At 41.5% G+C, this 121,797-nt stretch overlaps 3 protein-coding genes and 1 pseudogene across 4 annotated transcripts; 2 read left to right on the top strand and 2 right to left on the bottom strand.

Annotated features, from left to right (window-relative positions):
- Window positions 1-1,492: 1,492 nt before the first annotated feature.
- TSPAN6 (tetraspanin 6) lies at window positions 1,493-8,345 on the bottom strand. Of its 2 annotated transcripts, XM_028101439.2 has the most exons (8): window positions 8,165-8,345; window positions 7,018-7,206; window positions 6,664-6,738; window positions 5,702-5,800; window positions 5,051-5,185; window positions 4,557-4,640; window positions 2,849-2,954; window positions 1,493-2,070 (listed from the first exon to the last, which is right to left on the bottom strand). In XM_028101439.2, exons 1-7 carry the CDS (start codon window positions 8,249-8,251, stop codon window positions 2,886-2,888), a joined length of 738 nt encoding a protein of 245 aa, XP_027957240.1. In that variant the 5' UTR covers window positions 8,252-8,345; the 3' UTR covers window positions 1,493-2,070; window positions 2,849-2,885. The 2 variants fall into 2 exon arrangements, with proteins under 2 accessions (XP_027957240.1, XP_027957241.1); XM_028101440.2 differs by lacking the exon at window positions 7,018-7,206 and having other exon boundaries at window positions 8,165-8,333.
- Window positions 8,346-18,269: 9,924 nt separating this feature from the next.
- Window positions 18,270-40,906, top strand: SRPX2 (sushi repeat containing protein X-linked 2). Its single transcript, XM_028101447.1, has 10 exons — window positions 18,270-18,351; window positions 22,204-22,284; window positions 32,920-33,111; window positions 35,190-35,366; window positions 35,663-35,789; window positions 35,937-36,058; window positions 37,137-37,316; window positions 37,666-37,799; window positions 39,307-39,428; window positions 40,726-40,906. Exons 1-10 carry the CDS (start codon window positions 18,270-18,272, stop codon window positions 40,904-40,906), a joined length of 1,398 nt encoding a protein of 465 aa, XP_027957248.1.
- Window positions 23,698-24,564, top strand: LOC114207483 (small ribosomal subunit protein eS1 pseudogene; annotated as a pseudogene).
- Window positions 40,907-44,171: 3,265 nt separating the features above from the next.
- On the bottom strand, window positions 44,172-106,978 carry SYTL4 (synaptotagmin like 4). The gene is made up of 17 exons (XM_028101463.2): window positions 106,881-106,978; window positions 70,175-70,354; window positions 69,710-69,925; window positions 69,461-69,570; window positions 69,105-69,207; window positions 59,776-59,877; window positions 59,226-59,301; window positions 58,803-58,893; window positions 58,588-58,691; window positions 57,783-57,875; window positions 55,893-56,071; window positions 55,503-55,605; window positions 54,608-54,769; window positions 51,269-51,377; window positions 48,660-48,759; window positions 47,671-47,879; window positions 44,172-46,014 (listed from the first exon to the last, which is right to left on the bottom strand). The coding sequence occupies exons 2-17, from the start codon at window positions 70,282-70,284 to the stop codon at window positions 45,866-45,868; spliced, it is 2,016 nt and encodes a 671-aa protein (XP_027957264.1). The 5' UTR covers window positions 70,285-70,354; window positions 106,881-106,978; the 3' UTR covers window positions 44,172-45,865.
- Window positions 106,979-121,797: the final 14,819 nt, after the last annotated feature.

Raw genomic sequence — 121,797 nt, 5'->3', positions numbered from 1 at the left:
AACATCAAGTCTCAAAGACGCCTGTGTGAGCTCTGAGGGAACACAGAAATGGCATTTATACCTTGTATTAGGTATTTGTTTCCATAAGTTTGATGCCTACCACATAAACCACCCCCCACACACACACAGGAATAGGCCAAAGCTGCCAAGCTTTCCACACGTTCAGAAAATATACCTGTGGAGTCTGCTCAAGGTGGAGTTCAGAGCCTCTTTGCAGTAAGTAACATGGTGCCTGGAAGTGAGACAACCCACAGGATGCCTTTGGCACATCGAAAGTGGAGGTGAATTTTACAGTCCAGTGTGCACATGCACACATTAGCTATAAGGGACTTTTGTAACTGGCCAGCCAAAATAACGAACCTTAAAAATAAATATGCCAACCCACCCACAGCGTGATGTGTGGTGTTTTTTTCTTCCTACATTCCATATTTTCTGGGTTTTTTTTTCCTTTTAACAATGGGGAAAAATTGGGGCACCTGGGTGGCTCAGTGTGTTAAGCATCTGCCTTCGGCTCAGGTCATGATCCCAGGATCCTGGGATTGAGCCCCGCATCGGGCTGCCTGCTCAGCGGAGAGTCTGCTTCTCCCTCTCCCCTGCTCGTGCTCTCTCTCTCACTCTCTCTCAAATAAATAAAAATAAAATCTAAAAAAAAAAAAAAACCTACTTAATGACAACTTTATCAGGCTCTTCTAGTCCATCCTAGTGAAATGTACCTACTTAACACTGCTTGGATTATCCTTTAGTTTATCCTTTAAATTAGCTTCACTAATTCCAATAGCCAAAATATGATCTATATATTTGGAAAGCCACTATTTTCCAACTGTTTTATCACTCTATCTTAAGAGTCAGACCTGTCAAATGTTTTAATGTAGAATATTCTTTCTGCAGTAACCCAAGGCATATATATATATAGACATGTACCCACAAGTCACTATGAATCCTAACTTGTATATTTTGCCCACTTTATAACTGTGATTGACTCCCCCTTACCATCAGATTCAAGGACTGTGTGGATGTGTGGCAGAGAAGAGTTAGGTTCTACTGATGGATGTGTAAAGAAACCCAAAACCAAGGAAAAAGTTCCCCCATCCCAGCTCAAATTTTAATTATTCATTTCCTTATTACCCCGAAGGTACAGGTTATATCTCTCCCCATCCAACTTCTAATGTAAACTAGACAATCAAAATAGTCCCAGTTCCAGGAGAATGCTAAGCATATGCTATTTCATAATATGGAATGAAATCCTTTCACAGGGAATAGTTTTTATAAACAAAGACTTTTTAAAAAATGAAACCAAGTCAAGACCTCAGTTTTACATTTCCTATCTAAAACTGCACCTTCAAGTAGAAATGTGGGTCTTAGCTTTCTCAGTGGAAAACAACCATCCCGGCAGATTTTCTACAAGTTAAACATGATGATTTTAGAGGAAAACAACATTTATTGTGTGAAAGATTTATATTTAATCAAAGGCACAAACCAAAACTAAGATTATTATAGTTGACCATGATATTGACAATTAAGTCACATCAACCTGATAAACAAATAGCAGCTAACACTAATGAAGATGAATTTCTTTCAATTCCTAAGGAAAATACAGTAATTCTGACACCATTAAGTAATAATTAGAACCTTTCAAATATAAATTTGAGAGCAAAACAGAGACTAATGAAAATATCTTAACTTGATGCAAATTACACAATAATTTTAACTCGTCTGGGAAGAGGCCAGTTCGGAAGGGTCAGTTTTCTATCACACTACATCAGTCAGCAAATTCACAGCAGTCACTTTGTAACACTACATCAAAATAGCAGATTCACAATGCGATTTTGAAAAATAAAAGTCAAGAGGAACACGGTATTGCATCATTTACAATTTACTAGCTTTTCCAGTGTTTCACAGTGATACAGGGGTTTCAATGATCTAACATCAATGGGACAAAAGGTGGACTTAAACTGAACACGTCTTGATTGAATCAGACTACTGCTGTAAGTTTTTGGTCTATTGTAAGCGGTAGTAGGAAGTCTTCCAACCAGGCAATTTCATAGCTCACAGGGGGGGAATGTAAATGTCCTAAAAGTAAAGAAAAAAAAAAGTTAATCGACTTGTAACCCAAATTTCCATATCTGTTTGCGCTCGCACACATGAGCATCTACTCCTGTGTTCCCCTTCAGCGGCCCAATTAAACTGTGAAGGGCACCCTAGGGGATTAATTCAGCCAGCCACAGTTCTCATGGTTCGCCATTCAAATACTGAAGTTATTGAAACACTTATCTTCCCCAAATCTGTCTCCAGGTTAGGCTAGATGTGTTTACCGCTCTACGCAGAGTTCACCAGAGGAGTGTGGTAAATGAAGACTAGGGAAAATGCCAGTATTGGGAGCGGAGTGTACGTGCCAGGGAACCTCACTTGTAAGGTCACTATAGGGATTCTCTATTTCTCTTCAGTCTAGGTCCAAGTTTGTTAGAAAGGGGACCACTTAGGATCTTCAGATTGATGTGTAGGTAAACCCCCAAAGGCTCTTTTTTTTTTTTACAAATACAAAAACCCACACAGAATAGTCCAAAGGAACCAAAGTTTCCACAGTTTCACAAAAAAACCATCCATTGCTTTGCCTCTCATAATTTAATCAGTTTGGTTGGCCACATCACTGGCAAAGTACCAACTTGGATTCTCGCAGGAGGTTAAAACGCCTTGCATTGAGAGAACTGATCTAGCTGTGCAGGGCTAACACAGTACCAACCGGATCTGAATGCACCACTCGACAAGACCTTGGCAAACTCAGTCCATCCATCACATGAACAGGCTGAAGTAAACACCGATAGAGAGCTGAGGACTAAAATGAACATACCTTAAACTTGAAGAGGAATAGGCCCGTGGTTTGCTGTTTACACTATCTCATACTGGTTATTTGTTATGGCGCGAGAGAGACAATAGGCTAGAAAGATTCCAATCAGCTAGAAATAAAATACAAACAAAAATTAAACACACACACACACACACACACACACACAAGAGCTTAAAGTACTCAGGATACAGGTTTATTTTCCTTTCACTTCGAATTCACTAATAATTTCCTTAAGTTTCTCTCGGCAGTTATGTTTGATACTCTGCAGCTCCTGGATCACATTCAAAGAATATAAGGGAAGTTTTACTGCTACTATGACCTGGAGTTTCACAAATGTCACTGACAAAATTATCACTCAAGAAAAATTCTAAATAAGTTTAGGGGAAACTTATCAGTTAACCTGTCAGCTATCAGAACAAAAAGGACATGGCTGAGGCTATGCATCTCATCACATACAATCTCCATCTATGAAGGCAGAGATTTTCTTGGAAGATCTAGGGCAGTGCTGCAACGATAGATTTGTTCTGTACTCCCCAGGCTGTCCAGTAAGCTAGCCACTAGCCACATGTGGCTTTTGAGCACTTCAAATGCGGCTTGAATTTTTTATTTTATTTAAAAATTAGAACCTTCCAAAGGTGCTAGTGGCCATTTTATTAGACAGTGCAGACTCAGACATAGCTAGGCCTGCTGCTTGAGAAATATGTTAAGATTAAACTTCCAAAACCAATTGCATAGGTCAAAATGAAGTATGTCCCTTCTTTTAGTTTTATCGCCACGATGTTCAATATAGGACAAACCCCCATTACCTAAGAAAAATTGTTTAGAGCCACAGTTCAAACTTTTCATGCTACGGTGAGAGGCAGCACAACTCAGAAAATAGAATTTGACCCACAACGTAGCACGTCCCCAACATGACAGGCACATATTGAATGTGGGGTCGTATGATCTAAGTTTTTGTAGGTCAGAACTTATATGGGGGCGCCTGGGTGGCTCAGATGGTTAAGCGTCTGCCTTCGGCTCAGGTCATGATCCCAGGGTCCTGGGATCGAGCCCCGCATCGGGCTCCCTGCTCCGCAGAAGCCTGCTTCTCCCTCTCCCACTCCCCCTGCTTGTGTTCCCTCTCTCGCTGTGTCTGTCAAATAAATAAAATCTTTAAAAAAAAAAAAAAAAAAAGAACTTATATGGATCTCACCAGGCAGCTGCAGCCCAGGAAAGAAAAAATCTGGACAATGTTTTAGAATCTTGACTGCACAGTAAAACAAGGTTCCCATCTATGTCATGTTTTAATTAATGAACTAGGATGCTGGAGAGTTGCCGTACCCTAGGGCACCAGGTTTGTACTACTACGAGTTAATTCTAAGCTTTGCTTTCTGTAGTTTCAAGGCATGCTAGGCCATGGTAGAAAAAGAGCAGGTAAACAGGGAATAAAAATCTGGAGAAGTCTAATTGTGAAAATAGTGTGGGAAAACATAAGATCCAAGACATCAAAGAATTGGAATGAAAATAGCAGAACATCCCCTCCCAAATAAAACAAAGCTAAATAGACCCAACACAAATGACTGACTACATATGTTTCACATACAAAATAAGAACAGCCGGGAGTTTGTGAAAATGTGACTTCTCTGGAAATGCCCTGAGGCCTTCAGATTGGAAATTTTCTAGCTTACCACTGAACAAGAGCGAGGAGACATTCCTAACAACAAGGACTTACCTGGAAGCAAGCAACTCCAAAAGAAATTCCGGCAACCACTCCCATTTCTGACTCTATAATGGTCATCACCTTTATAAAACAACCCTAATGGGAGAGGAAAAACAATTTTAAGTACAACACAAGCAATAATGAACACTTGGATCATCCATCTCTGCCAAAAGATGAGCTTTAGCTACCTCAGCCTCTGATTATCATTTTATTCAAATTCACTCTTTCATATAACATATCCTATCTCCTTTCAAGCACAATGCTCTAACAGGAGTTTGAAGAACAGAAGTTCCACCTTTTAGATTATGCATTTAAAAGTGTTATTTGCTAGTTGTGTGAACTCAAGTCACAAACTGTCTGAGCTTCAGTTTCTTCATGTATTCAATGAGAATAATACCTGCCCCGCCTATTTTAGATTATAGCTATTGTGAGGAAAAATTAAAAACTGAGTCAACTCTGTATTCACTTAATATTTTCAAATAAAAAAAAATTTAAAGGCTCCTTACTTCACTGTTTACTTTATCTGCATCTCTCTGTGGAGAACAATTTTCAAGTTTGCAGCAACTCTTGGGAAATCCTTTTTCTGAGTAATAATTAGTATCCTTCCAATCTCTATAGTCGGTGACACCACAACAATGCAACTGAAAAAAAATCCAACAAAACCATTTATAGTTCACATCACAGCTCTGTAGTCAAACACTTAGCCTATTATTTTAGATTGCAATTTGTGCTCAAAACACAAGCATTATACTCAACGATCTCTATCCTAATATTTTAATGTGGCTGTTCTCAATTGGCCTTATAATTCAAGAGATAAGCACTCTTTTTCGAAATACCAAGTGTAAGCCTTTTGGACTGGCCTTATTTTCCTGCTACAGCTGGTACTAACAGTACTTGGTCCGTGATGTATGTGAGGAGTGAAGAGGTGTACATGTGAGGAGAATGATTAGGAGAAAATGGAGATATGTCACTTAGTATCATCTCACACTTCTTTTCCAGGGACATATCTTTCCAGGGACATATTTTCTCCTGATCTAAGATCATAATGAGAATATCATACAAGTGGACAACATCTAGTAGCCAGAGGCCTATCCTCTTCTCTAAAGGGATAAGGATGTGTTCCCCTCTTGAATAGCCACCACCCTATGACCACTTACCTTATTTTGAATCTTGTCTACTGCATCGCTTCTATAATCTCCCGTAGAGTTATACTGCTTTAAAATTTTCTCATAATTATTCTTAAAACTGTTCTTAATCTACAGCAGAGAAACACAATGCTAGTAAATAAAGATTCTAGAAAGTTCTTTGGGTTTCTAGGCCAAATAAAAAAATCCCCCACATCTGACTAACGGTCATTATCTTTGACAGCAGCAACACGTATGGTAATTAACTTCTATGGTCCAATCCTGTCTTCTCTGAGCTACAGTTTAGCTGAGAGGATTACTAAGCAAAACATTACAATAAAAGATGATAACTGCTCAAGTTCAAAGTGCTATGGGAGCTTTCATTCAAGTGGCAGCTCTGTACTGCTGTATCCCTCCCCCAATTTTTCTCTATTTTAAATTAAGTACAAATTTGATGCCTACAGGATTCTTAAGCTACAAAACCTTACTTTGGGAGACTGCACTACCACTTTGTAAAACACTCTCATTGAGGAGCCTTCACTACTCACTGAAGGATTTCCCAACTCCAGTTTTAACAGTGGAACCCCAATTTCTCTTTCAATAAAGTTTTGATGATTTGCCTTAAGTATATCCAATTTTTTTAAACACGTGGCATAAGGAAGAACACAGTTGTGTTATCAATTTTGTGCCTTAAATATTTTCCTCTATCAGTAAGGTTATAAATTGTACTATCTCCACTTTAACAGGTACTTGTACACAGAAAAAGAACTGGAAATACATGTAATTATGGGTACCTGTAATTTTCTTCTGGTAACAGTCTACAATTTTCTAAATTTTTTTTTATATTAAACGTGGGCTAGAATTTTTACAAGAAAGCCACTATTGTCAGCTACAGTTTGAAAAGAAAGTTTTAGAAGTGATTTCTGAACTATTAACTGTTTTTATCTCTGGGAGGATAAATTTTAACATATTAAGGTTCCCAAATTCAGGCTTACCTCATGTCTGAAAACAAATCCTACGATGGCAGCGACCAGTTCAACCAAAAAAATGAGAGTCAGAAACATTGCATACTGTGGGATAAAAAGAAAGTCCAAGTCAGCATAAATAAGATACATCGCAGCTGCAAGGGGAGTCAAAGAAAAAAAAATAGTCTGCTCAATCAGTTCAGCATGCTTTTATTAAAAAAGGACAGGAAAAACAACAAAAGTGGGAATTGGTAGCAGAAATGTTACTCTGGGAAGAAAGAGGAGAAATCATAAAGGGCCGTGGCCGGTTTCAAGAAACAAAGCCAACAACATATAAGACTTTTCTAAAATCAAGAATCAATTCTAAGGAAAACAAGGACTCACCAGTTTTAACATCCATGCAGAAGCTCGGCAGGTAGCAAAACAGCCAAAGGTGCCCAACAGAATAATGACAGTACCAGTACCAATGAGCACGAAGGGGACATTGGTGGCCTTCTCATTCAAAAGGGAAAAATAATTCTCCAGGCTCACCTTGCCCCAAATACCAACGGCAAGAAGGATAACACCAGTGATCTATGTGGGAAGCCAGAGAACAGAAAGTTATAGGCTGTATACTACAGCACCTTCAAACCACAAACCTATTGTTTAATAGGTGTGAGAATTGATTTAGCAGTCTGTGGCCAGAGCGCTGTGGCTGGGATATGGGAGACAAGGGGTAGGAAGGAGATCTGCACATAAGGACAGGCCTTAATAAATCCACCCTGGATCACTAGGTAGCCCAGGTAGCCAGGGCAAAACCAGGGGGTAGCTAGGGAAGGCATCCTAACAAAATTCTTAAATTTCATCTGTTTCTTTTTGTTGGGTTTTGTTTTGTTTTTGGTATAACCCGAAGTCCACGGCATATCTGTCCGAGGGACAACAACTTATTTAACTGCTTTACTCCCGCCATAGGAAGGAAACCTTCTGGAGGAGGGAAGAAAGTGTCTCTCTGAGTTCCAGAAACTTCCCCCTTCTCCCCACCCCAGTTCAGAGATGCCCACGTACAAAGGGATAGTACACAAAAGCAAGCCGAGGAGAGGTGGGCGGGAGTGCAGCCATTACCATACTTACCTGCGAAATACTCCCCTCTAACGAAGCGGTGAAAAGAAAGAGACTATTATGCGGGTGAGCCCTCAGAGGGGCGGGGCAAGCCTCGCCTCTCTCAACGGTCCGGGGACACCCTCTGCGAGGTCTGGGGTGTTCACTCCCCTCCTCGTCCCCCGCATCAGATTCGAACCCGAAGCTCGTCTGTGTCCCAGCACAGCCGATTGGCTGCCATCCTCCGGGACCCTGACCCCGGCGCCGGCAGGATGCCCGGGCTCGAGCCCCAGCAACTCTTCGCCCGCATCGGGGTCCCAGCAGCTACAGCGGCCCAAACCCCACCGCACCTCCCTCCCCACACCCCCAGCCCTGAGCGCCCTCTGCTCAGGGTCACACCCCCCCCACCCAAGCCCAGGATCTCCTCCCGTCCCCGGGCTCCTCCATCTCTCACCCAGAAGATGAAAGTGTAGATCAAGAGGACGCTCTTGAAGCAAGTAATGACTGGTTTGGTCTGTAGTCTCCGAGACGGGGACGCCATGACTAGCCCCAGACCCTGCCCCGCCGCACCGGGCACTCGGAGCGGAGCTAGAGAGACGCAGCGTCCCCGAGTCTCCCCGGAAACTGCCGGAAACTTACGAGCGTCTACAACTGAGAAAAGCCGGAAACACTGTACAATTTTCTAGAGGGTAAAGTCTTGGGAGGCTACCCGGAAAGTGACGACAATTTCCGAGCGCCCCCTGCTGCAGGTTACCGAGAAATGTATGCAACGGTTCTAGTGCCGGAAATTCCTTCGATCTTCAAGTGGAGCTTTCTTCATTTTTTCTCTGAATCTTTCCCGCCCCCCCCCCATCTCTCCCCCGACCTTATAACTTGATCATATTATTCTATCACCAGGAGCGCCAGCAGCGCTTTGAGATTCGGCCTCGCCGGCCCCTGGTGCCCTAGAGGGAAAGAAAGGAATGAAAAGAGGTTAAAAGTGACCGAAGCATATTTCATTACATGGCTCAATACTCCCAAGAAACATAGTTCCAAAGAGAAACAAAGCGGATTGCAAAGCGACACGTACAGTCATAGGGTTTTAGACACAAACTGAGGAAAAGTGAAATCTACCTGAGTGGGGGAATTAGGCTGATTTCTTTTTCTAGGAGGCTGAAACCTAAAGTCACATGGCTAAGAGCAAAGCCAAAACTAGAGATCGCTGTGCGTTTCAGTCCCCTCCTCTGTTAAACACAAGCTACAGACGGTATTGGGTTGTAGAGTGTCTGTCCATTCCCCTAAAATTCTCCCAATTGCTTAGATCTTCCTAGAACTTAAGACTATGTGTTCCTAAGGAGTTAAACTGCTTACGGAATGGGAATGAATCACGAAAAAGTTTTCTGTCCCATATGTCCTGAGGCAGCCCTGAGTCAATCTTAGGGGTAAAATGGAATAAAAAAACAGCCCTCTTCACGATCTCCTAAACCCTGGTGATAAAAGCTGAGGCGCTTTTTGTTTGGGGCTTAGCTTTAGGAAGGGTTAAATGTAAAGACAAGTCTTCGGATAGTTGAAAGGCCTAGAAAATTTGGATTATGCAAATCAGCAGAGCCTTAAAGGGTAAAGTTCTCTGATACATCTGTGAAATGGGATGTCTCTAATTCATAAAGGACTCATGTGCATGTGCTTTGCTCAGCCCACAAGAATAAGTGCAGTTATTTGAGCTAGTAGATACAAAAACGGATTTATTCTATGCCTATTGTTACAGGGGAGAAAAGAAATGAGCCTAGGCATTATAGATACTTACTGTTTCCTGCTTTCTGGCACCTTTCAGGCTTCAAGAGTGACCAAATGAGCCATTCAAATTGCCCTCAATTTGAATAGGTCATCTACTTTTCATAGGAACCTCAGAATAGGGAGGTCTTTTTTATCTAGTGAGGTTCAAAACACATTTACAAAATGAATTAAATACAAATGAATTAATGAAGTGCTATAGGCATCCTGGTCTCCCATTTTACTCAGGGACATTAGTTTGATCCCTAGCATTCATCTTTCTAGAAATTCAGGACAGGTGTAATCAGGGAGAAAAGAAAGATCACTATTTGGGTGTCAAGACTCAATTTTCTGTTTAGTGGAAAATATGCACTTTGTGAAACTCTCTGGACCTTCTTGCTCCCTCCATAAAAATATATCCCTATGAGAAAAAAATAGTTACTTCTAGGAAATCTGAGTTGATACCTAACACCAACAATACTATAGATCTGTATGCTCCTTTATCCATGTGGTGAGACACAGAGCATTGAAATGTCAACCAAAAACAAGGTAACTCTTAAGAAAAGTTTATCATTGGACATTCCTAGTGAATTGTGGATGGCATTTGAAGTATGGAAGTGTATTTTTTTCCTATTAAATCATGTATGTAGGTAGCTCCATGTTTCCATGTTCTGTATCATGAACGGGTTGGTCAATATTACAGCACAGAATATGTATTAAGGTCTGGTTTCTCAACTAAAGTGTAAGCTCTTCGAGGGCAGAGACTGAGTGTCCAGTGAGTGTGTGCTGTTTCTTGAAGACAGTATCCATTCCCTATGCAGTCCATCGCATCATAATTGACACAAGCTCAACGTCACAGTGGGTGTCTCCTGTATTGCTCTTGTATTGTATAGTGAAAGGAGAGGTGATACCCAAACTTTTTTTGCTTGAAACCTTGCTTTAAGCATATACCACAGAACCAGAAAAACAAGAAAGTTCCATTGACTTGGTCACACAGAGCTTCCCTGTACCTCGAATATTGACCTGGGACCAGCTCCTCTAGCAACATGCCAGATATCTGAGGTCCAAGAGAGCAACTACTGGAGAATGAATATTGCACCAACAGTCTTTATACTAAAATTTTACCCTAAAACTTTAACATATAAACACATGGAGAGAGTGGGTAAATGATACAACTATACACCTACAAACACTGAAGAAACGTTATCAGGAAATATAGCAGATGTCAATTTTGAAAGTAACACACGTGCCATAACCACAAGAAATGAGGTTGAGGGAGGCTCCGACTAAATGCAAAGCTTTCTCCCTAGGCTAAATAACTCTCTCTGAGGGGTTCTCATATTAAAATAAGTATCAAGGGAAGTCTTGCTAATTCTTCGTCATCTTAAATGGAACCTTCCTCTGAAGCTTAGGTTTCTACCATGGTCTGGAAGGGATTTTCGTTGTGAGCCCAAGAGTGAAGAAATATTTTTTTAGCTGAAGAGAAAACAAAATAGTCAAAGCAAAAGCCACATCTTATTTCCAAGAATGTGTTGATTTTCCGCCTCTCCCTTCCTCTGCCGCTACAACGCTGCTTTGTTTGGAGTGCCAAATTAAGCCAAAGGCTGACATGGAATTTAATATTCCTATGGCCACAACACCTTGCACCACCACCTCCCACCCTCCCATACCACTAAACCCAGAAGAGTTCACTTTACTTCAAACTTAGGCCTGCCTGGGTCTGGGCCCAAACCCAGACCAAAGGGGTATCCAATCCCATCTAAGGCAATGTAAATAGTAATTCTCTAGGTCATAAGATACATTTATTCTTTAAAGTATTAATATTGTAATACTTAATTGTGTTATTGATATTACATTCTATTATATATAGTAACTGTAGTACTGAGCATGGACTATGTAGCAACCACCGTTGCTAAGCACTTGGCAGGTGGTACCTCATGCATACATCACAAAAGCCCTCATTGTGAGGTCAAGACTGCTGCTGCCCTCATGTTACAGTTGAGGAAACAGGTTCAAAGAGGCTAACTTGCCTCTGATGAAACTTTGCCAACTTCTGTCTCTCTCACCAGAAACAGGGCCCACTCTGTGATGAGACATGGCTGCCACTGAATAAACAGCTGTCTTGGCTGGGAATTATCCAAGCAAAGACCGCTGTATTCAGACATTTAGCCACAAACAAGGGCTTTTAAAAGTCCCTGAAGCACAGAACCTCAATGATCTCCCCAGTTCTGCCTTGTACTTGGGGTTTTTGTTGAGTTTTACTTTTGCCTTCATTCCAGTAGCCCAATCACCTAAGGAGTAACCTGCCCATCCCAGAGTGGCAAGGCAGAGAGTTCAATACTTTTTCTGGTCCAATCTATTTTCCTCCTTCTCTCTGACCACAAAGACACATGTTTGATGCTGAAAATTTAGGAAAAAGGAAAATGTTTTCCTTAAGTATTGTTGCTGTTTGTTTTACATTCGATATTTAGTAGGGATTTGTGTCCCTTCCCTATTAATCTCCTGTAACCTTCAAGATTAAGTTTAAATGTTGTTCTTTGGCATTTAAACTATGCCTCCCCCAGCAAATATGGTATCAGCTTATTTCCTACTGCTTTTCCAACATGAATTTTCTGTTCCACAGTAAACCAGTATGACTATCTCCCAATAAACAAGATCTGTCCCCTGCTCCCGTCCCAGTCTCCAACCTCACACAGAATTCCTACTCCCTACTTAAAGCACATCCCAACCCCAACTCAACTGAGAGCATTCCTCTGCCCCCTTTATCCATACCCCCCACCCCTGCCCACACACACCTCTTTGTCTAGTATCAGACCTCATCGTCTGACCGCTCACACTAACTCAGACCCTGAGTTAATTAGAAGGGTACCTGCTTTCTTTTCTCCTTACCTGCCTTACTCCTGCTATCTACATGTTCAGAAACTACTGAAGAGCCAGTTTGGCAGGCTCCTGCACCCCCTTTTATCCTCTCCCCAATGCCCTAGGACACAATGCTCAATTGATGAGCTCATTTAGAGCTCAGCCAATCCCTGTTGACCTCCTTGGTCATAGCTGGTCTCTGAAACTAACCACTTAGTAGTGACTTGAGGTTTGATTAATTAAATTAAATAAACTGAATGTCTAAGCCATCCCAGTATCACACTGTCATAAACAAAACAATTAAGTTGAGCTGCTGGATAATGTCTTGGAACATTACTACTCCCTGTCTTAGGAACCAGTGAAAAAACTTCAACTATTTCACTCAGAATACATCTTATCTCTTATTCACATAATGTCCTTCCCATTTTCATTTTCTAATACGTTTTCTAGAATCCCTTCAATTACCTTTGGCTAAGTGCCCATCATAAAATTTAAAAGCACGTCCTGCTTATTTTCTTAAAGTCTCATATTTCAATTACAGCCATCAGATAAACATCATTTAAACAGATAATTTGAACATCACCATTTAAATAGATAATTCGTATGTACAGTTTTAAAACTTAGTTTCCCGAATAGGAATATCTTTATTCCTGTTGTCTCTTGTGTATTTTCATTACTCTTTTTCTGAAATTCTCTTCTGCGTCTAGTTTTCATTCACTTTTTTCCATCTACTCCTTTCAGATTCTCCATGAATCCTTTCCTCCTTTGCCAGCCCTGATCTTTCCTTCCTCAAAAAAGTTCATAATACACAGTTTGGGACACATAGAAATGAGAAGCTCTTAAATGATTATTAAAATTCACAATTTCATATCAATTTGCCTTAGTTGGTATTCTAGAAAAGTTGTTTCTAGTTTAGTTTTGTTAAGCTTTGTTGAGATCTTATCTAGGCAAGTCAGTTTCCATATCTAATATTTCTTAAAACAATATCTTATTGGCCTGCTAAAGAACTTCATACTCAGTGTCTTGACATTGAAAATGGTACTGAACTTTAAGAACTTTACATGTGTATATATAGCTGTTGTCGGTCTCTTTGTGTGTCTTTGTCTTATCTTCCCAACTAAATCATACAGAGAGGTGGTTTATTTAACTTTATACCCCACAGTGTTTAATACAGTGTTATCCACAGATATTAGAGGCTGAAGAAATCTGTTTTTTTTTAATTAGTCCCCCTTGTTTAGCGTAAGCTCTTCCTATTGCCCATCTCTGTGCTTCAGTGATGCTGTCCCTCTTATTTACCCCCTTACTTTATTCTCCCTATGATTTCCATATTTTCCCCCTTCCCTTTCTTCTTTAACTTCTCTCTGCCACCCCTCTGTCCTGCTCCTTCCAGCTCTGAGTGGGACAGGAGGCCTTATGCCGCATCTTCAGCCTAGCATGTGCTGGGCTCTGTGTTGGGTGCTGGGGAAATGATGAAGACTAAGGCAAGTCTGTTGCCCCCTAGGCTCTCACAGTCTAGGCAGGGACAGAGATGAGTCTGAGATGAACAAACTAGTAGAGTAGGGGACAGAAATTGTCATGGGTGTACAATGACATTAAGTGTGATAAACCTATAATTGAGACATGTACAAAGTGATGTGATAGAAAAGGCAGGCAAACCAGATCTGCCTGGGGTGGGCTGAGGGGAACTTCTCAGCAGCAAAGATGGATACAGTTTCAACAGTCCAGGAAAGGATGGAAAGGAATACAGGGTAGAGTAAATATATCTGTGCAAAGCCACCAAAGTATGAAAGGAAGAGCAAGAAGTTCAGTATGTCTAGAACAAGTCATGAGGTGAATGTGTAAAACTAGGCTGAGGACATAGATGGGGCCTGCTTGTGAAGGACATAGTATGCCCTGCTGAGAGCTCGGACTATACTCTTTGCCAAGAGGGGGGGCGGTAAAGAGATTTTTTTGTTTTGTTTTGTTTTGTTTTTTAAGAAAACAACTCTAGAAGAATATATTCCTCTGTGCTCTCTCTCACCTCTCTCTCTATCTCTCTCTCTCTCTTTCTCTCTCTCTCACACACACACTGAATAGATTTACTGTTTCTTAACACGTGAGTTTAGAGTAAACTTCTATATCTGATTTCAAAGGCCTCACAATCTGACCGTACTCGATTTATTCAATTTTGTTCCCTATCACTCTCTTGATCCCTCTAACCAGTTAGCCCATCCCCCTCTGACCTAACAATGAGCTCTTGTTTATGTCATTTCCCTTGCCTGAGAACAGACCATGGCCTACCTCTTCCCACAGAGCATTCACAGGGTCCTCACAGTTTATACCATAGCTTTTAGAATTTTATGTGGTCTTGTACTGTTTTTGAATTGTTTGTGTCCCTCTTATCTCCCCTCCTAAACATAAACCCTCTGGGACCTGGAGAGTAAGCTTCATTAGATGAAGGATCACACAGTTCATAATCACCTCTGTTCCCCCTTCTTAGCTTATAGTAGATGCCCAGTGAAGGCTAATTCCCTAAACGCACACGGTTGTAATCAAGAACATTTTTGTTGAGGGACGCCTGGGTACCTCAGTCGGTTAGGCGGCTGCTTTTGGCTCAGGTCATGATCTCAGGCTCCTGGGATCAAGCCCTGCATTGGGCTCCCTGCTCAGCGGAGAGCCTGCTTCTCTCTCTCCCTCTGCTCCCCCTTCTTGTGTGCTCACTCTCTCTCTGTCAAATAAATAAAATCTTTTTTAAAAAAGAACATTTTTGTTGAATGTCTGCCTCCTCCATTCCATGGGGGTAAGGATTTTTGTCTCTTTTGCTCACTGATGTTTCTCAAGTACCTAAAACAGTGTGTGGCACGTAATAGACACTCAATAAATATTGTTGAATTAATTATATGTTACGATGTCAGGGATTTTTGTCTTTGTCCACCCTCCTTAACACAGTAGAAGCATGATAAATTTATTGAATAAATGAGGCCAAGATCATGTCTTCAGTCTTATACCACTATCACACTGTTAGACACTCAATACATATTTCTGATTGGTGGATTGGACATGAAACAGGCTTGCTACTGAACTTTATATTAACAGAAGCACAATTCTTCCCTTTGTAACTGAGAAGGTGTTGCCAGTTTGCTTGCACACACAGGGAAGAAACCCTTTCTACAGCATCTAAACAAAATTCTTCCACAATCACTGGTTTTTCAAGGACAAAAATGTCCACTCTGAGAGGCGGGAGAGTGTAGGAAGCTAGTCCGTGCTATGTTAGAATACTCTCATTACCAGATACGAAAAAGAAAGCTTGCTTAGCGAAGCATAGCCTTCTGTCAGAGGTCACTGGGAAACAGCTTAGCCGCAGCTATAACCTTGCCATGCACAGATCATGGAGGTTTGCTTAAACAGCCTCCCACTAAAGCCTCTCTAAGCGTGCTTTCCCTCCACTCTTATTACAGGAAATCAGTCTTGATCCTTCAGGCAAAAAGTGCATGGTAATTTTTGTAAACAACGTAATCTTATCAGAAACTGAAGTCCATGGACGTTAGATCATCAGTGAGAGAGTTTCAAAGTGTGTTTGACCCTGTGTATATGGATGGCAAGGCGACTCTGAGTTGGGAAGTACGAAGAAATTACTGGGGAAATCTCTAGGGAATTTCAAAGTTGGCTACAATCTTCCCCCTTCGTTGGATTTTTCGAAATTCCTTTTCATTCGATCCTGATGTCATGCTGAGTCATAAGAAGAAGGGTTCTTTAGTACACCACATCTCTGGAGGCCCTTCAGGCAGCCTCTGTTAGTCATTACTATACTCATGGGATCTGGACCAGTGCCATTCATACTTTCCCCCTGTTCCGTGGCAGACGGACTATGGGCCTCTAATCCTTGCGTTCTTTCTCCCCTACTTCTCTAAAACCCTTCTCTGAGGGAGGAATAGCTTATAGCTTTGGGGATAATATAGCTTTAAGGAAACTTTTGGCAAATGCGGATGTCCTCACATCTGGGCAGTGTTAACAGAATCCCGGAGGCCCGGACAGACCAAGAGCCACTCGTTCTAGGAATGTTAAAATAGAAGTTTTTCCGACTGATGAGAGGAGCAGAGAGGAAGGAGAAAAAGGAGAAAGAAAGAGAGCACCAAAAAAAGTATAAAACAGGTAAGATCTGCTGCTTAACCCTCCACATTCTATTACCTCATTTCGCAGCCTTGGCGGGTAATGAGACCCAGGACATGAGCAACATGGCTGGTGGGGGAGGGGGTGTTCTTTTATGAAACTGGATCATATGCTGCTTGCCGTTTGAGCCATGACCTGGCTGTAGACACAGGTCCCCACTACCTTCCCGGCCTGCAGCAGAGGGTGGCTGACTCTGCGAGTCAGGTTTTCAGCCTCAGATCCGGGGAGGAGGAGGGCAGGGAAGCAGTGACAGATGTAGAGGAGTGGGTCTGAATAGGACAGCCCCAGCTCCACAGCCAAGGAATTGCACTGAGGATGCATACGTGAGAGGGGGTGGTGATTAGTTTACCTAGCTGTTCATTTTCCTGATCTCTCTTTAACCTCCCTTTTCTTGTCCTTTTCTTCCCTCTTTCTACTTTTATCTCTTGCCTCAACCCTGGCAGATTTTCTTTTCTTTCTAGCTTGCCTCCCTCGCTTGTTCTCAGTTTTTTGTTTTTTTGTTTTTTGTTTTTTCCTATCCTGCTTCCTTGCCAGTCTCTGGACAAAATCTGAAGCCAAGTAGCAATGAATTGGAAAATGAACTTTTGCCATTCTTCGACTTCTCATGTCCCTTAAGGACTCTGGCCAGAATCTGCTATCTTTTTGTTTCTCCATTTCTGGGAGTGACTCCTCCCCTGAGCATGGCATTTCATTGAGAACATGTGGATGAATGGGTGCTTGCTGAAAAGTTCAGTGGCCAGTTTATACTAATGGGCAGCAAGTTTTAATACTGTCTTGTACGAAGTATTTGCTTACTGGGAACCACAAAACTCTCATCGCATTAGAGTGAGGACAGGACAGGAAGTGAGAGGGCAACTGAAGCTTGCTTACCCTCTCCTCACGTACCTCAATAGGTTCTTCCCAACCTCGCTGACTTCCTGCTGGCTCAGCAGAATAATACCAGAAGGTTAGGCTGGACTCGAAAGCCAGAAGCCACTACCAAACCACTAAGTCTCAAAACCCAAAGGCAAAAAAAGAGCCAGGCCATAGTTAAGGCCTGAGAGACTAGAGAAAGGAAACGTCTAGTCCTGTCTAATACAAAGTTGAGTATAATAACATCTAATATATATTTATTGCTTCCCTATGTGCCAGGCAATAATCTCTTCTGTAAGATAGATACTATTATTATTCCCATTTTATAGGTGAGGAAACTGAGGCTCAGAGAAGTTAAGGAAGTTGTCCAAGACCCCATAGCTAATAAGGACAGAATTGGATGCATATACAGATCTGTCTAACTCCAGAGTTCAAGAGCTCTTAGTCCAGACACACTAATGCTTTCCCAGATTAGAGGTTAGGAAATACTAGTTAAATGGATGAAACTATCAACTGACAGCTTTTAGATCACAGGATTCTCTCTTGGCTCTATATGACTTTATGTTGGACCTCTCCTGATCTTGACTCTTCCATGTCCCTCTCTATAACTTGGACAGTGGAACATTTGCATCTGATCCCACCAGGGTTAATTGAGAATTGATTGTTTTATGTCATCTTCCTCCTGGGAGGAAAAGAAATCAGAAATAACAAATAGAGTCTTGTTACTCTTATAAAGCAGAAGATCCTTACAAAGGGGACAATATAACAAGCATTCAGTAATTTAAAAATTTCTCTTCTTCCTCACAGATCCTGCATTTCTGCTTCTTCTCACTTTTGGAAGCTCACTGATGGCTGATTTCTGAAAGATATTTTCCTTTTCCCTGGTACTTCTGGCCGCATATCTCTATTCTTATCTCCCTAACCTCCCCTCATCCCGACTCCTTTCAAGGATGGCCGGTCAACTAACCCAAAGAGGAGCTCTATCTCTCCTGCTCTTCCTCACCCCAGCAGTGACACCAACATGGTATGCAGGTAAGTTTTAGGACCTGTTGCTCATTATTTCCAAGGAAGGCAGGGCCTAGACTAAGTCTTGGAGAAGGGAGAGTTAGACTGCAACAAGAGACACTTAAATTAAATAAAGAAGAACTATTTGCAACAACAAAGATGGTTAATCACTGCAACTGGCTACTAAAGGAGGCTTTTGAGGCAAACCAGAGACATTTGAAAACAGGCTGCATCAGCACAAGCACGAGAGGGTTGGACAACATGGTTTTGAGGCCACTATCTCACCTGCTTCTGCACTCAGCTTCCTCTCTCTCTCCCTCCTTTCCCCCCACCCTTTCTCTCAGTCTCTCCCTCCCTCTCTCTCCCCTAGACCTTACTTATAGGACAAGATTTTTATAGTCCTTCTCTGCCAAAGATGTTAATGACAATACAGGTCACATTCTCTTAAACAGGAACTCCCCAGTCTCTTCTGGCTTATTCCTTACTTCAGAAGGGATGGAGATTTCTGGATTCCTGAATGTGTCATCCTTTGCCCCTAGACACATAAGGAGCTGAAGAGAATAGACTCAGTGAGGAGAGGGAAAGGGGGAGGGAGAGAAATGAAGGAAGGTTAATGAGGTGGCAGACGGAGGTTTTTGTTGGGGCCCAACTGGCATTCCAAGTGCTAAGAATATTCTGTGGCCAGCAGTGTCTGCGTTCATGGGGGCTGGGAGGAGTAGGGGAAGGAGTCAGACCCAACCAATAGAGTTAGGAAAATATCCAGAGATGAGTAAATAACAAACTGCTTCCATCACAGCCACAGTCATTGCAGCTAAAATTTTCCACTTGCCCTTAGCTCCTGGTGGAGGCCTTTGGCAGTAGCTCTGTTTGTCTGGGACAGCTGCATCAAGCTTTCAACCAAATATGCAAACTTCTCCCCCTCTTTGGCTTAGCTTGGCTTTGTAGGGGGTGAGGCACAAGGGCTGACATTGAGATGAAGAAATTCAAGTCAAGCCCTTGGCGAGGTCTCTGAGAGCCCTACAAACCTATTCATTCTGCCTTCTGTTCTTAGGAGGCTACATGATGAGAGAAATTCAGAAATGTCTTGATAATCCTCCCCTACATCTCTAGATCGGCTGTCTGAGCCTGCTCTACTCATTGCTTCATTCATTCATTCAACAGCTATTTATTGACCACTCTCTGTGCATCCAACATTGTTTATTCATGGCCATAGCTTTGTCCTCAAATAGGAATGACACAAGGGAAGCAGCCACATGTGGATTCAGGGCTAATCGGAGAAAAGATCCAGGAATCATCAGCAGGTGTTGGAAAGGGTTAAGAAAAGTAATAAAGTGAACAGTGGGTTATAAAGTGGGGATTGGCATATCTGTGCAGTTCGGGAAGTCAGACTGTATTTGTGATCGTAAGCCAAGCATTAGTGTGGATCTTAAAATAGTTTCCAACTATTAGTTACACTTCCAACCATACCTTTGGGAAGGGCAGTGCTTAGAGGATCTGATGGTACAATTGAATTTGGAGGGACCACACAGTAATCTCTGACGGCTACAAGGGAACTGAGGAATGCTGCCCAAACCTCTCTTCCCAGGTGCTGAAAAGGGGTAAGCAGATAGAACAATGTGGGGAGCATGCCCCTCTATTTTCTTATCTCTCATCTCAGTATCTTAACATCCGCAACATAAAATACCCCAAGACAGGCAAAGAGAGGGAAATGGAAAGGCTTAAAGTGGTAAGGTGACCTAAGCCCATTCCCATCCGATGCAAACTTGGCCCTGGTCCAGCTACCTCTGCACCCTGCTGTAGACTGTAATTATCTGACTGAGTCTTCCCTTCAGCTTTCCCACATCTCCTGTAATTCTGGAATGCTAGAAGTTGCTTTGTGGCCTTTGAGCCTACACACAGAGGAAAAAAGCTGGATCGCAAGAAAGATTTTGCTTTTTTTTTTTCCTCTGCTGGATACTGTCCAAAGCTTTCTCTTACTGCCCTCTTGAGCAGAGTATCCGAGTCTGGTATCAGGGGATCAAACCACCCTGGGCTGGGCTGGAAGGCCCACTCTGCTCCTTCCTTGCTGGGAGAACTTGGGCTATTCTCTTAACTTCTCTGAGCCTGTGTCTTCATCTGTATATCAGAGAGCAGTAGGAGTGTCTACCTCCCTGAAATGCTAGGGTGACATGGTACGATAACATATGTAATGGGCTGAACACAGAGTACAAGTACGTGCTGAGTGCTGTTAGCAGTGGTGTTGCTGCTGCTATCAAGCCATAGGCTTTTTGACACTCCTGTTTGCTCTTCTGGTAAACAGAGGCTTCCTCCCTGTGGGGCATTCCTTCGCAAGCAAACTCTGGAACAAGAGCGCTGGGGCGAATCCTTTAGGGAATCACACACACATCTGGTCTCCTGTTTACAGAAGCTGTAAGGCTCTGAGGCTAATACTAAACTGAAACAGCTGACAAGAATCCCATGCCCCCACAAAGAACCCTCCCATGTGGGAAGAGAGAGAGCAAGGGACAGGAGGCCTAAGGAGAAATGAAGGAAAGCCAAGAAAGGAACTGGACTGGGAAAACAGAAAATAATAATAATAATAATAAAGGGAAAGAAAAAAATGAACTCTTTCCTCTGGAATGAGGGCAAACCAATGAAGACATGATTTCATAAGGCAAACTTTCAGTTTGATTCATTCCCTTGTTCATCAGGTTGGAATGGTTTCCCAACACCCCCCACCCCCCAGTCTGGGCTTGTGGGGAATGGAGGAGCTTCATCATCTGGCCCTCTGCTCCACGCGTTAGTGCAGGGGGCCCTGTGCCTCCTCCCGGAGAGGAGGCAGACCAGCTTGTGGTCTGAGTGTTTACACACGCCAAAGGGCTCCTGCACTAAAGCCCAGCCCTGTCCTGAAAGCACACCCTCTCCTGGAAATGAGGAATTGTTTTCTGACTCCGGCATGGCTGGCTGCTCGATTCCTGTGCATGCATAAGGGCTCAGATAGGCTGGAAAGAGAGCCTCCGGAAACTTCACTCCGGAAAGGACTAAGTTCTATTCCAATTAGTTTGCATTCATGACTGATTTCCTGCCGTCTAGTGGAACACACTGTTTAGTCTCCCAGACAGCCACGGGCCTTCCTCTACCAGGGACTGGGCCACTTAACAGAATGGGGGCTGGATTGGGATTTTTCTCCTAGCTCAGCCGCTCCCTGCTAAAGCTTCTGCTGATTAGAGGAACAGGAAATTTCCCCAAAGGACTCTGCCTTCTTTTTCTTCCAAACCAGGACAAACTGCTCGAGACATGAAACTATGCTCATTCCCTCTTGCTTTTTGAACCCTTCCTCTGCTTTGGCATGCCACCCCTAGCAATGGCAACCAAATGGCAAAAGGGTGGTGCCGTGTGTGCTAGTGGGAGGTTGAGGAGTTGTTTCTCTCTGAGGACCATGAGCAGGCCTGTCACTAGTGGGAAGACTCTTACTCGACTAATTTTTTCCTCCTACCTGGGACAACAGTCCATCCTCAGAGCTTGGTCATCAGTATCTCACCAAGACTTTGTGTGCTGCATCAAGGAAAAGGGTCAGTTATAGCCCCCATTGGTGGGATGGATGGGTAGTCAAGAAGTTCATCTTTTTTCTTTTGAATGGAAGCTTCTTGCGCTACAAGTAAGTCACTCCCACCCCCACAATGCTGAGCTCACCTTCTACGCACCTGGGATGTTGAGATTTATGTACAATAGTTCTGCTGCCTTACAAGGCAAAAATTTTCCCACTAAATATCCACCTTGCTCCCTCCTACAAGGAGTGCCATGTCCTCAGGAAGGGACCAAGTTGGATAGGGGGAAAGTTTGGGAAGTTCTTGAGTGAGAAATTAGTATGTCATCTTGGTATTATCTTTTTTGTTGTAGGTTCGGGCTACTACCCAGATGAAAGCTACAATGAAGTATATGCTGAAGAGGTCCCACGGGCTCCTGCCCTAGACTACCGAGGTAAACCTCCCTGTTTCTCAGGCTCAGAAAAGGGTCTTTTCTGGCTTAAGGCCTAGACCCTCCCTGAAGTATCCTCATCCAGCTTGGCTCATATGTACCAACACTTTTGCTCAGGGAATCAGGGGCTGTGATTGCCAATCATGAACTTGATTACTGACTTGCTGTGTGACCTTACCTCTTTAGCACTAAGGCTACCCATCTATTATTAATCATTAAATATTGACTGAGTACCTGCTGTATGCCTAATCCTGTGCAGGGTAAGCCTGTGGATGATACAAAAGCTAAGGTAAGGTTTTGTCCTCCTCAAGGAGCTTACGTTCTGCTGGGGGCAGAGTGGGAGTGGGGGATGTGTGACAAGGCAATAAAATTAGCACACGTAGGGCAAGTGTGAAACTATGTGGTAGCAGTAAATGCAATAGGAGTTAAGAAAAAGAAGTCGGGGAAAGGATCATGAAAGACGATGTTTAGATTAGGCCTTGAATGATGGGTGGATTTTGAGAACTGGAGAAAGGAGGGGCGGGCATTCAGCAAAGCAGCTGGCCACAGATATAGAGGTAAGAACAAAGCAGTTAGAGGAAGGAGCTAAGAAGAAACCAGCCTGACTGGAGGAGATGAGATGTGGAGGAAGTAAGAGCAAATAAAGTTGAATATAAAGAGTGAGACAAAAATTAGGAAAGGCTCCATGATCTAGGGACCTCTCTTGGTCAGGCAGGAGAACTATCTGTGAAGAATACTGAATAGGGAGGGACTCCTACATTAGAAAGCAAGTTAGACCAGGTGATATCTAGTATCTCTTCCATTTCTAAGATTCTTTGTTTCTATGCTTTGCGAGCCATGCAGAAGAGTTCAGCTGTTGTGTTAGGAGTTATAAGGAGCCATCATCATATGTCTTTGCACAGGGGGTGGCATGACAATGATAATTCCAGAATATCAAACTTGTTGTTGTCTACAGAAGTAGGGGTTCAGGAAAAGTAGAGCCTGGGTCAGGGAGACTCTTCATTACATGAATTAGTAATGGTAATGTTGGTCAGAGATGACTGAGGGTAGTGGCTAAGAAATGGAGAGGAAGGAAGAACCCCAGAGATGTTTCAAAGAAAGAGATGACAAGATTTGGTCCAGATGTGATGTACCAAGAGGCTAAGAAAAAACAGATATCTGAAAGCACCCAGTCTGAATACCTGGGAGAACTGAGAAAGACAAAGTTAGAAACGAAAATTCGTTTGGGGAAGGGGCCCTACAGGCAGTGGGAAGTAGGAAGGTGGAGCTTAGATGGATGAGCTGTCTGAGAGACCAGAGGGCCAAAAGTCAGAGCCTTAGAGGACATCTACAGATGTGAGTAGGAGAAGAGAAGCCAACAAGGGAAAAAGAGATAGAAGTCAGCCATGTAGCCCTTTTGGCTCCCTGAGCAGCACCATGGCGGTCAGCAAGAACAAGCGCCTTATGAAAGGCGGCAAAAAGGGAGCCAAGAAGAAAGTGGTTGATCCATTTTCTAAGAAAGATTGGTATGATGTGAAAGCACCAGCTATGTTCAATATAAGAAGTATTGGAAAAACATTAGTCACAAGAACTCAAGGAACCAAAATCGCATCTGATGGCCTCAAGGGTCGGGTTTTTGAAGTGAACCTTGCTGATTTGCATTTGATGCAAATCAGAATGATGAAGTTGCATTTAGAAAATTCAAGCTAATTACTGAAGATGTTCAGGGCAAAAACTGCCTGACTAATTTCCATGGCATGGATCTTACCCGTGACAAAATGTGCTCCATGGCCAAAAAATGGCAGACCATGATTGAAGTTCATGTTGATGTCAAGACTACCGATGGTTATTTGCTTCGTCTATTTTGTGTTGGTTTTACTAAAAAACGCAATAATCAGATTCGGAAGACCTCTTATGCTCAGCACCAACAGGTCCGTCAAATTCGGAAAAAGATGATGGAAATCATGACCCAAGAGGTGTAAACAAATGACTTGAAAGAAGTGGTCAATAAATTGATTCCAGACAGCATCGGAAAAGATATAGAAAAGGCTTGTCAGTCTATTTATCCACTTCATGATGTCTTCGTTAGAAAAGTAAAAATGCTGAAGAAGCCCAAGTTTGAATTGGGAAAGCTCATGGAGCTTCATGGTGAAGGTAGTAGTTCTGGAAAAGCTACTGGGGATGAGACCGGTGCTAAAGTTGAACGAGCTGATGGATATGAGCCACCAGTCCAAGAATCTGTTTAAAAGTCAGACATTTAATGGTGACAAATAAAAAAATCATATTTGTGATGTTTAAAAAAAAAAAGAAGTCAGCCATGTAGAAGGAGATTTGGGTAGTAGTTATAGTATCACAGAAACCACGTGAGAAGAGAGTTTTAAGGAAGGGGAAAGAATGAGATATCTACTGTGTCAAATATTGCAGAGAAAAACTGAGGGTATTTCAAACATTATATTTGGCAAGAAGAAGGTAAATGGTGACTTTTGAGAAAATGGTTTCAATCGAGAAATGATCAGAGCTTTGGGTTTCTCTGTGGTCCTTTCTAGCTTACCTACCTTCTACCCACCTTCTTCTTGTTGCCAAATGGTCCACACCCACTGCCTCTTTGCCTTAGCTCCCACTAACTCCTGAACTCCCTAAGGTCTGTTTTCCACTCGCCCACAAATCCCCATGCTGAAACAACATTCTTTGAAGATCACAATTCTCTCCCAATGCCTAAATCATATGGCCCCTTCTGGAACTTCAATCTCTCTAGTCTCTCAGCAGCAATGAGCAAATCCCTCTCTTTTTACCACCCCCCACATACTTGGGCTCCATGGCATTTCACTATTCTGGTCATAGCTCAAGCCAAGAAAGGAGATGGGCTCTCTAGTGGTGACAAGAGACAATGAGGCATGGATGTGAACTTTATACAACCCTGACATGTCTCCTGAGCTCCCAGATAAGATCTCCAACTGCTCCTGGAAACTTCCATTTGGAGATATCTAAAACTAAATTCTTTCATCTTCCCTGAAAAAGGCTCAACCAGCTGACCTTCCTGCTTTTGATAATAATACCATCATTCTCCAAAAAAATGACTCAATGACATTTTTGTTTGTTTCAAGTTTTTATTTAAATTCCAGTAGTTGGGGCACCTGGGTGGCTCAGTCAGTTAAGCCTCCAACTCTTGATTTCGGCTCAGGTCATGAGATTAAGCCCCACATTGGGCTCCGCACTGGGCATGGAGCCTGCTTAAGATTCTCTCTCCCTCTCCCTCTGCCCCTCCCCACCTGCTCATGCTATCTTTCTCTCTCTCTCTCTCTCTCTCTCTAAAATAAAGTAAAATAAAATAAAATAAAATAAAATAAAAAATTCCAGTTAGTTAACATATGATGTATTATTAGATCCAGGAGTAGAATTCAGTGATTCATCACTTACATACAACACCCAGTGCTCATCACAACAAGTGCCCTTCTTTTTTTTTCTTTTAAAGGTGTATTAATTTATTATTTTAGAGAGAGAGAGAGCACAAGTGGGAAGGACAAAGGGAGAGGGAGAGAGAATCTCAAGCAGACTCCAAACTGAGCACAGAGCCGGACAAGGGGCGAGATCCCTCAACCCTGAGATGATGACCTGAGCTGAAATCAAGAGTCAGGCACTTAACTAACTATGCCACCCAGGCGCCCCACAGCAAGTGCCCTTCTTACTACCCATCACCCATTTAACCCATTCCCCGCCCACCTCCTCTCTGGCAATTCTCAGTCTATTCTCTATAGTTAAGAATCTGTTTCTTGGTTTCCCTCTCTCTTTTTTTCTCCCATGATTGTTTGTTTCATTTCTTAAATTCCACATATGAGTGAAATCATGTGGTATCTGTCTGTCTCTGACTGAATTATTTCCCTTAGCATAATACACTCTAGTTCCATCCACGTCATTGCAAATGACATGATTTCATTCTTTTTTGATGGCTGATGAATATTCCATTGTGTGTGTGTGTGTGTGTGTGTGTGTGTGTGTGTGTATGCCACAACTTCTTTATCCATTTGTCAGTCGATGGACATTTGGACTCTTTCCATAATTAATGCAGCTATAAACATCAGGATGCATGTGTCCTTTTGAATCACTATATTTGTATCCCTTGGGTAAATACCTCGTAGTATATTTTTAACTTTTTGAGGAACCTCCATGCTATTTTCCAGAGTGGCTGCGCCAGTTTGCATTCCTACCAACAGTGTAAGAGGGTTCCCCTTTCTCCATCAATGGCATTTTTAATAGCCCCTTTTCCTCATCACCTCTCACTAGTCATTCACCAAGAACTATCATTTCTTTATTACTCCATGGGATTAAAACTTTTATTACCTCACACATGGATAACGACAATTGCCTCCTAACTGGATTCTCTGACTCATGTTTTTCCCTTCCTGAAACCTAGTGGCCCACTGTGACCATTTCTTTTTTCTTTTTTCTTAATCCACTTAGCTTGTGGTACCCACTGGGACCATTTCTAACAGAATTTGGTCTCAGTCTAGCTGTCCAGGCTGAGAATTCATTACCGCTTCTCTCCACATGAAATCTATGCTTCAGCCAGATGAGTAGAACTCTACTCTGGTCCCTCCTGGCTTTAGCCCACACTGAGCTTTCCCTCATCCATTTCCTCATTCCCTTCCATTCATTTATTCAATAAATATTTACTGAGTACCTACTATGTACTTCCTTTAAAATAAATATTTATTGTGTGGACCACTCATCTGGCATTCATCATGTACTGTCCCTTTGGTTTACTTTTTTGTTACCCTCAACAAAATAGTTACCTGTTAACAGAAGGAGCCATGTATGATACCCCTGCAGAGCTATGCAAAAAGTCGTGCTCAAGAAATGTTTACTGGCTGGTTGGCATCTGGGAACAGAAGCCAGATTGTAGGAAACTGTGAATGGGAGAAGTAGAAGGGAAAAGGCAACAGACGGGAGGTCTGGCAGCCCTATGATTAATATTAACCTGTGTCATTGGTTCTTTTTAAATGTTATAAAGCTCCTTAGAAAAATGTAAGTGACGTGGTGGCCTTTGGCCTTGGGGTCAAGTGTCTCATGGCTCTTTTTGGAACTTAGTCTCAGGACATAAAACTGAGTAAGGTTATCACTGTTGAGTGGGGATGGGGTGGCTGGGAAATACAACCTGAGAGCCCAGCCTCCCTTGTAAGGTCTTTGTGTTTTCACAATAGTTCTGCAATTGTAGTGCTTGAGACTCTCTGTTAAAAAAAAAAAAAGTCTGATAGGAATTTGAGAAACAAGGCAGAGGATCATAGGGGAAGGGAGGGAAAAATGAAACAAGATGAAACCAGAGAGGGAGACAAACCATAAGAGACTCTTAATCTCAGGAAACAAACTGAGGGTTGCTGGAGTGGAGGAGGGTGGGAGGGATGGGGTCACTGGGTGATGGACGTTGGGGAGGGTATGTGCTATGGTGAGCGCTGTGAATTGTGTAAGAATGACGAATCACGGACCTGTACCCCTGAAACAAATAATATATTATATGTTAATAAAAAAAGAGAGAGGAAAAAAAAAAAGTCTGGTAGCAGCGTGTTGTTGCTTGAAGCAAAATGAGCTGGTGGCTCAAACCCAGACACTGATTTCAGAAATATCATTCCCAGGGCTAGATATATTTTACACATGCAATTTCATGTGATTCTCAGAACAGCCCTATGACACTGGTTCAGTATCCCCATTTTACAGATCAGGAAACTTAGCTCAGGGAAGGTAAATTCAGAAAGTTGCAGAGCTCAGAGGTGGCAGAGCAGGAATTTAGACCCAGTTCAGTCTGTTGGACTCTAAAGCCATGCTCCTCCCATCTCTTTCATCAAAAAGGTAACCCATCATTTAAAAAAAATTAAAAAAAGAAAAAGTTAACTAGTAAAAGCCAGATCATGATTTTTAGAGCAAGCTGACCATGTAGTTTGGTGCCATTTTGGCTGATCTTGAACTTTCTCTCATTCCCTTATCCTGACTCCTGAAGTGGAGTCAGAAACCGTTGTCTGAGGTATGCCTCCAGTACTCTGGGGGCACCGCTTTTCCAGCATATTGCTTCAACCCTAGGCAAGCTGGTAACTCTGCCTGGGTTATCTGAAGATAATCACAGATGAGGCCCTTTCACCTCTGTTGTCAGCACTTTGTTCTCTTCTAATCCCCAAAAAGAGATAGGTGGACAGCTGCACAGAGAAGAGGACATGGGTCTGAATTTCAAGTCCCAGCCCCTCCACCTTCCAGCAATATCACCCTGGACAAACACATATTGTGTGCCAGTTGTTGTGCTGTGTATTTTATAAATGTTATTTCATTTAAATAAATTGCATGCTTGCTACGTAGTGGTATGGAAAGGTCTCTAAAACACATTGTTAAGTTTATTTTTAAAAACATTGGTGGGAACGGTAGCATAATATACTACTCTATGTGTTAAAAGAAAGGGGGTAGGGGTGCCTGGGTGGCTCAGTCGGTTAAGCGTCTGCCTTCGACTCAGGTCATGACCTCAGGGTCCTGGGTTTGAGCCCTGCGTTGGGCTCCCTGCTCAGTGGGGAGTCTGCTTCTCCCTCTCCTTCTGACACTCCCCCCACTCGTTCTCTCTCTCTCAAATAAATAAGTAAAATCTTTTTTTAAAAAAAGAAGGGGGGTGGTAAAAAGAATCTAGAGCAAGATCTGCTTTATATGCATAAAGAAAAAATTAACAGTGGTTCTTTACGGGGGGAGCTAAGTGGGGGTAGACATGGGAGCAGGGGGTGGGAGGGAGACTCTTGACCGTGTAACTTTTTATACTTTTTGTGTTTCAAATCATGTGGCTATATTACCTATTCAAAAAATGTAAATTTATACTTCCAAATAGCAGCCTAACGCGCTGCAGCGGTAGATAGTGTGATTAGAAAAAGGTAAGGGTTTTTTTTTTTTAAGATTTTTATTTATTTATCAGAGAGAGAGAGACAGAGGCAGGCAGAGGGAGAAGCGGGCTCCTTGCTCAGCAAGGAGCCCGATGCAGGACTCGATCCCAGGACCCTGGGATCATGACCTGAGCCGAAGGCAGACGCTTAACCGACTGAGCCACCCAGGCATCCCAAGATAAGGGGTTTTAGAGCCAGACAAAGCTTGGGTTCAAATCCCAGCTCTGCCCCTTAGTTGCTGAAGGACTCCGGACAAGTTACTTCCCCATCTGCAATACAGAGATAAACACCTACCTATCTCACAGGGCTGTTGGGAACTGTATGAAATGATGGATGTGAAAATAAAAATATATACATATAAAGCACTGTGCCCAGCTCATGGTGGCTACTCAATAAATGGCTAACATACTTCCTACCAGACATTTTTGCCATGGAATTTTTAGCCACATCCTTAGTTTCAGTTTCCCAACAGCATTCTTTGGGTACAGTTGTTCAACCAATTGTAAATCTCCACAACTGTACTGTCACCTCTCCTGTACATATGTCTTCATCTCATCCACATCAATGGCCTGAAAGGCATTGTCACGCGCCTCACTTCCATATAGTGTACCCACCATTTACCTTGCTCTACCAGTCTGGTGACCCCACCCAAAAAAGGAAATGAGGTCAGTCCGGAATTACTTGCTTTTCAAGGCACCTGGAGATAACCACTTCTCTTTCTAACTGCTCAGAAGCCTGTGTTTAAATATTCTAGAACCTGCTGCTCTCAGCGCTGTCAGCCTCACCAGGCTGTGGTTCCCAGAGGTTGCCTTCCTCCTTCCAGGGATCTAATGTCCAACATCGTGACCATAGTTAATAATACTGTGTTGTGTACTTGAAATTTGCAAAGAGACTACATTTTCTGGGTGGTCCCTACAAAAAAAGAAAAAATGGTAACTATGTGAAATTATGGATGCGTTCATCAACTTGATTGCAGTAATCATTTCACAATGTATGTGTACATTAAAACAGCACATCGTACGTCTTAAATATATATGATTTTATTTGTCGATTGTACCCTTAATAAAGCTGGGGCGAAAACAAAATTGGAAGAGTGTTTTCGCTCGTTTCCAGCCTTCCAATGTGTTTTCTTTATGCTAAGATTCCTCTGGGCCAGCAAATTTGAACTTATTTGCAATAACGAGGCCCTCTCTTACCATCTCAGCGTTTATCCTGAACTTTATATCTCCCTTTCCTACGCTTGCTTGTTCCATTCATTCCAATCTGATGTGTATTTTCCTTGGCAGAATATAGGCGAGGAAGAGAATGGGAGCGATTGCTGGGGTCCCCGCCTCCCATGTAGAGTCGTTGAGTGGTGACATTATCATCAACAGCTCTGCAACTGTAGTGCTTAAGAGACTTTCTGTAATTTGGAGATGGTGTCCCCAGATGGCAGTCGTGTATCGCAGGCACAGGCTCAAAACTAACACTGGAAGCCACAAGCATGTTGTTGCTTAGAAGATAGTTTTCTCACTATCATCTGTCTTCATTCGCCAGCTGCCCTCAAGCAGAGGTTCCTAGCCTCTCTCTGTTCCTTTAGCTCCTGATGTGCTTTTTTGTTTGTTTGTTTGTTTAAAGCCGCTCCTTTTTTGTCTCTTGGGATTTGGGAATTAAATGAGCTCTTCTGGGGCTTTAAGCCTTCCCAACCCCAGGCTAAAAGATCTGTGTCATCCTATGTATGCATCCCTGGGCATGCCTGCTTCTATGTGCTCCTTTAAAATCTGAACCTACTGGGGGCAACTGGGTGGCTCGGTCGTTAAGTGTCTGCCTTCGGCTCAGGTCATGATCCCAGGGTTCTGGGATTGAGCCCCACATCGGGCTCCCTGCTCTGTGGGAAGCCTGCTTCTCCCTCTCCCTCTCCCGCTCCCACTGCTTGTGCTCTCTTTCTCTGGCAAAATAAATAAAATCTTAAAAAAAAATCTGAACCCACTGAAGAGTCGTTTATTTTGCATAGCCAATGAGGCATCTTTCTAATGTCTTTATAATTTAAGGGCTTTATTATCTTTTGTGCTCAGTACTGAACTGGGATCTTTCATCCTTAAGCAGCCTTCTTTGGTATCACATTCCCTTCCTCTCTCTAGCTTATATATTTGTGTTAAATTTTTTTTTAGTCATTTTAAATTTACCTACTGTAAAATTCATTCTTTTTGGCATATAGTTCTATGAGTTGCGACAAATGCATATAGTCAGGTAACCACCACCACAGTTCCATCACCTCGAAAGCTTGCCCAGGGCTGCCCCTTTGAAGTTATCCCCGACCTTTTCTCCTGATCTCTGGCAACTCCTGATCAGTCCCTGTATTTTTGCCTAATCCAAAATGTCATATAAATGGACTCCTACAGTACGTGGACTTTTCAATCTGGCTTCTTTCACTTCACAAACCACGATGGAGATTCATTCATCCTGTTGCGTGCATCAGCGCTTCCTTCTTTTGTATGGATAAACCAGTTAGTTTAACCATTCAGCCACAGGACATTTGAGTTGTTTCCAGCTTTTGTTAATTACGAATTGAGATATTTTAAACATTTCTGTACAGTGTTTTGTATGAACACAGGTTTTTTTTTAAAGATTTTATTTATTTATTTGAGAGAGAACGAGAGTGAGAGAGCACGAGCTGGGGGAGCAGCAGAGGGAGAGGGAGAAGCAGATTCCCCACTGAGCAGGGAGCCCGATGCGGGGCTTGATCCCAGGACCCTCCCACACCCTGGGATCATGACCTGAGCTTAAGGCAGACGCTTAACCGACTGAGCCCCCCAGGCGCCCCCACAGGTTTTCATTTCACTTGGGTAAATACATAAAGTGGAATTGTAGGGGCTCACTGCAAGTGTGCATTCACCTTTATAAGAAACTACCAAAACATTTTCCAAAGTGGTGGTATCAGTTTGTATTTGCCCTTGCAGTGTATGAGAGTTCCAGTTTCTCTCCATCCTCACCAACATTTGATGTATTTTTTTTAAATTTAGACATCCTAATGGGTGTATAATGGTGTCTTGTGGTAGTTTTAGTTTTCATTTCTCTACGGACTAATGATGCTGAACATCTTTTCATGTACTTATTTGCTTATCAGTATATCCTCTTCAGTGACATGTCTGTTCATGTCTTTTGCCCATGTTCTAACTGGATTGTTTGCTTTTTTACTGTTAAGTTTTGAGAGCTTTTATATTCTAGCTACTAGTCCTTTGTCAGATATGTGGTTTGCAAAGATTTTCTCCCAGTTTGTGACTTTTCCTGTCTATTACAGTGCTTTTCACAGAACGAAAGTTTTTAGTTCTGACAAGGTTAAATTTTGTGGTGTTTTTCTTCTATGAATTGAGTTTTGGGTGTCATGTCTATAAGATGTCTTTGCCTAGTTCTAGATACCAGAGATTTTCTCCTATTTTTTTCTCAAAGTTTTATAATTTTATTTTTTACATTGAAGTCCACGATCCATTTTGAGTTAACTTTTGTATAAGTTATAAGACTTAGGCTGAAGTTTTGTTTTGTTTTTTTGTTTGCCTAAGGAAGTTCAATTACTCCAGCACCGTTTGTCCAAAAGGCTAGCTTTCCTCCATTGAATTGCTTTTGCACCTTTGTCAAAAATCATTTTGACAGACAGACTTGTGTGGATCTATTTCTGGGCTCTCTATTCTGTTCCATTGATCTATGTGTCTGTCTTTTCACCAATACCACGCTGTCTTGATGACTGGACTTCTAGCTTACTTTTCTTCTATTGCTACAGTCCCCCGATGGTGTTATACATTAAATATCCAGGATGGAGAAGCCACATGCTACTCTCCGAGGGGAGGAAATTATCACAGCAGCCTGGGTACTCGTTGTGAGCTCTCCTGTGACCGGGGCTTTCGACTGATCGGACGAAGGTCGGTGCAATGCCTGCCAAGCCGCCGTTGGTCTGGAACTGCCTACTGCAGGCGTAAGTGGTGTGTGTGAATATACTGACATGTGTATATGGGAGAGGCCAGCCAGCCAGTCAGCCACTTGCGGGTATATGCTTGGAGGTGTCACTATGCCCTCTGTCAAGTGTAAATTGAGAATTTTCCACAGGTGCCCTGCAGGCCCTTTCCCCATCCTAACATTCTAGTTCATTTTCTCTCCCTGTGGTTATTGCCCAAGCAATATGGGCATTTAAGCAACAACCAGCCCTTCTGACTCAGAGGGTCCAGGAGTACATATAAAGTTTGGGCCTGGGGCCTAATGTGAACCTGGGCCTTTCTCTGGAGCTCTCAAGGATGTGTGTGGTCTCAGACTCTTTCCCACTGATGGTAAACTGCTGTACTTCCTGCCCCAAGGCCTTAGATGGTCTTGGCAGCGAAAGTATGAGACATCTGCTGTTCTTCATTTTCTTCTGAAAGTCAAGAAGAATCCCTAAGGCTAGAATGTGGAAATACTAATACACACATTCTAAATCATGTCTCCCTCAGCTCCCAAATCCCTACCTCTTATTCAAGCTCTACAGCCTACCCACGTTTACCAGTTAAGCTTTGTCTATCCATATAGCCGTCACTCAATGCCATTTGTAGAACCGCCACATGTGGGGGACTCTGTATTGGTCTCGTCAGGAGCTCACTCAGTTCCTTAATTACTCCCAGGCTGCTTATCAACTAATGGGGTAGAAACACAAATGTGTGCACATGAATGCAGTGTAAGTGGATGCATGGCAGTGAGCATTTAGAGAGAAATGGCATTGGTCAGAGAAGATGCTGTGGAGGAAAGGGGAAGCTTGATAGCCGAAAAAAAGGAAGCCACCACACGCCTCTAGGCACTTATAAGTACTTTGGTTTAGGACTTAGACCCCATCATTTCCAAAATGAACTTGAATTGGGCTTACAAAATTAAAATGTCTATAAATGAACATAAAATCACTTAAAAGAATGGAGGCACACATATTTCCACGTGCTTGGAATGAGTTAATTACTTTGTTTGAACACGGATCTGGCTTTGTCCTTCCTCTTTAGAGAGAAAAGCACAAACACCTTGGACCATTTTCACTGTCATATTATACTAAGAAAATCATCTGAAAAGACAAACCTTTTTCCTTAGCCTTGATTTCAAGGAAGTCATTTTTCTATAGGTCTTTAAGTAGAGGATATTAGAAAACATAAAAGGCACTCATCTTCAATTCTGGTTTGGCCAAGAAGCCAAACGAACATAGCTTATCTAGAATTCTTTATTCAAAGCGCCAATAATCGAACATACACAAGGCTAGAACTTAGATAACCTAAAGTATAACCTGCCCACTTCTCTCAAGTCTCAGGTATCTCAAACTGGACTTTGGCACGCTCACAGTCAGGCTCACAATCAATTTATGGAAGCAGTCTCCACTTCCAGCACATGTGGTGTCTAAAGCCCATAGATTCCTCTTTAATCAAATACCACCGAGTCTGGCCCTCCAGGCACTGGTCTGACTTGTATTCTCACACAGATATAAGACGAGCCTGCTTCCACATGGAAGTGAGCCTCAGCTGAGGGGTACTGTGGTAACCCCAAAATTATACTCAAGGCGGGGCTTTGCATTTGCTAAAGAGCATCTAGGATTTGAGGAACAAGATCTGAAACAGCTGCTGAGGCCCTAAGTGAGTCCAGAGGTTTATATGCATTGTTTCTTTTAATCTGTACAACAATCCTATGGAATATCCACATTTTACTGATGAAAACACTGAGACACAGAGAGAGATGAGGTAATTTGCTCAGGTCACAGGGCTAGGAAGAGGTGGAGCTGGGATCCAAACTTGGGTGTGATTCTGAAGTCCATGCACTTGGACAAGTAATTCACTTCTTGAAGACGGCCCCCGGCCTCCAAGAGCATTGCTGTGTTTTATAATGTGAAAATAAAAAGGCAATTGGGCACAAGAATGTAAGGACAGTTTGGGGTAGGGTTTTCTGTATTTTCTGCTGGCTCTGATATGGTTCTCCTTGTGCTAGATGCCCAGGCATCACCTCCAGATAGTCCCACAGGCCACTGAGCTTGCCACTCACTTGGTTCTCTCTTAGAGATGCGATGCCACGCGCTGCCATTCATCACTAGTGGTACTTACACCTGCACAAACGGTGTGCTCCTTGACTCCCGCTGTGACTACAGTTGTGCCAGTGGCTACCACTTGGAAGGTGACCGCAGCCGAATCTGCATGGAAGATGGGCGATGGAGTGGAGGCGAGCCCGTATGTGTAGGTAAATGGTGGTCACTCCCATGTGTCCTGCTGCAAAGAGCCACCCTGGCATTATAGCCACAGAGGATGGGGAATTCTCACCACAGAAGGCATTCCTGCTTGCTATGAGGGTGGCACCCTGGGCACAAGCTCCACAAGCTCCACAGAGTGATCGCTTCCCCAGGAGCTGGGCTTCCTGAGCGTCTTGAGCCGAGGGAGCATCTCCTACCTACCCAGTAGTGTGGTATTGCTTCTATGGGTTCCCTCTAGGGAAGGTGGGGGGCCCATGAGTCAGCACTTGATTTCTGACCTTGGCAGACATAGATCCCCCCAAGATCCGTTGTCCCCACTCCCGTGAGAAGATTGCAGAGCCGGAGAAACTGACCGCTCGAGTATATTGGGACCCGCCCTTGGTGAAAGACTCTGCCGATGGGACTATCACCAGGTGAGTAATGGATTCCCCCTACACCTCCCAGCAGTTTCTCAGGCCACCCACACCGCACTGCACAGGCTGATGCCACAGTGATGTACCCCAGACCCCAGTTCGAAGAAGTCTCTTTCCTCAGTGGCTCTCTTACCCTGTCCCATGCAGGGTGACACTTCGGGGCCCTGAGCCTGGCTCTCACTTTCCCGAAGGAGAGCATGTGATTCGTTACACTGCCTACGATCGAGCCTATAACCGAGCCAGCTGCAAGTTCATTGTGAAAGTACAAGGTCAGAAAGAAGTCTTCCATCTCTACATTGTTCATTATTCCTGCTTTACCCTGACCCTCTACATGCCCACCACAACCCTGAAACAGATGCCCCTTTTATATTGGGAGAGGGGAAAAAACAAGTTCACTTACACAGAGTCATTCAGGGAGCTGCATTACATGTGTATACACACTTCAGAAACCCTGACTCCCCAACAAGACTTTCTCATTCTAAATCTCGATAAAATTCATGAAGATACTCTGTATTTGTTCCTTTTCTTAGTCTTCTAATTATCAAATCTAATCAGCCTTCATTCTCGGTCTTTGACCTCTGCTGAAATTGGTGGTGTTGGCTGCCTGACTCTTCCTCTTTGGGTTGTGTTGTATTGTTGTGATTTGGTTTTTTCATTATAAAAATAATTCATGCTCATCGTTGAACATTTTGGAAATAAATATACAAAGGGGAAAAAAATCTGTTACCCCATCATCCAGAGGCAATTATTGTTAATCTTTTGGTATTTTCCTTCCAGTCTTTTATCTACATACTTTTAAAAAATATATAGTTGAGATCATACTGAACACCCAATCTTAGATCCCCCTTTTTCACTTTCATTACAACACAAGTAGTTTTCTCATGCTTTTTAAAATTTCTTCAAAAGTCATTTTCAATGACAACATAATATCCTACTTCTAAGAACATATTTTGACTTGCTTAACACTTCTACCACTGATGGATATTTAAGTCTTCTCCAATTTATTTTTGATATTAAAATTAATTGTGTAAGGTGGTCATCTTTGTGCAGGGTGTCCACCGAGTCTGAAAACAAACTTTTTTTTTTTACAGATTGATAGTCTTTTTTTATGATAATGTGTATACTCACCTGCACCTCCAGATTTTGTGAACACCGTTGTGTGCATTTCAGATTTAATTCCTTAGGAGGAAAATTCTGGCTCCACCCTTGGCCACTGAAAACACAGAGAAGCCATTCATTCTGATCATCCTGGGTCTCCTGGTCTAGAAAACACAGCCTGGGCACCCTCTTAACTTTTTGTCCCTAAAAGAGATACCATAGCCCCTAACTTGATCTCCTCCCTGACAGTGAGACGCTGCCCACCGCTAAAACCGCCACAGCATGGCTACCTCACCTGCACCTCGGCAGGGGACAACTATGGTGCCACCTGTGAATACCACTGTGATGGAGGTTATGAACGCCAAGGAACCCCCTCCCGGGTCTGCCAGTCCAGCCGTCAGTGGTCAGGATCACCACCCATCTGTGCCCGTGAGTGAAACCAGGGGCTGGGGAGAGTGGACGTACCAATCAGGGCTACTTTGGAGGATCTCTCCTGATATACGGCACAGTGGTCCCCTAGCACTGTGTATGATGTGGAAATAGGGGTTTCTGATATGTGTTTATTTTTAAGGGCTAATGTCCCCCCCCAATAGGGGACTCCTCCCCCAATCAGAAGGGTTCAAAATCTCCAAGTGTTCTTTCAGCATTTCCCCCCAAGGAAAGGCAGAAACAACCAAAAAGGGTTAACCTGAAAGACTGCAACTCCTCAAGGTGTTGTTACCTGTGCTGGGATGAAGGCTAAGGCCATACTCTGACTGACCGTATGCTCTTGCCCTAGCCATGAAGATTAATGTCAATGTCAACTCTGCCGCTGGCCTTCTGGATCAGTTCTATGAGAAACAGCGACTCCTCATCATCTCAGCTCCTGATCCCTCCAACCGATATTATAAAATGCAGATCTCTATGCTGCAGGTGAGACCCACCCCCTAAGTAGGGCTTAGCTCCTTTACTTACCCCCTAAGCCCACCCCATTACTCCCTTACCTCTTTCAAAGCAAACAGTTGTTCTTTCTGCAGCACAAACCCTAGTTCCTCAAACTTTTTGTGGGCAACATGTGATCATTTTTACTGTGGACAGATTTAGCACATTTTAAAAACTGCTATGTTTTTACTGAGCCCAGGAAGTCTGACTCCAAGATCTGTGCTCTTAACCACGATAGTAGCAGAAATGAAGGAAAAATTAGGGAATTGCATGACAATTTTTAACATACTAAGAGTTACCTAGCCAGAACCATTTGTGGGGGAGGGAGAGGTAGATAAGACACAATAGATATACCCATTGGGTCTTATAAAAAGATTCTTGAAGAGAATTCAGGGGGTACTGACAGGACTAAGAGAAATGGCTCTGAGGAGCCACAAGGGGCTAGATACCCAGGTAAGAGAAGATGCTCTTTAGGGGGATTTCTAAAGGTTAAATCTTAGAAGTTGGTAAGTCACTATTCAGAGGCCCATGATGGCAGCAGCTCTATCAAAGGGATGAACCTGGGTGTCCATACCAAAAAGGACCTCATTCCTCCAGCAATTTCCCACCCCACCCCAAAAAGGGCAGACAAAGACAAAACCTCAGCTTGAACAGAAAGCAAGAACAAGAACAGGAAGCAGCCAGTAAGGACAGTGATTCTGAGGGTCAGGACTAGAGGAATAGCCCAAAGATTAAATAAGGGGTTGGGTGCCCCAGAGTGTTCACTCTTGCTTTAAATCTTGCTCCAGGTAACTGGCTAAGAAGCAACCCTGCAAGACAAAGAGCCAGGATAGGGTTACAGGGTATCCTGCCCAGGGTGAGGAAGGCAACAAAAGGTAACGAAAAGAGCACTGGCCCTACTTTGGAGAAATCCTGGAGATTGAGGGAAGGCCCTGGCCATGTAGCCGAGTGGTAAGGAGATACACTTGAGCAGGCAGTATCAGCCCTCAGTTTGAATCCTGGCTCAGCATCTTACTGTCATGCCAACTCGAGCAAGTTACTTTGTCCCCTACAGAAGAGGAATGAAACCACCTACCTTGTTAGGGGGGTTGTAAAGATTCACTTATTCCTATAAAGCATTAGGTATGTGTGTTCAATAAACACTAGCCATTATAATAACGTCACCATAGCCATCTGTTAAGGACCCGTGTAGGTTAAAGCCAATGCAATACTAAACAAGGAGAGATTATGTTCCTGCAATCTATCAATTACATTTAGCTTTTCTACACTGCATGGTGTGATAGGTTTGGTACATTTCACTGGGATCAAAGAAATACCGTTAGGGCAAATGCTTCAAGAACAACAGAGGAAAGAGGTTGTTGAACCCCATGGTAGGATGGTTGGGGGAGAAGTCCCTCCTTTCCTACACTGCCTCAGCATGGCCCCGGGAAGAATCAGCTAAGTAGCCTTGGGTTTGAGTCTAAGAACCTGTTCCATCAAACCTTCTCTTCTCTCCCAGCAATGCACCTGTGGACTGGACCTGCGCCACGTGACCATCATTGAACTGGTGGGGCAGCCACCTCAGGAGGTGGGGCGCATCCGGGAGCAACAGCTATCAGCCAACATCATCGAGGAGCTCAGGTCCAGGCTGGAGGCCACAGGGAAGGGGGGAAAGCAATGCTGGGCAGAACACTGGCAACAGGAAGGTTGGGGGAGAATCAGCAGACACTACCGTCTTGAGGCATGCCTCATGTTCGAACTCTCTGGATGCATTAGGTAAAACCAGAGAGTGGTAGAATATCAAAATCAAATGGGCAGGGGGAAGAGTGTAAAAGACAGATGACCAGGCTCCACCCCAAACTACCTCTGGACTGTGCTTTTATTATTTTTTTGAATATTTTATTTATTTGACAGAGAGATAGTGAGAGAGCGAGCACAAGCAGGTTGAGTGGGAGAGGGAGAAGCAGGCTCCCCGCTGTGCAGGGAGCCCAACATGGGGCTTGATCCCAGGACCCTGGGATCATGACGTGAGCCGAAGGTAGACACTTAACAACTGAGCCACCCAGGCGCCCCAGGACTGTGCTTTTATAAGGCACCTCAGGTGACTCAGACCCAAACGTGACTCAGAGAAGCCTCTGATTCTGTTGCCTCATGGCCTCATCTCTTTGTCTTCAGTCTCCAAAGGAGCAAAAGGCATCTTTTAGGCACTAAAAATCTGAATCACACTCCTCTGGACCCTGGACAAAGAGAAGATTATAGGGGACAGGTTGTAGAAGTGGACTTTTCTCATTATCTATCCATTATCACCCCTCCGACGCCTGCACATACACTCACTGCCAATAGAGCTATCATTGCTCTCTTCTATAAACGATACCTGCCTCTAGGGCTCAGTCTCAGTGGGGACAGAAAGATTCAGTCCCAGGTAGGGGAGAGCCTGGGAAACATGCAGAGGAAGGAGACTGCAAACTTGCATCTCCAGATAGAAGATTTGACCAGGTAATATTAATCAACGTCAGGGCTGCCATGTAGAGTTGTGCAGGTTATGCCCAGCCCAACTCCAGAAAACACTAGTCGCATCATAGTACGTACAACTGGTGCTCCCTGGAGTTATTCTGTGCAGCCCGCCTTGCTATATGTGATAGCCCTGCTTAAGGGGGCCTATGAGGGAAGCCTAGCCTGGTATCAACACAGTTGCTCCTTCTGGGGTAAGGAAGGGACAGCTTAGCAGAGTCAGACGCAAAAGGACGGCAAGACTAGGGTCTGAGCAGAGAAAAAACAAAGGGGCTCGAGATAGGTAGGAGAGGGGGTGGGGACAAGAGATCAGGTAGGGAAGGAATTAGTCCATGAGTAGAGCCATGAAATGTGAGAGTGTAGTAGAGCCTGGTGGGATGAAGTCCAGACAAGGTCTCACTCACACTTCATGGGCTTCTCTCTCTAGGCAATTTCAGCGTCTCACTCCCTCCTACTTCAACATGGTGTTGATTGACAAGCAGGGAATTGACCGAGAACGCTACATGGAACCTGTCACCCCCGAGGAAATCTTCACATTCATTGATGACTACCTACTGAGCAACCAGGAGCTGATCCAGCGCCGGGAGCAAAGGGACATGTGCGAGTGAACGTGAGCCAGGGCATGGATGGAGGTCAAGGGAAAAGCTCCCCTAGTCAGCTGAAGCTGGGGCCTGAGAAAGGGAGGAAATGATTCCCCATGGCTCTAGCAACAGGACTCTGAGGTGGGTGAGATTCACCAATCCTGGGACATTCCCAGGCCCCTTTGTAGGGCTGTGTAATAGTCTCCCTAAGCAAGTTTCTGCTTTAAGTAGCACTCGAGGAGCATACGAAGCTAGGCAGGGACTGGGGGCAGGTCCCGGAAAATGGGCTGTGGGGTGAAAGTCTTCTTTTCACAACCTGGGCCTCTGCGCTGCTCTCCAAAATCTTCCAGATAAGTAAATTCTCGATTCATTCACTAACCAGCTGTGGTTTCAATGGTTCCTCTACCCTGAGGTGACAGCAGAGGGCAGCACCGTCACAACAGACAACCAGGACAAGTAAGTAAGTGTAGCTGGATTTTCCCCTACAGAGGAGCTCTATCATTGGAGGCTGTGGGAGGGAGCTTCAAGACCTTGAGCTTGTCATTTGCCCTTTGAGGGGAATGAGTTACAAATGTTATGTTAACCATTGCTTCAACTAAGAGTAAGGAGAATGTGGCCATGGGAGGCCGCTTAGGAAGACGAATCAGGCCAGAGCAGAATGTTTTGTCCTGGCCCCTCCAGCTGGCTCATGGGCAACAATCTCTTCTTCCTGAGCCTGCAGTTCCATAGCAAAAGGCAGCCAGGGCTGTCCCTTCCTCAGGGAAGCCCCCAGCTCATGATCTAGGGCACCCGGAAACCATCACTCCAAGCCTCTGTAAAACTAGTAGAGAAGGAAAAAAAAAAAAAAAAAGACCAATTCAGCCTCACGTCTTAACTTACTCAGATCGCTTTCAAGAGGTGAGCACAGAGCAGGCGGGAGCCGTTGCAGCACGGAGTCAAGCCTTAAGAGCCAGGCCTGAAAGTAAATTTGAGGCTGGGCCATTGTGAAATGGGGCAACACTCTACGGTGTGTCCGAGAACCTTCTTGTTGACACTCAGGGAACCCCGTGTCATGGTTAAGACTCGGCAGCCTTTCTCCTTCAGGTTTGCCTAGGGGGTCCCCAATGGAAAATGAGAGGAGAGAAGAAAGCAGGTTGAGTGGTGAGGCTAAGCTAATGCTTGAGCACTTACCATGTACCGAGGGCCATTCTAAACATTCTATCAACTGACTCGGAAATCTTCACAAGAACCTCATAAGGCAGGTTCTGTTATTAGTCCCATTTCACGGAGGAGGGAATTGAGGCATAGACAGGTTAGGCAATTCCCCTGAGATCAGACAACTAGTAAGTGACGGAGTTGGGATTTAAGCACCCGCAGTCTGGCTCCAGAGTCCATGTTCTTAAATATTACACTGTCCTGCCTCTACTTTCTTGACTTTTCATTTAAAGACAGCTGACTGCTCCAAGCAAAGACTAGGGTTTCACCTTCTCTATATAATCCTACTCAGACACAAGACTTGGGGGTGGACCCAGGAGGAAAGAGGGAACTGGGAAGCTCTAAACCCAGGATGGGGTATAGATCAACTCTCCAAAGAAGAGGGATGGGGCATAGATCAATCACGAGCCCAGAACACAGGGGGGGTAGTAGTGAGTCAGAGAGAAGCTGTTCCCACTGCAGGCTTAGTGGAAAACTCATTTGTAAAATGCAAAAATAAGAAGTGAGGCAGTTGCTGAGTGGACCAAGACATGGAGCAAATGATCAAACTTGGAGCAAAAAAGTCCCCTTCTCCCTCTTCCCTCCCAGGAAATCCAAGAACTTAAAAGTCAAAAGACAAGTTATGGGCAGAAGACAAAATACAATGAGCTAATGTGGGAAATCTCTGGTCAGACAAGGTCTGTGGTTCCAAAGGCAAGGATTGCACGTTAGTCAGAATAAATGCCCTGCCTTGTCTTGATCACTTATACCTCAAGTGGCAAGCCAGGGCATGCTAGCAGGTCAAAGGCCCAAATGACAACATGAATGACAACTTGAACTGCGTCTCCACCTGGGCCTGACTCTCACATAGAAATGCTCCTCTAGCTTCGAAAAATTGAGAAGCTTTTGTTTTGTTTCATTTTATTGAGTAGTCAGGCAAGTCAGTCTTGCTTTCTTTAAGTAAAGTTTCACTGTAGCCTCTTTTGCCTTATGATTCAAGAAATTCCGGCTCCTAAAGTAGGGGGAGGGGGCCACAGCAGAATCAGGCTCACAGCCAGACAAGCCTCACCTCAACCTTGTACATATCTGTTTTTCTTTCTCTGCCTCCCATCTACCCCCATCCCCATCTCTGTCTGTCTCTTTCATACATATACACACACTTACACACTCGTGCGCAAACTATTGATTCAGTCAGCTGGTTAGGTAACCTCCGAAGCATTCTGATTATCCTACCTTGTAGACTAAACTTATTTCTTTGAGAGATTTTAGAATAAGGGAGTCATCCCTTCCTTTGACTCTTTGCCCGTAACACATATAAAGCCCTTGCAGGAAATAGCATGATACAGTACAATCAGACCTTGATTCAAATCCCAACTCTGTTGTGCAACAGTGGACTTGACTTTCCTCATCTGTAAAAAGGGAGATTTTCCTACTTCATAAGGTGCGTGGAGAAATTAAGGAAATAATATATAATGTGCCTAGCATAAAGCTTCGTACACAAAAAACATCTAATATATATTAATGTCTTTTTGCACAAGAGGTCAAGAATCACTTGGGCTCTCCCTAGAAACCCAGGTTTCTTAACCCAGGGCCTTATTTCTGAGATGCGTTGCTTAGTATCTGTGTTACTTATTTCTCAAAACTAAATAATGATAGTAAGAGTGAAGGAAAAAGGCCCTACCTCCTAGAGATAGCAAAGGATCTAGAAAGAAACACAGGAGAGAACATCTTCCTTCCCCTGTGCTCATACATATACACACACAGCTCTCCTTCCAAGTGATAGGGGGCTACAAAACTAGAGAAGGAGTTCCCTTGATACTTGAGAGAGAAAGAAAAGTGGTGTCACTTTTAAGATGGATTCTTAGGTCTCTCCCTAGATTCCAAACACAAAGGTCAATAGATCAGAGCTCAGCAGAGGCATCAGGCAGCAACGCAGGGAAAGGGAAATTTTCTTTGAATCAGTACAGTGTACAGTTAAGGAAGCGCATTTGTCACTTTGATTCTTCTCCTTCAAACCACTGAACAGCAGCAGCAGTAGGTGAGGACATCAGAGAGAAAAGCCTCAGCAGAACTAACAAATGCAAACACTTGACAAGTGAGAAAGCTTTATTGACGCACATTTCAAGGGTTGGAGAACAAAGAAGCGAGTTACAGGCCAGGATTCCAAATTATGCTTTCCATTACAATATCAATCCATACCAAACAAACCTTTTAAAAACACTCCTCCATTCAGGTCACCCATACAGTAGAAAGCACAGTAGCTGCCCTCGATCTAGGGGCCTCTTATAGGAGAAATCAGCAGACTCTACCAAAACGGATTTCTTCTCTGGTATAGACTCCTTTCACAAACAACTTTGTGTAGATACACGTGCAAGGATAAAAAGGTCAGTTTGGTACAGTGAGTTTCAGAAAATGAAGCTCAGGTCACCAGACCCTTCTTAGAAAGGTCTCAACACATCACACCCACTTTACATCTAGGTCAAGTTTAGGAAACAATAGGAAAAACAGAAACTGAAGTTACCTCAAGAAGGAAGTCAGAATAACTAGGAGATTCTCTAAACACATTCTCTTAGAGTACTAACAGTGCCCAGTCTGGAGAAACACTGGGCCAGTTTATTTTTTTAAAGATTTTATTTATTTATTTGAGAGAGAGAGAGAGAGAGAGAGAGAAAACAAGCAGGGGGGAGGGGTAGAGGCAGAGGGAGAAGTAGACTCCCCGCTGAGTAGGGAGCCTGATGGGGTACTCGATCCCAGGACCCTCCAGATCACGACCTGAGCCGAAGGCAGCAGCTTAACCAATTGAGCCACCCAGGCGCCCCAACACTGGGCCAGTTTAGACAGTACTTGGCTATTTTGGCTGGCATAATGGTATGTAGACCATACTCTGTGTGGTACCACACCGTGGACACAAATGCTAAGAAAGATGTGGCATATGAGGGGGAAGATGTCTTTTATTGGAGAAATGAGGAGTTCTTCAAGAACAGCTGTATCTGTATAAAATGCAAAGATCCAGCACGGCCTGGGAGACATTTCACTCTCAGCCACTCTGGTCCTCTGAGACCACTGAGAAGCCATTTTGGGCATGTCCACAAGTCAGTCGCTACCTAATTAAAGTGTTTTTCTAAAGCAGCTCCATTACGAGGGTCCCCTAAAGGTCTAGTGAAGGTTTCTGGAGCTGGAAGGAACTTAGGAATTTTCTTAGCATTTCAAAGAAAACCATGAGACCCAAGCACTATGGAAACTACTTAAGAGCAAGAAGAGTTAAAAGCCAAGTTCCAGAAATGTATCAAGGTAAAAATGGAGTTAAAAACAGAAATTGGAAAGGAAGGGGGCAGACCTACTCACCTCTCTCCCATCTTCTTAGTAACCCAACCCTGCTTCCCAGAGCCTTGGCCTTAGCCCAGGCACACCTTGAAACACAGACCTGTGGGAATGCCAAAGATAGCCAGGGCTTCCTGGGGAAGGAGGAAATGGTTTGCAAGACAGGAGATAAAAAACATGTTTTAAAGAATTTTTAAGTTAATTAAACATCATAAAGACATAAGCATGGACTCTGGAAATATGCTAGATTATGCACAAATAAAAACATTTTGAACAGACCCTTAGTCTTGAACCTGCTTTAAAGAGGGGAACAAGTCTGCGTCACTCTAGCATAGTAAGAATTGTAGAAATACATGTTTATACACACACATACATAACACACACACGTACACACACACACACACACACAAAATTATAAATCTTTGCTCTTGGTTTCTTCACTTCCTCCGACTTGCCCTGGACAGGGCTGGACCTGCAGAGAAGGACAGGGACTCATAAGCCCAGCTTCTGCTTGGCCATCGAGGAACGCAGATGCAGAGTCCCTTCTGCCCAAGACCCTGGGTACTGTCGCATCTTCTGCCACAGGCTCACTTCTTCCCCAGTCGAGTCCATCCAGTCCACCACGTCCCCATTACTGATCCCTGAGGAGAAACACCAGAGGAGGCTGAACAGGAAACCCACACCTCAGCCCCCCAGGAAAGATGGGTGATACGCCAGCGGCTAAACACCTTTTTTTCTCTAGCTGTAGACTCCAGGCCTGAGGTTCGGATTGTATGTGGCCTCATTCCTCCTGTCTTGTACATTCATCTTTTCAACAAACATTTATTGAGTGTCTACTGTGTACCGGGTACTCTTCGGGACTTGGAAGATACAGTGGTGAACAAAGCAAAAAAAAAAAAAAAAAAAAAAAAAGTCCTACCTTACAGGCAGCTTATATTTGAATGGGAGAAACAGAACATCTACAAGGAAGTCAAGAATACTTCAGATAGCGAGATAAATGTCATGAAGTAAATAAACAGGGTGATCGGCAGGGCCTAGATCAGGGCCTCCTTTAGACGGAGTGGTCTGAGCGCCTCTCCAAGGAGACATCTGAGTCAAGCTCCGAAGGATGGGAAGGAGCCAGACAGAGGTTAACAATAATTGCAAACGTTCTGAAGTTGGAATGAGCTTGGTATATTTGGGGAGCAGAAAGAGTCATTGTGCTTGGAGCACAGGGAGAAAGTAGGAGAGTGATAGAGGGATGGATTATAAAGGAACAAAGGGACCAGAATCTATAGGGGTCTGTCAGAATGGTAAGAACTTGGGATTGTCTTCTAAGTACAAGAGTAAGACACTGAAGGGTTTTAAGCGGGGGACTGATATGAACTGGCTTACATTTGTAAAAACCTCATTCTAGACACTTTGGGTTAAGTGCTTTGTGTGACTTATTAACATACAAGTAATATTTAAGGCCACAGGTGTGCAGAGACTGCAGAGAGCAAAAAGGATTCAAGACTAAGCCTTGAAAAACACCAATACTTAGAGTTTGGGTAGAGAATGAGAAAGCCACAAAGACAAGTGCAGAATCAGTAGAAGCTAAGTATTTGAAGAAAAAGGGAGTGATCAGCTATGTTAAATCGCATGAAAATTCTAGTAAGATAAAAACAAAAGTTTACCATGAGCAACTGCTCAGTGAAGTGGTGAGACAGAAGCCAGATCACAGTGGACTGAGGACTAAAAGAGATGTGAGGAAGTAGAGACAATTCCTTTTAAGGAATTAGAAGGGGGACGTAGGGTCAAGAAAAGGTTAATTTCTGTTTCTTAAGATTGGCAATACCCGAGTGTATCTGTTTTCACCTCCAGTAGGGAGGTAGAGGAAATGAAAGTGATCAGAAAGGAGAGACAGGAGATTCCAGAAGTGAGGTTAAGAAGGTCAGGGTGTGATCCAGAACACTTGGAAAGAGCTTGGCCTTTGCTAAAAAGGCCCCTCTTTCATTATAACAGGATGGAAGATAGAAATTATCCGTACGGCTACAGGTAGGTTTTTAGATTTTTTTTTTTTTTTTGATGCTGAGATGATGGCATTCGTGGCAATCAGGGTCCCATTTATGTGTGCGCATTAGCGGCGCATGAGCTCAGCCTCCCCTAAGGTCTGCACAGAGTAGGCACTCAGTAAACAGTGACCAAACGTTAACCGAAAAGAAAAGACGACAACGCTTGCTATAGAGAAGCTCTGAAGGAAGGGATACGGGCAGATGGGGAGGGAAAAATACACAAGAGGCCTTTAAAAGAGTCAGGACAGGGGGAGAGGCTCTCACCAGTGCCAACACCCAGCCTGACCCCGCCCAGGAAGTCATTGCTGGCCAGGGGCTCCCGGTCCCACACTGTCAGTTCCAGGCACATGTGCTGTAGATCTTCCAGCCTCACACCATTGTAGACAAATGTGTGGTTGTAGTGGGGATTCAGGGTCTTCTTCATCACAGGAGTTTTACGCTTACTGGCCTTGTTCCTCATGGGAAGGAGGTATCTGGCAGAGGGTGGGGAGTGATCAACGAGCTACTCAAAGCTGGCAAATATCGACTGAAACTCCCCTGTCCCCCTACCGCAGGTCTAGACCAGGAAGGTAAGTCGCCATGCGGATGCTAGCACACACATACACTCCCTCCTTCGAATATGCCGAAGCAAAGTTCCCACTACCCCCACTGGATCATTCACCTGATTTCAATTCCTTTAACCTGGAGAGAAAATTAATATAGTGTCATTAGTAAACTGTTATCTATACTCTACCAAACAGGGGTTTTAAATATTTGATTCCATTTCTACTGGACAAGGTCCTCTTTCAGGAAAACCAATGGTCGTAACTCCAGGCCTAGCCACACATGATTTACTAGAGAACTTGAGTCAGCGGAGGTGGGGGGGTGATCTATCATTTGGGGAAAACTGGCGTTGCTTCAATATTGTGGGGAACAGGGTCCTGCACTCCTAAATCTGAACAGTCAGGGGACACGGCTTTTGATTCAGGATTCATTAAAAGCCGAAGTCTATAGCAAAGGAAAAGTCCAGCCTCTGTCTCCCACCCTCCTCTTTGGAAATCCACATTACAGCACCATCCAAACTGAGCTCAGACCAGGACAAAGGCGGAGGTTTTGCGGAGGTTTTGCTATTACCTACTTTCAGGAACAGAGTCGGTTGCGGGAGGTGGCGGGATATATAAGGATAATATCCATAGAGAAAGGTTAATTTGGTTTCCTCTCGTAGCTTCCTTGTCCTGGAACTGGTTAGTTTGGTGCTGGAGCCGGGGACTCACCCCTTGACAAAGCTGTCTGAAGTCCCTCCTGATTTGGCAGCCGTCAGATTCTTGGCTTCTTTGATCCACACCTGGAGCTCTCCCCCTTCCCCACCTTTACCTGCAAGGGAGGTCAGCCACAGCAAGTGAGCCCCTTCCCCCTTCAGATTTCACTTGACCTTTTCTACAGAGCACCTTCCATCCCTGGCTCCTGAAGGCAGCAAGCTCCATGACAATTGGACCACATTTGACTTCCACCCTCAGGACCTAACACAGTGCCTGACTCAATTAGTAAGGACAACAATAGCAATAAATGCTTTTTAGAAAACTGGCTATGTGCCTGATTCTACAGTAAGCATTTAATTGTCAAAGCAACCGTATAAGATATCTACTATTATTCCTATTTTATAGATGGGAAAGTGGAGGCTTAGAGAAGTAAAGTTGCCTGATATTTGTTGAATGATTTTTAAAAAGGGAACTCCCCTGCCTGTGTTCTTGATCCCATGCCCACTTCACAGGATTCATCAGGCATCATCAATTTCAACCACCACCTTCCATTTTTTTTAAGATTTTATTTATTTGAGAGAGAGTGAGCAAGAGAGAGAGAGCACACAAGACAGAGGGGAGAGGCAGAGGGAGAAGCAGACTCCCCGCTGAGCAGGGAGCCAGACGCAGGGCTCGGTCCCAGGACCCTGGGACCATGACCTGAGCCGAAGGCAGACGCTTAACCCGCTGAGCCACCCAGGCACACCCCTCCCTTTTCTTTAAAGATTTTATTTATTTATTTGAGAGAGAGTGTGTATGAGTGAGAGAGAGAGCACAAGCCAGGGAGAAGAGGCAGAGGGAGAACCCACCTCCCATTTTTAATATCTCTTCCTCTACTAGGCCTGTCTCCTCAGTCTAAATATACGCTAATCTCACCTCTTCTTTTAAAAATCCTTTAAAAAGGGGCGCCTGGGTGACTCAGTTGGTTAAGCATCTTCGGCTTAGGTCATGATCCTGGGGTCCTGGGATCGAGCCCCACATCAGGCTCCTGCTTATCAGGGAGTCTGCTTCTCCTTCTCCCTCTGCCCCTCCCCCTCGCTTGTACTTTCTCTCTCCTTCTCTCTCAAATAAATAAAATCTTTTTTAAAAAGAAAAAAATCCTTTAAAAAGAAAATCTCCCTTTACCCTCATCTCTTTCTTTCACCATCAATTATCCTAAAAAAGAGTTCACACTCAGTACTTCTACTTCTTTGCTTCATTCGCTCGGCCTAGTTTCTGGTGAAATCTGGCTTCTGCTTCCACTAACCCACTGAAAATACAACCTAACGCCGATGAGCCATGTCTTCTCCATCCTCACCGGCCGACATCCCAGTAGTATTTCAACACTACTGACAACCTCTGCTCTTTTCTTCTCCAAGCCCTTTCCTAATAACCCTCTGCCTCACTAGCTTTTCATCCTCTCTTCATCCTTTAAAGTGTTGCTCTTCCCTACGGTTCTATCCTTGCTTCTCTTCTCTAGTCATCCCGCACACCCTTCTTGGGGGTCTTGTTCATCCCTATATCCTATATATTCGACCCTGCTACAGGTATCTTTCTAAGAACTTCGGCTTCCCATTGCACCAATGGATCTAATTCAACTCCTTACCATTATGTTCAAAGCCCTTTTCAGTCAGGCACCCACCTTATCAACAATTCCAGCTCCACCCCCACATACACAAACCATAATTCCAGTGCCACCAAAATAAGGAGTTCAGTGAACTCCTTACACACAACCTCACGTTTACCATGCTTTTTTAAAAACCTTGCTCATGCTATGTCTTCTGGAACTGCTCCTCTCACCCCAACCTCTTCCTTTTCTGCCTGGTAAAATCTGAAGTCCAGTTTCATCCTTACTTCCTCTTTAAAGTTCTCCCCAGGGCCGCCTGGGTGGCTCAGTCGGTTAAGCATCTGCCTTTGGCTCAGGTCATGATCCCAGGGTCCTGGGATCGAGCCCTGCATCAGGCTCCCTTCTCCCTCTCCTACTCTGCCTACTTATGTTCCCTCTCTCGCTGTGTGTCTCTCTCTGTCAAATAAATAAATAAAATCTTTTAAAAAATAAATAAATAAAAATAAAGTTCTCCTCAAATGTAACCAGAGAGAATTCATCACTCCTCTTTTAGCATAGGACTGTCATCCTTGCTACACTAAGCTTCTCAAGGGACATCAAATATGTCTTATTCATTTACATATCTATCACTAGTCACTAGCACAGTGCCCCGTATGTTCATTGACTCTTCCTCGACCTTTAACTTCCCATCCCTCACACTTCACCACCCCTTGCAACCACCCTTTCTCACCCCCCAAGTTTCTGTTCCAATCTGCCCTCTTAATAGCTTGCCATAGCTGGACCGAGACCAAGTCTGTTTAATGGCCTAAAAAAAAAAAAAAAAAAAAAAAGAGTCCCAACCCTAAGATATTCCCTTCTGGTTGAAAATGATACAGAAAAGCCTTACTTAGTAAAGGAATCTTCCCTAGAAGATGATCCAGGGAGCATCTCAATCTGGTTTTGCCAACAGTGCTGGCCACCAACTATACTATCTCACAGACACCCTGTACAGAAGCCTAAGGGCAAAATCCAGACACCCCCCCCAAAAAAAACAACTCACTCTTTTTCCGGTCACCTCCAACAGGGAGTTTGGAGGCTGGGATGTATTTCAATGAAACCACCAACTCGCCTTTGTGTGATGGCAAGCCAGTCGGGGACTCAGCACTGATCTGAAACACAGGGAAACCCAACAGGTCAAGCGGGGCTTCTCAGGGGCTGTTGCGACCTTTCGCTGAGGAGACTCGAAAATTGACACCAAGAACAGCTTCACAACATAAGAGAATCATCCTTATAAATACAATCCAGGGTCCCCAGGCCAATGGGTTTCTAAGACAGTTCCTTCAGAAGGGGCTGCAGAAAAACCAACAAAGATTCTTCATCATGGTATCAGTTGCCAGGGAGTCTGTGTGGCAACTTCGCTGCAAGACCTTTGAGGGTATTTGGAATCTAGTAACTGTAGTGTAGTTGTCTGCAATGCCCACTAGATTCCAAATACACACACACACACACACACACACACACACACAGTCTTTTTCAAGAGAATAGTATGTGTTGCTTGTATGATTTTCAAAGATAAAAAGTATTTTTTTAAAGAGAGTTCGCAAAGATTTGAAAGTTAGGTGGAACTCTGTTGCAAGGAGTTGAGCATACCACAATTTCTAATTTTATATGTATTTACGTTACTTTTGATGAATGGCTGTCTCTAGCACTAGAACCTACATGCCAGGAGGCCAGGAGTCACCCGAGTTTTGCTCAGCCTAGTAGGCCTGACACTTAGCCAAGTACCTGGCACATAGTAGGTGTTCCACAAATATTTATTGAATGAATGTCTGGAATGAGCAGCAAGTGGCATGTTGTCCTTGGCTGTTGGTACCAGAATTGCTTCATTCTATTGGCTCTCTGGGCATGGTTCGGTTCTTTATGCTTCGGTATCCATAACATGAGCTGGTGCAGACCAGACGTGCCCTGTCACCCGCCTGTGTTCACAGAGGCTCCTCAGCATGGAGTATACCAATGCCAGGAAGGCATAATCCCCATTGGCTTGGAAAAATGTACCACATACCCAGATGCACAGTTTAGTGTATGGGAGAGATATAAAAGAATAGGGAGGTGGATGCCAGGAAGAGAAAGCTGAATGGGAGCAAGTGGATTGCTAGGGGGAAAAAAGAGATAGATCAGAGGCAATAAATGTAGAGTGTTTTAAGTTAAAATAGATCTGTAATGCTGGAGTGGACTTTTTGTTGTTTATAAATGTCTACACAACTGATTCATTTCCAGATTGTGAATTTCAGGAGACTCTTAAAACTGGAGTTTAGCTTTCGCAAGAAATTGGTGTATTTTTTCAGTAGCATATTTCCATTCTAGCTCAAAATAATTGCAAAGAGCAAATGTCTCCATCTTAATGCAGTTTTTTTCTTTTCTTTTGATGTAAGACGCTTTTATTGGCAGTAGGTCATAATGGTTTATGGTGACATTTCCAATATCATTATATCAACCATAAGCCCCTGAGAGAATGACTCGTGTGCCAAATGCTTAAGAAATTCTACATTTCTGGGGCGCCTGGGTGGCTCAGTCAGTTAAGCATCTGCCCTTGGCCCAGGTCATGATCCTGGGATCCTGGGATGGAGCCTCATCAGGCTTCCTGCTCGGTGGGGAGTCTGCTTCTCCCTCTCCCCCTGCCCCTCCCCCAGCTTGTGCTCGCATGCGCGTGCTCTCTCTCAGATAAAATCTTTAAAAGAGAGAGAGATTCTACATTTCTAATAATATGCTATAGATTGGTGATCATTGCTTTCCTGCTTTTATTAGTCTTTTAAATAAAGGGCAGATTTAACATTGTTAATATTTTTTTATGGAAGGAAGCAGCTATCAAAATATTGCATGACTGACTCAACAAATTCCACCACCAGAAATTTCCCTTACGTTACATTCACATAAGAAGGCCAAGATATATTACAGCATAGTTTTAACAGCAAAAAAGCCAACGATTTATAATATAGGCACATGAAAGAATACTATACAGCAATGAAAATGAGATAGATATGTAAGTGATGGCAGAGAAAGATGTCCACAATAATGAATTGTTACATGAAAAAAATCAAGGTATATGTACACGATGAGTTTCATACAAGCCTATTTGTATAAAAAGGAACAAACATAAATCCCTATGTGCACATTCATGCTGCTTAATATAAAATCTCTATCAAGATATCCAAGTAGTTGATAAGGATGGTTATTTCTAGGGATTGGAATGTACTTTTCTTTTTATATACTTCTATGTCATTGCAATTTCGAACCACGTGTACACAAATCCTCTTATTCTTAATTTTTTAAATAAGCAATACATGTAGACATGGTAAAAAAGTTCAGACGTTCTAAAAGGGCACACAGAGAAAACTAAATTGCCCTCTCACCTCAGTCTCTCTTCCCAGAGGCAGCCACTGCTACTGGATTCCTGGCTATCTCTCCAAAGATAGTCTATGCACCATGTACTATTTTTAGCATTGAAAAATGCTAGTGTATACATTAAAAACTAATGATATGTTGGCTAATTGAAAATAATAATAATAATAAAAAGAAAATGTTAGTGTAAAAAGTTTTTACCAAGGAACCTTGCCATTGAACAGTTCAGATCATCAAGAAATCCTAACTCCCTTTTAGCAATTTCATCTTAACCAGAATGACAGTAACCTACTGAATGTCCGTTAGGTACCAGGCATTGCTTGGCACTCTGTGGACAAGCCTGTGAAAGAGGAATATTATTATGCTCTCCATTTTGTGGATGAATAAACTGAGACTCACAGAAGTTAAGTGACTTGCCTAAGTTATTTTAGAACAGGGGTGACTTACCTAGCTGGCAAATAACAGAACCAGGACTCAAATCCAGGTCTGCACTCAGATCTCAGGTACTATTTTTGGAAACTGCTACCCTCTCACCTGAGGTACCATCACCAAAGTAAAATTTGCCCTGGCTTGTGTGACAAAGAGCACAATTAGAGCTCCATGAATTGTTTTACTTCCCATTTCTTCAGTGAAAAGATTAGTTCATAAAAGGAGTGATTAGGAGACACCCAAGAGGTTAGCTTGGAGAAGAGGCGCAAGTTAGGATGTTAGGGTATGCCTGGCCTCTGGAAGGTTATGAGGCAAAGACTAGCACACATATGAAAGACTTTTCAAAGGAAAACCGTGCTTCATCCTTTGTCTGGCCTACAAGGAGATGATAACACACTTCACGTGCAAGTGTGTCTGAAGTTACTGCCAAACTCAGAAACCCCAGCAGGGTGCCCTAGAACTCTCGATTACATTCAAAGACATTACCAAACTTGTACCAGCAGAGGTCCCTGCAGACCGTGCTACCTCAGATCCAAACTGTGTAAGGAGTTGTTAAAGCAGACATGACTACCTTTCCGTGTAAAGGGAGGCAATGATCCAGTTTCTTATCAAGCTTCCAGGAATCCATCTGAACCTCTGCCTCTCCAAGGAAAGTGTTTCTGCCAAAACGACCATGATGCCAAACTGAGAACTGCAAAGTCCTCTGGGCCAGAAGAGATTCTGGGATCTCATACTGCGAAAGAAAAGGAGAAGCCCAAGATGATTAATTCGTGGTAATTCCTCAGAAAAGATTATTCCAAACTCTGAGCAACCATACCCAAAGTCCATAATACTGAATACCAAATTACTTTGGTCCCTAAGTACTTTGAATTTCCTTAATCAAAGCCTTCACTTACCCCATTTCACACAAATCTACCACATTCTATGGTAGGACCTGGAAAAGTAATTTTTCCTTGACTGGGTAAAAGAACAATGGAATCTTCAAGACAGACTGCCACAGAAACTCCTGATCCCAAATGACTTTTTAAAAGGAGATTTGTGGGGGCACCTGGGTGGCTCAGTCGGTGAAGCGTCTGCCTTCGGCTCAGGCCATGAACCCAGGGTCCTGGGATCGAGCCCCGCGTTGGGCTCCCTGCTCAGCAGGGAGCCTGCTTCTCCCTCGGCCCCTCCCCCCACTCACGTGCGCGTACTCTCACTCTCTCTCTCAAATAAATGAAATCTTTTAAAAAGTAAAATAAAATGAGATTTGTGGTCACATGAATCTCCAGTTTCACAACAATGCAAGAAAGCCAGATCACTTTTGTTCTCTTCTCTGGGAGGTTAGTATGTGAACAGATGCCCACGGCATATCTTCAGATACAGACATGGCCACTGAAAACCATGTCACCCAGCCCTGCAGCAGAGGAATAGCTACAGCTCAGCACACAAGACAGAACGTGTTCTCCTTTTGGGATCTAGATACGTACTCTGAGGGTCTCATCATACAGTGGATTGGTGGTGTCCCGCTTGATGCTGGTTTTTCTTTTTCCTTGGCGGGACTTGTCAGGCAGAAGGTAAGTCTTCACGTATCTAGAAATCAAGGAGAGTATGGAGTCATTTATTGTTTTTTTTTTTTTTCCCTCAAGCCCATTCTTTACTTCTCTGCTCTCCATATACAGATGCCATGATGAAATGAAAATGTCACAGCAAGCCCTCTCAGGCATGTCCTTCTAGCATGTTCCCAATCCTGGTCCCTTCCCCGTATCTCCCCTAGCCGCTCTCAAATACACCTCCCTGTCTGCCCAGGAAGTGATAACGGAGATGCCCGGGTCCGAGCTCCCATCTCAGAGCACCAGTCAGATTCCAGAAGCACTCACGGGTTAGAGCGCTTCTTAGCTTCATCAGCGTAGGCCAGCTGGTGGCACTCCTTCACGTGGATGACCAGAGTCTGTGTTTGCTGCTCATACTTCAGGGAAAAGGCAATCTTGCCAGTCACAAAGATGTTGCCAAAGTCACCAGCTTCACTATAGATGCTCATCATGCTGCCAATTGTACTCTGCAGATAAAGCGCCCACAAACATCTGATAAAGGCATACCTCCCCTTCCCAAACTGCTCCCATCTTCCCTCATAATAAAGCCACAGTCATTGAACAAAACAAAATCTTCAGAAGCCCCTGCAGTAAGCGAGTGCTGCCAACAGTCTTGTACCCAGAGGATGAGACAGCTAGTGGCACACTCACACCTGTTGAGGTTAATAACCAGTTCATGGCTCACCTATGCTCTTAGCTTCTCTTCTTTCCCCCTTTTTACAATGTTTAGTTTTAGTTTTCACCTGGCCCAGAAGGTAGACAAGGAGTACAGGTAAGATGAAACTATGTTTCTGGCATATGTTATATATGCTAACATGTTGGCTAGCAGGGGTCAGTTACTAATTAAAACAAAGTGCCTTAATTATCTGTGGGTTTCTTTTTTTATTTAAATCTTAGTTAACAGACAGTGCAATATTGGTGTCTGGAGTAGAATGCAGTGGCTCATCACTTATATACGACACCCAGTACTCAACATGACAAGTGCCCTCTTTAATACCCATCCCTGATCTAGCCCATCCCCCATCCACCTCCCTCCATCAACCCATAGTTTGTTCTCTATCCTTAAGAGTCTCTTAGGGCTTGTTTCCCTCTCTCCTTTTTTTTCTTTTCCCCCTTGCCATATGTTCATCTGTTTTGTTCCTTAAATTCCACACATGAGCAAGATCGTATGGTATTTGGTATTTGTCTTTCTCTGACTGACTTATTGGCACAATACACTCTAGCTCCATCCATGTCATCACAAATGGCGAGGTTTCATTTTTTGATAGCTGAGTAATATTCCATTGTGTGTCTGTGTGTGTGTGTGTGTCTGTGGGTTTCTTTTATCTGCCTTATCCCTATCAGCACCTATAGAAAAAAGTGTCAGGTAGCAATCAGCTCTGTAAGCCTGCCATTCTATTCCTGTGTGGGAGTGGGAACGAACCCCAATCACCTCAGTTCCTGACTCTCTGTCCCCTAAACACTAATTTTCATACTTCTGACAGAACTAGGCCCTAATTCTTTTCTTTTTAAGATTTTATTTATTTATTTGACAGAGAGAGACACAGCGAGAGAGGGAACACAAGCAGGGGGAGCGGCAGGCAGAGGGAGAAGCAGGCTCCCCGCAGAGCCGGGAGACCAATGCGGGACTTGATCCCAGGACCCTGGGATCATGACCTGAGCCGAAGGCAGACGCTTAACGACTGAGCCACCCAGGCGCCCCTAGGCCCTAATTCTTAAATGTGCCTTGAACTTCATGATTCTGATTGACATTGCTGCTCCTTAATCATACCCAGTTGTCAATTAACCCTGCCAGGGCCCCCGTCAGGACAATGCTCCTGAACGTGAGATCTGGAGTGGACTCTGATGAAGAAATATTATCTTGCTCACTTTGTGGCCTGTTAACCTTTTTAGAGGAGAAGTCATGGTTTACTGTTCACAAAGCTGTGATCAAGACTGGCTCTAGCCCAAACTGCCTAATTACCTGACTACTTCCAGGGCAGAGGTCAAGGAAAGTCACCTAGCTGTGCCCTAAGCAACTACTATCTAAACTGAGGATATGAACAGATAAATGCAGCTCACTTACCTGGAAAGAGTGACAAGGACGATTTCCCCAGGTCCTGACTCAGCTCTAGAGAGATACTTCCTTCATTCCTGGTACCCCAACATGTCTGTAGCCACAAAACTAATAGAACTTACCATGGAGGAACCACTTCGCATGCTGCTCCTGGCTAGCTTCTGGCGATGCAGCTTCACCAGGTGGTCAATGTCTTCTTCTTCCTCCTCCTCCTCCTGGAACAGTAAATATAGATTCAGAGTTAATAAAGTTAGAAAAAGTTCAAAGACGAATAAACTTCCTTGAGTGGGAGCCATAATTATCACTCAACTCTAAAGTGTCATGCGCACATGCATGCACATTATCCTTATTTTGTGTCTCCCATTTCAGGCTTCCAAACTATATTCCAACCATCTTTTTCCAATCTCAAAAGAACAAGATAAGAATATCTCTTTCCCATTCGACTGCCCCAACCCAACCAACGCTTTATATTTTAATCAAAATAGGTATTTATTGGGGCGCCTGGGTGGCTCAGTCATTAAGCCTCTGCCTTCGGCTCAGGTCATGATCCCAGGGTCCTGGGATCAAGCCCCGCATCGGGCTCCCTGCTCTGCGGGGAGCCTGCTTCTCCCTCTCCCACTCCCCCCACTTGTGCTCTCTCTCTCACTGTCTCTCTCTGTCAAATAAATAAAATCTTTTTAAAAAATATGTATTTTTTGAGCTCCCAACTATATATCAAGAAACATATTAGAAGATAAAAGAGACCGTGAAGACAGTCTTTTTTTTTTTAAGTGATTCAGCAACCAGATTTACTTTAGAAATTTGGAGGAATTAAGATTCATGTTGCCTTTTCCTAAAGAATTAAACAGGTTGATTAGGAGTATCAAGTACTAAGGTCAACTCTAGATTTATAAAATTTCATATAGCGACCAATACAAGGGTACTTACCATATCTACACTGAGGCCTGGGACAGATTTGCTTCTGTCTCCCAAGGAGCCACTTTCATGTCCCACATCTTCCGGGCGAAGATCAATCACAGATTTAGTATATTCTGAATGGAAGAGCAATAACCCAAATCATAAGAGACCTACTCTTTTCCATACCAAGAGCACATCCAGGGCATGTAGGACTTCAATCTCAAAGGCCATGAAGGGAAACCTACCTGAAGGCCTGAGGATTTTTCTGGTGTTCTTCTTAAATATCATTTCACCCTCATCAACAGATATCACATTTTGACCCCCAGGCAGAGTTTCCTAGGAAGGAATAAGGGCAAGGAAATGGGAAAGGATTGTAGGGTAGCTAGAAGGATGGAGTAAGGAAAAAGAGCCTTAGGAAGAATAAGGCTCAGATTTTTGCTAAACTATACAAAGTTAAAGGAAAGATTAATTTAATCTTAGGAATTTAATCCTAGGAAGTAGTAAGAAACATATTTTCTCACATGTTTCAACCAAAACCTTCAATGCTCTCAAGTGAATCTGAACTGAAATTTGTTTAGTTGAATTCTTGATGCAAACTGCTCCTGAGAAGGGAGAAAGAAAGAGAGAAAAGAGAGAGAGACCCCAACTGACCAATAACTAAACCTTACCTTTTCCACTTGAGGTGCGGGGGCAGACATCTTCTTCCATTCTGGAAAGAGGCCAGATTTATCCAGAGAGTCTCTCCTGGAGGTAGATATAGAAGTTATAACAAAATCACCTCCTCACCTTCCCCGTCTATGGAAGCTCTATGGAAGGAGATCCACTGGCTTGGGGTCACTGTAGTAACCAAATCCAGAAGGTAAAACTTCACATCTGATTTACCTTGAAGGAATGCAGACAATCAGATAAGCAACTTTGCACAAACACACTCACTCCCCCATTCCTAAGGGACATCGGGGGCAGTTGCTACTGGTCCAAGAAGACTCCTCCAAGGTGCAGCAGCCTGTGGAAGTTAGCATGCCCCAGAAGGCTGTGCTCGGAGCCAACAGCAGATGTACTACTGACAAGACTTGTGGTGAGATCAGAGAAAATACTTCATTTGACCTGCTGAGGACAGAAGGCAGACACACTGAAACTATAGGAGCCCTGCCTCCTGAACTAGACAACAAAATGGAGACTTGGGATGAGCGGAGGTGCAGGGACTCATAGGGGTTTCACCTTGACAGGCTATCCGAGTCAGCTGTGTAGCTATCCAGACTCTCGCTCTCAGCCTCCAGCGCACTCTTTCCGCTTTTCGGCTTGGGCACCTCAAATGGCACACTAGAATAAAAACCAAGAGGCAATTATGTAGAGGAAGTGGGCTCTCCTGCTGGGAGTCGGGCCTCCTTCCAGCCCACTCACATTGGTAGCCTGAGTGATCTTTCTAAGATAAATATCTGAGTATACTTTGAAAACTGTTCAGCAGTTCCTCATTGCTGTTGGGATTGAGTTCAAACTCCTTACCATGGCAAGAAAACCTTTAGGATTTTGCCCCCTGCTCACTTCTCCAGACTCATCTCCACCTACCTTATACTTTACGTTTCCAGAATGATTAAGCTCTTTTGGTTCCTTGAATATGCCAAAGTTCTCCCTTTTACTCTTTTCTCTGCCTGGGATGTTCTTTTCACAATGACCGTTTTCCTCACCTGGTTATATCAACTCCTTCTTCAGGACTCTCCTTCTATGTTAATTCCTCTAGATCTCTATATGTCCCCACTCCAAGTCTGGATTAGTAACCTTCCTCTATGCTCTGAAAGCACCCTCATTTCTTGATAGCAGTCATCCCATATGTAATTATTTATGTCTTTTAAACAAATTATTTAATTTATCCAATAATTTTTTAAAATGACCTATTTAATGACTTTCTCCTCCATTAGACTAAGTTCTGTGAGATCAGTGACCACATATTTTATTCACTGCTGTGTTCCCAGTGCCTAGAAGAGAAACTGCCATACAGTGGGCACTCCTATATTTGTTGACTGAATCCCCTCAGTGGGGCTTAAAGTAGACACATAAATAAGAAGTATGTTTCAAAGACCATATTCAGAAGACCAGAATTCTTTCTCAGCTTTATGGATGACCCTGGGCATTCAAAACAGCAGTTCTCATTGCTAAAAGGAAGGACACCATTCCCGAGCCTCAAGGAATTTGTGAGAGCAGTAAGAAAAAGGGAAAAATCATTCTTCCTCAAGAATCTCAACTAATTTCACTTGGCTGCCAGGACATAACACTCTGTGGTCCCCTGACCTTGCTGCAGCCCCCTTCTCGGGCTCCTTTGCTGGTCCTTCGTCTCCTAAACCTCCAATTTTTGGATTGTGTCCAGGCTTATTCCTTAGGCTGCTTCTCTTCACTATCTAGAATTATCCCTAAATGATCTCATCTAGCCTCATGGCTTTAAATATCCTCTATAAACCAATAACTCCTAAATTTAACTCTCACTCAAACGCCAGGCTTGTAGTTCCAACAGCCTACTTGACATTTCTGCTTGGATGTCTCAAACACAGCAAGTGCAAAACTAAGGCCCTAATCCTCCCCCAAACCTGTTCTTCTCTCAATTTCATCAAATGACAGCTTTCTCCTTTCATTGGTCTGGTCAAAAATCTTAACAGTTTCCCTTAACTCCCCTCATTCTCGCACAATACAAACCCAATCTGTTAGCAAATACTCTTGGCTTTGTCTTCAATTATATCTAGAATCTGACCAGTTCTCAGCCCCTCCACTGCCATTACTTTGGTCCAAACCACCATCATCCAGCTACTGGTCACAATGTGGTCACAATAGCCTCCTGACTGAACTCCCTACTTCTACCCTTGTCCCTACACAATCTATCCTCAATAGAACAGTCAAAATGAGCTTTTAAAATATAAATCCAGGGGCTCCTTGCTCAGCAAGGAGCCTACTTCTCCCTCTGCCTGCCACTCCCCCCGCTTGTGCTCTCTCTGACAAAAAATAATAATAATAATAAATGAAATCTTTAAAATAAATAAATTTAAGGAATAAAATAAAATAAAATATAAATCCACCATAGAATTACCATATGACCCAGCAATTCCACTTCTAGGTATATACCCAAGAGAACTGAAAACGTGTTCACACGAAAACTTGTACATGAGTGTTCAGACCAGCATTATTCACAATAGCCAACAGGTGGAAGCAGGCTAAATACTCACCAATGGATGAATGGATAAACAAAATGTGGTATATCCTATACAATGAAATATTACTGTCAATAAAAAGAAATCAAGTTCTGATCCATACTACAACATAGATGAACCTTGAAAACATTACGCGAAGTGAAAGAAGCAAGAAGTATTTTCTATGACTCCACTTGTATGAAATATTCAGAGTAGGCAAACCCACAGAGAGACAGAAAGCAGATTAGGGACTGGAAGAAATGGGGAGTGACTGCTTAAGAGGTACGGGGTTTCTTTCTGTAGTGATGGAAATGTTCTGAAGTTAGACCATGGCGATGGTTGCGCAGCATTCTCGAAGTACTAAAAGCCACTGAATGGCATGCCTTAAACTTGTGAAAATGATGAATTGTATGTTATGTGAATTTTACCTCAATTTAAAAATAGAAAAATTGTATCATGTCACTCGGAGTGAAAGACAGAGTCCTTACAAGATGCCAACAAAGTCGTACATGATCTGCTTCTGATCCCTTCTCTGTCCTCACCTCCTACCACTTCTCCCCTTGCTCACTCAGTTCCAGAGTATTCAAACATGCCAAATACCAACTCACCTTAAGGTCTTTCTATCTTCTGCTTTCTCTGCCCACAATGCTCTTCCCCCAGATACTCTCAGGATTTGCTCCTTCATTTGCTTCATGTCTTTGCTCAGGTATCACCGTATTATCAAGACTTTCCCTGGCTATCCTAAGTAAAACAGCACACATGTTTTCCTGGCACTCCCTATCCTTTTAGCCTACTTCAATTTCTCCATAGCACTTGTCAACATCTGATTTGATATATGCATTTGATTACTGTCTGTGTCTCCCTATCCCCAAATCTAAGCTCCACAAGCAAGGGACTTTCTTGTATTTACCAGTGTATCCCATGGCCTAAAACAGTGCCTGGCAAATAGTAGGCATTCACAGATATTTGTTTAAAAAATGAATGAACTAATATATGAACAAAGAGCAAAGTAACCAGAAAAAAAAAGAACAAAATAACCAGAATCTATAATGTCTTAGGCAGTAAAGAATAAACTTTCCAAGTTATCACATGATGTTTGCAATAGCTTTATGAAAACAGACAGCGGGGGTTGAAATCCTGGGGCCTGCAAGAGTGAAACGGTGGTCATTTCTTGAGAGATATATTAGCTTTATTGTCCAAGGCAGAGCAGGGAAGTTGATTTCATTTTTACTTTTTTCCCCTCTTTGCTCCAAAGAATAAGGAATCCAAAGCAGAACCATTCCTCTAGAGAGGCAGTTTAACAATAGCCCATGGAGTGTGTTTTTTGCTTGTATTTTTTCCTTAAGATGAATACATACTAATCCAGAGCTGATACAAATAACCCTAGGGCAAAAAGGCAATTACTGACATCTGTGCAGTAAAAAATAGACTAAGAGATGGGAGTCCTGGCCTCTACCTATCTGTATGATCTCGGGGAAATCACTTATCTTGCTTTCTTTTCTGTAAAAACAAGAGGGCTGTATTTGATTACCTCTGAGGCTTCATAATTTTATGGCAAAGATCATTTATGGCCACTTAATCTGCTTCCATGTTTAGGATAAATAAGTCTTCTGGGTCCAATGAGACAAGAGGTCCTAGATAGCCAGAAGCAGTAGTTTTCAGAAATTGCATTCTGACCGATGATGTCAGATGTGTTAATCAGATTCAGGAAATAAAAGCCATTTTTATCCTTATCCAAAAGGAAAAAGGGGCGGCCTCATCACCTAGAACAGATGAGTCACCCACCCGAAGCTGTGTGGATAAAATCACAGTACACACACACAATGAAACACCATACAGATAGCAAAAAGAATGAGATAGACCCTTGGTGCGGACACGGAAAGATGTCAATGTTATATTTTTCTAGAGTTGTTCCTTTTACACCTTGAGTTATAACTGACATAAATAAACTGCATGGGGTTAAGTGTGCAATTTGATGAGTTTTAGCATATACATACACTCATGAAACCACTACCTCAATTAAGTGAGTGAATACATCTATCACTCTCAAGGGTTTCCTCTTGCGCCTTCATAATCCATTCCTCCCTCCCTGCCTCTGTCCCTAGACAGAAAGTGCTGATCTGTGTTCTGCCACTAAAATGTGGGGTGCATTTTCTAGAATTTTATATAAATAGAATCATACAGTATGTCCTCTCTTTTGTTTGGCTTCTTTCACTCAACAGGATTATTTTGAGATTCACCCATGTTATTCCTTGTATCAATAGTTTATTCCTTTCGATTGCTGAGTAGTATTCCACTGTATAAGCCAACCACAATTTATCCCTTCACCTGTTAATAGACATTTGAGTTGTTTCCAGGTTTTGGCTATTACAAACAAAGCTGCCATGAACAATCATGTACAAGTCTTTGCATGGACATATGCTTTCGCTTCTCTTGAGTAAATTCCGAGAAATGGAATGGCTGAATCGCAAGGTAGTACACATTTAACTAAACTACTACTAAACTGGTTTTCAAAGGGGCTGCACTGTTGCACACTCCCACCAGCAGTGTATGAGAATTCCAGTTGCTCTACATCCTCACCAACAACTGGTATGGTCAGTTTTTACATTTTAGCCAGCTAGTGGGTATATGGTAGTATCTTATTATGATTTTAATTTGTATCTCCCTAATAAGTAAAGATGTTGAGCATCTTTTTATGTGCTTATTTGAAATCTGTATGTCGCCTTTGGCAAAATGTCTGTTCAAATATTTTGCCAATTTTCTATGGGATTATCTATATTAATTGAGTTTTTAAAATTCTTTCTCTTTCATTTTTTACCACTAAGTATGTATGTAGTATGGTCCTTTTTTAAAAAGAGATTAAAAATTTAAGAATCCAGGGTGCCTGGGTGGCTCAGTCAGGTGGACGTCTGCCTTTGGCTCAGGTCGTGATCCCAGGGTCCTGGGATCGAGTCCTGCATCGGGCTCCCTGCTCACCAGTGAGTCTGCTTCTCCCTCTCCCTCTGTGCCCTCTCTCTCTCTCTTACTCTCTCTCAAGTAAATAAATAATCTTTTTAAAAAATAAAAATTTAAGAATCCAATCTATATTTGTACATTTAGACAGTCTGGTAGTCCATACACCAAAACTAGTAATGCCTATTAACAATAATCGTCTGGGGCAGAAGCAGTGAGGTTACTGGGGACTCATTTTACATATTTCTATATTGCTTTTCAACAATCATATAAAACATGATTAAGTCACTTCCCTTTGGCTGAGGGAAGGGTAGGGGGGAAAAAAACACAAATAAAAAGCCAAAAAATTCACCAGCAGCAACCAAACAAGGAGTAAAGCCTCAGGTCATGAAGTTCAAAAAGTCATGGCTAAGAAAACAGAAGAAAAGATTTAGCACAGCAAAACTCTATCTGATATAGAGATGTGCAGCTGAAGTGAGTGAGTCAGCAGTCCTGGAACGAGTCTAGGAAAACAAAAGTTCCCAAGATTTGTAGCCCCAGTTACCACTGGAGGATCCCAAGAGGTAGACACGACAGCTGGGGTGTGTGATCTCTAGGGGAGCAAGGGTATGAGTTAGAGGATGCATCCAGAGCTGGACTGTGAGCCTGGACAATTAAGAGAATTTCAGCAGACCCAAACCCAAGACCCCCAAGCTGCCTTTTGCCCTTCCCCTCAGGTACCAAAAAAGAAGCATATCACAAGCAATATTCTATTCTTAAAGTACAGTTGGGGGTAGGGAAGAGATAAATTGTCTCAGGTTGAGGTGAGAGGCTTGTCAAGGAGGATTCACACACTGTATCAGAACAAATAAAAGATACAGGCAGAACTTCCTAGGTTAAACATGAGTAAAATGAGAAGAAATGGTCTGGCAGATATATAAATATGCCATGAGGTAGAGAGAAATAGAATCAACTTGCAATATAGGCAGAGAACTATTCTGGAGAAGAATATAACCCTAAGAAAATTAGTAGCTTTCTTGTGAGTACTCTATACTATATAGGAACTTAATAAGAATATAGATTAGATAAAGCATAAGAGCTCAAACAGGAAAGATGATAAAACAAAATTAGGGGCAAAGGAAGACTAAGAGCAAAGAACAAATTAAAACCTAATCAAGATAATTCATTCTCTTTTTAAAAGATATTTATTTACTTACTTACTTGAGAGAGAGAAAATGGCACATGGGGTAGGGAGGAGCAGAGGCAGAGGGGGAAGGAGGGGTAAAGAATCTCAAGCACACTCTGCATTAAGCGTGGAGCCCAATGTAGGGCTTGACCTCACGATCCTGAGATCATAAGCCTGAGATCATGAGCCTGAGATCATGATCTGAGCTGAAACAAGAGTCAGGCGCTTAACCAACTGAGCTACCCAGGTGTCTCAAGATAATTCGTTCTAAAAGTACATTAGATATAGCAAAAAGAAAGGGAAGAGGGGGAATAACGAAAATGTCTGAAAGTCAAAGTAATAGCATAGAGGAAAGGGTTGGGTTAATCACAGTTCATTGCTTTTACCTTTCTTTTCTCTTGCATTTGATAGTTAAAGGACAGAAAAGGAGAATAAAGAAATAAGAAATCCGGGGCACCCGGGTGGCTCAGTCGTTAAGCATCTGCCTTCGGCTTGGGTCATGATCCCAGGTCCTGGGATTGAGCCGCTCATCGTGCTCCCCGCTCTGCGGGAAGCCTGCTTCTCCCTCTCCCACTCCCCCTGCTTGTGTTCTCTCTCTCGCTGTGTCTCTCTCTGTCAAATAAATAAATAAAATCTTTAAAAAAAAGAAAGAAAGAAAGAAGAAATCCAATGTCCTCAGGGGCGCCTGGGTGGCTCAGTCATTAAGCATTTGCCTTCGGCTGGGGTCATGCTCCCAGAGTTCTGCGATCAAGTCCCGCATCAGGCTCCCTGCTCAGCGGGGAGTCTGTTTCTCCCTCTCCCTCTGCCGCTCCCCCTGCTTGTGCTCTCTGTCTCCCTGTCAAATAAATAAAAAAAAATTTTTACAAAAAAGAAATCCAATGTCCCTAAGGTGGGAAACTTAACTAATGAAACAGAAAAAAAGTTCAGAGGGTATGATACAGAAAAATTTTCCTGCAATGAAGAAAGGACTCATCAAGGGTACATATTAGGGGGAAATGATACAGGATGATCACCACTGCGATATGTGCACACATGCACATGTGCACACATGTGTGTGCACACACACACACACACTCAGTTACCTACAAGGGAGAAAAACAAAAGGCTAGCTGGCCTCAGACTTCATCACAGTCACATTCAGTGGCAGAAGACAATGGAGTAGTGTCTACAACATTCTGAGGGAAAAAAAGTATGACCCAAGAATACAATACCCAGCCAAGATATCATTCAAGTATAAAGTCACTAGGCAGACATTCTTAACATGAAAGAGCAAAATAAACATAGCTTCTGCAAGCCCTTCTTGAAGGAACTTCTCAGTGGTAAAATCCAAACAACCAAGAAATAAATGAAAGGAAAGAATTCAGAAATATAGAGGAGTCACGTTCCAAGGCCTGATTATAAGCTGACAATCCTTTTAAATATGAAATAAAACTAAACAAACAGATAAAACAGGCAGATGATTTATGGTTGCATAACAGAATGTAAATGTTATAAGTGCTAACAAAGTAAAAGTGATTTGAGTAAAAAAAATGGGAGTAGGGGAAAGCATTGGGAGAAAGTTTAAGAAAGCTAATCTCCTCCTCTTTCATAGCAGAGAGTCTACTGGTGATATTGAAACAAGTAGATTTTTTAAAATGACTAAATGATTGACCTAGCACTCCACTCCTAGGTATCTACCTAAAAGAAATGAAAATGTTATGTCCATACAAAAACTCATAATGAAAGTTCATAGCTGCATTACTTATAATAACCAAAAAGTGAAAATAATCCAAATGTCCATCAACAGATGAATGGAAAAATTAAATGTGGTATATACATATAACAGAATATTATCAGAATATATAATAGAATATTGTTTGGCAATAAAAAGAAATTAAGTCCTGGCACATGCTATAACGTGGATGAACCCTGAATACATTATGTTAAGTGACAGAAGACAGTCACAAAGGACCACATATTCTTTGATTCCATTTAAACGAAATGCCCAGAATAGGCAAATATATGGAGATAGAAAGTAGAGCAGTGAATGCTTAGGAGGGGTAGAAGGATAAGGAAGTTGGGGGAGGGATAGCTAAAGAGTACAGGGTTTCTTATTAAGGCGATGAAAAGTTCTAAAAATCAGTTGAGGTGATGGTTGCACAGTTCTGTGAACACACTAAAAACCACTGCATTATACACTATAAATGGGTGGGGCGCCTGGGTGGCTCAGTTGGTTAAGCCACTGCCTTCGGCTCAGGTCATGATCCTGGAGTCCCGGGATCGAGTCCCGCATCGGGCTCCCTGCTCAGCGGGGAGTCTGCTTCTCCCTCTGACCCTCTTCCCTCTCGTGCTCTCTGTCTCTTGTTCTCTCTCTCTCAAATAAATAAATAAAATCTTTAAAAAAAATAAAAAAATACACTATAAATGGGTGAATTGTATGGTATGTGAAGTATATCTCAATAGGGCTGTTGCCAAAAAGACTCCAGGGAAAAAATGACTACTCAATGGTTTTTATGATTTTTTTTTCTTAAACTTAGAAGGATGTTAATGACTAATATCTTTTATGGTAAAGAAACATTTGAAGATGAGCAATTCTTCAATTTTATTTCTTCTGTTTTATTCTGTTAAATTCAAGTAAAATTTCATAGCATGCTCTTAATGTATATATTATGATCCAATATCACACAGATTTTTCAGTCTATCCACCCACCATCCTTCTATCTATATATACACACAAAAGATATCTGAAATAATTTTCACATGTGAATACTGGGCTAGTAGGAATTTGGGTGATTTGTGGCTTTCTTTACTGTTTCCTATACTGGTTAAGTTTTTAATAATGAATATGTGTTATTTTTATTCGTCTTTAAATTGTTCTTAACAGAACAGAGTAAGGGCACCTGGGTGACTCAGTCAGTTAAGCCTCTGCCTTTGGCTCAGGTATGATCACAGGGTCCTGGGATTGAGTGCCGCACTCAGCAGGGAGTCTGCTTCTCCCTCTGCCTCTGCCCCTCCCCCCTGCTCATGCTCTCTCGCTCTCTCAAATAAATAAATAAAATGTTTTTAAAAAAAAGAACAGAGTAAATATGCCAAAATGTTAATATTTACATGTGGGTTGTAAGATAGTATTTTTTCCCTCTTTCTTTATTCTTTTCTGTACTTTCCAAATTTTCCTGTAATAAACAGCTATTATTTTATAAATAGAAGAAAGTTTAAAATAATGTTAAAATAAGTTAAAAGGATGTGTAGCATTTCTGTAAATGAATGCTAGTTCTTACCTAGGCTTCTTCTGTTGCTCCTGAATGATCTTTCTTCCCGGCCAGATATCATCCATCTGTGACTGATGTAGAAGGGGCTGTCCCAGCATCTCTCTTTTATTCACTTCAAGACAAACAAAAGCGTGGCAGAGTGGTGGTGATGAGGGGGAAAAGGGAAACACATCACACTTGCAGAAGGGATGGCAATATAATCTTTATATTCCCCCACAGAGCCCATGAAGTGAGGACACCACCAGTAAGACTATAACAGGACTCCACATCAGAGGATCTATCACTGAAGTCAAGCACCTCAAAAACAACAACAACAAACAAACAAACAACAACCACAACAAAACACTTCCAGACAGGGCCAGTACCTGCAGGCTTACGGCGCAGGGACATCCTAATTATCTCACTGCCTGTGTGATAAGCAAAGCGATTCACTTTCTGGTCATAAAACCAGTCTCCAGTTGCCTTCTTCAGCTCTCTAGGAAGGAATAAAAGAAAGTGACAGGTGAATTTTTTTTTAAAAAATGGCTCCTGTCATTTAACTAACAAAGGCCAAGGAGGGAAATTCTCCCCACAGCTGGGACTTCCTTTTCTCTCTCTCCATAGGTGATACTCACATTTCCTTGGTGCACACCTTACACCTCCAGGTACCATTGCTTTCCTGGATGCGGCAGTCCCGACACACCAGGTGATTACAACCCCGACAAGTGTTGGTCTTGGGAGTCAAACGGCCCAGGCTCTCCTGGCACCGGGCACAGGTCCGATCGCTATAGTGTTGGCTGCCCCTCTTGGCCCCCTTCCTTTTTATCTCCAGTAGCTCATTCTTCAGTCGCCTGCCAAGACCCCAGAGAGAAGCACAAGTGCATTCACAATCTGCACAGGTTGGATGGCAAGTTGTTGAGGGGTAGAGATAGTAAGACTGGTTCTGTGGAAGCAACAAGTTTAGAGAGCCCAACCTGACCCAGTGAGGAATTGTAAACCTGTACACAAGTTCCTCTGAAAGTCACATGGGAGGTATAAGGAAAGGTCCAGATAAAACTGATCAAAGGTCTGGGAACCTGCGCTTTTTCTGGAACACTTACCTGATCCTTTTCTCATCTGCTTTCCGGAGCTCCTCATCTCGTTGTAGAACACTAAGGATCAAATCCCTCTCCACCTCAGACAGAAAGGAGAGGTCAAGTATCTCTGACATGATTTATCCTATTTTTTCTTCTACTCTCCTTTCTTCAAAGCAACCAGACCAGAAGAGCCACCAGAGTTGCCTGAAATAAGATAATAACTATTTTCACACAGATAATTTATTCCAGAATAGGCCCACAGCCCTAGAGCCTCTTCGTAGGCTACTTTCCCCTGAAGCCAGGCTAAAAAAGACAATGTAGAAGTATCTGACCTTTACCATTCCTACTCCCACCCGAATCCTGCCCTAAAAATGAGGAGGCTTTGATTTTTCAAGAAGAAAAACTTATTCATGACTCTGGAAGAGGGTTGAATCTCTCAGCATAAGCATCTTAGTCTGGAAAAAGCATCTTAGTCTGGAATAAGCACAGAACAGCTAAGTCAAACTCTCCCAACACCAAGTGAATCCTCAATCATCCAGTTTTCAATACATGTTCCCAAGTCCCAAGTCTATTAATCCAAATAGTCAGACGGCTGGTCTCTGTAGTGGAGGAGAAAAACCACATGGGGACTCCTGGCAGTTGAAGCCCATTTCTCCTTTCCTGACCAGCTTCCATGTTCTCAGGACTCAGTTAGCTTTATGCTACACTCCATAACTTCCATCACTTACTCTATCTCCCAAAGTTCTTATTGCTACCACTACCTGAAGAACATCTTCACCCATTGCACACACATTTGTTAAGCACCCACTCTGACAGGGATTGTGCAAAGTGCTAGGGATACAGAGATGAGTGAGACACGATTCCTGTCCTTAAGTTCACAGACTAGTAGGGGAGACAGATACAAATAAATACAGTACAATGTACAAAGTGCTATCAGAGGGATAATAAATTTAATGCTACAGGAACCTAAAGAAGGAAGTAATTAATTCTATCCTGCAGAGAGAGAGAAGAGAAAGACCTGTATACTTGGAAGGTTTTATAGAAGAGGTGGATTTTTCCTTATAAAACAGTATATTTTTGTTGGTGGGGGTGGAAATGCTAGGAAAGATAGGTTTGGGCTAAATTTTATAACTCTCATTCTTTATTTTTTATTTTTTATTTTTTTAAATTTTATTATGTTATGTTAGTCACCATACATCATTAGTTTTTGATGTGGTGATCCACAATCCATTGTTTTCGTATAACACCCAGTGCTCCATGCAGTACCTGCCCTCCTTAATACCCGTCACCGGGCTAACACATCCCCCCTCCCCCCTCCCCTCTAAAACCCTGTTTGTTTCTCAGAGTCCATAGTCTCTCATGGTTCATCTCCCCCTCCATTCCCCCCCATTTTTCCCTTCCTTCTCCTAGTGTCCTCCATGCTCTTCCTTATGTTCCACAAATAAGTGAAACCATATGATAATTGACTTTCTGTGCTTGACTTATTTCACTTAGCATAATCTCCTCCAGTCCCATCCGTGTTGATGTAAAAGTTGGGTATTCATCCTTTCTGAGGGCTGAGTAATATTCCATTGTATATATGGACCACATCTTCTTTAACCATTCATCTGTTGAAGGGTGTCTCGGCTCTTTCCACAGTTTGGCTATTGCGGACATTGCTGCTATGAACATTGGGGTGCATATGGCCCTTCTTTTCACTACATCTGTGTCTTTGGGGTAAATACCCAGTAGTGCAGTTGCTGGGTCATAGGGTAGCTCTATTTTTAAATTTTTGAGGAACCTCCACACTGTTTTCCAAAGTGGCTGTACCAACTTGCATTCTCACCAACAGTGTAAGAGGGTTCCCCTTTCTCCACAACCTCTCCAACATTTGTTATTTCTTTCCCTGTCCATTTTTGCCATTCTATCTGGTGTAAGGTGGTATCTCAATGTGGTTTTGATTTGAATTTCCCTGATGGCTAATGATGATGAACATTTTTTCATGCATCTGTTAGCCATTTGTATGTCTTCTCCAGAGAAGTGTCTTTTCCTATCTTCTGCCCACTTTTTGACTTGATTATTTGTTTTTTGGGTGTTGTGAGTTTGAGAAGTTCTTTATAGATCTTGGATACCAGCCCTTTATCTGTAGTGTCATTTGCAAATATCTTATCCCATTCTGTGGGTTGCCTCTTTGTTTTGTTGGCTGTTTCCTTTGCTGTGCAGAAGCTTTTTATCTTGATGAAGTCCCAAAAGTTCATTTTTGCTTTTGTTTCACTAGCTTTTGGAGATGTATCTTGAAAGAAGTTGCTGTGGGCGATGTCAAAGAGGTTACTGCCTATGTTCTCCTCTAGGATTTTGATGGATTCCTATCTCACATTGAGGTCTTTCATCCACTTTGAGTTCATCTTCCATGCCAGCGGACCTCAGAAGAAAGCTGGGGTAGCAATTCTTATATCAGACAAATTAGATTTTAAACTAAAGTCTGTAGTTAGAGACACAGAAGGACACTATATCATTCTTAAAGGGTCTATCTAACAAGAAGATCTAACAACTGTAAATATCTATGCCCCCAACATGGGAGCAGCCATCTACATAAGCCAACTGTTAACCAAAATAAAGAGTCATATTGATAACAATACATTAATTGTAGGAGACCTCAATACTCCACTCTCAGCAATGGACAGATCATCTAAGCAGAAAATCAACAAGGAAACAAGAGCTTTGAATGATACACTGGACCAGATGGACCTCATAGATATTTACAGAACATTCCACCCTAAAACAACAGAATACTCATTCTTCTCGAGTACACATGGAACTTTCTCCAGAATAGATCACATACTGGATCACAGATCAGGTCTCAACCGATACCAAAAGATTGAGATTATTCCCTGCATAGTCTCAGACCACAATGCTTTAAAAGTGGAACTCAATCACAAGAGAAAACTTGGCAGAAATTCAAACACTTGGAAGCTAAAGACCACTCTGCTCAAGAATGTTTGGGTCAACCAGGAAATCAAAGAAGAACTTAAACAATTCATGGAAATCAATGAAAATGAAAACACATCAGTCCAAAACCTATGGGATACTGCAAAGGCGGTCCTAAGGGAGAAATACATAGCCTTCCAAGCCTCACTCAAAAAATAGAAAAATCCCTTGGGGCGCCTGGGTGGCTCAGTTGGTTAAGCGACTGCCTTCGGCTCAGGTCATGATCCTGGAGTCCCGGGATCGAGTCCCGCATCGGGGTCCCTGCTCAGCGAGGAGCCTGCTTCTCCCTCTAACCCTCCCCCTTCTCATGTACTCTTTCTCTCTCTCTCATTCTCACTCTCTCAAAATAAATAAATAAATCTTTAAAAAAAATAGAAAAATCCCGAATTCACCAACTAACTCTACACCTTAAAGAACTAGAGAAAAAGCAACAAATGATGCCTAAGCCATGCATTAGAAAAGAAATAATTAAAATTAGAGCAGAAATCAATGAATTAGAAACCAGAAACACAGTAGATCAGATCAACAAAACTAGAAGTTGGTTCTTTGAAAGAATTCATAAGATCGACAAACCACTGGCCAGACTTATCCAAAAGAAAAGAGAAAGGACCCAAATTAATAAAATTATAAATGAAAGGGGAGAGATCACGACTAACACCAAGGAAATAGAAACAATTATTAGAAATTATTATCAACAACTATATGCCAATAAACTGAGCAATCTGGATGAATTGGAGGCCTTCCTGGAAACCTATAAGCTGCCAAGACTGAAACAGGAAGAAATTGACAACCTAAATAGGCCAATAATCAGTAACGAGTTTGAAGCAGTAATCAAAAACCTTCCAGAAAACAAGAGTCCAGGGCCTGATGGATTCCCTGGGGAATTCTACCAAACATTCAAAGAAGAAATAATACCTATTCTACTGAAGCTGCTTCAAAAAATAGCAACAGAAGGAAAATTTCCAAACTCATTCTATGAGGCCAGCATTACCTTCATCCCCAAACCAGGCAAAGACCCCATCAAAAAAGGAGAATTTCAGACCAATATCCCTCATGAATATGGATTCCAAAATCCTCAACAAAATCCTAGCTAATAGGATCCAACAATAAATTAAAAGGATCATCCACCACGACTAAGTGCGATTTATCCCTGGGATGCAAGGGTGGTTCACCATTCGCAAATCAATCAATGTGATAGAACACATTAATAAGAGGAGAGAGAAGAACCATATGGTCCTCTCAATTGATGCAGAAAAAGCATTTGACAAAATACAACATCCTTTCCTGATTAAAACTCTTCAGAGTATAGGGATAGAGGGAACATTCCTCAAGTTCATAAAATCCATCTATGAAAAACCCACAGCGAATATCATCCTCATTCTTTTTTTAAAAAAAGATTTTATTTATATTTTTGAGAGCGTGAGATATGAGCGGGGGCAGGGGTGAGAGGCAGAGGGAGAGGGAGAAACAGACTCCCCACCGAGCAGGGAGCCCAATGCGGGGCTCAATCCCAGGATCCTGGGATCCTAACCTGAGCCAAAAGCACAGGCTTAACCAACTGAGCCACCCAGGCGCCCCTATAACTCTCATTTTTAAAAATTAAGAATTTTTGAATTTATTACACAGACAATAGAAGTCCATCAAACATGTTTGTTGTTGCTTTGTTTTTGATGTTGGGAAATCACATGATTAAATCCATTTTACAGAGATCACGCTAGCTTTAGTACAAAAGATTAATTCAAAAGATAAATTGAAGTGCAGTTTGAAAATACACAACACATTGTAAAATATATACATTCCTTAGCCAAGCAATACCACTTCTAAGAATCTACCTATAGAAAAATTCATACAAATAAATGTGCATACGACAGTATATATACAAGAATATTACTGCAACATTATTTGTAAGAGCAAAACAAAAAAGTTCTTTAAACAAGATAATACTTCCATATAATGGCATACTATGCAACCATTAAAAAATGTGGTAGGTCTGTATGAAAATACATCTTGGAGTGGAAAAAAAAAGTAGTTGCTGGACTATACTGAATGATTTGTTTGGTAAAGTATTCATCTATACATTTGCATATGCAGGGGAAAAGATCTGGAAGAAAAACCATGATCACTGGTTTCTCTTGGGGAATAGAATTGGGAGGGGGCAACTTTCACTTTTTATTGTAAATGGTTATGATTTTTTTTACATAAAAAATCTCTTACTTTTAAATCCTAAAAAAAAAGAAAATCCAAAGGAGACAGGGGGATTATTGTAATAGTCCAGACAAAAGACAATCTAGGTTTATAAGTGCGCCTCTAACCAACTTGGCAAGTCATTTTATTTCTGTCACCCTCTGGTTTCTCAGGTACAAAATGACCTATTTCACAAAGTTATCAAGAAAATGAAATAATATGTGTTAAAGGGCCAATCACAATGCTTGGAACCCATGTTTGGAATACACATACTTGCTGAATCTGCTACAGGGCAGGCGGAAACCATGGCAGCAAGACAAAGAACAGAGATTAAAGTTTGAGAAGCAGAAGTGACAGAATGGAGTGACTAAGAGGATGAAGAAGGCAAAGTCACAGATGCCTACCTTGCATGTCTGGATTTAACAACTGATGGATTAGTGATAATCCTAACAGTGGTAAGAGTTAGAAGAACCTAGATGTGGAAGTAAAGCAAGAAGTTTCATTTTAGTCATACTGAGTTTGTTGCTACATACAGGATATCCCGGTAATTAGGCCCAGAAAGTAGCTGGAGGCACGGGGCTGGTCCTCAGGAAGAGGAACGGTATTTGAATGGACAGATTCGTAGTCATGGCAGTCAAAGAGCTCAGGGTAGACATAGTGAGAAAGGAAATGAGGATCCTATTTACCTTCTCTGTGCTCCCTTAAAATTAGACCATAAGCCCTTTTTCACTCTTTTTTTTTTTTAACTAATTACCTACAGGACAATAAAGAGTGTAAACAATACAGCAGAGTTATAAGGTTCCTGAAACCTCGACAGTTCCTTGACTTGGTTATTTCCTGGTCTTTACTGAACTGTAAGATACTAAGCTTCTGGGGTGCCTGGGTGGCTCAGTCAGTTAAGCGTCTGCCTTCAGCTCAGGTCATGATCCCAGGGTCCTGGGATCGAGCCCCACATCCGGCTCCCTGTTCAGTGGGGAGGCTGCTTCTCCCTCTCCCTCTGCTGCTCCCCCTGCTTGTGCTCTCTCTCTGTGTCAAATGAATAAGTAAAATCTTGAAAAAATAAATAAAATAAAATATTGAACAGAGCAATCAAAAGCATTGTGCAAATGGATTCTCCTATGTGTGGTTAGGAGTGAAACACTGGCCAAAATATCAGCCTCTCATGAATAAAATAGGTATCACCAACTGCCTGGCAGCTAAAGACTAAGGATGGCACAGGCACACTGGGAATAAGAACAAAACCAGATTTGTGGAGTGGCAGCAGAGTTCTGTGATGAAACAGGCACATGGGCACAATAATGAGAAGAAGTAATATCAAGAGCCAGGGAGGTAAGAACATCATTGAGGAAATAAAGACAGCATCATAAGAAAATGGAACTGCTAATACTATATATCTTCCCTTTGTTTTTCACTCATGGACTTGATCCACCAGAACTGCCTCCTTCTAAAATCTTAAATTCAAGAATCCCCATTTTCTGACCATAGCTCACTCCCACTAAACCTGTTCTTTAACCTCATCAAGACCACAGTCTCTTGAGGCCACCTTTCATTTTTTTTCTTGGTCTACTTGCCTCCCGCTGATCTGTTTTCCTTTCCAACCCATCCTGGACTCCCAATGACTCAATATTTGAACCACTCTCACAAGTATCTCCCATATCCATGTATCTTCATCCCTCTGCTACAACTGCCCATCAAAATTGATACAAAATCTGTACCAATGTTACAGTCTTGCCTTGTATGTTCCTACACCCAAGTCCTACACAATGCTTGGTCTCCAACCTCACTGTCACCCATAAGTCTTTTTACCTGCCCTGAGTTCAGTTCCTTTATCTAGTCTATTCAGGTTCTATTTTTAAGCCTTCATTCATCTCATCTCACACTCCCACTTCCCTTTCCTCCAGGTCCTATCAGACATCCTTGTTTCACACTTGTAAAGAAAAGGTTTTAGAATCCATCACCCATGACTTCCTCAGCTCCCTGCCTCCTTTCTCCTATAACTTGTCAATCTGACTCCTTTCAGAAAAGCCATATCCCACCCCAACCCCTCCTTTGACCATGGGTTGCTATTTCAAACACTGACCCTGTTACCAGCCAGTTCGCTTGAGATGCAATCTTGCATAATCAGTAGCGGGGAGAAGAAAACAGGATAAGAAAAAAATTTCTGAGGCAAGGAGAAAAAGGAAAGCATAGAAAAAAAATGAGACAAACAGCAAGAAGAAGATGGTAAAAACTAATTCCAATATATCAATAAAGATATGAGTAAAACTCACCCATTAAAATGCAGAGGTTAACAGCTGGATAAAATTTCTAAAAATCCAGCTATGTGCCATTTTACAAGGGACATATCTAAAACATAAAGATAAGGGAAGATTGAAAATAAAAAAGATGGGAAAAGATATACCAGGTAAATGCCAACCCAAAGAAAGTGGATGTAGTTATATTAACATCTAAAAAATAAAACTTTGGGACAATAAAAGCATTATAACACTTAAAGAAAATCAGTACTTAGAGTAAATAAACCTGTATGCACTAATTAAACACTTCCAAATATATAGAGATTAAATGTACTAGAAAGAAATTGAAAAATCAACCATCAAAATGGGAGATTAATATACCTCTTTCAGTTGTTGACAGTACAAGCTGATAAAAAAATTAGTAAATATATAGACAAGTTGAACAACAAAATAAGCTTGATTTAGTGGACATATGTAGAAATCTATATCCAATTGCAAAATCACATTCTTTTCAAGCACATATGGAACATCTCCCCGCCAAATTATCATGTACTAGGTTGTAATACAAGTCTCAGTAAATTTCAGGGAAACCATTCTCATACAGGTCATGATCTCTGACCTCAGTGAAATTAAATATGAGGTCAATAACAAGACATCATTTTTAATCCCAAAACATTTGGGAAATTTAAAGACACTTCTGGATAACTCATAGGGTCAAACAAAATTACAACTGTACTAAATCTATCATTAATATCTTAAAAAGAAACCTACTGCCTGTTTTACCACCATTACCACTCCCATAACCATAGAATGTATTGTAGAAATTCAGAAAGAAAAATATGGAATAAAAACAACGCTTTTGTATGCAAAGAGTTTTATGGTAAATGATATAACACGTTTTGAAAAACCTAACTCAGAAAAATAATGGAGACACAAATAAAACCAGACAGATTTGAAGTTAGGAAACCTGTGACCTTTCATATTCTCCCAATTGATGAATCCTAGGGTTTAGTGGGGAAACCAAAGCCCAAAAATACTTGTTAAGGCTCTTCACTGAAATTCAGTCACAGATGTGTTGTCAAAAGAGCAAGGATTATCTACTGAGAAAACCACAGCTCAGATAACATGAGTGTCCAAACCCAAGCTCTGATGGACAATTTGTTCCATGTTAATCGTGGGGTGTCAAGACTCAGATTAAATATCTTTTTTTTAAAAAGATTTTATTTATTTATTTGACAGAGAGAGAGAGAGAACGTGTGCGTGCACGAGCACACAAGCAGGGGGAAGGGCAGAGGGAGAGGGAGAAGCAGATTCCCCGCTGAGCAGGAAGCATGACAGGGGACCCGATCCCAGGACCCCAGAATCATGACCTGAGCTGAAGGCAGACGCTTAACTGACTGGCAACCCAGGTGCCCCTCAGATTAATATCTTAATATAGCATCCTTGTGGGACCTCATACGCACAGGAAGTTATTTTAGAAAAGATGGTTTGTTTATTTAGAAAATTATATACATTTACTGCTCAAAAGTCAGGATATTTTAATGAAAATACAAAAGCCAGAGGGAGCTGAAAAATCTATCAAAATGGAAGGTTAACATACTTCTCTCAATTATATATCCAAGCGGATATATCTAATTTATACCCTAAACCTATAGATTAGGAGATAATAATAATTAATAAGTGAACATTAACACTAACAGCTAGTTTTCAAGAAGGGGTGGGGAGAGCTTTCTCAAGTTATTTTAAATTCTGAAGCCCAATTATAAAAACAAAAAACTGGGCCAAATTGATAGGAAGCATGGAATAATGAATATAGTGGTGTAAGACAGACTTGGGTTCAAATCCTAGCTTTACTATTTATTAGTTATATGTCCTTGGATAAAGGCCCTATATATATATATATATATATATATATATATATAAAGATTATCAAAAATGTAGAAATCCTTAGAAGAATAGTATTTACATTGAAAGTCATTGTTGGTGTTCCCAAAATGGAAATTGATGCAAATCAAAAAAACACCAAATAACGTCCCTGCACCGGGCAGCAAATAAACAAGTTTCACTGTGTTTAATTTGTTGGGCACCTTGGTCCCTCTCCCTCTCCCCAACATATAGTGCATGTTCAAACTAGAAACTTCTACCATACGTAACCTCCTTGGGGGCAGACACTGTATCTGGACTTCATGTCCCCAGAAACGTTTTTAGCACAGTGTCTGATACACAGTACAAATTCAGTAAATGTTTACCGAATGTCTTCACCCAGAAATCTATTTGTATTTATATGTTTAAACTTAACTCATGGGAATTGAAGAGCAGTCATAGAGCTGAGAGAACAGTGGTTTTGTTTTCCTGAAGCAGTATGGTGTCATGATTAAGAGCATAGACTCTGGAGCCAGACTGCCTGCATTTGAATCCCAACCTCACTATTCACTAGTTGTGTGACCCTGGGCAAGTTCCTACACCTCTCAGCACCTCCATATCCTCATTTGTAAAATGAAGATAATTACCTACCCTTTTGGGCTTGTTATAAAGATTAAATGAGTTTTTACAATATATAAAGTGCATGAAGTAATAACACAGAGAATGCTCTTTGTTAGCTATTTTTATTTTGTCAGGTTTCATATGTATATTCATGCCTTAAGACTTAACTGGGTCTTGAAAAATAACATTTACTTTCTTTTCAAGAATACAGATGAATTGTGAGTTAAAGTGCATCTAGACACCATTTAAAGTTTCAAGGACTGTTTTTCAAAGTGAGAAACCATGCTGACAATATTCAAGATGACAGAAGAATCTCAGAAAAACTGACCCACGCTCAAGGACAAAAAGACTGAACTGGTATTAAAGTGTTCTTCTAAACATACAAGTAGTAATTATGTGATGGTTTTGCATATAAATTCTATTGGATTATCAGTTATGTCCCACCAAAGTGATATGGTAAGAGCATTTTGCTGTTTGGACCAAGGAAAATGGACAATTTGGGTAAAATTTATACTTCACTGAACATGAAAAAGTGAACCAGAGTCTTTCAAAGGATATCAGTTTAAACCAAGAAGTTCTGAATTAAACTGCTGTTGTTAAGCAAATGATGCTGTTTTACACAGAAACTGATTAGTGATGTGAGAAGATTTACACTGCTACGTGTCAGATTCTGTATACTCTTGAACATAGATAATCAGAACTGATATGGTTATAACAAGAAATATGATGGTTCTACATTTTTGAAAGGTTAGATTTGAAACTGGGCTGCAAACTATAATTGGTAATGAAAATTTGGGATTTTAGAATGTCAGTGGACTTCTAATTCTAGCTAAGACGGAGGAACAAAAAAATGGATTTCCACCTTGCCTGAAAGAAGCCACTGCCCCAAATGGATAAAATACATGAAACAGTGGTGTTTTCAAGACAATGAACATCAGGCAATGAAGAACTGTGATCCCTGAGAGATAATAAACAAACAGGGTGAGACCTCGGATTTTCCAGGCTCACTGTCTTGAGACACTTTCCAGATTATGGTGCACGGAACAGGAATGTAGGCAGAACCTGGTGAACTCCTTGAGCTGAGGTGACAGAACTGAGAGTCTGGGAAAGTTCATAGGACAGAATACCTGAGAGAGCTGCACATAGATCTTTGAGGAGCTGCCGAGGGTCTCCCTTGAGTATTCAGCACAGCACCAATCAGTGCAAGGCATGCCTGTGATGAAATTACCCTAGGCCAAGGACAGAACCAACTGAAAGGATTCAAAGGAACAGTGTCTGTCACTCACATGGGGCCAGGAGTAATGCCTGTTCCACCAGCCAAATTGATTCACAGCGCATGGGGCAAGGTACACAGAATGGTCTTGGCTTCCATAATGGGAACTAATTAGCCCTAGACTGTGTACTGCTCTGGTCCTGCCTAACAAATCTAAACAAAACAGCCTGAAAGGATCAATCTGTTTCCAAGTAACTCAAGTGCATCCCAGAACAGAGCTCAAGCATATTTGCACTAATATAAAAATATGCAGCATCCAGCAAAGTAAAAATCGGAATATCTGGTACCCAATAAAAAAATTAACAGGCATTATTTGCAATGACAAGGATGAACCTAAAGAGTATTATGCTAAGTGAAATAAGTCAGACAGGGAAAGGCAAATACCCTATGATTTCATTTATATGTGGAATCTAAAAAATGAAACAAATGAACAGACAAATAACAGAAACAGAATCATAAATACTGAGAACTGGTGGTTGGCAGAAGGGAGGAGGGTGGGAGAATGGGTAAATGGGTGAAGGGGAGTAGGAGGTACAGGCTTCCTGTTATGGAATGATTAAGTCACAAGAATGAAAGGTATAGCATAGGGAATACAGTCAATGGCAATTTAATAGTATTGTACCGTGACAGATGGTACCTACACTTGAGGTGAGCTCAACACAGCATAACATACAGAGTTATCAAATCACTACAGTGTAAACCTGAAATTAATATAACATTATGTGTCAACTATACTTCAATAAAAAAATTAACAGGCATGCAAAAAAGCAGGAAAATACAGTCCATGATGAGGAGATAAATCAAAAACTAAGAACTGACAGAAAGGTTAGAATTAGCAAAAAAATAAAAAAGGTCATTAAAACAGTCATTTTAACTGTATTCCAATTTTTAAAAGTTAAATAAAGACATGGAAGATATTTTTTAAAAATACCCAAACCACACCTAGAGGTAAAAACGACAATGTCTGAGATGAAAAGTACACAGGATAGGATTAACAGCAGATTATACATTGTAGTAGAAAAGATTACTGAATTTGAAGACATTGCAATAGAAACTATCCAAATGAAACAGTAAGAAAAAAGACAAAAAAAAAAAAAAAAACAGGGAGCATTAATGAACTATAGAACAACTTTAAGCTGGTCAATGTACATGTAATTGGAGTCACCAAAGGAAATGAGGAGACTGAAAAATTTTTTGAGGAAACAGTGGCCAAAATTTTTCTAAATCTGATGAACACTAGACAGTCAGATTGAAGAAACTCAATTAAACTTCATGCAAAAGGAATATAAAGAAAATTACACCATATGGCACACCACAGTCAAATTTTTTAAAACCAGAGATAATGAGAATATTCTTCAAAGCTGGAGGCAGGGGGTACATGTTACACACAGAGAAACAAAGATAATGATGAAAGGAAATTTATCATTGGAAACCATGAAACGAGAAGACAGTGGAACATCTCTAAAATACTGAAAGGAAAAAAAAACCTGTCAACCTAGAATTCCAAACCCAGTAAAATATCATCCAAAAACAGAGGTGAAATAAAGCCTTTTTCAAACATGCAAGAGTTAAAAGAATTAATTTCCAGTAGACCTGCGTTATAAAAATTGTTAAAGTCTTCTGGGCAGAAGAAAAATACTCTAGATAGAAATATGGGTCTAGGGGCACCTGGGTGGCTCAGTCGGTTAAGCATCTGACTCTTGATTTTGGCTCAGGTTGTGATCTTGGGGTTGTGAGATCGAGCTCAGTGTCAGGCTCATGCACTGAGTGTGCAGCCTGCTTGAGATTCTTGATCTCCCTCTTCCTCTGCCCCTACCCCCCTCTAAAAAAAAGAAATATAGGTCTACAAAAGGGAATGAAGGGCACATGCAATGGCAAACTATGTGGGTAAAAAAATTTTTTTCTTATAGAATGAATGGGCAAAGAAGATATGGTGTGTGTGCATGCATACACACACACACACACACACACACACACACACACACATGCAGTGGACTATTACTCAGCCATAAAAAATGAGATCTTGCCATTTTCAATAACATGGATGGATGTAGAAGATATTATGCTAGGTGAAATAAGTTAGAGAAAGGCACACACCATATGATTTCATTTACATGTGGAATCTATAAACAAAACAAATGAGCAAACAAACAAAAAGCAGAAACAGACCCATCAATGCATAAAATAAACTGATGGTTTCTAGAGGGGAGAGACGTGAGGGTATGGGCAAAATAGGTGAAGAGTAATGGGAGATACAGACTTCCAATTATGGAATGAATAAGTCACAGGAATAAAAGGTACAGTATAGGGAATATAGATGATGGTATTGTAATAGTATTATATGGTGACAGGTGGTAGCTATGATTATGAGCATAGCATAACATATAAACTTGTCAAATCACTATGTTGTACACCTGAAACTAATGTAAGTGTGTGTCCACTGTACTTCAATAAAAAAGTAATTGAATGTTAAAAGTAAACAATATATATAACAATATATTGTGAGGTGCAAAACATACATAGAACAAAGTTAGAAGACTTACACAACCTGATTTTAAGACTTATTATAAATCTACAATAATTGAGAGTGGTATTGGCATACAGATAGACAAACAGAGCAATAGAACAGAAGACTCCAGAAATAAAACCTTATGTTTATAGTCACTTGATTTTTGATAAAGGTACAAAAGAGTTCAGTGGAGAAATGATAGTCATTTCAACAAATGATGCTGGAAAAACAGGATATCCGTAAGCAAATTTTTTTTAAATGTGAAGATTTCTTAGATATGACACTTAAAAACATGATCCAAAACTTGATAATTTAGACTTCATTAAAATTAAAAACATCTGCTCTTTGAAAAATGCTGGTAAAAAAATAAAAAGACAAGCCATTTACTGGAAGAAAATATTTGCAAATAGTATATCTGATAAGGACTTGTATCCAGAATATGTAAAAACTCTCAAAATTATAATTTAAAAAACCACACAACCCACATTTTTAAGTGGACAAAATGTGAACAAATATATCACCAAATAAAATATATGAGTAGCAAATACACTCATGAAAGTATGCTCAACATCATTAATCATTAAGGAAAATGCAAACAAAAATTACAATGAGGTACCACTACAGTTATTAGAATGGCTAAAATAAAAAATGTACTGAATGTTGACCAGAATCTGAAACAACTAGAGCTCTCATACACTGTAGTGGGAATATAAAATGGTACAGCCACATTGGAAAAGACTTTAGTAATTTCCCAAAGAGTTAAACATATATCTCCCATATGACCCAGCCTTTCTACTTTTAGGTATTTACCCAAGAAAAGCAAACACTTATGTCCATGCAAAGACTTGCATGTGAAAGCTAATAACAGCATTATTCATAATAGCCAAAAACTAGAAACAACACAAATGTCCATTAAGAGGTGAATGGATTTTTTTTTAAAGTTGTCTATCCACACAATGGAACACTACTCAACAATAGAAAGGAATGAATTACTGCAATATGCAATTTGGATCAATCGCAAAATAATTATGCTGACTGAAAAAAAAATCAGACAAAAAAGAACACATGATTTCATTTATATAAAACTCCAGAAAATAAAAATTAATTTATAGTGGCAGAAAACAGAGCAGTAGTTGCTGGAGAAGGGTGTTACAGGACAGAGAAGAACAGGAAGTCAAGATTACAAAACAGCACAAGGAAACTTGAAGGTAATGAATGTTTACTATCTCAATTTTGGTGATGGTTTAATGGGTATATGAGATGTCAAAATTTATCAAATTCGATACTTTTTAAAATGTAGTTTATCATATGTAAATTATATGTCAATAAAGTTTGTTATTTAAAGTTTTAAAATTAAATATAACCATATCTTGTAATCAGAAGTTTTACCACCCCAGAATACCTATAAAATAGTAGGAGACTCTAAATGTATTCAAAAAGTAAAATGTTGTTTTATGTCAGAGGGGTTTTTTTTCTTCTAAGAGGTGTTTTATTATTTTTATTTATGCGCATCCCATTTTTGTATTGAAGTATAATTAACATACAGTGGTATATTAGCTTCACACGTACAATATGATTCAACAATTCTATACATTACTCAGTGCTCATCAAGGTAAGTCTACTCTTAATCCCCTTTGTCTATTTCACTCTCCCCCCACCCACTTCCTCGCTGGGAACCACAGGTCTGTTCTTTGTATTTAAGAGTCTGTTTTTTTTTTATCTTTTTTCTTTATTCATTATTCCACATGAGTGAACTTGTATGATATTTGTCTTTTTCTGACTTATTGCCTTTAGCATTATACCCTCTAGGTCCATCCATATCATTGCAAATGGCAACATCTCATCTTTTTTATGGCTGAGTAATATTCCATTATCTATCTACACACACACACACACACACACACACACACACACTTCCATTTATCTATCAATGGACACTTGAGTTGCTTCCATATCTTGGCTATTGTACATAATGCTGCAATTAACATAGGGGTGCATGTATCTTTTTCACAATTAGTGTTTTCATCTTCTTTGGGTAAATAACCAGTAGTAGAATTACTGGATCATACAGTAATTTTATTTTTAACTTCCTGAGGAACCTCCATACTGTTTTCCACAGAGGCTGCACCAATTTGCATTCCCACCAACAGCGCACAAGAGTTCCTTTTTTTCCACATCCCCGCCAACACTTATTTTTTGGTTTTTTGGTTTTTTGTGTTTTTTTCAAAAATTTTATTTATTTATTTGAGAGAGCAAGAGAGAGAGCACAAGCGGGGGCAGGGGGCAGAAGGAGAGGGAGAAGCAGGCTCCCAGGGAGCCTTATGCAGGGCTCAATCCCAGGACACTGAGATCACAACCTGAGCCAAAGGCAGATGCTTAACCAACTGAGCCACCCAGGCACCCCTGTCTTTTTTATTTTAGCCATTCTGACAGGTGTAAGGTGATATCTCATTGTGATTTTGATTTGCATTTCCATGATGATTAGTGATACTGAGCACCTTTTCATGTGTCTATTGACTACTTATATGTCTTCTTTGGAAAAATATCTATTCAGTTCCCCTGCCCATTTTTAATCAGATTATTTGGGAGGATTTTTTTGGTGTTGAGTTATGTAAGTTCTCTATATATTTTGGATATTAACCCTTTATCAGATATATCATTTGCAAATATCTTCTCCCATTCACTAGGCTGACTTTTTGATGGTTTCCTTCATTGTGCAAAATTATTTTTTATAAAGAATAATACACAGTAAATTTGAAATTGTTTCCATTATTATTTAATTTTGTTGCCTAAAACATGTGTTTTATCTTCTAATGCTTCCATGAAGAATTTCAGTGAGTTTTGAACCACTTGTTAAAAATATGAAAAGACAGTAGAATTACTGGATGATATAGGGATTCTATTTTTAATTTTTTAGAAGATTTAATTTTTTGAGAGACAGAGAGCACAAGGAGGGGGAGGAGCAGAAGGAGAGGGAGAAGCATGCTCCCCACTGAGCAGGGAGCCCGATGCGGGTTTGATCCCGGGACCCCGAGATCATGAACTGAGCTGAAGGCAGACACTTAACTGACTGAGGCACCCAGGTGCCCCTATTTCAAATTTTTTAGGAAATTCCATAGTGTTTCCCACAGTGGCTGCACTGGAAAATGTATAAAATTGTTGAATCATTCATTATATTGTACACCTGAAACTAATATAACAATGTATGTTCATTATACTTGAATTAAAAAATGTGAAAAGACAGCATGCATGCTCAGAGCTGAGAAGATGAAACAGCAACAAAATGTTTGCATAATTGTTTCCCAGAACTATGAGTATCATTATTTAGTAAGTGCATTCAACAATGGGCTTCTTTTATTTTTAGATTTATATGTTCTTTCCTTTTTTTTAAAAAAGATTTTATTTATTTATTTGATAGAGGGAAACACAGCGAGAGAGGGAACACCAGCAGAAGGAGTGGGAGAGGGAAAAGCAGGCTTCCGGCCGAGCGGGGAGCCCGACATGGGACTCGATCCCAGGACCCCGGGGACCACGACCCGAGCCGAAGGCAGACGCCCATATATGTTCTGTGAGGTATCTTTTTTCAGCTCTGTCAGTCACTTGAATCAAGTATAAAAATAAATAGAACTTAGAATCAGACCTTCAAACAGCTGTATCAGAAACCAATATTTTGTTTAAATGAAGCACATTTAATATCAGTGTTCTCATCAAAATGAGAGCAAAGGAAAAAAATGAGAGCAAAGGTTATTACACCATTAATATACTAAAATTAATTTTAAGGTGTTCATTTCATCTTGTACCTTTATTTCTATATTTATAGAAATGAATGTCTTATATATTAGTATAGTTAATATGCCATTTTTAAGTAAATATACATATATTAGGAGTGATCAAAATTTTTAGTGGTAAGGGAGAATTATCAAAAAAGTTGGGAAATGTTTTGCTTAAAGGAGGATGAAGGGAGGAAACCATTCTTACAAACTGCCATATGTTATTGTGATTCTGCTTGCATATATTTATGATGTATGTTAATTAGGAAAGAATAAATCATTCTGATGATTGTAATGCAGTTGCCCTGATGCAAGGAGGGCAGCATAATGAATAAGGATTTGTGCTGCCATAAAGTACATTCCAAAGTGAACTCTAGGGCGCATGGGTGGCTCAGATGGTTGAGCGTCTGCCTTCGGCTCAGGTCATAATCCCAGAGTCCTGGGATCAAGTCCCGCATCGGGCTCCCTGCTCCTTGGGAGCCTGCTTCTCCCTCTGCCCCTCTCTCTCTCTTCCCCTGTCTCTCATGAATAAATAAATAAATCTTTAAAAACAAAACAAAAAACAAAGTGAACTCTATTAACTAATTGTAACCAAGGCAATTACAGTATCTGAAGCGGATCAATCTTAAGCACTGTCAGAATGAATACTTATTATATGTGTGGGTTTCCAAAAAGTGAGTCAGGCATGGCCCTTAAAAGCTGGCAAAATCCATCCCCCTCTGGAAAAAAAAAAATACTATCTGAAAATCTAAAGGTAAAAGAGTAGATTTTAGAGCACAGAAAAGTGAGACCAAAACAGATTGTGATGTGGTAAGTCTGCACACTTCATTAAAAAAAAAAAAATTCCAGAAATGCAGATTTCCCTAAATCTCCTTGTTTGGATCTAGCCACCTATGCACAAAGGCACCAACTGGTAACATTTTTTGGTTGGTAACAGCTGAGTGAACATGCAACACTGCTTACAGTCAATAAAATGTTTACATTGGGATACTGTGTTGGTCATTTTATCACCTGTCCCTTTCAATTTTAGGGTGATGTCCCTCCAAGAAAATAACTCTAAATATTTTATTAAAATGTACCTGTTTTAGATATCTAAAAAGGCCATTCAAACAAACTTAAGGTAGATTCAAACTGCCAAGCTGCGAAATCCAGTTTCTCAATGTTTCCAAGTTTTCTTTGGATACAGACCCCTACTCCCATCCCCCCAAGCCCCTTCTGGCTCCTGGATTAAATAATGTAAATGTATCTGGCCCAAACATTCTTCTGTGAGACCTCCTTCTACTGTCCTGGTAGTTACCTTTGAACATCCGTGTGGTTTCAGGCCTTCAAAATCCCGCTTCATTCCCTGACCTGAAGCTCTATATTCTGCACTGTTTACAGAATACTCCCTAGTTAGGAGGGCCAACTACATGCTAAGTGCTATGCTAACTGGCTAAGGAGAAAGTCATGCCTAGCCCCTGCCCAAAAGTAGTTCACAGCCTATTGAAAGAGATACTTAAATAGATAATCATAAAAGAACATGGTGATCCAAGAAATATATTCACAAGTTATAATGAGAATACCAATTTGGGACACCTACTCCAGCTTGGGGAAAGGGAACTAGAAAGAGATACCAGCCATAGCACATGAAATGGTCGTAAATAATGTGTACCAGCTGGTTAATCAAGTAGAGCCCACGGCATTTACAAAAGCATGGAGGCATAAAGCAAGATGGTATGAGCCAGCAATACTGGACAGTAAATTGTAAGGGAGGATGCGGAAGAGACAGGGTGGGAATCATATCATGCAAGGGGAAGAGTTTGATATACTATGCTCAGAAACATGGATAATTAGCCTTGACAACGGGAACCATTGAAGAGTTTCAGTTAAGGCAAAGACTTGCTAGAACACTCTGACAGTTATGCAGAATACAGATTTGAGAAGGCTGTAATAAAAATCCAGGGGGCAGATGATGAGAGCCCAAAGTAGAAGGCAGTGGTAGTGGAGATGGGAAGGGGCATATTGAAGACATAACACTCAGGTAAAACCTGCAGAACCTGTGAATGTTCTGTAAACAGAACAGCCTCTTCTCCTAGGAGGTTCTGATGTGCTAGATTTCTAACTAAGAGCAGTATTGCTTAGAATAGTGCCTATAAACACTGGATCTGGGGCCAGGCTGCCTGGCTTTCAGTCAGAGCTTCACTACTTTTTTAGCTGCATGACTTTGGTTGTTATTTGACCTCCCTGAGTCTCAGTTTCCCCTTTTGCAAAAGCAGATTAATACTAGGAGCTCCTGCCTAAGGCCGTGAGGATTCCAGTGTACATCATGAGTGAAAGGCATAGCATAGTGCCCAGTCTAGAATAAGCAGCCAATTTGGCAGCTGTTTAATTTTAATTATTATTAACCATATGCTTTGAAAAAGATATGAGCATATGGCTATTTTGACATCTTACTGTGATATTTGAGAAATCTAATCAGTAGTCTTTTCCAGATGGAAAGTCACCATACCTCTCTGCATGGAGGTAGGCTGACAACCATAAATATTAAGTAAATGTTAGTAATTGGATATGATCAGTTGAAAAGCTGTTTGTTTATACCCTGTTCCAGACGGGATTTAAAATGACTTAAAAAGATACATAAAACAAAATAGTATAATTTTTAAAATAGGACCAAAAGAAGAAAAGCAAGAGCCGTGATAAAGTAGAGGAGTCAGAATCAAAGCTCCAAACCCAAAGGGCAACTGAGGCTTCCCAATGGTCAACTGGAGTCTACACCCCCACAATCTCAGACAACATGCCCAGGCTTGCCTGCCCTGGGGTCCATTCTCAAAAATGTTACGGTAGCCAAGTTGTTAGTTATTTTCCCCTAACAATGAGAAATTTATAACTAGCTCTCGAGTTCCCAGGATTCTGATTTGGGGTTTGCACTAAGATTCTTTTGCCCCTTATGATCCTTCTCAAAACAGGTTCTATAAAAGTGGAATTTGTATACACTGAGGCATTAGCAGTTTCAGATAGCTTAAAGATATCCAACAACTGATGAAGATGAAGAAAGAGGAGGAGGAGGAGAAGAAATATAGGAGGAGAAGAAATAAAGGAGAAGCTTATACTTTATAATGCTTAACTATGTACCAAGCACTTTTCTAAGCACTTCATATAGATGGAGTCATTTAGTCCTCATGATCATATTGTGAGGCAGATACTATATTATCCTGTTTTATAAAATGAGGAAAGGGAGGCACACATCCAGCAAATAACTTGCCCAAGGTCATACATCCTATAAGTGACCATCTGATCTTTGAACCCAGGCAGCCTGGTTCCAGAGTCTGACCTCTTAACCACTATATGCTATACAGTCTCTTCTTTTTCTGATAATATTGCTTGTACATGGTAATATTTGGAAAAGGGGCATCTTACCCTCACTAACTGGAGTTTTTTAAAAGTCCTCAGCTAGTAACAGATGAACATTTGAGAAGCCCTCAGTCTGGCTTACTTTCTCAGTCCCCTGAGCTCCCCTCATCCAGGATATCCCTTCTAAAGGACAGTAAGAGCATATGGGGGAAGTAACTAAAATATAATCTCTTTTGTTAGTTCTTAGAATCACAGTTGGGGATAATTTCCCCCAGACTGAAACCACATGGTTACCTTTCAATGCCACTAAATTCTGTTCATAAATGGTTTGAAGACATTCCCACTTAAAATAATGCATACTTCTCTAAAGTAAGCCCCAAAGGGACGCTGGGTGTCTTATATATATTTCTCCTGCAGAGTACTTTTTGGAATACATGGAAATGTGGTCTTATTTTCATGATTTCACACTTTTTTCTTGCTCCTCAGCAACTCCAGACATCTTAAACCTAGCACCAATCCTGGAAGGCAGATCTCCATAAACGTGGTACATAGAAGTAAGTATATATAAAAGATCATAAAAACGAGACCATGTGTCCAAATACCACCCTTGGCAACAGGAGAAATGCATATATATGTCAAATCCCATTTGGCTTTCCAGCTTGCAAGACCTACACTTAAAGCTACCTCTCACATAAGCCAGGCTCACAAGAGCCCCATGAGATTGATGGCGGGGGGGGGGGCGGGAATGGCTAGTTCATCCTCTTCTCTGCCAAAGTCCTTTTCCTTAACAGCCCAAAGGCTTAAAAAGATAAAAAAAATCCCCCACTAAAAAAAATATAATGTTCTAAAATCTAGGTCATTTGTATGCATAAAATATTTTTTTTACATCTGGTAAGAGCTGACACACTCATTTTTCAGTAAGTCCCATGACTGTGCACAACACCATTATCTTTCCTTAGTCAACAAGCTTTTATAAACCATCACCCTTGCAGGGAAGACCCTCTTCCACCAGGGTCGCAGATCTTGGGGATTGCTAAACTGAACTCTAGCTAATCATCTAATTCTTTCTTGCAGGCCATGTCCCCTAAAAATCACCCATACAGTCCCCTTAGATGAGAAATCCTGATGGTTCGTGACTAATCCAGCCCATGTTCACACATAATTGTGATTTCATGCATTTGGTTTCTTTTTTAATTTTAGGGATGCTGTGATCTAGCTACGGTCACAGAAACCCTAAACATAATCAAATAACCTGTGGTTGAACTTAAATTTAACTGTATATGTAGCAGATAATTTTAAGATTTAAGGCCTATAAGACATAAAATAAATGCTAATTTTTTCAAATAAAATATGAACATATCCATAAGTATATATACACAAAAGCGAAGGTACAAATTGGAGAATATAAAATAAAGGTAAAAATATGAACGTACTACAAGCCCTCTTTCCCTCCTAAACTGCTTAACTATAATTACTTAACACATTACATCAAATCCCTAGAACAAGATTGGTACATGCAATATCAACATCTGGTCTACAGCTAGAAGCAATGTAGATATTTTAAAAAATTCTAAAGCATAAAAAAATTAAAATTGCTAAAATCTTCAAATTATGTATGTATATATTTGTTTTATCTTCAATTCTGACATAGCATATGAAAGTACCTTAAAAAGTTTTAAGAGGGGGGAGGTATAAATTTTCATAATTCAGTTAAGATAACTTACAATAAAGCAAGGCACTCAAAATGTCCAGCTGAACTTTCCTCACCCTGTATGTGTAAATATTTGACTTGATCATTATTAGTTCTAAATCTAACTACACAATCAGCATATCAATGAGGATGCCCTTTTATAAAAATGAACAATCTCCCCCACTAGATAGCAAGCTGTATGAGAGAAGGGACTTTGTTTTGTTCATCTCTCTACCTTCAGTGCCCAGAGCATTGTCTGGCACATAATATGCATATAATACATATTTGTTGATTAAATGAGCTGGCATCGAAAATATCAAATATATTCAGATACACCTAAAAGCTTATCATCCAGGACTTCACTTTTGATATTATTAATTCAAATACCCTTTCTGCTTCTCCTCTCTCAGCTCCTACCTGTCTTCACTTCCTTTCCTAGGCAGTTTGAATTCTATTGTTTCAACTTCACTCTGTCAATATCCTCAATAACCCATTTTCTTTGCAAATATCTGATAAAACATAACCCTACAAGAGCCCAACTGTTGTGCTTTATGCCTGCACTGGGGCTACTGAGATCTACTGTAAAAAAATCACAGTCTGCTAGGTTATTATCAATATGAATTCTTGGTCACCAAGCTCACCCCAACACTGCCTGACACTCCAACTATGCTTTCCTGTTCACCAGAATAACTATTTTAAACCTTCCCCAAGAACTGCAAATCTCCAACCCAAACCTTGCCCCACTTCAACCCCTGCTCTAAAGGATGACCTTTCCTCCTACATCACAGAAAAATATAAATGCCTTTAGACAAGTTCCTGCCACCAAATCTGTAAATCTATTTTCATCTAGATTCACTTTTTGTTCTTCCCACCTAGTAATGTACTTCCTCTTATTTAAGGGTAATTCCTCCACTTCATTCTGGATCCTCTTCTATTTGACATAAAAACTTCGCACTATAAGGACTGTGCTCCATCAATTATCCCTTCCTTCCCATCAGCTTTTAAACATGTCTAAGTCCCTCCCAAACTTATATATATAATCCCTTCGGATGCCTGGGTGACTCAGCTGGTTAAGTGTCTGCCTTCAGCTCAGGTCATGATCTCAGGGTCCTGGGATCGAGTCCCGCATCAGGCTCTCTGCTCAGCGGGGAGTCTTCTTTCTCCCTCTCCCTCCTGCTCTCCCTGCTTGTGCTCTCTCTCTCTCTGACAAATAAATAAATAAAATCTTAAAAAAAAATCCCTAGATCTCAACCTTTCCCCTACTACCACTCTCACTGCTCTTGAGAGCCAAATTTCTCTAAGGAGTTCTCCATATTCACTGCCTCCACCTCCTCATATCCCTAATCATTTCTCAACCTACCCAAGTCTAGCATTCCAGCCCACTCACCCCCTGAAATTGCTCTAAGGTCACCAGGAACCTCCTAAATCCAGTGGACAGTAGCCAGTCTTTATCTTCCTAGACCTCTCTGGATCTTTAGCACCACTTACCACTTTTCAGTGGAGCCATTCCATTTTGAAAAACTTATTCTACTGATATTCAAGTACATACACAAATATATATCATAAGGGTGCTTGGTGTTTGAATAAGCAAAATCGTTATACAACAATATAAACATATATCAATAAGAAACTGATTATGTTAGTTATGGTACATACATATTATGGAATACTATGCCACTGGTTTTGTTTCTTTTTTTTTTCATTTTACATAGTTAACATATAGTGCAATATTGGTTTCTGGGGTAGAATGCAGTGATTCATCACTTACATACAACACCCAGTGCTCATCACAAGTGCCCTCCTTAACACTCATCACCCATCTAGCTCATCCCCCACCGAATTCCCTTCATCAGCCCTCAGTTTGTTCTCTATCTTAAGAGTCTCTTAAAATCTTTTTTAAAAGCCCCAATAATTTATTTTTGCTTTTGTTTCCCTTGCCTCCAGAGACATGTCTAGTTAGAAGTTGCTATGGCTGAGGTCAAAGAGGTTGCTGCACATGTTCTCCTCTAGGATTTTGATGGTTTCCTATCTCACATTTAGGTCTTTCATCCACTTAGAATTTGTTTTTGTGTATGGTAAAAGAAAGTGGTCCAGTTTCATTCTTCTGCACTTTGCTGTCCAGTTTTCCCAACACCATTTGTTGAAGAGACTGTCTTTTTTCCATTGGATATTCTTTCCTGCCTTGTCAAAGATCAGTTGACTATATAGTTGTGGGTCCATTTCTGGGTTCTCTAGTCTGTTCCATTGATCTATGTGTCCGTTTTTGTGCCAGTATCATACTGTCTTGAAGACTACAGCTTTGTAATATAGGTAGAAATCTGGAATTGTGATGCCTCCAGTTTTGTTTTTCTTATTCAGAATTGCTTTGGCTATTCAGAGTCTTTTGTGGTTCCAGGCAAATTTTAGGATTGTTTGTTCTAGCTCTGTGAAAAATGCTGTTGGTATTTTGATAGGGATTGCATTAAATGTGTACATTGCTTTGGGAAGTGTAGACATTTTAACAATGTTTGCTCTTCCAATCCATAAGCATGGAATGCTCTTCCATTTCTTTGTGTCCTCTTCAATTTCTTTCATAAGTGTTCTACAGTTTTCAGAGCACAGATCTTTCACCTTTTTAGTTAGGTTTATTCCTAGATATCTTATGGTTTTTGGTGCAATTGCAAATGGGATCGATTCCTTGATTTCTTTTTCTGCTGCTTCATTATTGGTGTATAGAAATGCAACAGATTTCTGCTCATTGATTTTATATACTGCAACTTTGCTGAACTCATGTATTACTTCTAGCAAATTTTTATGGAGTCTTCCAGGGTTTCTACATAGAGTATCATGTTGTCTGCAAATAGTGAAAGTTTGATTTCTTCCTTGCCAATTTGGATGCCTTTTATTTCTTTTTGTTGTCTGATTGCTGAGGCTAAGATTTCTAGTACTACATTAAATAGTAATGGTGAGAGTGGACATCCTTGTCTTCTTCCTGATAGTAGGGGAAAGGCTCTCAATTTTTCCCCATTGAGAATATTAGCTGTGGGTCTTTTGTATATGGCCTTTATGATGTTGAGGTATGTTCCATTTAGCCCTACTTTGTTGAGGGTTTTCAAGAAAGGATGCTGGGTATTTGGTCAAATGCTTTTTCTGTATCTATTGACAGGATCATATGGTTCTTACCCTTTCTTTTATTAATGTGGTGTATCACGTTGATTGATTTGCGAATATTGAGCCACCCTCTACAGCCCAGGAATAAATCCCATGTGATCATGGTAAATAATTCTTTTAATGTACTGTTGAATTCAATTTGCTAGTATTTTATTGAGAATTTTTTTGCAACCATGTTCAACAGGGATATTGGCCTGTAATTCTCCTTTATAGTGGGGTCTTTGTCTAGTTTTGGAATCAAGGTAATGCTGGCTTCATAGAATGAATTTGGAAGTTTTCCTTCCACTTCCATTTTTTGGAACAGTTTGAGAAAAATAGGCATTAACTCTCCTTTAAATGGCTGGTATAATTTCCCTAGGAGTCCATCCCAGGACTTTTGTGTGTTGGGAGATTTTTTTATTGCCGATTCAATTTCTTTGCTTGTTATGGGTCTCTTCAAATTTTTTATTTCTTCCTGTTTCAGCTTTGGCAGTTTGTTGGTTTCTGGGAATTTGTCCATTTCTTCCAGGTTGCCCAGTTTGTTGGCATATAATTTTTCATCGTTTTCTCTTATAATTGTGTTTCTCTGGTGTTGGTTGTGATCTCCCCCTTTCATTCATGGTTTTATTTATTTGGATCCTTTCTCTTTTCTTTTTGATAAGTCTGGTAGTGGTTCATCAATTTTATTAATTATTTTGAAGAACCAGCTCTTAGTTTGTTAATCCATTCTACTAGGTTTTTTTTGTTTGTTTCTATATCATTTATTTCTGCTCTAATCTTTATTATTTCCATTCTTCTGCTGGCTTTAGGCTTTATTTGCTGTTCCTTTTCTAGCTCCTTTAGGTTTAAGCTTAGGTTGTGTATTGGAGACTTTTCCTGTTTCTTGAGGTAGGCCTGTATTGGTATATACTTCCCTCTTAGGACTGCCTTTGCTGTATCCCAAAATTTGGATGATCGTGTTTTCATTCATTTGCTTCCATGTATTTTTTAATTTCTTCTTTCACATCCTGGTTAACTGATTCATTCCTTAGTAGGATGTTCTTTAAATTCCATGTATTTGAGGTCTTCGCAAAGTTTTTCTTGTTGTTGACTTCAAGTTTCAAAGCGCTGTGGTCTGAAAATATGCACGCTATGATCTCAATCTTTTTGTTTGTGTTGAGGGCTGATTTGTGACCCAGTAAGTGATCTATTCTGGAGACTTTTCCACATACACTTGAAAAGAATGTGTATTCTGCTGCTTTAGGATGAAATGTTCTGAATATATCTGTTAAGTCCATTTGGCCCAGTGTGTCATTCAAAGCCATTGTTTCCTTGTCGATTTTCTGCATAGATGATCTATCCATTGCTGTAAGTGGGGTGTTAAAGTCCCCTACTATTATTATATTATTATCAATGAGTTTCTTTGTTATTAGTTGATTTATATATTTGGGTACTCCCAAGTTGGGGGCATAAATATTTACAATTGTTAGATCTTCTTGATGGATAATCCCCTTAATTATGATATAATGCCCTTCTTCAACTCTTTTTACAGGCTTTGTTCTAAAATCTAGTTTGTCTGACATAAGTATGGCTACTCTGGCTTTCTTTTGACATCCATTAGAGTAACAGATGGTTCTCCATCCCCTCACTTTCAATCTGCAGGTGTCTTTAGGTCTAAAACGAGTCTCTTGGAGGCAGCATATAGATGGATCTTGTTTTTTGTCCATTTTGATACCCTATGTCTTTTGATTGGAGCATTTTGTCCATTTCCATTCAGAGTGATTATTGAAAGATATAAATTTAGTGCCTTGTATTACCCGTAAAGTTGGTGTTTCTGTCCTTTCTAGTCTTTGCTGCTTTGCTGTTTTGTTTTTTTTTTCTCCCCTCAAAGAGTTCCCCTTAAAATTTCTTGCAGGGCTGGTTTAGTGGTCATGAACTTCTTTAGTTTTTGTCTGTCTGGGAAACTCTATCTTTCCTTCTATTCCGAATGACAGCCTTGCTGGGTAAGAATTCTTGGCTGCCTATTTTTCCCATTCAGCACATAAAACATTTTCTGCACTCTCTTCTGGCCTGCCAAGTTTCTGCGGACGATATGTCTTCCCTTGTAGGTTAAGGACTATTTTTCCCTTCCTGCTTTTAGGATTCCTTCCTTGTCTGTGTATTTTGTGAATTTGAATATGATATGCCTTGGCAATGGTTGGCTTTTGTTGAATTTAATGGGAGTTCTCTGTGCTTCTTGGATTTTGAGGTCTGTGTCCTTCCCCAGATTAGGGAAGTTTTCAGCTATAATTTTTTTTGAATAAACCATCTGCCCCCTTTTCTCTCTCTTCATCTTCTGGGACTCCTATGATATGAATGTTATTATGTTTTAAGAAGTTGCTGAGTTCCCTAAGTCTACTTTCTTGATCCATTACTTTTCTTTCCCTCTTCTTTTTTTATAAAGATTTTATTTATTTATTTGTGAGAGAGGTACCAAGAGAGAGCATGAGCAGGGGGGAGAGGGAGAAGCAGATTCCCCACTGAGCAGGGAGCCCAACATGGGGCTCGATCCCATGACCCTGAGATCATGACCTGAGCTTAAGGCAGATGCTTAACCGACTTAACCACCCAGGCACCCCTTTTTCCTTCTTTTCAGATTCGCTGTTTCCCATAATTTTATCTTCTCTATCACTGATGCACTCTTCTGATTGGTCCGCCCTCATTTTTATGGCCTCCACCTGGGATTGCATCTTGGGTATAGCATTTTTAATTTTGGCCTAACTAGATTTTAGTTCTTTTATTTCTGCAGCAAGGGATTCTCTAGTGTCTTCTATGCTTTATTCAAGCCCAGCTAGTATCCTTATAATCATTGTTTTAAATTCTAGTTCAGACATCTTACTTATATCTGTATTGATTCAATCCCTGGCTGTGAGTTCTACTTCCCATTCTTTCTTTTGGGGTGAATTTCTCTGTCTCATCATTTCGTCCAGAAAAGAAAAGAAGAAAAACAAAACAAAACAAAAAACAAGGAATAGGAAAACAAACACAAAAAAAACAAAAAAACCTATATCCTGGGTGTGTTTTGGCCTGCTTGTTAATAAGAATCTCGATCCCAAAATAAATAAATAAATAATAATAAAATGAAAGTAAATAAAAAATAAAATTACATATGAAGTATATATAAATAAAATTTTTTAAAAATTAATAAAAATTTTAAAAAGGAAAAAAATTATAAAATAAATGAAAATAATAAAGAATAAAAGGAAACTAGATCCTGTTTTCCCTTAGAGCTAAAGCTTTGCAGTAGTCTATGATCAGTAAATTTGTTGCAAGCAAGTTGTTCGTGCTGGTCTTCTGGGGGAAGGGCTTGTACTGATTCTCAGGTGGAATTGCACTAGTGGAAATGTACCTCCAGGATGCAGGGGTGGGGGACTTGCTGTAAGTACCTCCAGCCTCCACTAGGTGGCACTGTTTTGCTCCCTGAAGGCTTTCAGCGCCGACTGGTGGGATGAATATGGTGGTGCCCAGCTCTCTAGCCCTGGAGCTGAAAGTTCTTGCCCCCCATCTTCAATGAGCCCTCAACAGAAGAGCAACCAATCACTCTTGTGTCCCTGATTTCTGTCAGAACCCTGCATTCACCCTGCCTGTGTCTGAGCTTTTTTATCTCAGGCAAGCCTGCGACTGAGTTTCAAAACTCCGAATTTTAGGGACTCCCATGGGGTGGACACACACTGTTCCTCTGGGGGAGTGTCTCACCATGCTTTTGCCATTTGCCAGCCTATTACAGGAAAGTAGTTACAGGACTTCACAGCAGTTCACAGTTTATGGCAAAACAGAACAGAAAGCCAGCACCACGGCTCAGCCAGCGTCCCTGCTCCTAAGCCTGGGAACAGTGCAGCACTTAAGCACTACCCAGTCTTCTTGCAACCCAGGGGATGCTCAGACCACAGTGTCACACCTGGGATTCCACCCCACTTTGCCACCTGAGCGCCTTTAAGCCAGGCACATCCCCCACTGTAGGAGACGTCTAAAAGTTCAGATTTTGTGCTCTGCTGCTTATAATACTTTGCAGTAGCCTCCATAAGCAAGCTCCCTCTCCGCCACTGTATCCACAGCTATATCTCCCCCAATTCAATTCTCTGCATCTCCTACCTTCCAAAAGGTGGTCGCTTTTCTACTGGTAGACTTGCAGTTTTTGTTCTCTCAGACCTCCAATTTATTTCTTGGGTGTTCAGAATGATTTGATAATTATCTACCTGTATTTGAGGGATGAGACAGGCTTAGGGTCCCCCTAATCCTCTGTCATCTTAACTCCTCCTTCCACACATACATTTGAAAACACCAATGTTACTGCTAAAAAGAAAGAGATAGTTCTATTTTTACTGATATTGCAGGCTTGCCACAAATATTAAGTAAAAATCCATTGCAAAACATATACATTATGATTCCATTTGTATTTTTAACAAATAAGTACAGACATGATGGATGGATGGATGGATGGATGGATGGGAAGAAGGAAATATTTTATACAGGCATGGAAATGTCTGGAAAGAGATACAAATTTAATATTGTTACCTCTGGGGAATGGAATGTGGAAGGAGAACAGAAGACTCATGTATTATTTTTGTTGAGCCAAGTAATAAAAATGTAGTCAGATCCCTAGTCACACCAAAGTTTCTAAAGTAGATAAGAAAGAAATTCAGAAGAAATCAAAAGGGAATGGCCAGAGACTGGGTAAAATACATTTTAGAGTTTCCAGAGCGAAGGGAGGAGAGAGAGAGAAGGGTGATTAATGGGTTCAAATATGGAAAAGAGATCTACTAAAAACAAGGAGAATTAAGTATGTTAACAGAAAATGAGCATGAACAGATAATTCTTGAAGGAAGAAGATCAATCAGATGGCCAATAGATGTAAAAAAGAAAAACTTTCACTCTTACTGGTAATGAAAATGTTTTCATGCATGCCTATCAATTCAGCAAAATTTTTAAAAGGCAGTATCCACTTTTAAAAAGGGAAGAGGTAAGAGGTACTCTCATACTTTGCTGGCAAATGTAAATTGGTAAAACCTGTTAGAGAAAGCAATGCGACAATGTGATTTCTAAAAAATTAAACTTCATCGAACTTATCACAATTGTGATGAAATCACTACTTTTGTGATACATTAACACATACCTCTCCTGCTGAAGTAAGTTCCATGAAGAAAAGGCCATGGTCTTCTTCTCCACTATATCTCAAGTACTTCACCTAGAAACTGGCACATTGTAGGCCCTCAGTAAATCAACCCACACTTTCTGGTAAGTTGCAAACCATAGTTTAAGGACACTGATACTAAAGCTATTCTGATGCCTGAATTAATAGAGCTACAAACAACAAACAGTACAAGATGCCATGAAAATTTTCCATCTCTTAAGAATTACTCAAGTTCAAAGTAGTAGAATTAGTCACAGATATGGGTTCCACAGGGTTCCACCATTTCAACTATTCCACCAGCACGCACTGTCCAATCTCCTGCCCTCTTATATTTCTGTCACAGCTACCCAGAAAAATCCCCAAACCAGATCATCGACACTCTGTTTCTACACCTGGACTGATGAGTGCTGCTGGAGAGAATGGATACAGGATTCTGTGACTTGGGGTGGAGACAAATTCAAGTTATCCAAGCCTTTCTTGGCTCACTATGATGTGGCAATTTGGATGACAGGCCTCAAAAAGCTCCTCTTTTCATCCCTCTCAAATGCTATCCCAATCCCTCAGCCCTTGCATCAGATGGGACCTTCCTCACAATCTTGTCCTTCCACAGTTCCTTTCTTCTCCAAAGCTTCAATCAATCCTGCCCCTTTCCCTCCTGTCTCAATGGAAGAGCAAACTCCCTTTCTCTAAGGCCAGTCTTTTCACCTTTTTCACTCTGGAGCCCCCACCCTTCTGCTTCCTCAGCAACTATGTATCATCAAGTTCTATGCCATCTCCATATAAATGGGCTCATCTCCTATATTTAAAACTAAAAAAAATTAACAAGATGGTCTTGTTCCTTGTGCCCAACTGTCTATAAGAAACCCCCTTTCCTTTCCATTGTAGCCAAGCCTCTTCAAAGTGTATATATCATATTCCTTATCAGGCCTTCTTCATGCTCACTCCCCAATCCTCTACAATCCCCCTTCTCTCCTGCTGCACTGATGCTGTCATTGACCTCCTAATTGCCAAATCTAATGAACATGTTTTTCAAAATGTTTTATAGTGTGTTTTATCTGATTATAAGAGGGGTACACAGCATGAACAAAGTTATGACATATGACAAGAACAAAAAACTTGCACTGTGCAACAGGCAATGAATAAATATCCCTCATAAACACAGTACTCTTACAAACAAATTAAATATATAACCCAAAAGAAAAATGTGCAAAGGATCTTAAAGAGCAAGTCTCAGGAAAAATGCAAATAGCTAACACACGTGAAGAACTACCCAGCTTTACTAGTAATAAGAGAAACGCAAGTTAAATCAGTTAGATACTATTTTTCACCTATCAGACTGGCAAAAATTAGAAGGATTGTCCACCCTCAGCAAAGGCATGCAGAAAAGCACTCTCTGATGAGAGTGTAAACCTTCCTGGATGTCACTCTGACAAAAGCTGGGATCACATTTTTTAATGTAAGTATCCTCTGACCCAACAATTCTACTAGAAAGCTATCCTACAGAAATATTTGTGTGGGTATATCCATATCTACATCCATTGTGGGCACTCGGTAAAGATGTTTGTTGCAGCCTTGTGTTGCTTGGACTAGGGTAACAGGAGGAGATATGTGGCAGAATATATGACACAGCTGGAAGATCAGGTCAATAAGACTTGCTGATGAATTGGGATATGGAGAGGTGAGAGAAGGGGAGGAATCAGGGAGACCCCAGGTTCTTGGCTTGAGCAACTAAATGGATGATGGTGCCATTTTATTGAGATAGGGAAGGCTGAGGGAAAGGGCCAGAGACCTGAGAAGAATCAGGAGTCCTGTTTTGGCCATGTCACATTTGATATCTATTGGACATACATCCAAGTAGAGCTGTCAAATAGGCCATTGGATATATGAGGCTGCAGCTTAGAAGAAAGGCTTGGGTCAGACACACAAATGTGGGAATGGTGAGTGTATAGATAGATGGTATTTAAAGCCATGGGGCTGGAGGAGTGCTTCTAGGAAGATTTGGGATGGAAAAAAGTACATGGACTGAGCCCTAGGTCACTCCAATGTCCAGAGGTTGAGGAGATAAATTTAGTAGAAGAGGAGGCTGAGCAGAAGTTTTTCAATACAAACTTGAGTTTTAAAGAAGTTAACATACATCAGATGGCAGGAAATCCCATACTTACCACCATTTCAAGGGCCCAACTCCTTCCAAGCTTATCTTTTAAGGAATTCTAGGGGTTTTTTTCCTGTCTTTTTAAAATTCTATTTATTTATTTGAGAGGGAGAGAGTGAGAGAGAGCACGAGTGGGGCGAGGGGCAGAGGGAGAAGCAGACTCCCTGCTGAGCAGGGAGCCCCATACAGCTTGATCCTGGGACTCCAGGATCATGACCTGTGCAGAAGGCAGACACTTAACCGACTGAGCCACCCAGGCACCCCCTTTTTTTTCTTTCTGAATATTTCAAACCACATTTAAACACAATCATATTTTTTTTCTTTTTTATTCCATAGTGGTTTCCTCACACCACACAATTCTCCTCCTAGTATAAAACTAAACCAGTCAAGTACTAAACACAATAGCACTCAACAGTGGCTTTTCCATAAAGCTTATAATCCAATAACCCCCTGCCCAAAAAGCTAAGGAAAATGTGAGGCCAGAAGCCGAACTTGTGCCACCTTAGATTCTTTTGGGCTCTTCATTTCCCTGTTACACAGCAACTTTCTCCAGCTTCTTACTGAGCCTGCCAAATGCCTGACAAGCCTGAAGAGCCTGACAATCCACATCCTCTCCTCTTAGGGCAAATCCCCCTTCCTACCAACAAGAAGCACGGCCTCTTTCCATTTTCACTTTAGAAGTTTCCATTCAGAGACCCGTGCCTTAAAAAGAGAGAGAGAGAGAGAGAGAGGAAGTACTTCCAACTAGGTCAAAGTTGGCATCAGAAATGCAATGCAGTCTCAAAGCAAAACTCAGCAGAAGGAAAGCTGTATGGGAATTGAGCCTGGGGTAGGGTGACAGACTAGGGATACTTCCTTTCAGGTCCAGGAGAACACAAAAGAGTGCCAGTTCCTAGAGCGGTGATGTCATTCATTGATTCATTTCACAAATATTAGTTAGCCACCTATGATGTGCCAGGCTCTGTTATGGGTGCTGGGGTCTTCTACTGGTAAATAAAACAGAAATCCCTGCCCATATGTAACTTACATTACAGCGGGGCGGGGGAGGGATAGACAATAAGAAAGAAAAATGAAAAAAAAATACACAATATGTTACATTAGAGTAATAAGGTAGGTAAGGGGCATATAGAATGTTCAGGGATGGGGTTGCGAGTTTAAATAGTGTGGTTAAAAAAATAAAATAAAATAAATAATAAATAAATAGTATGGTTAGGGAGGGCCTCGATGAAGTGACATTTAAGTACTAACTCCTAGCCTTCGGATTTCAAGGGCCTCAGGAAGCTGTTTTGTGGCCTTCAATTCTACTACCACCAGCCCTCAGGCCCTTAAATTAGGCCTGGTATCTCCAGCCTAGCACAAATATTTGTTAATCTCGCTCGTACCTAAGAGAAAGGGAGCTCCAAGATCCAGACCTTGCCCTTAAAAGAGTTTACAGCCTTCCAGGTGGAAAAACAACTAAGAGAGACGTTAAGGGCTTTCCTGGTAAACAAAGTGCTTTAGGACAGGATAGCTGGTAAATGTGGCTTGGGGTAAGGAATTGTGTGTTCACTAAGGTTGTCCCAAAGAAGAGGCCCTGAGAGCTCAATCTTGAGAGGTGAATAGGAGTCAATGGCAGGAGAATGGGTTTGGGAGTCCGGTTCGCTTTTCAGGAAAAATAAACAGTTGTAGCAAAGGCCCAGAGATGGGATCAGTGAGGATATTTTCTCTTCTGCTCTGTCACGGCCAAAGATACTCCATCCACCCCACGATAAAACAAGCACACACTCACCCTCGGGCTCTCTGGGCTGGCTGCTGGGAAATCCTTATCACTTACCACACCCTCATCTCTTCCCTAGCCAGCCGGGAAGGAAGAAGTTGAGTCAGACACACATCCCTAGAATCCAGGGTTACCCTCTCTTAATTTTGGGACAATTACTACCAAGCTGAGAGCCCCAGAGGCTTTATTCAGCAGGGTACACTCAGGGCGGTGTGCTTACCATAATAATGTGGCAATTGGCCCCCTGTGATGTGGTGAAGAGGGTAAGCTAATCAGTGAGGTAAGTGGTCCCAAGTCTCTGCAGCGCATCTGAAATGGAGTCAAGGACCAAAACTCATGTTTCAGCTTGGAAGGGAAAATTTTAATCACTTAGTCCTCCCTTGTGAGCTATTTATTCAGTGTTCCTAAAATCTAAGACAGCAGAAGTGGTGGGACAGGGGATAGGAACACAAGCTCTGCCCAGTTCAGCCCCTCATCAGTTGGGTGATTGGGGGCAAGGCGCTTAAGCTCTGAGTTTCCTTTCCATAAAAATATGGTTATAACTGTAGTGCCTACCACATAGAGTTATCATGAGGGTTATATGAGATAACTATGTAAAGAACTTATTATCATAGTACATGGCTCAATAGATCTTAACAACCGTTATTAGTAGCATTAACGGCGAGAGCTCAGAGAGCATCAACCAGAATGCCACATACACGCACTGACCAATTATCCCAGGATAGGCCTCCAAGCTCCATTTCACTGCTCTGACCTAAAGTGAGGCATCTAAAATTGTGTTACCAGAAATGTTATCCCCTGCCAGAAGTCTCACAAGCCAAGCTGGTGGTCTTTTTCTACTTGGATTTCCAGCAGGCGTTAAAAAAACAAACTACAATTACAACAAAAAACTTCATCCAGGGGTCTCAACTTTGTTGCATTAAACATCGTCCTCTCCACAACCCAGTGGAGTAAACACATGAGGTTATTAACACCTTAATATCAATGGGTTTATGAGGAGTGGGGGTGGGGAGCTGAAAGAACAGAAAAGAAGCCAGTTAAAAATAGAAGGTCCAGGATGCAATGAAGATTAATTTGTCACAAACGCACAAGGTCTAGGGTTAACCCTGCCAAAAGCAATATTCCGGAATGCTAGATCCTCTGGTCCTGAAGAAGCAGGGTACTTACTGGGGGAAGAAAATCTTGGTTAATGACAAACAGATCACCTATTCGTTCACCAGAATTATAACCAAACGTTTTCACCGCACAAAACAAAACAAACAAACAAAAAACACCCAACCATCTCATTCAACTTTGGGGGGCTGGAGGGACATGTTTTCTGGCTCTTTACAAACCATCACTGGGGATAAGAGCATTCTGTGCCCCTTCTGAAGGCTCTGGGGACCCTCTTCCAGGAGCAAACCTCCGGCGCCTGCTTGAAGGGTGGCAAGATAAAGCAGTTCAACACCAGAGCACACAGCTGGGTCCCCAGCCCCAAGTGCAGGGGGAGCCCACTGAGGCAGGACTCACAGCCAGCGGGCCTCCAGCCTTTACCTTTGGCTGACCTACAGAGGCCAGAGAAGCTGACGCCGCGAGGTCCGAGGTCCGGAAGCAGTGCGAGGCTGAGACCCCCGCGCGACGGCCAAGTGCAGAGAGAGAAGCCACCGAAAAGGTGACTCGACGTCTCTGAGAGTGCAGTTCCCGCTCGGAGCTCGGCCCCACCCGCCCCCAGCGCCAGCTCCGGAGGGGCTCCAGCTGGGGCTGGCGGGAAAAGCGGAGCCACTCTGTGTTGAGGCGAGACCCCGAGGAGGCAGAGCCCAGAGGGGTACAGAGCCCGTTAGCGACCAGTGGGCCAGGGAAGGGGCCAGAAGAGGCCCGAGGGCACGCAGACTGGTGGGGAGGGACCGCCCCAAGCAGACAGGAGTCAAAGCGTGGGGGCTGCGGTCCAGGGAGGCCGACAAGGGAGAGGGGACAGGCGGTCAGACAGGGAGAAGGAAAGACTGGGAGAGTGGATGCGGGGGTAGAGAAGGACGCGGGTCCCTGAGATAGGTGTGGGGGGCGCTTAGGGGCCCAGGGGGAGCCCGGGACCGAGGGCGAAGGGGCGGCCGCTGGCCGCGGACATACCTGTCACCTGCAACAGGTGCCGCGAGAGGGTGAGAGGTCCCAGTGCGGGATTCAAGGGAGGGTCTCCGGCTCCGAGAAGGCGGCAACCCTGCTCAGGCGGCCGGCCCTACTCACCCTCCCGGGAGGCGGAAAAAGCTACAACTTTCCCTGGAGCGGGGAGGAGCTGGACTCTTAAAGGGGCCGCACAGCTCTCCGGGCCCCTTAGTAGGGAGCCGCGCCACCCGAATGGGTGCTCTGAGAGCCAAAGACTTAAGTCACTGGAGGGATGCCCTCCCGGGTTAGGAAACGGAGCTTAAGGGCTGAGGATAGGGGTCTAAGACTGGACGTGGCCCCCTTTTCACTTCCATCTGTGGTCACTCAGATGATAAATCTCCTGCCTCTTCCGCTTAGCCGAGCCAGAAGTGTGTACTTATAAGATGAAGACTCTAGGCCATATGATTTGGGAAGATAAAATAAGATACCATTCTGATCCTTTAACTTTCAGGCAAATAAAAGTGTCTGTCTAGGGGCGCCTGGGTGGAGCAGTCGTTAAGCATCTGCCTTCGGCTCAGGTCATGATGGGGGGGGTCCTGGGATCGAGCCCCACATCGGGCTCCCTGCTCAGTGGGAAGCCTGCTTCTCCCTCTCCCACTCCCCCTGCTTGTGTTGCCTCTTTCACTGTGTTTCTCTCTGTCAAATAAATAAATAAAATCTAAAAAAAAAGTGTCTAAAATAGAAACGTTTGGGGCAAAGGACATAGACTAAATTCACACACAGACACAAATGTTTAAAACATTGAACTCACTAGTTAATCAAGTAAGAACAATAATGAGATTCTTTGGCAAAGTTTTTGTTTGTTTTATTCACATTTGATGACAAAAACAAAGCTCTTTCATAATTGCTCGCAGGAGTGCATGCTGCTTAAAAACCCTTTTAGAAGGCATGTGACCAATATATATCATTAGGCTTTAAAATGTTTATATGTACCCAGTAATTGCAGATTCCTGTCCCCCTCTCTCCCTCCCTCCCTCTCCTTCCCTTCTTCTCATCAGCCATTAACCATGCTCAATTAAACATGCCCAAGTCTGCCATCTTAAAAAAAAAGTCCTCCCTACAAACTAGGTACTTCTCTAGATCCTCTTTATGGGCAAATCTATTGAAAATGTACTTTGCAAGTACATTTGCAATCTCTATTCTCTTCTTCTCACTTACCAATTTGGCGTCCTTCCCCAACACTCCACTGAAACTGTGCTCAACAAAATACCCAACCAATGAATGACCCCCATGTCAATAAATCTATGTAAATAAATAAAATAAAGGGGACATTTTTAATCATTATCTTGCTTGACATCTTCCCTACATTTAATGCTGTTAACTATTTCCTCCTACTTGAAAGTCTTCCTGTGGCATTTATAATGCCTTACTCTTGCCTTTCCTCCTACCCTTTTGCCCTCTCCTCAGAATCGCTTTGTAGACTCCATTTCTGCTATCTAACCTCTGAATGTCAGACATTCTCAGAGCTAGGTGGCATATATTCTCTCCCTAAATGATCTCTTTCACTCACTTGGCTTTAATTACCATGTATATGGCCACAACTGTAATTTTATAGCTCTATCCAGACCTCTTCACTGAGCTCTGTGTTCTTGACATCTCCATTTGGATGTCTTGCAGAAACCTCAAATTCAACACATTCAAAGCTGAACACGCCATATTTTCTCTTAAATTTGCTCCTCCTCCAGTGTTTCCTATCTCAGTAAATGATAGCATGCCACCCAAGGCAGAAACTTGACACCTAACATAGTACCTGGCACATAGTAGGCCCTCATTAGTATTTATATAATAAGTGAATGACCGTGTCCTCAGGAAAACAGATGTACACAAACTTTTTGTACTATGTTAATCCTAGTATTACTTAGAATAATAAAATACTAACCAAAAACCTAATGGTTCAATGGTTAAGTAAATTATAGTGTAGTCATAAAATGGAATATTATATAGCCAATAAAGCTGACATTTACACATAGCTCATGACAGGAAAATGCTCATGCTCTAATATTAATTGAAAGTAGGATACAACATTTAATATAAAATATGATCACAATTAATGAAATGGGTCCATACGCATGGGAAAAAGAACAAAATATGCAAAATACTAGTACTGGTTGTCTCTATGTGGTAGAACTAAATGAATTTTTTGTTTTCCTCCTACTTTTCTGTATTTTTCACCTTTATTATAATGAGAACTGTATGGCTTTGATAATATAAATAATTATTTTTGAAAAATCTTGGAGGGGCGCCTGGGTGGCTCGGTAGGTTAAGCGTCTGCCTTCCACTCAGTTCCTAATCTCAGGGTCCTGGGATTGAGCCCTGCCTCCCCTCAGGCTTCCGGCTCAGCAGGGAGCCTGCTTCTCCCTCTCTCTCTACCTGCTGCTCCCCCTGCTTGTGCTCTCTCTGTCAAATAAATAAATAAAAATTTTTAAAAAAATAAAAATAAAAAATCTTGGAAAAAATATCATTTTTTTAAATTTATTTGAGAGAGAGAGAAAGCACCCCCTGAGCGAGTGGGGGGAGGGGCAGAGGGAAAGAAATAGGGAAAGAGTCCCACAGAGTGGGGGGAGCCTGACTTGGGTCTCCATGTCACGACCCATGAAATCATGACCTAAGCCAAAACCAAGAGTCAGAGGCTTAACCGACTAACCGACTAAGCCACCCAGGCACCCTGAAAAAAAATCATTTTAATCCTAGCAGACAAAACAGTAAAATTTAGCTCCCAGGTTCAACCCAAAGTTTTCTTCCATGTTTTAGCCCTTCAGTACCCTGTGCACAGCCTGAAGTGTGATGACGCCACTTCAAAAGGAAATCCTTTTGTTCTGTCTAGCTTTGCCAACTCAGCCCTCAGGGCCCCTATGCTCAGCCCTAGGCTTTGCACGTGCTCCATCTCCCTAACCTGGCCTGTGGGAATGCAGACCAAGCACTTTTCTGCTCCTTTTTTGCTGGTGGTGCTTAGCAGAAGCTGGAAACACTCTCAGCCAGGAGGGACTCCAGAAGAAATTCAGTCCAATCCCCTTATTCCTCAGCAAAACTTCCAGATATTATTTTATGTTTTTATTTCTACCTCTGCAGTTTCTCACTCTCTAAGGTCCACCTCACTAAAGAGGATGTGAGGATCTGACTCTTATACTCTAAGACAGTCTCACTGAACCAAATGCAAATACACAGAGAAGGGTAAACATAAACAATGAGCCAAAACAAAGTTAGGCAATGGCCTGTTTGCACAGACTCTGTACTGTCCATTTCCATTTGATCCTCCTTGCTTGTCACAAGGATTCTGTGCTCAAATTCTTATAACCAAATATCGTGAGGGATCCAATGCCAAGCAAACCCATGTTGTAGCACGTATCAGAATGTGTTTTTAAGGCTGAATAATACTCCATTGTATGAATACACCACATTTTGTTTATCTATTAATCAGTTGATGAGCATTTGAGTTGTTTCCATCTTTCAGCTATTTTGAAAAATGCTGCCATGAACATTGGTGTACAAGTATCTGTTTGAGTCTCTGCTTTCAATTCTTTTGGCATATACCTTCAAGTGGAATTACTATATTATGCAGTAATTCTATATTTAGCTTTCTAAGGAATTGCCAAACTGTTTTTCAACAGCAACGCACAAGGATTCCAATTCCTCCATAGCCTCACAAAAACTTGGTATTTTTTGGGGGGGGTGTTTGTTTTTGTCTTTTTGTATAATAGCCATCCCTAATGAGTGTGAGGTAATATCTCATGTTGAAAATCAAAATGATTTACATATTCCCTAATGGCTTGTGATGCTGATCATCACTTCTTGTGTTTATTGGTCACTTGTATATTTTCTTTAGAGACATATATATTCAGGTCCTTGGCCCATTTTTGAATTGAATTTGTTGTTGTTGTTGAGTTGTGGGAGTTCTTTAGGTATTCTGGGTATTAATCCGTTATCAGATATACGCTTTGCAAATACTTTCTCCCATTCTGTGAGTTGTATTTTCATTCTCTTGATAGTATCTTTTGATGTGCAAAACTTTTTAATTTTATTTTTTTTAACTTTTTAATTTTAATGAAGTTCAACTTACTTGTTATGTTGTTGTTGTCTGTGCTTTGGTGTCATATCCAAAAAAAAAAAAAATCATCACCACATCCAATGTCTATATGTTTTCCTCTAATAGTTTTATAGTTTAAGCTCTATGTTTAGGTCTTTGATCCATTTTGAATTAATTTTCGTATATGTTGTAAAGTAAGGGTCCAATTTCACTCTTCTGTATATGGATATCCAGTTTCCCATCATCATTTGTTGGATAGACTGTCCTTTTCCCATTATCTTGTTATTTTTTTAAAGATTTATTTATTTAGGGGCGCCTGGGTGGCTCAGTCGCTAAGCGTCTGCCTTCGGCTCAGGTCATGATCCCAGGGTCCTGGGGTCGAGCCCCGCATTGGGCTCCCTGCTCAGCGGGAAGCCTGCTTCTCCCTCTCCCACTCCCCCTGCTTGTGTTCCCTCTCTCGCTGTCTGTCAGATAAATAAATAAAATCTTTTAAAAAGAGAGATTTATTTATTTATTTATTTGAGAAAGAGAGAGAGAACATGCGTGAGCAGGGGGAGGGGCAGGAGGGGGAGAGAGAGAATCCTCAAGCAGACTCCCCACTGAGTGTGGAGCCTGAGGGGCAGCTCAATCCCCGGACCCTGAGATCATGACCTAAGCAGAAATCAAGAGTCGGCCGCTTAACCAGCTGAGGCACCCAGGTGCCCCTTCCCGTTACCTTGTTATTTTAAATGATGAACATCAAAGGACATTTTCATAGTTTTGAAAAATAATGAATAATACTAAAATTGACTATATTTTTAGACTGCATACCGTGAAATTTCAGTAAATACGTGATTATCACAAAATTTAGACATTGCAGGGCAGTGCAAATATGAACTCATGGAATATTATCCTATGTATATAGTATGTAAGCTCCTGTCCCATAGTGAATGATTGGATTCAATGAGTTGTTCGATTTTGCCACATTGAGGGAGTTCTGGCTAGTGCAAACTAATAAGATGGCGATTTTCCTCCACCCCAAGGGAGAGGATGCCTCAGTATTGAGCAATTGCTCTTTTATAAAAGTGTTAAAGATTTCAATAATACATAAATATAGAGAGAGTAATATAATAAGGATATGCCCACTAGCCGCTGCAACTGAAGCCTTCTGTAGACACATCTACCCTGAGGTTTTCACTGTTTCACTATTCACCAGATTTGATCTTGATCTTTTCCATGTGTATCTTTACACATTTACTATGTATCTGTCTATCCTTAAATTATATATAGTACTTTACATAAATAGTATCACCCTGTATGTACCTCAAAAAAATCAGGCTTCCTGACAGAGCAAATTTAGTGCACTAGTGGTCTACAGTGAGTATATGGTATACAAAGTAGATTCAGTCTCCTATTCAGTCAAGATTAGGGTCTCTCCACTTCCACACTGTTGACATTTTGGACAAGATAATGTTTTGTTGTGGGGAGCTATCCTGTGCACTCTAGGATGTTTAACAGCATCTCTGGCCTCTACCTTCTAGATGCCAGTAGTGACAACCGAAAATGTCTCCAGATATTGCCAAATGTCCTTATTTGACAACCACTGGCCAGATGTACTGAGCACCCATTATATGTGAAGCACTGTAGTAGGTGCTATGGGAAAAAAAGAAAATGAATAAACACTGAAAAAAAAGAAGTCCCTTCATTCAAAGAAATGTGTTGAGCATCTACTATGTGCAAAGTATACTGTGCTAGGCTGTAGGATTTTGGTGATCCTTTCCTCAAGGAGTTCACAGTATATTGTGTGGGGTGGAAGGAGGCAGAAAACCCATAAAATTATAATACAGTGTGGCAAGTACAAAGCTGGGGCGATGCACAGGAGTACTGAGGAAGGCTACTTATACCATCCTTGTGGGGAGTGGTCAATGAAGGGTCCTGGAAAAAGTAATAGCTTCTTTGAATCTTAAAGGATGAGTAAGACTAAGCTAGACCAAAAAGGAGTTGCAAGCATAATAGTATAAGCAAAAACTAAAAGGCTAGAAATACCAGGTCTATGCAAAAGAAATAAGTACAAAGAAGTTGGTGTTGCTGGAGCATAAGGTATAAAGAAAAAATGATAATAGATGAGGCTAGAAAGATGGTGCATTAGTTTGCTAGACCTACTGTAACCAAGTAGCACAAAGTAAATGGCTTAAACAACAGAAACTTACTGCCTCAAAGTTTAGGAGGCTAGAAGTCTGAGATCAAGGTGCAGAATTAATTCTTTCTGAGGGCTGTAAGAATCTGTTGCATGCCTCTCTCCTAGCTTCTGGTGGTCTGTTGACAATCTTTCGAATTTCTTGGCTTGTAGAAGCATTACCCTGATCTCTGCCCTCATCTTCACGTGGCATTCTCCCTGTGTGTGTGTCCCTGTGCCCGTATTTCCCCTTTTTATAAAGATACCAGTCATATTACATCAGGGCCCACCCAAATGACTTCATCTTAATCAATTACATCTGCAATGGTCCTATTTCCAAATTATAATACATCCTGAGGTACTGGGGGTTAGGACTTCAACATACGAATTTGTGGGGAGGGGGGCCACACGATTTAACCCATAACAGATGGGTAGAGATTAGAATCTGTTAGCTTTATGAGTCATGTTAAGAAATCTGGACTTTATTCAGTGGTTAATTATAACCATTCAAGGAGCCCTGGAGTTCTCTACTCCATTATTATTGGTGACATCACTCAAATCATTCTTCATTCTTTTTATATGGCTGAATTATAGTCCACTGAATACTCCATATTTTGCTTATCCAGTCATCAGTCGATGGACATTTGGGTTCTTTCCCCATTTGGGCAATTATGAATAATGCTTATATAAACACTCATGTATGAGATTTTTTTGAACACATGTTTTCAAATCTCTTGCCTATGTACCTAGGAGTGGAATAGCTGAGTCATATGGTAACTTTATGTTTAACCTTTGAGGAATCACCAAAATGCTTTCCAAAGTGGCTGCACCACTTTACATTCCTACGAGCAATGCATGAGGGTTCCAATTTCTCCACATCCCCAAAGACACCTGTTAGTACTGGTTTCTTTTATTATAGACATCCCAGTGGGTGTGAAGCAGTATCTCATTGTAGTTTTGATTTGCATTTCCATAATAGGTAATGATGTTAACCATCTTTCCATGTGCTTACTAGCAATTAGTATATCTTCTCTGAAGAAATGTCTATTCGGATCCTTTGTCCATTTTTTCATTTGGTTATCTATCTTTATATTACTGAGTTATAAGAGTTTTTTATACATTCCACTTATACTTTTGTAAAGAGAGAAGGGGGTAGGAGGAAAGGTGAAGAACATTCTTGGGGAAGTGGCATGGAGTTAGAAGCAGATGTTCACAGCAGATTTTGTTGTTTGATTCAAGAGGAGACTACAGGTCAATGGAAAATGTACTAAATTGTATTGAGGCTGGGTCCTTTGTGTTTATGGACAAAATTAAGTAAGTGCAGGACTGGTTTGCTCTTTGGAGGTTGATAATGCAGGGTTAAAAACTTTAAGATTTATTCAAAGATTTATTCTGAGTGGTTATTCATTTTAATAAAAGCCTCTCTGGGGGAAAAAACACCATTACTTACCAGGATATGAAAGCGAAAGACAGGGGTTCATTGTTACAAAATGTACTCACTGTATTTTAGCTTTATTTCCCCTTGACATTCTAGCAATGTTTGACACTATTGCCCACTCCTTCTTTGTTAAATTTTCCTCTCCTATGGTTTCTGGAACATCACAGCCTCCTGGTTCTCCTATCTCTCTGCTTATCTTTCTTAATCATCTCAAACCCCGTTTTCTCTGTCCACATCTTAACATTTAAGGCTTAAATATCACATTAATTTATTCAGAAGAAGTCTGAGAGCACTAACATTTATTATTGCCTCTGATATGCACTGTTTTAGTAGATGGAAATGCAGCAGTAAGCAAAAAAGATCTTGTGCACATGGAGCTTACATTCTAAGCCAAAGAAAAATAAGCAATAGCACTAATAGCAAACACACATAGCACTTATTATTACTCTAAATACTGTTTTAAGGTATGAATCTAAGATACACACGCACATTTAGTCCTCACAAAAATCCTATTATTATTCCCATTTTGCAAATAAAGAACCTGAGGCACAGAGAGATCAAATGGTTAAGTCAAGATCTGAAGTCAGACGGTATAGTACCGCCTCTCAGCAATAAACAAATATATCAAATAGGACTTGCTACGAGGTGGCCAAGCTGGTGTTTCAATTATCATTCTTTGCCATTCGACTCCAGTTTATATAGTAGAAGTCTAGAGATTAATTGGAGGAAGGAAAAGAGGATTTTTTGAAGGGAATTCATGGACGTAAAAGCACTATGGTTCCTCTCCTCGAGCCGAGTAAACACGTCCTAATTAAACCTTTCAAGAGGGGAGACTGGCATCTTACTTCCAGCCTGAAGGCTTACTGTGCTACAGAAATTTCTAGGCCCGCCTGTGTTGCCACTGAAGTAGAAAAGAGTTCATAAGAGAACCTCACCTATGTCCTGTGGTGTCTGAGAAGATAGAAACTTATGCTTGACTGTCACCTGAAGAAGTCTAAAGACAGAAGCCTGGTTGAAGTTTTTCACAGTGGCAGGGCAAAGAAAAGTATCTACACTTCCAAGGGACCATGTTTTCTACTGGCCACATAGTTTCCTCTGAGTGTAGCTGGTAACTCCAGCAGAAGAATGAGGATCTCATGAGAAGAAAGTTGTGTGGGAAAGCAGTCAGAGGATACATTGTTGCCATCATGGAATGGTTTGGGTAGAGGTCCCCAATAGGAGGATATGGAGTAAAGGAGTCTCTAAAGAAATCACAAAAGCACAGCACAATAAAAGCCAGTATTTGGACATCAACCTCACAAAGGGTATTGATAGCCAGATTACACCAGCTTCAGTGAATTAAGCCTCTCACTTTCCCTATAAGACTCACTCTCCCTACCCACCCCACTCTTCAACCCTAGTGGAGCCAGAAGCAGCAGAGCAAGTAGGGGAGGAGGTGCAGAAAGGAGAGTGAAAGAATAGTCACTTTTTTTCCACTAGAGAACTGTGGGATCTCTAATCAAGCTGCACTGGAGGTTGGGGGCTGGAGGAGAAGCTTTAAATTGAATGTGAGATGGAAATTTTTATTCTGAATGGTTGAACTTTTTAATGCCCGTGAATTAAACTGTTGTAAATATCTGGAAATAACCAAAAAGCAAATGGGTTACATACAGAACAAAGGATCGCGATTGTTATTAAAAAAACAAAAATAAAAATGCAGGGTAAAGCAATAGTGATGGGGTGATATTTTATACACTCAAGGAAAGACTCTTAGAGGACGTGACACAAATGAAGAAGCAAGCCATGGGAATATCCTTGCCCCCATCTCTTTTCACACGTTCTCCTTAGATATTCATTCCCATGGCTTCAAATTCCCCTGGTGACTCTCAATCTTGTACCTCTACCCTAAATTTTCTCCTGATCTTCAGACACATATATTTAATGCCTACCAAATATCCCCACCTCAGTGATCACAACCACCTCAAATTCAACTTTTCCAAACTGAAACTTTATCTTCTTTCCAAATTTCTGTTGCCAGTGTTTTCCATCCCAGTGAATAGCACTGCAATCGACCTAGTAGCACAAGTCAGAAACTGTCCTGCTATCTAATTAGTCCCCAGATCTGTTGTTCTCACTGCCTAAATAGGTCTTGATTTCCATGCCACTGCCATTACTCAGGCCGTAATCACCTGGACTACAACAATAGCCTCCTAACTAGTCCCCCTACTTCCAATCTATTTTCCACACTGCTGCCAGAGTAATCTTCCCAAAATCCAAATTGGATCATGGAGAAACTCAGTGACTCCTGGTTGTTCTCAGAACTGAGCCTTTAACATGGCTTAGAGGACTTTCAAGATCTGCTTCTTATCTATCTTAATAAGCCTTCTCTTCCCACCACTCTTTGTTCTTGAGCGCTCTTCTCCCAGTCAATCTAAATGATTTGCATTTCCCGACAAACCCCAAATTCTTTTACATCTCTTCCATCCTCCCTTTATCTTCTCCATGCTAATACTTACTCATTCTTCAGCTCAAATGTGATCTCTTCTGGAAAGCCTTCCCTGCACTCTCTAGGATGGGTGCCCCTCCTCTAGCACTCATTCCAGTGTTCTCATTATTCAAGTGGCTGCTTCTCCCACTAAAATGTGAGCTCCTCAAAAGCAGGACATATGTCCTATGACTCTTTGTATCCATGAGGCCTGGCATATGAACTAGGTTCTCTTTCTAAATCTAGACTATTCCTCTGCCTAAACTCTTATTTCCCTCATTCTTCCTTGTCCTTTGAATTTCCGATCATTCCTAAAGATTTCATTTGTCTTCCCCGATAGGATGTTTGTATGCCAAACAGCTAGCTGATGTGTTTCTCCTAAGACTGGTAACAATGTTAACCCCCCTCCCCAGGGGACATTTGGCAACTTTTGGTTGTCACAACTCAGGGAAGGGATGTTACTCGCATCTAGTGGGTGGGTAGAGGCCAGGGATGCTGCTAAACACTCTATAGTGTGCAGGACACTCTCTCACAGCAAAGAAGTATCCAGCTGAAAACATCAATAGGGCTAAGGCTAAGAAAACCCTGCCTGAGGACAAGCAAAGCCCTTTGACTACGATGTACTTTCTAGCTTTGTTAACTCTTGCGCTGAATTACAGAGCTGCCTATGAAATTCAGTCCTGTCTTCTGAGGTCTAAGATAATGAGAAGGAGGAAAAAGAAGTCATAAAGATAAAGTTCTTGTGGGCTGGGGTTTCACTTGGTCTTGCTGGATGAGCAAAAGTACATTTGAATGTATGCTAAAACCCATATTTGGAAAAATGCTCATTTACGGGGAGATGGACCATTCTACAAATGGCCCAAAGGGCTTTAACTAAATTCAGAGAACGGTTTAGAGCCACTATTTTTGACTCAAGCTAAACACACTAGACAAACTTCTGTACAAATGGAAAAGGAAAGAGAAATAAGCATTTGTTGAGCTATTTTTATAAAGCGCTTTATGTGCATGATCTCTTTTAATCTTCACAATAGCACTATAAATTAAGCAGTTTTATTATCTCCCTTCTACAGATGAGGAAGCTGTGGCTCAGAGAAATTAGGTAACATTAATTCTAAGTGAAGAAATAAGTCCTTAAATCCAATGTCCTTCTATTATACCATGCTAAGATGATTCAGTGCTCAAGGCACATAAAAATCAAGTTCTCAAGGCAGAAGATATCTTCTAATACTTTCAACATTTTGTTTGCTTCTGTTAAACTTTAAAAGGAAAACAATATTCTGGCATCCACTTTAAAACCAGTTAGCCCTTTGTTTGATTCTTCATACTTGAGTAGGGCCCATCTTCCTTTGGTACATTTCCATTTGGAGGCACTATAGTCCAATAAGATCATGCCTGAGCTGGGAATCAAAAGACATGAACTCATAAAATTAATCATGTGTACCTGAAAAAATGAATATAGCATTTATCTCACTTGTCCTTGGTTTCTCATCTACAAAATGATAAAGTTTGATTATGATAACAATAGGCTATATGATAGATGTGATATACCCCACATATAGGCCTTTCTAATGTGCAACTTCAGGGTCCCTTCTCAGGCCCAGACCTAATTCCTAGCTAAAGGCTTCTGGGATTCGGTCTGCCTTTCCCTCTTTCCAAAAGTGCTGCGATCCTTTCTATCCCCTCGGAGATGTCCTCTCATCAATATTCTCCTTCCCCCATTCTGTAGAGTGGGACACAATCTCAATACTCCAGAAAACAATCACAAGAGTTCTTTTTATGTAGTCTTTTATATCATTACTAAACTAATCCTTCCCTTACAGGGAGTGACTATTGGATGGGCCAGAATCAGAAGAAAGCAAGGACTGTACAACTTTGCTCTTGTTCTTAAGAACACCACTGAAGACTGTTCTAGTACCATATATAATGTTTCACAGGAAGAGTGGTTTAGTCTCCGCTTCCTTCTCCTAAAATTCTCTTTGTTGTTCTTCTTGCACTCCTGTTTGACAATCTTGAGGCTCTTCTTAATATGTAGCCAAAGGTCTGTGAGAATGAAGCTTGACAAAAGTAGATTTCAATTAGATGTGCAGGGAGTTACTAGGAAGCTTCAGCAAATTTGTTGAATCCTGGCACTCATTTTGAGCAAACAAGTTTACTGAGAGTCCACCCTTCCCAGATACCTTTCTATTTGAAGCTCAGTAAACTTACGACTATCTCACCTCAACATTAACTGAAAAGGTGCAACAAGATTTCCAAAAGACACATATTCGACTAGCAGAGTTAAAGTGAACGTAGTCTTCTGTTTTTAAATAGGAAGTTTGGTTCTCTGTGTACTTTAAGTCTTACAATTGGCCTATGACAGATTTTTCACATGATATCTCTTTCTTTAGACCTTTTAAAAAGCAGATTCATGGGGCGCCTGGGTGGCTCAGTGGGCTAAGCCTCTGCCTTCAGCTCAGGTCATGTGGGATAGAGCCCCACATTGGGTTCCCTGCTCAGCAGGGAGCCTGCTTCTCCCTCCCCCTCTGCCCGTCCCCCTGCTTATGTTCTCTCTCTCTCTCTCTCAAATAAATAAATATTAAAAAAAAACAGATTCACAACAGGATCTGTTTAGAGTGAAACTAGGGGCTTGAAGAATAATAGAACAAGAAAGAAAGGACAAGCAAGAGGGATGATATATAAATTCCACCCTTCTGTGGCTACTGCTAACTCTCCAGAGGAGGAAACTAGTAGAAAGCTGATGCTTCAGTTGCTCTGAAGTAGTGAGACAAATAGTCATAGGGCACATTACCCAGGAAGAAAATTTGTACATCAGCACCAATCAGCTAGCTCAGAGTAACTCCACTGTGCGTACATCTCTGCCTGTGTGGATTCTCCCTCTTTGCGGTCTACTTTATAGACCCAGCCTAATTTATAAACTTGATGACAAAAGAGTTGATTATCTGGGGTCAGCATAACACTGAGCAGTGGAAAAGGAAATTTAGGGGATAGGTACAAGATGTTCCACACATACGTAATAGTGTAATTTCTTTTGAAGAGACAGAGGAATCAAATAGCAGGGATTTTTGGCTCTTCGGATTCTGAGGGAAAACAAAATGACCTTGGCATCTAGAAAATAAGCTCTAGTTCTGAAGATTGAAGTTATTACCCACAATAAGATTAGATTCTGCCCTGTAGGAACACATTTGTGTTCTGCAGTTAATTTGGGATTAACCTTTTCAGGGCTGCTGAAGAATTAATTGGTTCTTAACCTCTCTCTCTCTCTCTCTCTCTCTCTCTCTGGGCAGGCTGCCTTAGGCTCTAGAGGTTTCCATGTGTTCCAAAGGAGCTTTGTACAGGGCAGCAAGCTGTGCAACTGTGGCTTATTTACCCATGCTTCTGGCTTATATTCCTCTGAGTGTGAGAACTGGAAAAAGCAGCCCCTCCCAGAGAGCACACAAGCCCAACCCAGCACAGCAGGACTTGGTGTGGGTGGGGTCCATCAAGTGCATCAAATATGACCGTCCAGAAAGGGGGTGAATTATGAAACCACTCCAGTCTGCTTCCTCCTCCACTGTGCTTCTCTTTTCTTCAATTGCCTCTGCCTTATACATACTACCACAGATGGGGGAAGTTGTAAAAATTCTAAAAGCCCAAGAATTCAAGCTAGCACTGCTTCAGGAATTGTGGATATTTTTAGGAAGTGTACAACTTAGTTTAAAAAGGTATTTTTCGAAATGTTATCAGTGGTTATTTCTGTAGAGTGGGATCACTGGAAATTTGATTTTCTCTTTGTGGTTTCCCAAATTTTCCATCAGGGCCATGTATTACTTGTATAGATTTTTTAAACTTCTTTTTTTTTTTAAAGTAATCTTCCTCTAGGAGTCATTTTTATTTCCCTGATGCTCTATCTCCAAGCACTGTAGAACAGCCCAGAAAGTGCACAGAAAAACACCCACGTGGGGAGTTTTCCACTTCCAGCATTATTGTTATTTAATCATGGAGATAAAGCCAAGGATGAAGATACAAACAGACTTTACCAGCAGAGCCCTGACAACAAAATAATTCACTCAGATGGTCCAGATTAATAGAGTTTGTGAAAAGACTATTTACAGTGAGTGGTCAGAGTCACAGGAAGAAACAGCAGATAGTGAAGTATGAGTGGGAAACCCTTACCATCCCTAGAGCCAAGGGGTCAGGGGAAGTAATAGAGTTACCAGAGCCCAGTGAGTGCCAGAATCATGGAAGAGGAGCCCAGTAGGTACTCCAGGAAGGCAGCTACTGCCAGAGACACAGAGCCAGAGCAGGGAGGGAGTGAGGGAGCAATATCCTGACCCCTCTCTCTTTCTACTATCTAATCTTTTACCATTTCTACCCCTTTACCAAACCCGACTACAAGCCAACATCCAAAAGAGCCAAGAATATACACACAGTCTGCAGGGATAAACCTCCTAGATCACAGAATGAGGCTAGCAAGAGTAGAAATTGGACAGGAACAGGAGCAAAGAACAATCTGCAAGGTCTACCCTTCTTTATCACTCAGAAGTAATTCCTGTCTTTTGTGCAAAGGAAGAACTCTCATCTCCAACACAGAGGAGACACAAAATCTATGCCACTGTATCATCATGAGGTGGTGTTGATTCAATTATATTCCTATCTGGAACCTAAATTATAACATTAGCCATCACCAGTACTTTTCATCAAGGAAGCAAGGAAAACGAAGTAAGAAAAAGAGATAACTGATTAACATAAAATATGGATAGCCTTTACAGTCCTTTAAATAAATACCCTGGGGCAGTTGTTAGACAAGATAGTATTTAGCCTCCT

The sequence above is a fragment of the Eumetopias jubatus genome, unplaced genomic scaffold (genome assembly GCF_037043125.1).
Source record: "Eumetopias jubatus isolate StellerSeaLion01/CBP00866 unplaced genomic scaffold, mEumJub1_p1.0 scaffold_11, whole genome shotgun sequence".
NCBI lineage: Eukaryota > Metazoa > Chordata > Mammalia > Carnivora > Otariidae > Eumetopias > Eumetopias jubatus.
The sequence above is the reverse complement of the archived record's forward strand: the minus strand, read 5'-3'. Positions and strand labels throughout refer to the sequence as shown.

What these genes read in the sequence shown, in the direction of transcription:
- TSPAN6 (XM_028101439.2), bottom strand. Translation starts at nt 8,251, where the DNA reads ATGGCGTCCCCGTCTCGGAGACTACAGACCAAACCAGTCATTACTTGC. An exon ending in CTGCATGGATGTTAAAACTG is followed by an intron (nt 6,739 to 7,017) that starts GTGAGTCCTTGT and finishes TTTATCCCACAG; the next exon opens with TATGCAATGTTTCTGACTCT. An exon ending in TAGACAAGATTCAAAATAAG is followed by an intron (nt 5,186 to 5,701) that starts GTAAGTGGTCAT and finishes ATTTTTTTTCAG; the next exon opens with TTGCATTGTTGTGGTGTCAC.
- SRPX2 (XM_028101447.1), top strand. Translation starts at nt 18,270, where the DNA reads ATGGCCGGTCAACTAACCCAAAGAGGAGCTCTATCTCTCCTGCTCTTC. An exon ending in TGGAACTGCCTACTGCAGGC is followed by an intron (nt 33,112 to 35,189) that starts GTAAGTGGTGTG and finishes GTTCTCTCTTAG; the next exon opens with AGATGCGATGCCACGCGCTG. An exon ending in AGGCGAGCCCGTATGTGTAG is followed by an intron (nt 35,367 to 35,662) that starts GTAAATGGTGGT and finishes TGACCTTGGCAG; the next exon opens with ACATAGATCCCCCCAAGATC.
- SYTL4 (XM_028101463.2), bottom strand. Translation starts at nt 70,284, where the DNA reads ATGTCAGAGATACTTGACCTCTCCTTTCTGTCTGAGGTGGAGAGGGAT. An exon ending in AAAAATCCTCAGGCCTTCAG is followed by an intron (nt 58,692 to 58,802) that starts GTAGGTTTCCCT and finishes TCTTCCATTCAG; the next exon opens with AATATACTAAATCTGTGATT. An exon ending in CAGGCCTCAGTGTAGATATG is followed by an intron (nt 57,876 to 58,587) that starts GTAAGTACCCTT and finishes TTACTGTTCCAG; the next exon opens with GAGGAGGAGGAGGAAGAAGA.